The sequence below is a fragment of the Schistocerca nitens genome, chromosome 10 (assembly GCF_023898315.1).
Source record: "Schistocerca nitens isolate TAMUIC-IGC-003100 chromosome 10, iqSchNite1.1, whole genome shotgun sequence".
Taxonomy (NCBI): Eukaryota; Metazoa; Arthropoda; class Insecta; order Orthoptera; family Acrididae; genus Schistocerca; species Schistocerca nitens.
The window spans coordinates 198641390-198785568 of record NC_064623.1 but is presented as its reverse complement, the minus strand read 5'-3'; positions in this window follow the sequence as shown (position 1 = coordinate 198785568).

Here is a 144179-nt window from a genome sequence, read left to right as displayed (position 1 = left end):
TGTTTTCAATATTGTGTTGTACCATTCAGTTAAAATGTACCTGTAGCAGTATTTATTAGGGGATTGGACTTGATTTTGGGTAGAGAACTCTTAGAAAAGTTAATTATTTATGTGGATGACATTTTGTTGTCGAGTAACACCTGGGAGCTATATATTCAAATTTTAAAGGAAATTGAAAAGAAAATGAGACATGGGGGGTATGACTTTCAAATTAGGAAAATGTAAGTTTGCAATGAAAGAATAAAAATTTCTTGGCCACTGCATAAATGAAAAAGGGATTTTGCCTGATTGAGAAAAGATTGAGGCCATCACAAAGTTCCCAAAACCTAGAAATAAAAAAGGTTTCAAAATCTTCTTTTGGATTAGTAAACTTCTATCAAAAACATGTGAAAACACACACTTTATGCAACATGCTTGAACAACTTGTTAAGAAAAAATGCAGTGTGGGATTGGTCTGATGAATGCCAGATAGCTTTTGACAGAATTAAGAAAGAATTAGCAGAAAGTGAAATCCTCCATAGACCTGATTTATCTTTACCATTTTTGTCTGATGATGGACAGTTGTGATTATGGACTGGGAATACATTTATTCCTAGAGAAAGAAATTAACGGAAAAATTGAACATCATTCTATAGCATTTGCAAGCAGAACCTTACAAAACATGAGAGAAATTACATAATAACTGAAAAGGGACTTGTGGCAATTGTATGGGGATTCAAAAGACTTAAAAATTATTTTTTTGGGCACGAAGTCAAAGTTTATACAGACCATAATGCATTAACTTAATTACAAGAGTGTAAACTGTATCATGGGAGAATTATCAAATGTTCTTACAGCAGTTTAAATACTCAGTTCATTTTATAAAGGGTAAGGAAAATGTCATTGCTGATGCCCTGTCAAGAATGCCAGTGGGGAATGGAAATGACAATGGAAATAATAGTCAGGAGGGAAAGTTTAAAATAGTGTATTTTAAAGATGTCAGAGGGAAGTGAAGTTCGAAAAATTTGTAATCAATTGAGAAGACATGAAAATGGTGACGATCATTGGAAGCTTGTTAAAAGTTATTTTGGGAAGAAAAGTCATGAGACAGTACAAATGTATTATAAGGTTCTCAAAGGTATTCTATTTTATAGACACAGCACAGATAATGGTGCTTGGAAAGTTTGCTGGCCAGATTCTCACATAAATACTTTGATAAAGTACACACATGGAAGCTTCGGGCACTGTGGTGCATTGAAATGTACTCAAAAAATACGAGAGGGTATATATTTTTATAATATGTCCAGGAGAGTTAGGACCTTACTTGCCTGCTGTGATAGATGTCAAAGAACAAAAGTTAGTAACAAAACCAACAAGGGATTTTTGTACAAAATGTGGTACCACATAAACAGTTGGATTTGGTAGGGATAGATTTGTATGGTCAACTTCAAAGAGCTGAAGGGGGATTTCGGTATATTTTCGTCATTGTAGATTTGTTTTCTAAATATGTGATATTTTATCCTTTAAAGAAAGCAACTAGTAAGAAAATAGCTACTACATTTATAAAGGACTACTTTATTAAAGTGGGTGCACCTAAGGCCATTTTATCTGACAAAGGGAGCCAATTTACTTATAAATTTTGGAAGGAATTTGTAACAGAACATAACATCAGACATATCTAAATATCATACTATTCACCAACATGCAACCCAACTGACCAGTACACGAGGGAAATTGGTAGATTGCGTAGAAATGTCACACAAATTTGTTGTTATGTTATGTTAAAGAATTTTAAGACATTATGAATAGCCTACAACATACTATCACAGGATACTCTCCTTATGAGATCATGTTTAACCACAAACCACCTTACTCAATCAAAGAACTTAGTGTTTCCAGCTTGTAAAAGTATAACAGCAGCTGAAAGAGAGGAGACAGTTAGAAGAACTATGAAAGGTTATTATGAAAAAAGAAAACAATGGCATGACAAACAGATAAAAAAACACAGAATTCAGAGTTGGGGATCTAGTTTTGACGAAAAGTTATACCAAATCTAAAGCACTAAATAGAGAAACAAAAAAATTTTTTGATATTTACATACAACCATTTCAAAGTGTTGAAAACCCACACACAAATACTTACAGACTTGTATATCCTAAGTCCAAAAGATTATTTGGACTCAGGAATGTTATGCAGCTAAAATTATATAAACACCCTTCATCACTCATATAACATCATAATAATTGTCTTTCCTCAGGAGGTTGCAAGCTCTTTTTGCAATTTGGGGGTGGTGAACCCAAGGCTCCGAGCTGGTGTGACTTTTTCTTTTTCAAGTCGCATCCTCTCTTACTCGTGTGAAAACTCATCCCCTTCCACTTTCTGATTTGGACAAATAGTTAGAGACTGGATGTGAAAAGGAACTGATGCATGTATTTTCGTAATGGGCAAGCTGCCTTTTCTGGTTATCTGAATATGAGTACAAACTTTGGGCAGGTTTAATAATACAACCAGAGTATGAGTTTTGAGGAGAGTTGGTGCAATATTTACACTACTGGCCATTAAAATTGCTACACCAAGAAGAAATGCAGGTGATAAACGGGTATTCATTGGACATATATATTATACTAGAGCTGACATGTGATTACATTTTCATGCAGTTTGGATGCATAGATGCTGAGAAATCAGTACCCAGAACAACCACCTCTGGCCAAATAATGGCCTTGGTATGCCTAGGCTTTGAGTCAAACAGAGCTTTGATGGCTTGTACAGGTACAGCTGCCCATGCAGCTTCAACACGATACCACAGTTCATAAAGAGTAGTGACTGGCATATTGTGACGAGCCAGTTGCTCGGCCACCATTGACCAGATGTTTTCAATTGGTGAGAGATCTGGAGACTGTGCTGGCTAGGGAAGCAGTTGCACATTTTATGTCTCCAGAAAGGCCCGTACGGGACCTGCAACATGCGGTCATGCAATATCCTGCTGAAATGTAGGGTTTCGTAGGGATCGAATGAAGGATAGAGCCATGGGTCATAACATACCTGAAGTGTAACGTCCACTCTTCAAAGTGCTGTCAATGCGAACAAGAGGTGACTGAGACATGTAACCAATGGCACCCCATACCACCACGTAGAGTGATACGCCAGTATGGCGATGACGAATACACGCTTCCAATGTGCTTTCACCGTGATGTCGCCAAACATGGATGTGACCATCGTGATGCTGTAAACAGAACCTGGATTCACCCAAAAAAATGAAATTTTGCAATTCGTGCACCCAGGTTCGTCATTGAGTACACCATTGCAGGCGCTCCTGTCTGTGATGCAGCCTCAAGGGTAACAGCAGGCATGGTCTCCGAGCTGATAGTCCATGCTGCTGCAGACGTCATTGTTCATGCAGATGGTTGTTGTCCTGCAAACATCCCCATCTGTTGAATCAGGGATCGAGACATGGCTGCACGATCTGTTACAGCCATATGGATAAGATGCCTGTCATCTCGACTGCTAGTGGTACGAGGCCATTGGAATCCAGCACGGTATTCCATATTACCTTCCTGAACCCACCGATTCCATATTCTGCTAACAGTCATTGGATCTCCATCAATGCGAGTAGGAATGTCGTGATACGATAAACTGCAATCATGATAGGCTACAATCTGACCTTTATCAAAGTCAGAAACATGATGGTACGCATTTCTCCTCCTTACACGAATCATCATGATGACGTTTCACCAGGCAATACCAGTCAACTGCTGTTTGTGTATGAGAAATCAGTTGGAAACTTTTTTCATGTCAGCACGTTGCACATGTCGCCACTGGCACCAACCATGCGTGAATGCTCTGAAAAGCTAATCTTTCGCATATCACAGCATCTTCTTCCTGTCGGTTAAATTTTGCGTCTGTAGCACATAATCTTCATGGCGTAGCAATTTTAATGGTCAGTAGTGTACTTAGGTCTGTACAGTTATTTTGATGAAGTTATAATCTCATTGTGCTGATGACTTTATGAAAAGTTGAGAAAATGTTTAAATTTGATGTGAAGTTTACATAAGATATCTGTGCTCCTATAGCAACAATTTATTACTTTATAACTGAGATGTGATTACAGTTAGTTTAAACTGTTTGTAGCCCTATATATGTGCTGTCATTTGGTTTCACCTGTTAGTATACCTATTATGTGAAAGTCACTGGGTAGATGTTGATTTACTATCAAGTATGAAAATACTTTGTCATTATCTTGTCCTTAACATTTATTAGATCTACTGTGTAATTGGAAAAGGAACAATTATTTAAAAAAATGTATAATGTTTAAATTACTATAATGGCTCCATCTGTGGAGCATAAAGAAAATGGAATTTTATGTTGGAGATAGTAATTGGGACAGAAGTGTTCTGATTCCCAGGATTTAAGACTCTCACAGTTTTATTTTCATGTAATTTTCTACCACTTCAATGACAAAATAAGATTACCAATGGTTTGATTATTCTTTCGCCATCCTAGTACAATAAAATAGGGATGATATTTGCTACATGCCTGGTGTCTGTACAAGTCATGCTTTCTCCTTAGTATAGATACAAGGTATTCTTTGTCACAATGTCTACACAAATCTGAACTGTTCAGTACTGCTGAATGTTACAGCAAGTCAATGCTTTTCAATATATATGTAAATGTTAGCTTACAATCTGATTCTTAATGAAAACTGTTTAAATTTCTCCAATACCTTATTGAAAATATTCTGATGAGCACTAATGATTCATGTGTAATGAGTAGCAAAGGAAAAACTAAAGATTGAGGAATCATATTCATGACATCTACTTTCAATTGAAGACTAGTTGATTCATTAATATGTAACTTATGAGGGAATATATATTTATCATACCTTTAGACTGGCTGAACTAACCATTTTACTCCTAGTACTAACCCATTCATATTTAACCACTAGTACTTTACCCTTTTCCTTAACCTATGTTGGAAGTTGCCTTATCTGTGCCCAATTTTAATTACTGTCTGATCTGATGTCACTACATCGTGTCTAATGTGTTGATGACCAACAAGAACTATGTGAACTAGTTGTTGAGCAGTACATGTTCTGGAAGCAACCTGCTGGTACTTAATTTGCCAGTGAAAATCTGATTCTACAGTGGCATGTGGCCATGGAGGCTCTCAGTCTCTACAAGATGATGCTGAAAAATTTGGGATGATGACTTTCAAGCTATGAGAACAAGGTGCCTTTGACAGCTATTGTGGGCAAATCCCTTTATCCGTCCTTGTGGTTTCCTGACCTGAAATTTACATGTTGGCTCAGTTGTTCTAAAGTCGGAGTTTGTCTTGTAAAGAGATGAGGGCGTTTGGTTATTTATAAGTACTGCCATTTAAAAAACATATATGTATCTTTTGTCTTTGCCTTATATAACATTTTGTAACATTATAAACACATGAAACATGTCCTTGAACTTAATGTAAGACTTGTATGTGCCATGACATTTGGAAAAGGAACTTCTGTATCACTTGGCTGAGATTCCAGTAACTTTAATTTTATATCTCAGATCTGCCTCTTCTTTAATTTTGAAAAGGTAACAAAAAAAATTCTATTGTCATTGTCACACTTGACTCTGTGATGTTTAGCAAATATATTGACACATATGAAAGTGCTTCACATAATGTGATCATTGTGATCCACCCAATGAGGCAGTTGACTTTGTTAATATTTTTGATATGAAATAAGCTGCAATTCAATGCATTTGGCAACCTTATTTATATTTTTTCATGTTTATGTAATAATTTATCTTTGAGCAGCAATGGATATCAGAGGAAAACAGTAATTCTGTACCTTGCTTTGGTAACTTTCATGTATATGTCTCAGATATGTCACAGGTTTCAATATTATATGTTTATGTAATTCATTATGTTTGATAAAACACAGATACTAGAGGGACTGCTTGTAAGTCAGATGTTAGGATCTAGCATTCATTACTTGGTCAACCAATACAGCATTGTATTTGTCATTTACTCTGTCCAGCAGAATGCTATTTGTTCGCCCTTTGTTGATCAGCCAATAGGGAGTGTTGGGTTGGGCACTAGGAAGGTGAAGCTGTGGCAAGTCCATTCTGCAGGGAATGCTAAACACTCTTATCGCTCCGGTGGCACAGTGAAGTACTGGAACAGTGGGGGTGCTGGGTAGGGGGGGGGGGGGGTGTTCCTGTCTTTGGGGTCTGTTGTCTTTTCTTTTTTGACTCCAGTACTCCTAACCTTCTATTTCATTTCTTACTTCTCATTAGAGTACCAAGCTATCCTTCCCTCTGTCCACATGCTCTATTGCTGAGACCCTTCTAATTTACCGTGTCAGCTTTATTAAGTAACTGAAACCTATTCTATAGGAGGATCGAGGGAACAAACTAGCATTTCTGCATTATTAGGTGTAACCATACTCTGTCATACTATATTATTTATTTATGTCTGATTTTGTTGTATGTGGTCACCCAAATGATAAACATTTACTTATGTATTTACTTTGCTATATACTAGCATCCGAATCTTCTGTTTCATTTATTACTTCTCATTTGAGTACCGAGTTATCCTTGTCTATGTCCACATGTATGTCTCTATTGCTTAGACTCGTCTCATTTACCCTGTCAGCCTATTAAATGACTAAAGCCTGTTTTATAGAATGTATGTATATATAATGCTCAACTGCATAAGTGTCATGATGTATCTGTCACTTATATACCAATTTAACAATATATTATGCTCAAACCAACTTACCAATGTATAAAAGCTATTCATATTATTGTCATGATGTATCTGACATTTATGAACCAATTACCACTGTGTAATGTTCAACCATAAAATTGTCATGATATACCAATTATTTATGATTCATTTATTGTGTACTCACACCTAAGTGGTGAACACTTACCAATGTATATTGCCTAACCATGTTTTGGTATGATGTACCAATAATTTATGAATCATTTATTGTGTATTCACACCAAAGTTGTGAACACATACCTGTATATAAGGCCCAACCACATAATTGTTGGTGCTGTTTCAGTTACTTATAAAACACAACCAATATGATATATTAGTCACTTATATTGTCATTCAGAGTTGTATGTAACTACACTCTTATGTATCATTCTGTTACTTAATGTTTGAATTATTGTAAAGGTGGGAAAGTGGCATTGGAAGTGTCTTGACAAATGAAAAAATGGAAAGATTGGACATTGGTCAGACATTTCCTGCTACAGTTGTAGGTTGAATTATGTAAACTGCTGAGGAACTATACTCCAAGAATTTAGATGTACCATATTATAATAATATATTTGTTATTCAATACTATCAGTAAATGTCAATATAAATTGCAGAGACGTGTGCTGTACCACTTAAAAAAAAATTTGTACTAGTACGATTTTAGTGATATGTTATCAAAGAAAAAGTTAAAGCTACAATATGATAGTTAAGTCAGGAAATGTTTAAGTATGAACAGTTGGAATTTTGCTGAATTGAACTATTCTGTTCAAAACAATAAATTACACAGTATGTATGATGGTCATAAGGAGTGAAGTATGAGCCACATTTCAGGTTTTTGTAATGAAAACCTTCTGACGAGCAGAGATCTACAGTGTACTTTAGTTCAGTGCTCTTCATGGCACATAGAAGAGACTGAACACTTTGTTATATTATAGTCAAATACTTTGTGTACTTGCCAAAGATAGGAGGTGGTTAGATACAAACTAATATGGATTTTGAGTATTGTAGAATCCGATAGTAACGCTTGTTCCACAATGCATCGTCAATATTGAGAAAGAGTTACACACAACAGTGTCTCCATTGCACTCAGGAGAACCTATAGGACCTAATGAGAGACATAAATATATAGAAACAAGACCAATTCAGCTAGCTTCTATTAGATAATTTTCTGATTGAGACAGGTCCTCATTTTCGTGTTGTAATACATGCTGCAGACAAATTCTGTGAATTAACTTGTTCTTTCTCTCTGCTATTAATTAATATAGTTGAATATGATACAAAATAATCTTTGATAATGTTACATATTTGGTTGTACTAATTTTTCGCAAATTGTTTGTACATCCAATTGATTATAAAATGAGGACTGTTATGTAGATTTGTAAGAAAAGGTTTTGTTCAACTTTCACTTGCACAAATCCTTTTGGGGGTTGTTGAAACATAACAGTCTAATCAAAACATAAAAATGCATAAATTTTAACCATAAACAGTAGTTTCTGACATAGAGGTGTATGGAAATCTGTACTTGCGAAAAAGTTATGAAGAAAATAATTATGGAATCTTAATTACACTAATGTGTAGAAGTCTGTTAATTGGTAGGAACATTTTATATGATATGAATCTTCTGTAATTAGTAAATATAACTAGTGTATTGTTAACATTTGATACGTAAGTGTTTATACTTGCTTCAACTTGTATAGAGATTAGAGTTCACTCATGTGTTTAATATATAAGAGTCTAGGTAATCATTAAAATATGTCATTTGTTTTAGGATGAGAGTTTCAATTGTTAATTAATGAAAAAGTAATTATAAACAATGCCAAGGATTGTTCACATATGTTAAGAAAGTATAAATATTAACAGTCACGTTGGCAAGAGGTCTCAGTCTGGTTTTGGTTTTTGTGCATGTAGCTGTTCCTTTTGTATTGTAAGTATTGTTTGCCTTTGTAATTATACTTTAATTTTGTTTTGAAAGTATAATAAAAAACTATGAAACTTAATGGAAGCTTAAACTAAATCAATTCTCCAGTTGTTTCACAGTGACGGTAAATGTTCACAGGACCGCGACTGCAGCAGATAGAGAGTAACTATGATCAACCCCATTATTAAGAGAAGTTAGAGAAATGTTATAATATATATCTATTATGTACTAGGCATAATGCTGCAAAGGAATATGAAATAGAATGAGCACTTTAGTACACTAATAAAGAAGAGGAATGTCTGATTTGGGTTCAATGGGAGAAATTTATGAAATGGTAGTTCATCTATAAAGGAGATTGCGTATAAAATATTCTTGACTGCTGTTAGCATTTGGGATTCTGACCAGCACGGGTTAAAGGAAGACTATGAAGCAATTTAGAAGTGTACTGATGGATTTCTTACATATCAACATGCAAGAGTGACACAGATGCTTCAGTAAGCTAACAGCGGAACCATTCTGCTACAGCCAGTGTAGACATATGTTTCACGTAATCAGTGTGAAGAAAAGATAAGAGAAATTAGGGCTTGTACAGAGGCATGTAGACTCTCTTCTCTTTATCACTCCATTTACCACTGGAACAGGAAAAGAAATGATTACTAGGGGTTTAGTGTATTCCTGGCGTGCTTCATGTGGTTGCTTGTGGAATACGTATGAGGTAGTACCTGAGTGAGATCACTTGTTTAGGATTGTCAAGTAGTGGTCCAGTTCATGTATTTGAACACTATGGCAGATGCATTTTGAACTGTGACAAATGCTTGTGTAAAATATGTCTGTTGTTAATTGTTAATTACCCTTAACATTTAATGAATAATCAGGACATGATGGAGTCAGAAAGGTGAAATCAACATAGAAAGTTAAGTGCAAACGACATGGAAAATTTTCCCAACTTCAGTAAATTTGAAACCAGTTTATAGAAAAGAATGATATCTTATGTGCAGGGGAAAGGAGACAATTGTGGAAAATTTTGGTTTTATGGATATAACTCTACATATATTAATAAATGAGGATTTTAACATAGATTTATTTTAAATTTGTCTGTTTCAATCACTTCACAAATTTACTTACTTGTTTTAATTCTGATATAAATAATTTCCAGAAAACTGAAAAAGATTACTGCTTTCTGAGACCAAAAAATCACAGATATTGTGATATTTATCACAACCAGAACTTTCCTCATGGGTTTACATTTGGCACTGTACTCAGGAAAATTTTGCCCCACAAAACGTGTGTTCTGTGTCTACACTTGCTATTTCAGAATGCATTCTTACCATCTCATCAGTGGAATCTGCCAAACTACTGACTCCAGTGATTCAGACATAGTGAAGCTGCAGCTCTTCCCTTCATTCAAGCTCCTTTGAGATCTTCTTTGTCTTCATCATTTCTGGTAGAGATTGAGGCAATTCGACACCTTCTTGCTGTGTGTTATAGGTGATATGTCGTAGGGCCTCCAACTAACTAGGACAGCAGACCAACCTGGCAAAAGAAAATGCTTTGTGTTTATTTATGAAGTGCAGATTGTTTTGAGCCTTGTTGAGCAGCAAACCAAAGCCTTGTTGTAATAGAGACTTAATAAACTCTACTAACCTGCTTTAGTTCCACCCTCATCTAGCTGATCCTGATTTTCTTGCTCAAAAGGACGTTGAGCAGGTCTATTCCCAAGACTTCCATCATTTGCAGCAATTGCTGAAAACATTTCTGTTGGACAGGAAAATGACTGTAATGTTGAACACAGTGATGGCAATTTCACCAGTCAGAAATTTTCATATAGGCTCGACCAAAGAATTCTGCAGTGTTAGTTGGTCCTAGTGTTCTGTTGTGTGCTCAAAGTCATTGCCAGATCTCTTCATGATAGTAGGTCTTTGGCAGTCCCATAAACATTTGATCCAGTGCCTGGATCTTATCAGTGCAGTGAGAAAGGAAGCTAATTAAATGAACATGATGAATCCTAACCAGTTCAGCTACCTGAGTGTTTTAGGTGTGACTGTAATTGCCATCTAAGGTGAGAAGTGCAGGAGACTTCATGCTCAGATAGGTTTTAAAAATGAAATGTTCAAACCACTGCTTCAACAGGATGCTCTGTACCCAACAAGGGGGATAGGATGCGGGAAAAGACCCACATGGTGCTCCTTTCATTTAGTGCTTTTTCATGTTGTTCTTCAGGAAGCTACATGATTGGAGGAATGAAGGAACCATCAGTGCTCAAGCCAGGAATGATTGTAATGAATGAGCCTCCTTGTGTCACTGTGAGAGCTCCTATCTGGCTTTCCCAAGCAACTTATGAGGCAGAGATTTTGCTCTGAATGACTGATAAACTGATTCCACATCACACTGAAGAATTTCACACTATTTTTTAGTTGAATCTAGAGACTCTGCCCTGTGATGTGCCAATTGGATTCTGCTTTGATAAAATATTTTTGTCTCTCCTAACATATAGTCTCAGTCAAACCCTTTGGGCAATCCCAGTCCTACCAAAGGGATTGTTGATACTGTCCCTAATAGACAGCTGATAAGCCATCTAGATAATATCTCTTTTTGTTCACTCACAGAAAAGAGACTCCATCCTTAGGCAGTAGACAATTAGCACCTCTTGAAGATTCTCTGATAACACAGTTCTCCATGCTAAATTTGTTGTAATTGCATCCTTCTCATCAGAAGTTTCAGTCTTAGCCAGCCAAAACAGTATCATCCAAGGGATATGACACTGTGGGAGCTTCCAAGTATCTCATTTTCTTTTCCATACCAATGTAACAGCTTTTGTCATTTGCTCCAAATCCAGTTTCTTACAATGTTGTTTATCTTGTGACGCAATTTTCTTGTGACTGGATGTTACTGAGCTATCAAAAAACCTGGGGACTTTATTAGCAGACTATATTTTTGCAGTAATTGTTTAAAATATAAGAAACAATTTGAACATCAGAATTATGATTTAAACAGTCGTGTAAACATTGAGGGGTTTAGGAACACTAGCAAGCCAGAGTGGTCCATTCAGTGGATGAATGATTTCTAGGACCTTCATGTGGAGTCACGGAGTAGATGTACTTTATTAAATTTTCTATCTGACACCATCCTGCACTTGAAAGAGCTTGTGCCTATACTTTCTGTGCAGTCTTTAAGGGTGCTACTGCAGGTGCAGTTTTCTGTGGCCTGATGAATCTTCCAAATACCCCAACCAAGTTTACAAACATAAATAGATTAATAGTAGAAGATGACTATATAGAATCTATGAAGAAAGCTGTAGAAGAAGCAGTAATAGAAAGCAGTAGTAATGGAGACTTGACTGCAGAATTCTGTGGAACCCGGGATAAACAGGGACACACAGCTCTTCATCCTGTAGTATTTGACACCAGTATGTATACAAGAGAAAGCTTTACATGTAGCAGAAATATCAAAAAATTGTAGATGCCCCAAAAAAAAAAATAGATGTACACATGAAATAATTGCACAGATAAATGTAGTGACAGGTGTGGAGGAATGGAAGTGGCTGATGTTGCTAGTCTATTTCAATGTTCTGTTGCGTGTGATAAAGTATGATACGTGAATTATGTTGGTGGCAGTAATGCTAAGAGTTGCAGACATATTCAAGGACTAAATTCCTATGTGATGATGTTGTAGTGCAGGAATTTGAGTGTATTGGAAACATACAGGAACAAATGGATAAAGATTTTGGTGACTGAAAGCTCCATACAGAAAACAAAAGCTCAGTGAAGGTAAAGGATTGGATGGGAAGGGAAGGTTAACTGACAGTGTAATGGACAAAATACAGAACTATTATGGAATGGCTATCAGGCAAAACACACGCAGTGTTGATGAAATGGAGAAGGCTGTTTGGGCTCTTTTTCTTTCATACTTTTACAAGCAATGAAAGTCACCATCATTACTTGTATCCCAAAGGAGAAAGCAGCTGGTGCAAGTTTTATTTATTTATTTATTTCGTGTTCCATAGGTCCATATGGGAACGTATCCCTGGATATAGAAAGAGTCAGGTTTTTTTTTTTTACAGATTATTGTTTTGTGCACAGATACATTGATCTTATCATTATGTTAAAGAAACTGTGAATTTTAGCATATACCCTTACATATTAGTTAAGATACAGGACATTTGAAAGATTATACTGTCATACCTAAATTTGGGTATTGTTCTTAAGTTATACAGGCATCATATACAGACATACATAAATTTGGGAATTGTATTAAGTTACACTGTACTTATGGAGTATGATTAATCAATTGTAGAGGTCACACAGTAAGGTTTAAGCACAAACAAGAGATTCTGTGCATTTTTGCTAATATTCATCGATACTGTAACAAGATTCATCTAAAAGGAAATGCTTCAGATTTTCTTTAAACTTTGGCATGTTTCCAACCACTTCTTTAATGTGCAGCGGGAGGGCATTAAAAATCTTGGTGCCACTGTATAAAACCCCTTCTGGACCATGCTTTTCGTTTTTAGCTCATAATGGATATCCAGTTTCCTTAGGGTGTTATAGCTGTGGTATGAGCTATTGATTTTGGATAAGTTGCTATTTTTGAAACAAAGCACATCAGGGAAAAAATATATTGGGCAGGTGTTGTACAGGGATCTGTTTAGAGCTCTACAAATCCTTACGAGTGCCTAGGATGTACTCCACACGTAATTGTTATTGGTCGCTTCCGTGCATGGAACACTTTTTTTGCTATTGGTTGATTTCCCCAAAATATTATACCTTAGGCCATAAGTTGGTCAAAATAGCCAAAATATGCAGTTTTTATTGTGCTTATTTCCCCTAGTGTCTGAAATTATTCTTAAGGCAAACGTTGCGTTTTGCACAGATCTTGAATATGGTGGTGCCACTTCATTTTGCTATCTATATGCAGGCCCAAGAATTTGGAGGACTCGACCTTCAAAATTTCGTGCTCACCCATTTTTAGGTTCATTTCATTAGTAACATTTGTGTTAGAAGAGAAATGAATGAAATATGTCTTTTTTAGGTTGACTGTAAGGCGATTGGTTTCAAACCAGTTTGTCAAATCTGCAAAAGCTTTATTTGCAGCCTTATTTGACACATTCCCTCAGAGATTATTAACTGATAAAGTGGTGTCATCAGCAAACATGAGTATTTTCGCATATTCTGCACATAGTGCTAAGTCATTTATAAATATTAGAAAGAGCAGTGGGCTCAATACTGAGCCTTGAGGTACTCCTGCAGTAATGTATCCCCATTCTGAAGATACCTGGCCACCATGCAGTTCTTCCACAATTACTTTCTGCTTTATACCACACAGATAGGATTCAAGCCACATGCCTACGGTTCCACCCATTCGTAGGGTCTTGGCTTTACTCAAGAGAATATGGTGACTCACACTGTCAAAAGCTTTTGACAGGTCACAAAATATTCCAACCGTCATCATATTATTATTTATGGCTTCCATAACATTTGTCAACAAAGGCATGTATTGCATCCACAGTTGATACCGCTTTCCGAAAGCCAAACTGGCTACTGCTGAGGATGTTATATTTACCAAGATGCTAAACCATTCTGCTATGTATCAATTTATCTAGTACCATGGAGAAAACTGAGAGTAATGAAATTGGTCGATAGTTTGTAGCCTCAGTCTTAACCCCCTTTTTATAAATTGGTCATATAAGCCCATATGTTATCCTGTTGGGAAAAACACCTTCTTCCAATGACGTATTACTAATATGGCAGAGGACTGTACTTATTTCTTTACAACAGTATTTCAGTACAACAATGGATTGTTGGTGAAGAATAAACATAGTCTGCCTGATGTGGTAATGGAGGTGATAAAACCTATTTTCAGAGACTTAGGAACACCTGAACTGTTGAAAAAGTGTGTTCATGGAAAAACCCCAATGAAGGTGTAAATAGTGTTACATGGTCAAGAATACCCAGGACTGTGTTTGTTGGAATAGAAACACTTCATTTTGGCATGTATGATGCTGTTGCTACTTTCAGTGATGGATATGTTGTAAGGTACAAAGTATTTCCAGGTATGGGAATGAAGATAAATTTCAACAGGGTATGTATGATGCTTGCTTTAGACAGGAAACTTCTTCAGGCTTCTGAAAGGGCTGTGAATAGCATATAAATACAAGCCAGAGTAAACAGGAAGAGGACAAAGAGAAAGCTGCTGGAGAAGTTTGCAGAAGATGAAGATAATGCAGACTGTGGACCTGGAATGCACTAAAAAAGTAATCCAAACTTTGTCGCTCAATTCCTAAAAGTTTTATTTTTTCATATAAATTACGGGTTTCCTCAGGATCTACAAAACAATTTCACTTCAAGTTTTCAGGAAATGCTGCATGGTCCATTATGTGTAAATTAACACAGCCTTTTTCCAAAACCCTGTTCACTGCTAAATGTATAAACAAAAAATGGCACAAAAAGTAGTGATGTTTTGTTACCGTACAATAGAAAAAAATTAATCTCCAACAACTGAATTGAGATTTTTAAAAGTCCCTTTCTCCTCTTAGTACCACTGGGGTCAAATTGACCCGATAAGCACATTTCAAATACATATCACTATTATTTTCAAAATTTATGACTTTTTTTCTCTACGTTGCTTGTATGCAATTACATATGATTCAGTTTTACATTTATAACATATTAAAATGTATTCATGGGCTCTGCATAGAGTACCACTGGGGTCAGCAGGACCCCAGTCTAAATTTTTGTTTTGTTTCTTGAATGTAACATTATGAAAACAGAATGATGAATATTATGTTGAATACGTGTTATACAAAACACCTGCAACAATGAAGCTAACATTTCCCACTTATTATTTATACCATTTGTTTCCGTTTCTTGCCTCAGATGTTGTTGTGTATTGCCTCAGCATGTGCAAGAACTACATTATGACTAGAAAACAGTTGAATAGTGCTGAAATACAAGCAATTTTGAATGAAGAAAGGAAATAGGAGATACACTATCTGATGACAATGAATAGATTGATGCTATTATTTCTGGAGGTAATGAATCAACCGAAGATTCTGATGAAGTTGGAGATTTGGAAACTCTGCTTCCCAAAGTTGTGACATCTATAAAACAACATGTTCCCACATACAAGTATGCACCACAAAATGTACTGGAGAATGATGAATACAAATCATACTGGAACAGAACCATTATAACAGATGAAACAACACCACATAACAAACCTGACATCATGCTCACCAATAAAAAGAAGAAATTAACTCAACTAAGCAAAATATCCATACCCAATACAACAAATATACAGAAGAAAACAGGAAAAGAAAACAGAAAAAATTGAAAAATACATCCAACTGGCTGAGGAAGTAGAGGACATGTGGCATCAGGATAAAGTTGACATTATACCAATTATACTATAAACTACAGGAGTCATACCACATAATATCCACCAGTACATCAACGCAATACAGCTACATCCAAATGTATATATACAACTACAGAAATCTGTAATTATTGATACATGTTCAATTACCCGAGAGTTCCTAAATGCAATGTAAGATGTACCGTACAGTTAAAAAGAAGTAACGCTTGATCAAGCTCCACGTCACTTTCCATTTTTAACCAGACATAACATCTGAGAAAGGAAAGAAATAATAATAATAATAATAATACATTAATAATAATAATAATAATAATACATTAATAATAATAATGATAATACATTAATAATAATAATAATAATAATAATAATAATAATAATGATACATTAATAATAATAATGATACATTAATAATAATAATAATAATGATACATTAATAATAATAATAATGATACATTAATAATAATAATAATAATAATGATACATTAATAATAATAATAATAATAATACATTAATAATAAAAATAATATGTAAGTACATATGTAAAATAATAATCCCATTGTTTTTCAGGTCAAGAAATGAAAATGAACCATGGGGAAAAAAATTCGGTTAGATTACATGGGAAACAGCCAGTATGAAATGTTTGAAGACAGCTCCAGGTCATACGAGGCATACTGTAAGGAATGTAAATACTTTGCAATCAGTATTTGAGTTATTTATGAAGCCCAGCATTTTCCAGATTATTTTATAGTGGACCAACAAAGAAGGTAACATTACTTTTAGTACCAAATGGACAGATCTTTGTAGAGAAGACTTTGTACATTCCTACAAGAATAGGCAGGCCAAGAAAGCATTCAAAGGTCACAATGAGAGTATAGTAAATTCATGGAATGAAGAGCATGGCCGACCTATTTTCAATAGTTCTATGGCTAGGAATAACTATACAGAAATATCATGCTGTATTTGGTTTGATGATTCTCAGCACTCATGACAGAATCATAGTCCTGATAAATTGGCTCCTATAAGGGATTTATTTGAACACTGTGGAAGCACATTACAGGATGCATGCATGAGAATATTGCAGTTGATGAACAACTGGTAACTTTTAGGGGTAGGTGTCCATTTTGCCAGTACATCCCCTCAAAACCTGGAAAGTATGGTATAAAGATATGGGCTGCATGTGACAGCACTAATAATTCTGTCACACACCTGCAGATGTACACAGGAATGGGAAAAGACCAGCTTTGAGAAATAAATTGGGGAAAAAGAGTAGTGTCAAGAATTGACAGATAATTTGACCAAGAGTGGTAAAAATATCACAATAGATAATTTCTTTACAAGTTTGGAGTTGGAAAAGGAACTAGAACAAAAACAAACGACTCTGCTAGGAATGCTAAGAAAAAGTTATCGTGAACTATCTGCAGAATTTATCGAAGCAAGGGGAAGAACTGCAGTTTCATGTCTCTTTGGATACGGCAATCAGCTACAATAGTCTCCTATTGCCCAAGAAATGGTAAGATAATGGCATTTCAGAGAGGAGATAGGTGACAGTGAAGCAGCAAAACCTGTTATAATCCTAGATTATAATGCAACTAAGTCAGGTGTAGACACAATGGACAAGTTAGTCAGGACCTACGCCACAAAACGTATGACAAGAAAATGGCCTATGGTTATTTTTTATAATATTTTGGATATTAGTGGCCTAAATGCTTTCATAATTTGGCTGGACTTAAATTGTGACTGGAATAAAAAGTAAAACTGCAAAAAAAGAGAACTTATTCTGGAACTGGGAACATGTTTAGTACAGAACAACAGAAGTCAGCACAGCAAAGCTTCTCTTCCTCATCCTCCTCCTTCAGCAGAAGTACATATGGGGGCAAAACATGGTTGATGCTTTCTGTGCATACATTCAGTGGATAGACAAGTCAGAAACATGTAGAAGATGCTTTTCGTTTGTCTGTAACCAACATTCAGAGATTATTTTAAATGAAGAGTATTTCTTTGTTTTAAATGTAAGGATCTATAGGACTAAGGATTAAGACAAGATCTGTAAGTGCTTATATACATTATTTACCTGGTTCAGTCAGTAATGTCAGTTCATTGAAATAGATAAAATACTGCCAATATATCCTGTGTTAATTACTTTGGGTCATATTGACCCCAGCAGTACTGAGTATAACAAAAAAATTCTGGTAGTAGGAGGGTGGAGTTGTAGCCAATAGTAAAATAAATAACCTGTAAAAATTCAACTTCCAAGCTCAAATACTTTCTGAGAAAACATTTAATTTATAAGCACTATTCTACCATTGGAAATGTAGGGCTTTTCAGAGCCCCTTAACCTGGTTGTGACATTGATAACTCAGTTGATTCATGATGTCATTAGTGATAGCTGCACCAAAGCCTGCAAATATTTAAATGAAAATTTACAGTGATGCATGAAATAAAAAAGTACATAGTTCAAGCATTTAACACGGTGATTAGGAAAAATCATAATTTGGTGCAAAATATGAACTTAAATTGAGCCTGGTGTAACACTGTCAATACCAGATTGCTGCAGTTGGCAGCAGTCAAAATCATGAAAATTATAGACTTTTACCAATATCTGTTAAGGTGAACTATTGGGTTGAGCAATGAGTCAACAAGAGAGACCACTGCCACCTATGTTGGAGGCAGCCATGAGTGGGTGGAGGCATGGTACTGCTGCAATGATATATGGTTGGAACACCAGCATCAGTGTTCATCACAGGTGCAGACAGTAAACGTAAGTTCGAACAAGGTGAAGAGGGCATTACTTGTGCTCATGGAAGAGGCCAACAGGCAACTGGAGCACAAATTGTTGAAAAAGTTACTCTTCGTATGGCTGAGAATTTTGGATGCAGTGTGTGTGATCTTGAAACTGTGTACAAGCTATTGAAGATGAGTAGAGTGGGGGAGATAGCCAAGATCACATCTGAGATATTTTGTGCTGCAGTAAAGCAATTTGTAGGGCAGTTACAGGCTGTCATCAATGTAGATGGTTGTTAGTTTGAGTAAAGTTTGTGCCTTGGAATATAAACATGGTATGCAATTACATGAGGGTCCCTCAAGTATTGGAAGTTTAATTATAACCACTGTACACAGTATAAAAAAGTAGAATCCTAGCCTACTTCTATGGTGTAAGCATGAACTTGCTCCTACACCTGTCAATTGCTCTCCATGAGAGGTAATTTCCTGCATCCTCCTTACTGTGAAATACTCAACCTAGTAACAAATTTTGTTCGTAAATCAAACAGTCATAATTTTGATAAAATTCAGTGGTGTCATATAGAATCAAATGTCTTCAGGAAGTTAAGAAATGCTGCATCCACATCATTTCCTCAATTGGTGGCTTTCATATTTTCTGTGAGGAAAGCTTAATTTTATTTTTGTATGACGTGGTTTTGCAGGCCATTCAGTTAAAGTCTAGGACATAATTCTGTTCAATGCACTTCATTATGTTTGATTTTAGAATACAGAGTGTAACTAAAATAATCATAGGAGATCAAAAAGAATCAAAACTGTCTACATTATCCAAAATATGTCCATGAACAACATACTGTTGCAAAAAGCAAACTGTCAAGGTTTATATGGTTCCCACTATGTAGCAGCAGTGTGTGTCCACATCAGTTCTAGTAAAAATGGTGTTGGGATGGCAGGAAGTGTTTTGTGTTCTATGTTATGCACAGTGCAGGTCAGTAATAACTATTCAGTGTGATTTTCATACTAGGTATGGTGGGAATTCTCCTACAGGATGGAGCATTAGACGATGTCATGAACAATTCCAAGAAGAAGGTTGTTATTGTAAAGGCAAATCACTGGGCCATCCTTGAGGGTCTGACACAGATGTCGAATGCATCCACCATAGCTTTGTAAGGAGGCTGCAGAAATCAGTTAACCATATAGCTCGACAACTCAACATGCCCCCAATGTCTGCTCTGCAAGCTCTTCGTGAAGGTGCAAACAACAACGTTGGCAGGATGGAGGATGACAGTTTCCTTCTATGCTCAGTGTTTAGTGACAGGACAACATTCCATTTAAATGGAAAGGTGAACCATCATAATGATACTGTTACAGGAAGTACATATCTCAATATGCTGGAGAACTTTCCTTTCCCACAGTTGGAGACTGATTTGAATGACTTCTTTTACCAACATGATGGTAAGAATCCCCACTGGTGCTGTGCTGTGGTGGTGGTGGTGGTGGTGGTGGTGGTGGTGGTGGTAGATGTTTAAAGGTCACATTGTGGATTTCAACATATTCGAGAAAAACATATAGTTTCTAGGAAACACAATTCCGAGTGCACAATTACTATACATTAAATACCCCACAATAATGCACTCCCTTGGAACTACTACTTTTTACATTTAAGGCATTGGAAAAATTGCAAGTTATTAAAAATAACATTTCAGAAGTATAAAATTCGTAACTATTAAATGAAGTGGTTTAGCAACAAATATTATGTATTTGTACCAGTGCAGTGAAGTCATATTCAGGGAAAAACTGTGTTCTGTGAGTGTAACAGGGTGAAGTGGCAGTGTCAGAACATAGTAGTGAGAGGGGAAGTATGTTGCCATATTGGGGGTGTGCAGTTCCCTCATCCATAGGCCTGCATGTGGACAAAATCTCTATAAATCTTTGCACTGCCAGAGGAAAATTGATTATCAGTCATCCTGTATGGCAGCTGTAATGTTCTTCCACGAAATGCAGCTTCCCCCATTAAAAGTGTTGCTCTTTTATGTCTACAGACAAACCATACCCCCCAGAATGTGGTCCTGATTTCTTATTTGCAGTTGCTAAGTGAGCTGTCATGTAAAAAAGCTCAACAGCTGGAGCTGTCAACTGTCTACCACAATGAAGAACCTGCACCCAGTGTAACATGCCATCTCTATGTATTACACAGTGTCAATTTTGTGCCTCCTACCACTGCCTGGTGTATTTTTTGCTGTGTGAGGGGGTTGTATGCATCACACCAGCTGTAACTTTCCAAACAAATGAGGAGGTCCAGAGGCTTAGATTCTCCACCTCTGCATTAGGTTGCCATGGCATAAAACTTCACATATTTTGACATAATTCAAACAACACATTACAGCAGATTGCTGTTCTCAAGTCATTCTGTGAGTGCCAGCAATTCCTGAATGGAAGAAATTTGTTTGTAATAGAACTGTAGAGAAAATTCTGGGAAGGTATATCTACGTGTAAACTGGCAAGAGCAGCACTTGCCATACAGGATGACAAAGAATCAATTTACCTCATTGCAGTACAGAACAGTGTGCAGAGATGTATGTAGATCCTGCCCATAGTATTTATTGTTTTGCTATTAATAAAATCAGTCCCATATACCATGAAGTGTCCATGTACTTCATGGAAACAAATAACCCCAGACACCTCTACACACAGTGTCACTGGTGATTTGTACGTCGAGCTGTGGAGTGTAGATACAGCTTTCTGAAATGACCTGTGGTTGTTTCTTGTGATGTAGTGGGGTATGCAGATTGGGGAATCACCTGCTTGACCTTAAATTTGAAGGCTTACGATGAGCAAACTGCACACCCACAATCTGGTAGTGTACCTCTTCCCACACTACCACCTTCACACTTCTCCATCTCCATCCTGATGCATGCTGGAACACAATACATTTCCCTTAACACTTTCTCAGCTGTGGGCACATATACACATCCTGCTATGCCATTTCCTAGTTTCTGTGGAATCATGTACTTGCACACTCAGGTTCTCCTACAATGCTGTGGATCACTGAATGTGCCCTAAGCTGCTGTCATCTCACTGCTGTGGATGAGTTACTTCTGTATCTTGCAAAATAAAAAAGTTACAAGTTTTTATTGTACAATGTATGAGTCTCATTATGTGTGATCATTTGCAAAAAACCTTGCTTCAGTATATCGAATCATTTGAAATAAGATGACTGTTAGGACCACACAATTAGCGATGTACAAGGATATAAATTGGCATGTTACATGTGAAGGTCTTCAAGATATAAAACTTAATAACTAGAGAACAAAATGAAATACAGTATTCTCCAGAATTTTAAATAAAATCTCAGTATCTTAGCCCATACACTGTAGTGAATGTAATGTTGATAAGATCAACCATACGCAAAATATGCAGTGAAATTCTACTTCTATAAACTCTTTAAAATTTAATTCAGTGTTTTACTTAATTTGTTGCATCACAATATGACGGATAATGAAAAGGAACACAGTTCTTTATAGAGTGAAGGTATCAGACTGTAAGATGTATAAAAGTCATTTTTTTTCACCTAATATTTTTCAAAAAGTTGGATACAAATTTCATATCAGCCAGAATGCTGTCTCTCAGCACAGGCACCAGCATTTGTTGAGCAGTGAAGCCAAAACAAAAGTTGTCTCATCACAGAATACAAAGACTACATCTCTAGCAGTGAGAGGATTAATACTGCTCCACTGCACTTAGATGGCATATATGCATTAAATATTTATTCCTACATCCACTTCATTTAATGTTAAACATTAATGTTTCACCCTTAGAACACTATACTAAGTTTACAAGTAAATCAAGTGAAAGTAAATGCACATGTTCCAAGTCTTAATTTAAGCTTTTCTGTCATCCTCTGTAGCATTTGAAGATAGCCTTTCAAGGCCAAAACCAGTTAAGATTGTGTCATAGTGATGGTCGGGCATGGAAAAATTCTGGATTATTAATTTTAGTAAGGTATTTTTTTTATTTTTGACACAATGTGGAAACTGCTAATCCTAGAGAAAATGAATAGGACATTCTTGCAGCGAATTTAATGTTTTTTTTATTATTTATTTATTTATTTATTTATTTTTTTTTTTTTACTGGTCAGCATGTTCACTAGAAGTAGAGTTATTGAAGGAAAATATAGAAAAGTAAACATAGTATTCCCCCACCAACCTTTCCATCAGATGCTTACCACCACCGGTGGGGATTTTAAGTCTATATGCTGTTTATATCACTCCCTCCTAGTACAGTACAAAATTTTGTGAGTACATTAAGTGTTCCCCAATTTTTCTTTGTTGACTGGACTATACACTCAAATACCATTTCTGTGCAATCCTTTAATGTATGTGTGCTAACTTCATTGCCACTGTTGTCATTGGCGTATGAGCAGAATTAGTGTCTTCATGAGAAATCATTAAGTATATTCTGCTACGGTGGGCACTGAAACCCCCCCCCCCCCCCCCCCACGTCATGAACCTTGGTCCTTGTCTAGGTGGCGAGGCTTAGGTACCTTAGCAATAGAAAGAGGTCAGATTAATCCATGGTTGCTGAATGAGGAGAGTGCCCTTTCAAGTTGTTGCAGGGGCAACAGTCTACATAACCAGATCATGCAATCATGCGAATTCAGCCTGCATGTCCTGGATGTTCTGATACTGCAAGTGTGTGAAAGTGAGGGAAAATTAGAGCCAATTCTTCTCCTGTAAGCATGCAGGTCTACTGCATGACCTAATGACAGGGCATCCTATTGATAAAATATTCTGCAGGTGAAATAGTCCACCCTCCCCCCCATCCCCTCCCCCCCCCCCCAAAAAAAAAAAAAAAAAAAAAAAAAAAAACAGATTTAAAAGATTGGATTTCCAGGTAGGGACTGCTAATGAGAATGTCATGTTGAGGAAAAAGGGAACTGTCAGTCTAAGAGTTGGTGTATGGATTGTTTGGGCCTTAATTTAGGTTGTGACATTACAGAATTTAAAAATGTAAATAAGGGGTATGTTAAAGCTAGAAGTAATGGGAATTCGTGAAGTGCTGTGGCAAGGAGGACATGACTAACTTTTGGTCAGGTTGGTTCAGAGTTCATTAACACACAATTAAATAAGGATAGTCCACAAGTAGGCTTAAAGCCTTCTCCACTAGCAGAAAAATACCTTCAGTCATCTTCAGAAATATATGTTATTTAGAATCAGTTGACCAACAACGTTAATGAAATGTTACTTTAAAAAATTAATGACTAGATTTCTGAAAAGAATGTTTTATGTGACACAGTGTCATTTGAGGCAAGCAGATGATAAAGTGGAAGTATATGATGCACGGGTTTTATATTTTGTAAACTAGTAATGAAAAGGAAACTAGTACACTATTTAACTACAGCATGGTACAAGGAAAAGTTGTTACGCTTTCATATAGTTGATGATGTGTTCTCTTTATGATAATGAAGACAAGAAATCTTAATAGGAATTCTAAAAATTACATGTAATTCTTCAGCTATGGTGTTTAATGAGCTCGCTGTATGTACGAATGAAATTTCATTCATTCAGATAGAGATGAGTTCAGACGTCTGTGTGCTGATGTATTTTAAGAATTACTGGTGTGGCTAATTGAGTCCTCACCACTTGCTCTAGCTTATAAAGAATCACATGGGAAAGAAGGAACAAACACATCTGTATGGCAGCAAGGAGTAAGTAATTGTGGATACATCACATCTGAATCATCATAAGATGAGAGAACTACAGATAATGGTTAGGTTGATGGGGCAAAGGCCTCATCATCCCTTGACATTTCATCATGCTCATGGTTCTATAAGGGTGATTCAAATGAAAACCTTAAAAGCCTTATAGTATTTGTACTTGGAACAGTGAACAAACCATTTACATTTATTTTCAATGTAGTCTCCCTGCTATTGAAAGCATGTATTCCACAAATGTGGAAGTGTATAGATATTATGATGAAATAATTATTTTGGCCATGCATGTAGCCAGTTGTGCTCTATGGTTTTGATCTATTCATCATTTATGAAATACTTGCCTGCCATTGTATTCCACAAATGTGGAAGTGTGTATATGTTATGATGAAATAATTATTTTGGCCATGCGTGTAGCCAGTTGTGCACTATGGGTTTGATCTATTCATCATTTCTGAAATACTTCCCTGCCATTGCTTGTGAGAGTGCATCAGACAGATGAGTCTCTAGGAGTGATGTCTGGTGAATGAGGAGCATGTACGGCACATTCAAATTTTATTTCCCAATAGTCTAAACTGTCTTATGGGCTGTATGCAAATGGGCATTGTCATGCTGTAGCAGTATTCCAGAAGTCAAAAATCCTCATCATTTACTACTGATTGCAGAGTGAAGTTAATTTATCAGAATGTCTCAACAAGTAGCTCTGGTTAACGTCAATCCACTACCCACATAATGCTCTAAAATTACTCCATTTGCATTTCAGACGAGAATGAGCATGATTTTTCCAGTAGACAGCTGAGTATGGATTTCTTATAGTTTTGGGGATGAGCTGTGACACCGTTCCTTGTTTGAATTTTTTGTTTCTGACTGGCAAAATTGGACCCAAGTGTCATTGCCTGTCTCATTTTTTTCCCAGAAATGAGTCACCTTCAATGTAGAAATGATGCAAAAGTTCTTCATAGGCATTGTTGTGATGCTCTTTTGATTCAGCAATCAGCTAATATTGCATCCATCTTGAAAACATCTTATCAAAGTGCAGTACATTGTGAACAGTATTCTGTGTTTAACTAATATTAATCTTCAATCTTGTAGCAATTTTTTTCAGAGTTAGGCATCCATTATCCTTTGAAAGCTCCTCCTCTAATAAAATGTTCCTGTCCATCACTACACAGTAAGTGAGCACTGGTCTGGGGCATCTTCAACAGAAATTAGACCATTTTTTAAACATCCTAAGTCATTCATACACTTTCTGCAATGACAAACACCACTACACTGCACTGTCATTCTGCATGAATTTCAATTGATTTAACACCTTCACTACAGAAAATGTGCATCACAGATTGTTGCTCATTTGCAGTGCATGTTGACAGAGGGGTGGCCATCTTGTTGTGGATGGTGCTGCCTTCTGTCAGGCTTTCTGAACCCCAAGGAACACTACTGCCACCTACCAACCCTAGTAGGCCGGCCGAAGTGGCCGTGCGGTTAAAGGCGCTGCAGTCTGGAACCGCAAGACCGCTACGGTCGCAGGTTCAAATCCTGCCTCGGGCATGGATGAATGTGATGTCCTTAGGTTAGTTAGGTTTAACTAGTTCTAAGTTCTAGGCGACTAATGACCTCAGCAGTTGAGTCCCATAGTACTGAGAGCCATTTGAACCATTTTTGAACCAACCCTAGTACACACCTTCCCAAAATTTTGTTGAACATATAAGGTTTGCCTTTCAATCATCCTCATATTTTGTATCCCTAAAGATTGTTACACCCATTTCTCTCTACATATTCCCACTGTCACACATTGATACTATAGCCAGAGGATGCTACATATTTCCATTTTGTGAAGTGCACAATTTTTACACTGCAAAAAACTTAAAACAAGTTGCCAAGCTGTATACTGCTTTCAGTTATTTTCAAGGTCTGACTGAATATTTGGGCAGCTTCTTGTAGACAATACTTCATTACAGATAATGGCATCATCCACAAGAAGCCTGAGGTTACTAACGTCAATGAGGCCATTAATGTACGATATGAACAACGAGGGTCCCAAAACGTTTTCCTAGCTCACACCTGAATTCACTTCAAAATATTTCAATAACTCTGCATCAGAGTAACTTGCTGTATGCTTCCTATCAAGGAATCCTCAATCCAGTCATAAATTTTGCCTTAGTATCAAAAGTACGACCATTGGAGAATAAGTGTAGATGTTGTACCGAGTCTTACAGGTTTCTGAAATGGAGAAGTACTGCATCTACGTGTCTTGATTGACTTGGGGCTTTCAGTATGTCAAGTAAGAAACAGGTGAGTTGGATACCATTTGATCAATGCTACTGATTTTCATGGAGGAAGTAATTATGTTACAGATACTTCCTTACATTTGAGATCAGAATATGTTCTAAGATTCTACAACAAAAATAAAAAAGTTGAGCAAGCTGTGATGGAGACTGAGGAGAAAATTGGAAAGGGGATTGAAGTTCAGGGTGAATAAATACAAACTTTGAGGTTTACAGATGACATTACAGTAATCAGATGGCAGTGCACATGGGGGTGCAATTGAGTGCTGTGGGCAGTGTCTTGAGAAGAAGAACATCAACAAAAGCAAAACAAGGTAATGGAATATAGGCAAATTAAATCAGGGGACTATGTTAGGAAATGATATTGCAAGTATAGTGAGTTTTGCTATTTGGACAGTGAAATGGTTTTCAAAGTAGAGGGGTGATCAAATGCATATTGGTAATAGCAGGAATAATTTTTATAGAGAACGGAGTACAGGATGGGCGTATGGGCAGGCGGTGGGTCGTTATGGAATAATTGGGTAATTTTTAGAGAAAGGCCATTTATTGGCTAAAGCATGTTGAAAGGGGCTACATAAGCCTAGGGAGGTGAAGGTGCTTATGGTCTGGCACATCCTTTACATGCCTCCCCCTTCCGTGGGAGTGGAGAACGTATGTGAATTTGCTCAATGTAATTATTATTTGAATGTAAACAAATTTAGCTTGCAGAACAAAGTCAACATCACTTCATTAAGAATGGCCCTCATGGAAGACGGCAGGGGTCTTAACCTATGGGAGGGTGCAGAGACTCTAAAGACCTCCTAGGGGTCACAAAGGGACTTACAATGTCAACAATATTTGTGTATACAAGAACCACCATAAAACATCAAAACATCATAAAACATCAAAACAAAATTAGAACGGAACATAAGTGTGAATGAGGTAAATAAGTGAACTGTTCTTGTTGCTAAGATGAAGTGAAAGTGTGTCTTTTTGCTTTTGTTTAAATAATTTGAAAATGTAGACATAACCACTGATGAGTCACTGCGGGGGCGGGTGACGTGAGGCGGCGTGGTGTGTTGTCCTCTGTGAGCAGCGTGCAGGCTGCCACTGGGAAGGGGGCGTGGCTGTGGCCAGGTCTGTGCACAGGAGGGGTATGAGGTGAGGTCCACATGTTTCAAACACAGTTGGAAAGGGAATTATCACTAAGGGAACACTTAACTACACTACACTAGTTTTTCCACATTAGTTGATATCATAGTTGCACTCTTAAAAGTAAGGGAGGGCACATGCCTGATAGTTCCTTCTCTTTTTCCTTAGGTCCATATCAGGATGATAATAACAATGACCGGGGTTACCGTGGCACTGGGTATAATGGTTGTATAGCGCTCAGTGGCGGTTTGCCATTCATTTAGGTGTGCCAACAGGCAAACGTAAGAAATTTGTCTTTTTCATGTTTTATGAGGTCGTCAGTGGACGCTAAAAGGTGATCATTTGATATATTAGACAAAACTGGAATGTTAGTTTGACAAGGGAATCATGAATGAGCTTTCAGGTATAAAAACATAAGAAAAGGGGTGCAAATGCTAAGTGAGTAAGCCATAGTGGCATGAAAGGTTATTAATGGTGTTCGACAGGAACCGTTTGCTGAAGATCTGTGCAGACACTATGTCAGAGCGGCACCTGACTGCAAGGCCGAATCTCGTGCTACCTCAGGAAGGCGCGTGGCAGATAACTTCAAAGGGCAGCGCCGCGTCAGAACTGCAGGGTGCACGTGCGCGGCGCAGGAAGCAAGCGTCAGGTTTAAGAGTGAGAGAGAGAGAGATGAAGCTTACCGATGCTGTTCACTGCGTTGTCTGTATTTTACACTCTGTCCACATGTTCTGGGGCTCCTGCGCCAGATGAGCGTATTTATGTGCTTCAAAGTGACAAACATTAATGTCACAAAAAGAGGTATAGCATTACTAAATAAAGGGGAATAGGTACACGTAATCGATATGGTTTATTCACTGATGACCAACAAGTTAGAAGTGGGATTATGCGTGACATCAAGCTAGATGATTTGTTACAGTGGGTTCTGTTTAAAATTACATTATGCCACAGTAAATTGGTTCATAAGTGACAGATACGTCACAATCCCATAACAAAGATCCTATGATGTCCATTTTAGCTGAAACATAATTTTTACATAAACATGAAAATATAAAAATGAAGTACACAAATATCATTAAATTACTGCAAAAAGTAAAAAAAGTTAAATGCCTCCTTGGGCTGACCCTAACGTGTAATAACGTTCACATTATGAGAAGAAGTTTCTCATGTATCAATGTATTTGCTAAAAACCATGAAGTGAGATTGACAAAGAAAAATGACATCAGTTTGGTGCAGGTGGGGTGTAGATTGTGTCGTTGATGTCAACACTGTTGTTAACGAGAGGAGAAAAACAAAACACGACGAGAATCTAGAGATGTCCATATTGGACACATAAAGTGTAAGGAATAGGATTAGAAAAGACTAAGTTGAGTGTAATTTCTGAAAGACTTTTCCATTATGAAGGTGTAGTGCACAGCGCATCGTTGACACGACGTTATCGCCTACTTAATTGTGTATATGACAAAGATGCGATTCCAAGATAGATCCTACACACTTCTTCTTAAAACTCGACATTTCTCACATTAAAAAAACTTTACTTTGTGACCAAATTCGCCGTCTTTATTCTCTCAACATCTTGCGAATAAACTCGCCGTCTGTATAACTTCTTTGTGCTGGCTTCCTCAGGCCCAGCGGGTTGCATAAAACGCCGTCTATCCTTGGTTACATCATACTGTCCTGGGACACATCATACGGTTAAAAGCTACTATTTCAATAGTCAGTATTCCTTCTGAAAATACAACGGGAAAACAGTGTCAAAGAAAGCTCAAGGTTTTGAACACATGTTTCCATTTACTGGCGGTTTAGCAGTAGGCTAGACGCGGTTTGCGTCTGATGTTGCCTGATCAGCTGTCCTCGGAGAGCACGGAACACTGCTCGTGTGAACTCTTCTTCGACATGGTATTACTAGGCCTGTGTTGCAGAAAAGTTGGTGTGCTGAACTTCCGGTTGCTGGGCCGAGCCGCACGATATCGCTCTGTGAGAGCGTGGCGACCGGAAGTTGTGGTTGCGATAAGCGCTACTGGGGTCCAGCTGGGCCGCAGCATGCAGCGTCATTCGCTCTGCGAACATCAAGGAGTGCGGACGCATAGCTCTGGGTGTATCGCTGGGCGTTGGCTTGCTAAGTTCACTTGTGTTAACGTGCCACAGCAATGCCTCTGCGACGTGGTTACCGTCGTCACCGGTGGCACAGTGTACCAGTGTATCTGCGCTGAATAGCTTTGTGTCTGTTGCAAGTTGACAGATGAAAGGGGGCAGGATAGACTATGCCGCAAAACTGAAAAGTGAAGAAATGGCACAGATAGCTAATTGTCCGAACGAGAGCTAACCACATCACGTAAGGTACGTGCCCTTGCAGGTGGTGTATGACATTTCAACGGTTGTTCTGTTGATAGTGGCAAGATGAAAGTGAGTAGAACGGAAAAGTGAAGGAATGACACAGACAGCTAAGGGTCCGCACACGTGCCACCCGCATTACGTGAGGTATGTGCCCTTGTGGGTGGTGCATGACTCTTCAAGGGTTGTTCTGTTGATAGTGGAAATTTGAATGTGAGTGTAACAGACTATGTACAGAAACGGAATAGTGAACCTCCACTTCCCATACCTCAACAGGAATGGAAAGGGGAGGTTGGCAAAGCTTATAGGTGACAGCATAGCTGGGGGTGGTGGGATCACTCACGGGAAAATTCCTGTACTAGTGGGTGTTAGAGCTGCACCTTTTTTTAGACTGAAGTCAGCTGATAGGTATTCCTGCTTAAGGGAAGTCTCTCTAACAAAGAAACCACTTTCGACAAATCTTAGGTATCTGAGTAATGAGGGAATTAGTATATTTCATCAAAATATACAAGGTATTAGAGATAAAGTTAGTGAACTGCTCATAGATGTTGACTCTGAAATTATTGGTATATCTGAACACTTCTTAAATAAGTAGATAATTCAGAGGCTTCCTTTACCAGGATACAGATTGGCTGGCAGCTTTTCTAGGAGGTCTTTGCGGTGTGGGGGAATAGCCATGTATGTGAAAAACGGCATCCCATTTGAGTCAATTGATGTTTCAAAGTACTGCACTGAAAAGGTGTTTGAATATTGTGCAGGTGTGGTTAAATTTAACGGAGCTAAATTTCTAACTGTTGTAATTTATAGATTCCCAGACTCTGATTTCACAACATTTTTGCTAAAGCTAGACGAGGTTCTTGGTTCACTTTATAGGAAATACAAAAAGTTAGTTATATGTGGTGACTTCAATATTAATTGTATAAGTGATTGCGCAAGGAAGCTGATGCTGGTAGACCTCCTGAATTCATATACTCTTATGCAAACCATATTCTTTCCAACAAGAGTGCAAGGGAACAGTAGAACAAACATAGACAACATTTTTGATCATTCCTCATTACTAGAAGGGCATTCTGTTAGCAAAAAGGTGAATGGCCTTTCAGATCATGATGCACAAATTTTAACTCTAAAAGATTTTTGTGCTGCAACACGTGTTAAATATAGTCATCAGCTGTTTAGGAAAGCTGATCCAGTTGCTGTAGAGACTTTTGTAAACCTTATCAAGGAACAATAGTGGCAAGATGTTTATAGCACTGATACAGTAGATGATAAATATAATGCTTTTCTCAAGACTTTTCTCGTGCTCTTTGAAAGTTGCTTTCCATTAGAATGTTCAAAACAGGGTACTAGCACAAACAGGCAGCCTGGGTGGCTGACTAAAGGGATAAGAATATCTTGTAGAACAAAGTGGCAATTATATCAAAACATTAGAAACAGTCAAAATCTAAATGCAGCAGCCAATTACAAACAATATTGTAAGGTGCTTAAAAATGTTATTAGGAAGGCAAAAAGTAAGTGGTATACAGATAGAATAGCTAAGTCTCAGGATAAAATTAAAACCACATGGTCAGTCGTAAAGGAAGTGGCTGGTCTGCAGAGACAGGTTGAGGATATAGAATCAGCGCATAGTGGGAATGTCCATATTTCTAATAAGTCGCATATATGTACGGTATTTAATAATCACTTTCTAAGAATAGCAAGTGAACTAAATAGAAACCTGGTCCCAACAGGGAACCATATAGCGCTCGTAGAAAAAAGTGTTACGAGCCTGTTATCTGAAATGCTCCTCCATGATACTGACAAGAGGGAGATTGAGTTAATAATTAAATCACTAAAGACCAAGAACACTCATGGATATGATGGGGTATCTAGCAGAATACTGAAGTATTGTTCTATGTATGTTAGCCCAGTACTTAGCCTTTAGGAGTGGTCGGTTTGCTGACCAATTAAAGTACTCAGTAGTGAAGCCACTTTATAAAAAGGGAGACAGGGATAATGTTGACAATTATAGACCTATTTCTATGCTATCAGTGTTTGCTAAAGTTATCGAGAAGGTCGTATATACAAGGTTAATGGAGCATTTAAATTCACATAATTTGCTGTCAAATGTTCAGTTTGGTTTTAGAAATGGTTAAACAACTGAAAATGCTATATTCTCTTTTCTCTGTGAAGTTTTGGATGGATTAAATAAAAGGTTGCGAACGCTAGGTGTTTTCTTTGATTTAACGAAGGCTATTGACTGCGTTGACCACAAAATATTACTGCAGAAGTTGGACCATTGTGGAGTAAGGGGAGTAACTTACAATTGGTTTGCCTCTTACATGAAGAACAGAAAGCAGAAGGTAATTCTCCGCAATACTGAGAGTGGTAGTGATGTTCAGTCCCAATGGGGCACTGTTAAGTGGGACGTTCCCCAAGGGTCGGTGCTGGGGCCACGGCTAATTCTTATTTATATAAATGATATGCCTTCTAGTATTATAGGTGATTCAAAAATGTTTCTGTTTGCTGATGACACCAGCTTGATAGTGAAGAATCTTGTGTGTAATATTGAAACAGTATCATATAACGTAATTCATGAAATAAGTTTGAGGCTTGTGGAAAATAATTTGATACTAAATCACAGTAAGACTTAGTTTTTACAGTTTCTAACTCACAATTCAACAAGAACCGATATTTTGATCAGACAGAATGGGCGTATTATAAGCGAGACGGAACGGTTCAAGTTCGTAGGCGTTCAGATAGATAGTAAGCTGTTGAGGAAAGCCCATGTTCAGGATCTTGTTCAGAAACTAAATGCGGCTTTATTTACCATTAGAACAGTATCTGAAATAAGTGACACTTCAACACGAAAAGTAGTCTACTTCGCATATTTTCATACGCTTATGTCGTATGGTATTATTTTTTGGGGTCATTCTTCTGATTCAAAAAGGGTATTTTTGGCTCAAAAACAGGCTGTTCGAGTGGTGTAAGTTCGAGAACCTCTTGTCAACCCTTATTCAATAGTCTGGGAATTCTGACATTGCCCTCACAGTATATATATATATCCTTTAATGTCGTTTCTTGTTAGCAATATTAGCTTATTCCCAAGAGTTAGCAGCTTTCACTCTGTTAATACTAGGCAGAAACCAAATCTGCATGTGGAATGCACTTCCTTGACCCTTGTGCAGAAAGGAGTGCACTATTCTGCTGCATCCATTTTCAATAAGCTACCACAAGAACTCAAAAATCTTAGCAGTAACCCAACCACTTTTAAGTCTAAACTGAAGAGTTTCCTCATGACTCACTCTTTCTATTATGTCGAGGAGCTCCTGGAAGAGCCAAAAAATTAAGCAAATTCCAGTGTTACATTGTGGATTTTCTTTATTTAAATTTACGACTTGTCACCTGAATATATTTTTTTTTTATATTTCATTTTATCTGTTTCTAATATGGTGTCATATTTTCATGTATTGACTCGTTCCATCACCATGGAAACTTCTCCTTAATTTGGTCCCACGGAATAATAAATAAATAAAAAACGACACAGGCACCTAAGGGTCTGCACGGGTGCCACACGCGTTATGTAAGGTACGTACCCTTGCGGGTGGTGAGTGACTCTTCAAGGGTTGTTCTGTTGATACTGGAAAGTGGGTAGAACAGACTATGTCGCAAAACGGAAAAGTTTAGGATCGACACAAACAGCTGAGGATCTCTGCGTGTGACAACCGCGTTATGTAAGGTACGTGCCCTTGCGGGTGGTGCAAACTCTTCAGGGGTTGTTTTATTGATAATGGAAAGATGAAAGTGGGTAGAACAGACTGTCGCGATACGGAAAATTGATGGAGCAACACAGACAACTAAGTGTCTGCGCGGGTGCCACCTGCGTCACCTAAGGCACATGCCCTTGCGGGTGATGCATGACTTTTCAAGGGTTGTTCTGTTGATAGTGGAAAGATGAAAGTGAGTCGAACAGACTACGTCCCGAAACGGAAAAGTGAATGAACGACACAGACCAATAAGCGTCGGCACGAGAATCCAACTGCGTCACGTAAGGAACGTGGCCTTGCGGGAAGTACATGACTCTTCAAGGGTTGGTCTGTTGATAGTCTGTTCTACCCACGAAAAGTAAACGAACGTCACAGACAGCTAAGGGACAACGCCAGTGCCACATGCGTCATGAAAGGTACGTGCCCGTGCGTGTGGTGCATGTCTCTTCAAGGGTTATTCTGTTGATAGTGGAAAGATGAAAGTGGGTAAGATGGACTATGCCACAAAACTGAAAGGTGAAGAAATGGCACAGACAGCTGGGGTTTCCGCGCAATTGCCAGTCACGTCGTATAAGGTACGTGCCCATGCGGGCGGTGCATGACTATCATGTTTTGTGTTGAGAGAGGGGATATGAAAATGGGTGGAATGGACTATGTCACAAAACGGAAATGTGTTGAAATGACACAGACAAATAATGTTCAGCTCAGATTCCACCTGCATCACCCAAGGTACCTGCGTTGCGGGTGGTGCATGTCTCTTCAAGGGTTATTCTGTTGATAGTGGAAAGATGAAAGTGGGTAAGATGGACTATGCAGCAAAACAGAAAGTGTGAAGAAATGGCACAGCCGGCTGCTGTTTCCGCACAATTGCCAGTCATGTCGTGAAAGGTACGTTCCCCTGCGGGTTGTGCATGACTTTCATGTGTTGTGTTGAGAGAGGAAAGATGAAAATGGGTGGAATGGACTATGTCACAAAACGGAAATGTGTTGAAATGACACAGACAAATAATGTTCAGCTCAGATTCCACCTGCATCACCCAAGGTACCTGCCTTGCGGGTGGTGCATGTCTCTTCAAGGGTTATTCTGTTGATAGTGGAAAGATGAAAGTGGGTAAGATGGACTATGCAGCAAAACAGAAAGTGTGAAGAAATGGCACAGCCGGCTGCTGTTTCCGCACAATTGCCAGTCATGTCGTGAAAGGTACGTTCCCCTGCGGGTTGTGCATGACTTTCATGTGTTGTGTTGAGAGAGGAAAGATGAAAATGGGTGGAATGGACTATGTCACAAAACGGAAATGTGTTGAAATGACACAGACAAATAATGTTCAGCTCAGATTCCACCTGCATCACCCAAGGTACCTGCCTTGCGGGTGGTGCATGTCTCTTCAAGGGTTATTCTGTTGATAGTGGAAAGATGAAAGTGGGTAAGATGGACTATGCCACAAAACTGAAAGGTGAAGAAATGGCACAGACAGCTGGGGTTTCCGCGCAATTGCCAGTCACGTCGTATAAGGTACGTGCCCATGCGGGCGGTGCATGACTATCATGTTTTGTGTTGAGAGAGGGGATATGAAAATGGGTGGAATGGACTATGTCACAAAACGGAAATGTGTTGAAATGACACAGACAAATAATGTTCAGCTCAGATTCCACCTGCATCACCCAAGGTACCTGCCTTGCGGGTGGTGCATGTCTCTTCAAGGGTTATTCTGTTGATAGTGGAAAGATGAAAGTGGGTAAGATGGACTATGCCACAAAACTGACAGGTGTAGAAATGGCATAGACTGCTGGGGTTTCCGCGCAATTGCCAGTCACGTCGTGTAAGGTACGTGCCCCTGTGGGTGGTGCATGACATTCATGTGTTGTGTTGAGAGTGGAAAGATGAAAATGGGTAGGATGGCTATGACACAAAACGGAAAAGTGGAGAAATGACACAGACAGATAGGGGTCTGCACAGATGCCACCTACGTCACTTAAGGTACGTGCCCTTGCAGGTGGTGCATGTCTCTTCAAGGGTTATTCTGTTGATAGTGGAAAGATCAGAGTGGGTGAGGTGGACTATGCAGCAAAACTGAAAGGTGAAGAAATGGCACTGATGGCTGGGGTTTCCGCGTAATGGCCTGTCACGTCGTGTAAGGTACGTGCCCCTGCGGGTGGTGCATGTCTTTCATGTGTTGTGTTGAGAGAGGAAACATGAAAATGGGTAGGATGGACTATGTCACTAAACGGAAAAGTGAAGAAATGACGCAGACAGCGATGGGTCCGTTTGGGTGTCACCTGAATCACGTAAGGTACGTGGCCTTGCGTGTGGTACATGTCTCTTCAAGGGTTATTCTGTTGATAGTGGAAAGATGAAAGTGTCTAAGATGGACTATGCCGCAAGACTGAAAGGTGAATAAAAGGCACAGACATCTGAGGTGTCCGCCCAATTGCGTCATGTCGTGTAAGGTACTTACCCTGTGGGTGGTGCATCACTTTCATGTGTTATGTTGAGAGAGGAAAGATGAAAATGGGTAGGATGGATTATGTCACAAAACAGGAAAGTGAAGAAATGATGCAGACAGCGATGGGTCAGTGCGGGTGCCACCTTCGTCACGTAAGGTATGTGTCCTTGCAAGTGGTGCATGACTCTTCAAGGTTTGTTCTCTTGATAGTAGAAAGATGGAAGTGGGTAGAATAGACTATGTCACGATACAGAAAAGTGAAAGAACGACACAGTCAGGTAAGAGGCTGCGCGTGTGCCACCCATGTCATGTAATGTTCATGCCCTTGCGGGTGGTGCATGACTCTTTGAGGGTTGTTCTGTTAATAGTGGAAAGATGAAAGTGGGTATAACAGACTATGTCATGAAATGGAAAAGTGAAGGAACGACACAGATAGCTTAGGTTCTGCGCGTGTGCCAACCACGTCACGTATGTTACGTGCCCTTGCGGGTGATGGATGACTCTTCAAGTGTTGTGTTGAGAGAGGATAGATGAAAGTGGGTGGGATGGACTATGTCACAAAATGGATAAGTGAGGAAACAACACAGAAAGCTAAGGGTCCACGCGGTCGCCAGCCACGTCACGTAAGGTACGTTCCCTTGCGTTTGTGGTTCTCTTGTTCATCCAACAGACTAGGTATATGGCCAAAGCTTGCTCATTCTGTGGTTGTGATTCACTCTGTTTACGTTATCTATCATGGTGGTAGGCATGTGGTATGTCCCTCCAAATAAACATTCAAATACAAATGAAAATAAAGCATGAATACAGCCCAAATTACCCTTCCAAACAATTTATTGCCTAAGACATCATTATTACTAAACAATTAATTGGCAGTACTCGGGAACTTATTCTAGCTTATTTGAAATCCAACAATGTGATTATCCTCATCAATCTAGTAACACAGTGACACATGGAATCACTAGGTTGATACAAATACTAAATTACTGGTGCTGGCAAAACTTTAGCAAAATTATCTAAATATTTGACAATAGCATAAATGAGACATGGACAAAATGAACAATAATAAAAGTAATACATCAACATAAGTAATTAGACATAGTCAATTGGACACAAGTAATTGGACATAAATAATTAGATGTAAGTTATTGGCAACTCGTCATGGTGATATAAGTGGTGGCACAACCGTAGCAGAAACAAAAATACAAATTATTATTTCCTTTGCACAATATTCCCTTACACTCCAGTAACGTTTTGTAGGAAAATGAATGCAAGAATCCCCTGGTATTCCTGTATGCTCTCGTTTATATTTTCATACCAACTAATAGTCTTTAGTACTGTCATTAAGTAATGGGAATGTGTGTATTGCTGTGGAATAGTGTCATGTGACTTAATGCTTCCTTTAACAAGAGTCTGATCAAAAGTGGTTTTGTGTCTCCTTCAATGAACAGACCAATAATTATTAAACATGTGATATGCTGTTTGCTGTGTTGATTTGTTTTTGCAAATATTTGTGATTATCAGTCACCCAGTCAATCATTCCAGTGTGTATTTGTTGTTCCTTTTGTTAATTCTCTCACCTATCTGCTTCCATATAATCATTATTGGTGGCTCGATGAAGATAGTTGCATCTCGAAGACGTTGATATAATTTACCTGTTGGTGCTTTGGTTTTTAATAAAATTAGAGTTCATTTGTGATATATAAAGTTTGTAGGGAGCAAAGTAAGTTCCTTACTATTGAAAATACACGTAAAGTTATTCAAAAGGTTCGTTATATAATGGTTAAGTATTTCTGTGTTGAGATTCAGTGGAGCTTGAGGTGCTAAGGTGCAACACGCGTCGTGCTCGTGAGATTGTAAGTTGCTGACAGCACAGCTGACAGTAGGGCTGCGTCCGGTTTCACTGGCTCTTCGGCAGAACTGGCATTCTTGTTGGGTCTGTCCTCTTGCTACACATGTAGTTTAGTCTCTCGATACTGTCACAAAACTTCCTTCCAGTGTTATGTTGTTCACGACAGTTATGCATGAGGCTGTTCTTTTCTAAGAGACTCTAATAACTTCAATCGCTAAAGGTCACAGAACTATTGGGTTCCAATTATTTTACTTAAGTTGTCTGTTCTTCTAAAATTTAGGTAATTGGCAGTTGTTAGGCTTCTAGATAAACTGTGTTTTGCGATGGCATTCCAAACCCAACTCCTTGGCTAATGCGTTTCCCAAACAGCGGTCGTTTACAGGACAGATATAGCGACAAGTGCCAGCTCCCTTGACGCCATATAGATCCATTTATTAACCATGGTGGTCATACAACATAGCCTGAGATCGATCTGAAATTCCAATGTTTTCTAATCCTGATGGTTTGGACAATGCATACCAGGAAAAAGTTCTCTCTCCGACAAAACAAATAGATCCCCATCTTTAGAACAGGCTAGTAAAATCTGCAGGCCCAGATGCCGCTCCTGTCTCGGTGTCATCCTAGAGAGGGGTCTGTCAGCATAATATTGGCTGATGTCATCTCACAGCCCTCCCTGCCCTTCCATTCTTGATCTTCGTGTTGGTGCTTGACATTTCGCTGAAACATCCAGACAGACAGGAAACAAAATTCCAAATTACTCTAACGAAGTCAACAACTCCATGTATAAATCCAAAGTAACTGTAAGACAAACTAACTGCTCTATCAATGTGGAAGACAAATCATTAATTCTATAGATTTTCATTCCATCTTTGAGTCCTTGCATATCAGTATGCAAGTGGAAGTGCTTTCTCAACTAGGATACTGAATTTTTTTGCTTGTGGCAGAGGGGGTGGGGGGCAGGTGGGAGAAGGGTGTAATGTGAGTAGAAATAAGGAACAGAAGTTGGGATGGAAAGAGCCAAGGTCACAAGGGCAGTGTGTGATGGACGGGTGTTGTGTTGAGAGCCTATATCAGAAGTGCAACAGACTTTGTGAGGGATTGAGACATCAGCTCTTCTCAGTTGCTGGACCTGCATTACTCTGGTTTTGGGGAGGAGGTGGAGTGGACTTAGTTTCTCATAGCAGTTAGCTGCGCAGGGTAGATGTGGTATTTTGCAACATATGTAATCAGTGTGTTGGTACCTCATGGATTTGACGTCAGTGTCTTGCCTCACATAGTTGTTTTCTCAGTTATATCAGTCTCCTTGTCCTTTCCACTGTTTTATGTAGGCTGAAAGCTTTGCAGCTTACAATTTTACACGAATATCAACAGTTGGATGAGCCCATTGCACATCCAGTTCTGTCAGTCAGGTCCAGTCCTGATCAGCTGACAAGAAGCTACTAGGGTGACCATATGCTTACTATAGAACTTACTAATATGTGCTTATTTTGCTGATTATTCAGCATTTCTGAACTTCCCCCTCTGTAAATTGATTTCCTCTGAGGTTGTTATATGAACAAGGATGCCAATTAAGAGCAGGTATCAATATGTGAATGTATCCTTAAGCACTACAAACATACCAAAAGTAACCACTGTTCCAATTGATTCAGTTCATCCATTGTGACGAATCAAGCTGGGATAATTATTCTTCCCCACTTGTTTTGCCATGTGCTTCCTTAAAATTCATTTTTTCACTTTTGACTAATTACATATGCAAGTATAATCTGCGTTTTCATATAAGAGAAAGGTTGGCCCTCAGTTTTAAGGAATTTATCACCAGATCTAATTTTGTGCTTTGTTTTATGTATGTAATTGATGTGCTTATTTTGATTATTACTTGTTACTATCTTTCATTGTAGGGCAAAATCAGTAATTATTTTGTAATTTAAATTCTGTTGTTGATGTATAAACAAATATAAATTCTACAATAATTATAAAACATTTGGAAGATGAAACAATAGCATTCCTTAAGTATTTATTTGGGCCTATTTGAAAGCATGTTAGTAAAGCCAGACTTTAATTAATTCCAAAGTAATTAACAGTTTTGACAAAAGTATTGTTTGTTTAACAATATTTCTCAATTTCATGATTTAAACACTTCATTTACAGTTGCCATCATATTATGACACAAAAACAGATTCCCCAGTTGCTGTTGTTTACTACAATCATTCTCAACGTTAACATTAAAATCACCAAGAAAAATTACATTATGTTTAAGTTCATTCAGTAGTTCCTCAAGGTTTTCCATAAAAATGGCAAAGTTGCCCAATGGTGATCAGTACAAACACACAATAGTAATTTTTAATTTGGTTAGCTCACATATACTGTATTCAAAACCTTTTTCTATGCATTTTAGTTTGCATTTAATTTCTTTTGATTCTACCCCTGTCCTAACATAAATACATGTCCCACCCCCTTTATGGTTGATTCTACAAAATTTGCTAATCATTTCAAAATTTGGAATAATTATGCTAGACGCTTGCATTTTTTACACCCAGTGCTCACTTATGCATAGCACGTTAATGTCTTTTAGATAGTCAGTTAATAGAACTTCCTATTTCTGCTAATTTACTTTCTAGTCCCTGCACATTTTGGTATACAAATGTTAAAGTTTCATGTAGTGGATTTGCTGCGCTATTTACCTTTGTACTTTCTTGCTGCTGACACTGTAAATGTACTGCCTCTTCTTCTTCTTCGAATCGATACCCCTAACCCTTGAGTAATTCATGGCTACTTTGTAGACTTGGCTCTAACCTTGGTAAGTTTCTGGGGAAAACAGTGTTTCAATAAGGTAAGCACTTTTGCTAATAAAGTTTTATATTTTTCATTCATGCCCTGAGCAGTTTAAACATCTGTCCAGTTAATGTCTCACAGGAGTGTCCTAAAACAATCAATTTTTGGCTTATTGATTACCCTCTTGAGCTCATATTTAACTAACAGAGTTCATATCCTGTTCAGTGTTAACATTTAACAGAAGGAACTGCATGTCATGATCTGAGATGCCATTGAATATTGGTTATGTAATATAATTTTGTTCATTGGACTTTCCTATAAAGATATTATCAATGGCTGTTTGTGAGTAATTGGCTGCCCTAGTGGGGAACTTTACAGTGAGAATTAAGTTGAATGGTTGTGTTACTAACTCAAGTAAGTTCTTATTGGGAGAGTCTTTAAGGAAATCTACATTGAAACCACCAGCAACCACTATTTCTTTGTTTTTGGTTGTTAAATGGGCCAGTACAGCTTCAAGGTGGTTTACTAACAGATTAAAGTTACCTGCAGGTGCTAGATATACGCTTATAATATTATGAAGGATTTTTTTGTGAAATTCTACTTCTGTTGCACATGCTTCAATATGCTGTTCTAGGCAAAATTTATGAATGTCTATGTTCTTAAATTTATGACAGTTCCTGATGAATGTGGCAACTCCTCCTTTCTCCATTTCTATTTTCTACAAAAGTGAGATGCTAACCTAAACCCTGTAACACTTAAAAGTTCTATGCCAGTGCTTACATGATGTTCAGAGAGGCAGATTATGTACACACACACACACACACACACACACACACACACACACACACACACACACACACACACACACACACACACACAAAAAGCCACAGTTGTTCGAGCGAGTTTGTAAGGTGAATGATGTTCCAGGAGAATGAAGCATGGGGAAATGTCTTGCATATCCAGTTTTTTCTACAACATTGTATAGAGTTGTATTCATCTTATCCCAACAGTATGAACAGTATGTTCTTGTGTACATAGTGTGTTATAAATTTCTAAGCATGTTTCAGAGTTGTGCTTACATATATCTCCTTCCACACCTGCATCCCTAACAGTTCTTTAAAATCACTGATTGTTTTCCCAACTACTAATCGATACGTGGATGACTCTGACTTAGATACCCCCAAGTGTTCCAGAGGTATGACTAGTGCGTACCTGCATTATCTGTTAAGCCCTCTGACTCTTGATGATCAGTCTTGTAGAATAGCTGTAAACTGATTAACAGAAATTGTGCAAATGATATACACTACATAGTTTCAAACTAACATGGCTTTTCTCCATATTTATCACCACCAGAAAATACTATGCATGTCAAATGCTCCTATGCAAGTAAATTTGCTCATCAATCAGCCTGCCTCACTCTCCTATGACACAGTACCACAGTAGAAAATACAATCACTGTTTGAAGTTACAGTCCTTCCTAGATGCAATATTTTCAGTACAGTTTGACAAAAACTAACACACTTTGTGTAGCAAATGCTCACAGCAGTTCCAAAACATATTTTTATTAGATACTTAGTGTTACGTGCTTTGTCAATGGCCACATCTATACCATTGTAAAGGGGCAGTTTTAACGGGCATGGAACTCCACTGCTGCTTTTTCTGCTGGCTGTGAGGAAGATGATGGGAATGTGCCCATGGATGGCTACTGGTGACAGAATAACAACATTTATTAATAAACTGCAATTTATTGGTTTTGGGCACTCTATGTGAGGGTTGCTTCCATTCTTAACATTCTTGGTGGTGACAGAGACTGGTGGATGTTAACACGTGCACATGCTGCTGCATTTGAAGCTGCATTGGCATAACTTGAATCTGCTGCATTGCCAGTGGCACTCCAGCCTTCCAGGACCTTTTGCTGCAGCTGGAACCACTCACTGTGGGCATCAATCATGCTGGCATTTGGGGGGTGTGGCAGGACAGATCAGTGCCCTGTCTCAGCAGACATCCTCAGCACCGACACTCTGGTGTGAATGGGCCAGGGTCCCTGGACCCGCCCCAGTCATGGCATTCATGCCAGCAGCATCCAAAGCACCCCAAGCAATGGCTCCAATGACATATGGCTACCTGTTGATGGTGTGCGAAGATAATTAAGGCAGGTTAGTTATGGGAACGAATCACTCTGGCACCTCCTGGGAAACTACCTGCATTATGACAGTGACTATTACAATGATTGTGATTGCAGTTACAACTCTACAGCTCTGTGTCACTCAAACACCCCAAGACAGATGATGTTGATGAGCAGACTGCCGGTCCTTAAATGTGGCATTCTTTTCCTGATCTGCTGTTTTTCTTTCCCAGTAGGTCAGGAGAATATTCTGATGTTGCTCAGCCTGCCTATCTGATTCTATTACTGCCCCGATGTCGACACCCTGGCTTGCAGTGAGCTGCTTCTTGTCATGTCTTCTTCTGTATGGTGAACTGGCTGTTGACACAGCATTCTCCTTTGTGTTACTGTACTCAGCACTCCACCAACCAATTATGCCACAGTATCATAGCACTGAACTGCACAACTGAATGTAACACACACAAATTCAGGCTACCAATATTCCTTCACTTTTTATGTATCTTTATTATTCAAAATTCCTAGCATTAACTAATTTAATCACTCTCATCTTTCAACACTCTATAGTGTGTTCAGTCCCCAATCCAAATATTGTATTCCTTTCAGTTTGAGAGTAAACATGAGTAGAAGTCAACTTCCTCGCAAGTGTTGTTCCTGAACTCATCTCTAAGTTTTTAATATGGGAATATGTAAAGTGTATTGTTTACTTAATACCAATAAGAACAGTAGTTAGGAGGTGTGCATCTTTTATAAACTTGTTCTATAATGAAAAATTATGCTCTTAGCAAAAATAATCTGTTGCTAATGCTTTATTACGTATGATGACATTATTAGGTTTATATTTCAATAAACTGAAAGCATATGAAGACTGGTCAATTTGTAATGCAGAATGAGCTTATAGTTGTTTTTTGAAAATGTTTTCATGGGATACATCTTATCAGTGGAACATGATTCCACATATCTGCTACAACACTCAAATCGAGTATTACCATGCACCACTTGATTTTTCACCTGTAGGATGCTTCTTCCTCTATGCACCTCCTTACTTCATTCAGATATATTTATTTAGCACAAAGGGAACAGTCAAGCAACAGCTTGAATGTATCTTTATCAACAACAAAATTTAGTTTTACACTCTTTATGAGACATCACTTTTATTGTATGAATAATTGTTCCATACAATTACATTACAGTACATAAATTTAACAAGATATCAGACCTACTGTCTCAACATTCACATTCCTTATTTAAAATTTTTCATAACTAAAACTATTTTATTTCTACATGAGATGTTGCCTTGGTTATCTACAAATTCCGTTATTAGAACATGAAACACACTATTTTTAACATTAACAATGTTCCTAACAAGCCTAATCACACATAGTTTGATGCTGGGATCAAACCCAACGTAAAATAATCTCCACTAAAAATTAACATTACATTGCATTAATTAAGTGTTCATAATGGAGTGATGTGTTAACTGTTTAAAATAATAGCAAGTCAGCACTGGGTTATACGATATATAGTAGGTGCTACATGTACTTTGAATTAATAAAAATTTGATAGAAGCTGTTTCTCTTGGAGAATTCCAGGAATTTCTGTTGAGCTGGCTTATGTTGGAGTGAGACAGACTAACTTTGACATTGCTTTGTCCTGGCATTCACCCACTGGTTGTTAGGAAAATGTCACCTTTAACAAATCGGTAACAGCAATAAATCTGGCTTCTCCCTTGTGCCTGATCTGCAATGCAACACAATGTCTTGAGAACATCCTCATATTGATAACTACAGCAAATCGATAGCAACAGTTGATCAGTAAGAGAAATAAGTCACTGAACGCATGGGGGTGGCAATAGGAACACGGGTCTCCATTTACTTATCTCACGATGGTGGTCATGTTGTACATGCAACAGATTGTAGAACTCATGCCACATGTTAGCTTAATGCCACAGTAAGCAGCAACAGGGTCCTGGAAACTCATAGGCCTATACATTCATATTACACTGGCTTCAAAAATATTAGGACAAAAGCAACTTTTGCATGGTGTCACAGCCAAGTAACAGAGCTCAGAGAAACTGTACATACAAATAAGTATTTCAATATTCTACAGAAGGCAACTTAAAGAGAAACTGACAAACATAAATGAGACTTTCATTCAAAGTACCCTAGAAATGACCATGATTTATGATGGTCGTCTGGACATTACAAAAGACAGGACATGGTTCTTAATAGGGTATGTGATCAAGATTGACAATGTATGATCTGCAATGTGCACCCATGTTGGCACCAGGTTGGTAAAGAGTTCATGTGTACGATGTTCCATTCCTCCACAAGTGCAGCTAATAATAGCTAGATGCTCGTTGGTGCACGTGGCCACGCTGCAACGCATCTCCCCAAAATCTTCGATAGGGCCTAAGTCAGGGGAACATGCAGGACAGTCCATTCTTCAGATATACTTGTATTCCAAGATCTCCACATGCACTGTTTGATGCAGTCAGGCATTGCCATCCATAAAAACGTAGTCATGGCCGAATGCACCCATGCAAAACCAAACATTGGCAAGAAGTACAGTGTTGCAATGGTGTTTTCTGGTAAGTGTACTTTGTTCAAAGATTTGAAGGCAGTACGCCCTTGCAACATTGTGCCTCTTACGTCATAACAACTAGACTACCAAAATGATGATGTCAGGAAGTGATTTTGAGACGCATTAGTGCTCTCACCGAGAGGTCACGCATATTGCATACAGGAACATTGTTGAACACGATCAATTTGGCGGTCGAGGTTTTACAGCGTCAACATTGATAATTTTGCATGGGCATATTGCCTCCTAATCATTGAACACAGTACACTTACAGGTCAACATCTTTGTGGCACTATGCCTTCTAGACGTCTGCCTTTCCTAGAGTGCATTTGGCCCTGACTTCATATTTATGAAAGACTCTGCAGGTCTGAATCAAACAGCACAGGTGCAAGAGCTTTAATTCCCATGTAGCATGGGTGGATGTGTTGGGGAGACATATTGCAGTGCATCCATATGCACAGTCAAGTGACCTGCAATTATCGACAATACTGATGAATGGAAAGACCTACCATAAGAACTACATACCAAATGTGAGCGCAGTATGTCACCACATTACAGAGCACACATTGCCATCCACGGTGATCACAAGAGATGTGTGCAGCCTTTTGTCATTTCTAAGAGTTCTGCTTGAAACTGAATATATAAATATCAGTTACGACAGATTAAAGTTCACTTAACAATTCTGTAAAATTCCTTTTCGTAAGAAAACACATTTAATCTCAAACTAAAGTGTATAATTTTACCTCATAAATTGACAGTCACTTGACATCATAATGAGAACACGAGATTGATTCTTCAGCTTAACAACTCTCTCTGGCTCCTTCTTTTTCTTGGGCGTGGGGCAGTGGGATGCACTGTCACTACCACTCTGATTCACAAGAAGAAAGAAAAAAATTATGTCACCAAAGATTGTAAGCAATGGAATGAGTTAGATGCCAAGAAAAAACAGTTAATTACTGGTATCTACAAAAACTGTTTTTCCCTTTCTCTTGCCCTACAAAATACGGCTAGAGTGTGATTGTGGCCACCACCATCCCACAGAATATGGGCTGAGGTAGTAAATAATCTGTAGCATACCCTGTAATCTAAGATAGGCTGGTATGTGGCAATCTGTTTATGAGTCTGAATGCAATCTAATTAAAAGACTGATTTATGGGGTAGTCTCTTTTCAAAGTTTCCTACTGTGAATGTACAAACCATTATGAATACAACAAAATATACTGTAAGACTGTTCCATTACCTGCCATAGGGCTAGAGATACTATAGTTTCATCACCATTTCTTTAATGTGTAATTTTTCGAAATGAGATCTTAATTCCAGCTACTTCAAGCATGTGTAAGCTTCACTCGCTGTGCACAACACTTCAAAAAAGAAGCAGGATATGTGGTAAGCATTTTCATGCAGCAAAGCAACTTAGACAATATTAACAAAGGAATGGCATCCATTATAAGCATGTTCTTAAATAAACTAACAGATTACTGTTAATGATACATGCACAACATTACATTGAATCATATTATATTGATTACTTTTCTTGCCTGTCCTTTGTACACTTCTGTGTTTTTGTGTGTTTTGAGAGTCATCACAAGTCTGACACTTGCAGTCAGTGGCAAATGCATTTTCCATAAGTTATGACTTTAGACAAAATCTTTCTACAAACACTGCATTGATACGTAATTATACCACGTGAGCAAGAATAATCTATACAATATGCCACTCCAAACAGAATGGTTTCATTGGCTGATTGTAACTTCAGTTGTCATTGGATAACTATGAAATGGAGCAAATATCTTTGGAGTGGAATGTATTTTAGACTGATGAAATAAGCATGCCATCAGCAATCCTTTCACAACTGTAGTTCTGGTCGACTCTGGCATTCACTGCTGCAATCATTCATCTTTTCTTGTTACTGCTGATGTATCTAATGAACTAAAAGAATTAAGTGTGTGTATTACTTTACATTAAACTACATGAAACATAAGAAAATAAGAAAATTTCAGTACAGAAAACTACACTGAAACATCATAGTTACAAAACTTGGCTTGAGGACTGAAGCACTTTAAAATATCTTCGTTAGGGTGCATAAACAGTGGAAACAATCAACTCTGTCCATTCATTGGGGCCTCTGTAGGGATCACAGTTTAATGTTTTGAGTACTCTTCACTGGGATCCCTTCTGTGTGATGGTGGACAGTTTTCAAATTCAAGAGTGAGGAATGTCCATGGTGCACTGGTATATTTTCGACTAGGAGCCATCTTTGTAATCTTTGTAATTGTTCCTACAAAGCACTTCCATTAGCTGGTTAATGCAATAAATATTAACAAGCTGACAGTAAAGTATTAGTCTGACTTGTAAAATCTGGGAATCTAATAACTTTTTCCCAGCATTTTTTTTCTGTTGCTTCTATCATAATCACTATCCTTTTACCTTGTAGTACAGAGTTTTGACTTTCCAACCACTACCACAGGTTTCAACATAAATTTTCAAAATCATATATGTGGAAAAAAAATTGTGTTCTTGCTCATGCTTAACCTGTAGGGTAATGCATAACAAAACTGTTTAGCACCGTAAATGCCTTTGGGTTCATTTAGAAATATATTTGGTATTTTTAGTTCTGCTTTCATAATGGTTTCACAATGTTTCATCACTTGAGTGATTGAGAGAGTGTTGTAGCTGGAGCAAATGTTTTCTGGCTGGGGTTTTGGTTCCAGTGAAAGATTTTTAGAATCATACCGAGGAATGTAGAGTAGAATGTGCCATAGGCTGCTTTGGTCATTTTTGACTGTCTTTCTTGTTTTGAGTCATTGGTGCAGCTTTTGTAAATGTGAAGTAAAATACGTTATAGCTGTTTGGGATAACTTGTTCATTCTTCAGTTACAGAGATATAAGGTGAGTAAAATCAACATATTTTGAAATGTATCGCATAAATCATGGACTCATCTGTCCATGTGTCATCAGTCATGGAAGATCTTGCACCTTGAAACAGGAGGTGTTCTTGTACCTTGGTGATATTTGCCAACTGAGTTTCTTTAACATTTAAATAATTTTCCTGTCTTGAAACTGGAAATTGGTGTTCGAAATATGGCAGGTATTTCAACATATTTTTCACTTGTAACTGATTTTTGATGTACTACTTCATAAAATGATAATGCTTACTTATTATTGGAGTATTGCAGATTAATAATGTAACACACACCACCAAATACAATAATGATGTAATTTTCCCAAATATATAACTTTTAAATTTTGATAGGATATTTGCCCGCAAAAGGTAAAGGTCCATAACTCAATTCATCAAACAGTTTTAACCAGCCAGGAAGTTTCATATCAGCACACACTTTGCTGCAGAGCAAAAACTATGTTCTGATGTAGTTTGATAATGTTTCCGAATTTGTAAATTGTGAAAAATTTTGTCAAAATATAATTTTCAAGTGGTCATGCAATGCAATAACCTCATTTAATTGGTTTGACTTAAACATTGACTTTCACTTATGTGCTTTTGCAAACAAAAATCAGTTGTGGATGAAGGTATCACAGAAAGAAAATCAGGATCTAACTGCGAATAAAATGACAATGGTAGGCTTGATACAGATACTAAATTTGGTTTCCTGGAAGAAAAAAAATTGTGACGATGATTTGCAAGATTAATTCTTCCAATTTCTGCAGAAACAGCATAGATTGATTGAGAACTCCATCTGACCTGCATGGCTGGAGGTATATCTGCATACTCAGTGCAAGCCACTGCACAGTGCTTAATGGAGGGTACATTATACCACTACCACTGGTTCCATTTTCTGTACAAGTCTCAGATAGAGAGAGTGGAAAGGGAATGATATCTTTCTGAATATCTGTCCTAAATACTCAAATATTGTTTTATGGTCCCTATATGAAATATTTTTTGGCAGCAGTAGGATAGTTCTGCATTCAGCTTCAACTGTCAATTCTCTTAACTGTCATATTCTTAAAAATGCATGTCCTGTTTCCTCCAGGGTTTCCCATTTGAGTTCCCAAAGCATCCCTGTAACACTTGCATGCTGATGAAACCTGCTAGTAACAAATCTAGCACCCCGCCTCTGAATTTCTTTGATGTCTTACTTCAGTCGGACCTGGTGCAAACCCCATTCCCTAGAACAGTACTAAAGTGTAGGTAACACTAGAGTGCTATATGCAGTCTTCTTTACAGATGAACCACACTTTCTTAATTGCTCCAAATAATCCAAAGCTGACCATTTGCCTTCCCTATTGCAATCTTCGCAGGTACTGTGGGATGCTTTGACTTGCAAAGTCTGGTACCATTTGACAAGAACAGTAAGTAGCCTTTTCATAGTAATAGCATTCTCATTTTTCATGCTTTTTAGTTAAATATCTGATGTTACAAACCTCTGGAACATGAAACATTGAAAAATAATATGTGGAAAAATTGTTACTTTTAAAGTGCAATTACAAAAAAAAAAAAAAAAAAAAAAAAAAAAAATAGCACAACATTATGCAATGTATTCTACAGGGCATTTATTATGGGTTGTCTGTATGTTGGGGTGCAACATACAACAGCTATGGTGACAGAGACCATATTGGATTTCAGTTACTTGTTTCAGAAGGTGAGAGGATTGTGTGTGACATCATTCTGAACTGTCTCTTTCTCAGAAATAAACATGTGAAATCCGTTTTAAGAAACCTTTATGCTTTCAAAAACCATTTGTAATGGATCAAATCAAACCTTTATTTGTGTAGGAGTTATGACCTGTTAAAATTTGGGACACTTGGCAAAGCCAGCATTGCAGCATATGCTCAATAAGACCTCCATTGTGCCAAACCATTCTTGCCAGTCATACTGCACACATCATAGGATCTGTGGGTCCAGCTGTGAGACCAGGGCACCATGGTGGCCTTCTGATAAAATGCCTCCTATGTATCCTGTGACCTACAAACTCTTTTAGCCAAAAACAGTCTGACTTCAGTGGCGTATTGGGAAGGTGCACAGTCTCATTGGAAGGTGGTTGGGGAATCACCCTCTGATTCATCAGTGTTGGAAGCACATAACCATGGAACATATTAAAATACCTTACCCCATTCAAGGTTCCACCAATAAACACCGGACCCACGATTTTTGTCCCAAATCCCACATAAAATCATCAATTTTTCACCACCAGCACTTTTCAAGGGGTCCATGCACAAGGGTGTTTGAATCTGACAAGTAATAATAATTTTCTTCCCCTTGTAAATAAAAATTAACTTTGTCATGGAACAACACCTGTCGTATGAAGTGCAGATTCCTATTACACCGATCAAAAGCCCATTCTACAAATTGCACCTGCCAGTCAAGGTCACCCTCAGATCTGATGCTGAGACTGTAGCTTATCTGGTGTCAAAGTCTTACGCTGCATCTATTGCAAACACACCATTGGCACCTGTATATTTCTGACAACCAGTTTGTGTCAAAATTTCTGTCACTGTCCCTTCATCAGTGGTTGTTCTTGGATTTCAATGCATGGCTTGTCAAGTAACTTGGACACTGTCCTGTGTGAAACACCATTTCCCTTAGGATGCTGGGCATTGAAGACGTCACCAGCAATCATTCTGATACTTCATCCACCTCTTATTAACAGAATTTCATTGTGTCCCTACTGTGTGTCATTGTGAATCACCTGCAACAAAAAGTGGAATTGATCACCTGCTAGAAGTTTCAAACTTTAACAGGCAATAACTTCCAAACACAGAGACCGCTGAAGAGAGACTTCACATGTGTGTTCTTGATAAAGAGGCATTTCAAAATGATGTGCCACATGAATGAAACCCTCGATACCAGGTACCCACACACAACTCGGAAACCTGATACTGTATATTTCACTTGGACTATATGGCAGATAAAAAGGACACTCACAGTGCCTGACACCAACACACTGAAACCATCAAATCTATGTTAGATAGGGTAAGTAAGTGTTTGCATAACGAAGTCCATAGTAAAACAAACGAAAACTCTCCCACATAGTACAAAAGCCATGACCAACCAACAATGGTAAAACAATATATGTGACACCTACCTACCACTGTCTAACAGCTGCCAGATACTAACAAGAAACTATTTGTAATTAATGGAAAAAATCGTACACTATCAGTCGAAATATCTGTAGGTAGCTTATCATACATGATTGCTTAGTTCAGTGCAACAAGCAATAACGTGCTCATAAATTCCTTTATCACAGACAATGAAATTGATATCCATCCCTTGTCCTGAAAATGTATTCTGCCACTTTTGGTCAGTTTCCATCTTTCCTTCTCACAGCCTTCACAACAGAGCTTTTTGAGTTGGGTGGATGAGAAATCTGAAGCCAAAAGATGGAAAGAAAACTTCTAAAGCAAAAATAAACAGTGCAGCCACTGCTGACTAAAACAAATAAATAAATAAAGAGAGAAAGAAAAAAATCTAGAACCATCTATTACAATGAAACAGGCAAAGTAATAACATGAAATGTAGTTTGTTTTTTATATTTACTGTCAAAGAAAATATTCTGAAAGAGCACGCTATTATACAAGTTGTCTCAGAGTTTTAATGAATGAACAGTATCTACATATCATTCATTTTGATTTTGTATGTATCACATGTTAAAAAGAACATCAATTAAAATGTGAACACAATTTATTAAACCTTACAGCACTGAAAAATACAATTTACAATAAATATAAGAGAGTTCACATGCTACGGCTGTGAACTCTGCAAAGCAAGGATTTTGCAGGTGCCTGTATGACCTCAGTGCCCTGCCCTACTCCACTCTGCAGAGAAGAAGAAACACAAGTCCCAAGAGAAGGAGCCTCAGTGCCCCAGGAGGTGCCATCTCCCCCCTTGCAACCTGAGTCTGGCATCTTATTGATGTCACCCCATCCTTGTCAGTGACGACCACTGACCAAGTGACATGACGTCCTGTCAGCTTCTTTATATCGAACCTGTAATCTTGCCGTACCATCATCCAGTGGAATTGCAAACAGATACTATCGCCACCTACCGGAAATAGATTGCAGAATAGGAGGAGACAAGGCATTGTCTTGCTCTTCAAGAAATGTGCGTTTTTGATAACTACTATCCAGCATTTCATGGTTATCAGGCATTCTGTCAGAACAGTGCCAGCCACCGTGTGGCTTCTGGCGGGGCCTGCAATTTGGTTCACTCCAATGTCTTCAGTGATTGGATACCTCTATGTAGCAATCCCTCAATGTTGACCTCCATCCAGATAGGCACTTCCTTACATTGAATTGTCTACCATAATACAGCAACTACTGTCTCTGTTTCTCTTCCTTTTGGACTTAAATGCAAACCACCTACTGTGGGGGAGTGTCACTTCAATGGGTAGGGCTCTCGTAATTGACCAACTTATTATGGACTTTGATTTGTCTACTCAGTGATGGTTCCCCTTTCCACTTGAGGGCTGCCCATGGCACCTTTGCTACTATCGATATCACAATCTCCTCCCCTGCTCTCACGGCTTCCCTACATTGGTCATCCCGTGAGCACCTTTGTGATAGTGACCACTTTCCAGTGATCCTATCGTTCTCTGGTGCTGCCAGGCAGACAGGCCCCCATGTTGAGCATTCTGCAAGGCCAATTGTTCTTTATATAAGTCGGTTGAGCACTTGGACACCTCCTTCTCAAATGGCATTGATGCTGCCCCGCAAGGCATCTGTCACTATTCACTGCTGTGCCCCTATCCACAGGACCCTCTTGTCATCGACCAATGGACCAAACGCTTAGCAGTCACTGTCCAGGACTGCCGATGGGTGCTGCAGCAATTTACATGATACACTTCACAGACCAAGCTCCTTGCTTTTAAGTGTCTGCATGCTAAGGCTCATTACCTTATTAAGCAGAGTAAAAAGGAATACTGGGAGCACTTTGTTTCTTCCCATGGGACACACCTCTCTTTGTTGCAGGTTTTGTCCGTGCTCCGTAGCCTTCTGAGCTGCCAGTGTCAGTCAACTCTACAGGGTCTTAACCTTCAAGGTGCTCTGTGCAACGATTGATCGTCCTCGCAGAACATCTTGCAACACACTTCACGATGGCATCAGCATCCTCTTCCTATCCTGCTACATTTCTCCAGCAGAAAATCCAAGTTTAGCAGACCCCATCTGTTTCAAACCGCACCATGCTGAGCCCTATAATGAACCCTCTATTGAACGAGAATTCTTGCAGGCTCTTATCTCTTAAAGAGACATGGCCCCAAGACTTGGATTCCGTTAGATGATCCAAGCCATGGTTGTTCCCCAGAGGCAACATCTCCTCAGGGTCTTCAACCACATTTGGCTCATGGGTGCTTTCCCATCATAATGGCCAGATGGTATAGTTATTCCTGTCCTTAATCTCGGGAAGAACTCAACTTCTCTTGACAGCTACCACCTGATTATCCTCCCTCCTTCTCTCCTCGTTTCTCCGCTTTGGCATTTGGGAGGTCTCTCTTTTTCTTCATCCTCCCCCCTGTGCGCTCCTGAAGGCTGGCCCCCACATGTGACACATAACAGGTGACTGGGTAACACATAATTCCCAGCCCCAGGTCAACAAGTAGGGTTCTCACATACCACCGGGTACAGATCAGGCCCAGACAAGTGTGATTGCCTGAGCTGCTACCTTCCCAAATTGCCAGTTGGTCCCTCTGTCAGGTGTTTGGGAGGTGTGACCTGAGGACTGAACAAGCACCCTGGGGGTGCACGCCCCTTGTGAAGTGGACCCTCAGTTGGGAGGATTGCACCAATGGAGATACTGGCAATCGTGGGGATTCACTGGCAATGAGCTAATCATCTTCAAAATCGACATCTAACGAACATAAACAGAATGAGACTAATTATTCAAAGACCCTTCCAGCTGCACCACGGTTTCGCTACAGTCACAGGTTCGAATCCTGCCTTGGGCACGGATGTGTGTGATGTTCTTAGGTTAGTTAGGTTTAAGTAGTTCTAAGTTCTAGGGGACTGGTGACCTAAGAAGTTAAGTCCCATAGTGCTCAGAGCCATTTGAACCATTTTTGCACCACGGTTCCTCATGGTCTCATGTACTGAAGAGTGTCAGGCCTCTGCAATGGCAAATCCATTTATTATTCAGAAAGGTGTCGATGCCATTGCCGGCCCTGTAAAATCCTGCTTTCGTTTATGGAATGGCACTTTGCATTTGTAGACTACTTCTGTTTCTCAAGCACAACAACTGCTTACTGCCTCGCTTCTCCGTGGCTATCCAGTTTCTGTCGAGGCCCACAGAACTCTGAATTCTTCCCATAGTGTTATTTATACTAGGCTGCTTGATGGTCTGATCGAGGTCAAAATCCAGTCTTACCTCTCTGATCAGGGTGTCATTCCTGTCCATCATATGAGGATAAAGGTAGATTCCTCCTTAATGCCCTCAAGCACTATTATTCTCACCTTTGGTGTAGTGGTGCTTCAGTCCAAGATCAGGGCAGGCTATGAATTTATTACACTTTGACTGTACATTCCAAACCTGATGCACTGATATCAGTGTCATCATTTCAACCATACTAGAACATCTTTCTGACACCCAACCAAATGGTAGGGATGAACACAGGGGTGATTGTCCGCCTCCTTCTCCCCTCTATATCAAATGCAATGGCAGCAGTGCCACCTCCTCTCAAGACTGTCCCACATATCTTGATGTGTGGGCTGTCCAGGAGATCTGGGTAAAGAAAAAAGTGCATTGTCCAGTTGGGCTCAAGTTATTGGTCAGTCACAAACCCTGCATTCTCCCAACTGGCACTTTTAGTTCTGTTCTCGTTATCCCTCGCTCCACAAAGGACACAGCCATGTAGACATGCAACCTCAAATACAGTATGAGGTTGTGAAATCACCCAGCGTCGAGGTAACATCACCGTCACCCCATCCAGCTGTGCGACGAGCCATCAAATTCTCGCCTCGAGAGGTGAGAGGCAAAGCCACCAGCTACACAACTGGCAGACCAGAAAGGACAGGAGGAGTACTCTTGTCAAAACTTCCTATGTCCCTCCAACCAAACTCCACCTGAGTCTTCCTCTGCTAACTGGTGAGGCTCAAAGTAGTCCAACAGAGGCACGCGGTCTTCTTTGCCGACTCGAAGCTCCACTTCGACTGTGTTGCCATGTGATGCCTCAGCCCGGCTGGCCCCTGTGTCGGTAGTATGCACCGCCGACCATTTCTCTGCATTGGACTTCACAGACTGACAGCACGAGCAAGCTGACGCTTTTGTGGACCTCATGACGACAGTCGACAGGGTCCGTAGTGCCACCTTGTGCTGTGGTGGGGATGAGGTGCCTGGGGCAGCCTCTGCTGTACTAGATGTGCAGGGGGGGATGTCACAACTCTCTGTCACTGAGCCGCCTCAGGTGCAACTGAGCCGGATGGCCCACTCTCACTTCAGTGTGGGCGGTAGACTGTGTCGAGGTCTCTTGCCTTGAGGTGAAGGCTGCACGGGGGACGCAGGCTCGTGCCAAATCCCGTGCACTTTGCTAATAGTTTCTGTCTGCTATCTGATGCTTGGGGGTGGGGGGGGGGGAGGCTGAGCTGGATCAGAATGCATCTTCTGCCAGGATAGTGGCCGCTCCTTCAGCAAGGTGCGGACGGGCATGTGGGGATAGGGGTTTGTTAGTTATTGGGAGCTCCAATATTTGGCGGGTCATGGAGCTCCTCAGGAACATAGCAGCTAGGGTGGGTAAGAAGTCCAAAATTCACTCAATGTGCTTGCTGGGGGGCCTTGTCCAAAATGTGGAAGAGACTCTTCCAGTGGCTATCGAGTGTGCGAGGTGCAGACAGCTGCAGATTGTTGCATATGTTGGCACCAACAATGCCAGTCATCAGGGTTCCAAAGAAATCCTTGGGTCCTTTCGATGGCTAGCTAAATTGGTGAAGGAGCCCTCCATCTTTCGAAGACTGGAAGCCTAGCTGACGATTTGCAGCATTGTACCCAGGGTGGACTGAGGTCCTCTGGTTTGGAGTCAAGTGGAGAATCAAACCAGAGGCTACGTCACCTCTGTGATGAAAATGGTTGTAGATTCCTTGATCTATGCTATGAGGTGGAAGGTTGTAGGACTCCCCTTGATAGATAAGTGGTGCCCTCCACACAGGAAGCAGCTACATGGATAGCACAGTACTTGTGGCATGCACATGGGAGTTTTTGGAATTGGTTCCTTCCCATTGGAAATAAACCGTTGGCCTGAAAAGTTACCAGTTCATGACACTGGTGTGGGTGTGCCAACTGTAAAAATTGTTAGTTGGCCTAAACAGGTCATTCCAAAAGATTTAAATTTGCTAAATCTCATGTTAGTAAATTGTTGAAGTGTCTGTAGCAAGATTCCCGAGTTACTCTCCGAAATAATCAGTAGTAAGGCGATTATTGTATTAGGTACGGAAAGCTGGTTGAATCCAGACATAAATGGCAGTGAACTTTTGAACTCTGATTGGACAATGTTTAGGAAGGATAGGACTGATGCTATGGGAGGTGGTGTGTTCATTGCAGTTAAAAGCTGTTTAAATGCAGTTGAGATCGATACTGGGTCAGACTCTGAAATAGTCTGGATAATGCTGTCAATTAGACAAGGAGTAACCATTGTATTAAGATATTTTATAGACCACCAGCATCCTCAACAAACATTGCAGAAAATTTCTGGGAAAATCTTGAATACATAGGAAATAAATGTCCAAATTATCCATTAGTTATAGGTGGATACTTTAATCTGGCGTCCATTGACTGGGAAAATTACACGTTTATCACAGGGAGCAGAAGCAAAGACTCGTGTCAAGTTATTCTAGGTTCCCTCTAAACATACAACCTTGAGCAGTTGGTTAGAAAACCAACTTGAGATGGGAACATATTAGATACCTTGGCAACAAAAAGAACTGATATTTTTGAGGAAGTTAATCTAGAAGAAGGTATTAGTGACCATAAATTCATTGTGGCTTTTATGTCAGTGGAAGTTGCAAAAAAAAAAAAAAAAAAACCAAAGAAACAGCATATAGTCTTTTTATTTGGGAAAGCAAATAAAACTGTCATTAATGAATATCTTCATAGTCAGCTCCAAGCATTCAGCACAGGACACAAAGATATTGAGCATCTTTGGTTGGAATTCAAATGTATTGTCCACCATATGCTAGAGAAATATGAGCCTAGCAAAAATATAGGAGAGGGAAAGAAGCCACCTTGGATCAACAAACATGTTAGGAAGTTGCTGAGAAAGCATAGAATTTTGCAAAGTCATTTTAAACGTAATCTCTGCCCTGCTGACAAACAGAAATTATGTAAAATGAAAGCTGCTGTCAAAATGTCAATGAGAGATTGTTTAACAAATTTGAAAGCAATATTTAATCTGCAGATTCTATAAGTAACCCCAAAAAAATTTGGTCATACATAAAATCTATGAACACCACAAATAATTCCATATTTTCTCTTGATGATAGTGTGGGTAATGTAATGGATGATGACAGACCAGAGGCCAAAATTCTAAACCTAGCTTTCAAAATCTCGTTTATGGTAGAGTACTGCAGCACCATTCCATATTTCAATTGTTGAACAAATGCAAGGGTGGCTGAGATAGTGTTAAGTGTATCTGTGATTGTAAAACAGTTAAGATCCTTAGACGCCTGGAAGGCATCTGGCCCAGACCATATCCCCGTAAGATTTTATGTTGACTATGCTACAAACATAGCTCCATTCTTATCCATTATCTACCAGAGCTCATTGGAACAATGGAAAGTTCCACAGGACTGGAAGAAAGCCCAGGTCATAGCAATCTATAAAATGGGTATAAAATCAGACGCCCATAATTACCAGCCCATTTCATTGACATCGATTTGTTTTAAAAGCATGGAACACATTTTATGTTCAGACATAATGACCTTTCTAGACTGTGAGAAGCTCATCTACAGAAACCAGCACAGTTTTAGGAAACAGCGGTCATGTGAGACACTGCTGGCCCTCTTTGTGCATGATGTACAACAGGCTCTATATACCGGCTCCCAGGCTGATGGCATATTTCTCGGCTTTTGAAAGGCAAAGGTGTTCAACTCAGTTCCGCATTGTCGCATGCTCCAAAAAATGCATGCTTACAGTCTATCCGTTGACATAAGTGGTTGGATAGAAATTTTTCTGTTGATTGGTGGCTCCATAGAGTGCTGTGTGCGCAATGACCATATACATGAAATTAGAGAGAAGGTCGGTGTTAGCTGTAATATTGATAGTTTATTGACAGAAAAATTGATTTTCAATCACATAGTATCATCTTCAGTGCTGTGGTGTTATAATTAAACTCATAGGCACTGGAGTCAAGTTATTATCTGTAACCAAAGCTTATGAAATGATCACAATAATTTTTCTAACAGACAGAGACCAGTGTGTCATACTGAATGGGGAGACTTCAACAGAAACAAGCGTAACATCAGGTGTGCCCCATGGCAGCGTAATAGGTCTGCTACTTTTTACAATTTACATAAATGAACTGGTTGATGGTATTGACAGCGGCATTAGACTGTTTGCCAATGATGCTGTAGTCTACAGGAAAGTAGTATCACTTGAAAGTTGTGAACAAATCAATGAGGATTTGCAAAAAAAATAAATGAAACTGGCAGTTATCTCTCAATATTAGTAAGTGTAACCTACTTTGTATAAGAAAGCAAAAATCCCTTTATTGTATGAGTACAAAATAAATGTCCAGTCTCTGGCAGCGGTAATAGCTGTCAAGTATCTGGGTGTGACTGTTTGAAATGAGCTGAAATGGAATGATTAGATTACACATGTAACAGTTAAGGCAAATTCTAGATTGCAGTTTATTGGTTGAATCCTGAAGTGATGCAGTCTTTCAGCAACCAATATTGCTTACAATACTATAGTTCGTCCAGTCTAAAAGTATTGTTCATCCTTATGGGACCCTTACCAGATGGGTCTGACTCATGAGAGTGAGAAGGTCCAAAGAAGAGTGGCAAGATTTGTGAGTGGTACATTTAGCCATTGCAAGAGTGTTACAAATGTCATAGAAAATCTGAAGTGGGACACACTTGCATATAGACGACATGCTAAACAGAAGGGGCTGCTCACTAAATTCCAAAATCCTATCTTCGCTGAGGATGTAGAGTGTATATTATTACCAGCAACTTTCATGTCATGAAATGCTCACCATTCAAAGACAAGGGAAATTAGACCTCGTACTGGGGCATTCAGACAGTCATTTTTCCCTCATGCGATCCGCAAATGGAACAGAGGGGGGAAATATGACTTTGGCGCAAATAGTGCCCTCTGCCACACACTGCTTGGTGGCTAGTAGAGTATGTATGTAAGTAGATGTAGAGCAGGAATGTCCTGCTTGTGTGTCCAGTAGAGGGAGTCCTAGCAGGCTGTCTCTTGGCAGCTGCCAATGTGACACCTCTTCATCTCTTCCTCATCATGACTCTCTCCTCCAATGAAACGTTCATGGTCTTTGGTCCCACAAAGAGGATTTACAGCTACATTTAGCATCACAGTGTCCCCTTGTACTCAGCCTTCAGGAAACTAAATTGCATCCTTACGACAGCTTTGAGCTTTCAGATTTCTTCCCGGTTCATTTTGACCTTCCCCCTGAGGCCGGCATTCCATCTCATGGGGCCATCATGCTGCTCATACATGTGATGTTCTTAGTCAACTCCTCTCCCTGACTACCCATTTTCAAGCTGTTGGAGTTTGCCTTTTCCTTCCTCATCTGACTTTTTGCCTCTGTACTATTTATGTGTGCCATCCCTCGATGTCACCAGGGCAGACTTACTTCATTATAGCACAGCTACCTCCCACTTTTCTGCTACTTGATGCCTTTAACACACATCATCCCCTTTGGGGTTCTCCCAGAATCTGTCAGAGAGGTGCCCTCTTGGCTGATCTTAATGGACTCAACCTCTTCTGCATTAACTCTGGAGCACCTCCCAAGGAGGTCGACAATTGTTTTGTATGGTATGTGTGTGGTGAACATGGGACCACAAGCTTGTGCAGCTGTCTTTCCTTTCCAGGCTGTATGCCTTCTCTTTCCCTCCCTGTCCCGCTCCCCCCCCCCCCCCTCCGCCCCCCCTTCTGCCCATCCCTTCTCTGTCTCCCTCTCTTTGGGAGTATGTTTTGCACCTACGTCCAGAGGCAGACATGTGTGAATGAATGAAGTAGTTTCTCTTGTAGTTAGTCCTTCTCTTTCCTTGATTCTTCTCTTTATCTTCTTTTCCACTGCAACATTTGAGAATTCTTCTCTTCTTTCCTTATCTTCATTTGTCTGCTTTTCTTTCTTTCCTCCCTGTACATGTCTGAAGGCCGACCCACACATTCCCATGCATTGCCGGTAATGGGGTATTGCATAATTATGTGCCCAGGGTAGGCACGCAGGACATGTACATACCCCCTGGTAGTGGCCAGGCCCAGCAAAGGCTGCTTACCTGGTCTGGGACCTTCCAAATGTGCCAATTTGTCTCTCCATCCAGTTCTCAGTAGGTGTGACCTGAGGTGTGGACAGTCACCTAAGGCGGTATTGCCCTCAAAGAGGGCACCCATTAGGAAGGAGTGCACCATCAGAGATGCCAGTAATCATGAGCGATACTTTTGTAGTTGTTTCTTCTACATCTAAAACTTCTGCTCACAAGAGAAAGCTAGATGAATATCAGACACAGAAAATTCTTATATAAGTGCCAAATTTCCAAGTTGTTTCTTGGTCTGAGAAAGGTCAAGACTTCTCAACAGTAAACCCTTTCATTATTCAGAAAGGTGTTGATGCAGTTGCAGGTCCTGTAAAGTCTTGTTCCCAGTTACGAAATGGCACCTTGTTGTTAGAAACAGACAGTGCCTTCCAGACACAAAAATTGCTTTGAACTACACTGCTACATACCTTCCAGGTGGAAGGGCACCATTTGTTAAACTCATCACACAGAGTGGTTTATACCTGATAACTCAATAGATTATGCAATTAAGGCATTCAAAATTACTTGTCTGATCAGGGAGTTGAACCATGAATTTCCTTTCAAACCCTTTTCTTAAGATTTTACTTTACTTACTAGCGATTCATCAAGAACATTAACACATTTAATCACACTATGTGAACGTGGAACTAGTTGCCAGTGAGTAACTGATGAAAACAAATCAAATTTCTTTCAAAAAATGGAAATTTTATTCCTAAAGCCTTTTTTTTAGAAACAGATTTAAAATTATAATCATAAAGCATCCTCTAAATATCAAGTTACAATTTATTCAGCGCCAGAAAGAACAAATTTTTGACAGTATGGGCTTTCGGGCTGAGAACCTTACCGCTCCCTTTTGACACGGCCGTAATCATGACCGCTCACAACAACATCTGAAAGACTACACTGGTGCAAATCTGCAACACACCAGATTACTTTAAACTAAAAATTTTAACTCACACAAGCACATAAACTATGATGGGAGGGTGGCAACTTTATATACAAAAATGACCATTTAAATAAAAACCCATGAAATGCAGTCTTACATAAAATATACAAGGTTAGCCAAACATGCTCTACATTATACATATAACACCTATCAAGATGATAGGCAAGATAAAAACATATTTCAGGAATTCAGCCATTAGACTTCAAGCAATAAATTCGTTAACACTGAATCTGACAAACCTGACAGAGGCAGCTATTAACATACGGCAGACTGACAGACAGACACTAACTGCCTAACAAATGTGGACGAGAGACAGACGAGCAAGCTGGGGATGAGAGACTGACCAAGAAAACAAGTAGAATTTAACAAGTAAATGAAACAACATATCACAAATCAGTAACTTCTAATAAACTGCGATGTCTGGCAAAGACCTGGCACAGCAACCCCAAAACACTCACCCAAACCATCCGCTGCCAGCCGCTTCAATGGATGCATGAAGGCGTGCCGATCTCCTGTCTCACAGCGTCGCATATAGCACTGGCCAGACCATTGTCATGGGTAGACTCCTGTTGCTCTCGTGCCGACCGCCAAGCCACTATCCTTCGCTATATGGTGCAGCCCACTGGACTCATGTGGCGACCTCACATGCACGGACGCTCAAGGCGGGCAAGTCATCTTGTGTCTCAGTGCGCGACTGACCAACTGATCGGTCCAACCGCCAATGACCGTTGCCTGAACAACTTGAGCAGACTAGCGCGCAGACTCAGATGCAGGAACTCAGCCCCAACCAGGCAACCACTAGCTGAGTTCTGTTACTGGCAGAGTGGCAAGACTCTCATTTTGCTGGCTTTAAAGTTCGATCCAAATGACAGACATACTAGCACTCCAAACGACAGACAGACACTGACTGCCCCACACTGACCCAGCTGACCAACTGCTCCCAACTCGCCCCATAGTGAGCTCATAGAGCCCCTTAAATGCACATGAACAGGCTACCTTTCCCCTTTCCCACCAGAGGGGGAAACCAAAGCTGCGATTGCCACAGCGGTGCCACCGCCAGAAACGGAGGGCGACTGCTTCAAACTATGCACTGCAGCACGCTCTTCAAAACAGCAATTTTTACCAAGGCTCAGGAGTAACTGCCATACATCAAGTTGTGAAAAGCGCTGAAAATGAATTGGTACTGACCTGCACTCTCTTCTTGACATTTTATGGAGTCCAACTTCCATCTAGTATTAAAGTGGGATATGAGATAATTTCAGTTTGCTCTTACATCCCCAGCTGGCTGCAGTGGCCAAGTGGTTCTAGGCGCTTCAATCCAGAACAGGCGACTGCTACGGTCGCAGTTCAAATCCTGCCTCGGGCATGGATGCATGTGATGTCCTTAGGTTAGTTAGGTTTAAGTTATTCTAAGTTCTAGGGGACCGATAACCTCAGATGTTAAGTCCCATAGTGCTCAGAGCCGTTTTTTTCCCCCTTACATCCCTAACCATACACGTTGCTATCAGTGTCAGAGATTTAATCATACCAGCCGTCACTTTCCAATACGGCCAAATGCAATACCTGTGGGAGGGATACCCATGAGTGTGATTATCTACCCCCATCCGCTCGCAGCATCAACTGTATGGGTGGCCACGGTGCTTCCTTTAGAGTTAGCCCAATTTTTAAAGATGAACAAATTATTCGGGAAACTCAGTGAAGGAAAAGGTATCTACCTTTGCTGCTCGTTAAGTTATTCACCAGTAGAAAACCCATTGTACTGCCAGCAGGTAAATATATCACTGTCCTCTACCTACTAAAGAGGTAGCCATGCAGACTTATGATCTGACCTTTAATGCCACAGTCGTCTGATCAGCCAGCCCAAAGATCCCTTGTTCAACCTCCCACTATTACCTGCTCACTCTAAGGCTCCAGTCCACAGCTCATTGTCTAGTGCCTTTCATTGCTACCTCTGTAACACTGATGCCCGGGTTTGATTCCTGGCCATGTTGGGGATTTTCTCTGCCTGGGACTGGGTGTTTGTGTTGCTCTCATCATTCCATCATTATTCATGATAGTGGCTACACTGAACTGTGTACAGATTGGTAATATGTACATTCACTGATCACAATGTAGTTGAGTGCCCCAGAAACCAATCATCATCATCATCATCATCATTATCATCATCATCATCACAATCATCATCATCAAGGCTCCACCTTCATTGGCTCCTGCTAAATCATCCAAAACTGGCTCCCGGTGTTCCAAAAAAGAGACTACTCATGAAGACTTTTTACGTACCCAGATGTCAGAACTCTCAACTCCTCCTTCCTCTCAATGTCATGATTCCAAGGAGGCTCATAAGAAACACAGTTAGTCTCCTTCTCCGTCATGGCATGTCTCACCTACAGTGCCACCCAGAGGTAGCTACCCTCAGCCTACTTGGTGGAATGAGGCGTGCCATTATACAGTACATCAGTGGAGATGAACTCGTCATGTTTTCCGCCGTCATCCTACATTGTCCAATTGTATCCACTATAAGCAGTTACGTGCGTGATGCTGTCGCATCATACGCAGTAGCAAGAAGGCAAGCTGGGACTTCTTTACCAGCTCCTTCAATACCTTCACTCTCTCATCAGTTGCTTGGAGTCAACTCTGACGGCTATCTGGAACATCTAGTTATTTCCGAATCTCTCGACTAACTGTTGTGTAGGATACCTTAGTGGACGCAGTCTTAATCTCTAAATCGTTGTGTCGATACTTTGCTCATATTTCAAACTCTTCTAGTTACCCAGCAGCCTTTCTCTCAAAGAAATTGGTAGCAGAAGAGCGACCTCTTACTATTTTCTCTCAAAATCATGAAAGCTACAAAGCCATTTTTTCTATACAGGAACTCATACATGCACACTCCTCCTCCCGCTGCTCTGTAACCGGATGGTATCCACATCCAAATGTTGCTGCACCTATCATACCCTAGTCTGTGCTACCTCCTTCACCTTTATAACCGACTTTGGGCTGACAGTGCCTTTCCCAGAAGCTGGCTATCGTCATTCCTGTTCCAAAACCTGGAAAGGAAAACATCTCCCCTCCAACTATCGCTCAATCTCTCTCACGAGTAGTGTATGTAAGATTTTGGAGCATATGGTAAATTGCCGTTTAGGCTGGTGGCTGGAGTCCCAAAACCTTTTAACACCTGCCCAATGCGACTTCTGAAAGCACTGTTCTGCAGTTGACCATCTTTTTGCTCTCGTCACTTATATCATGAACAAATTTCCCAGGAAACGCCAAACAGTAACAATATTTTTTGATCTGCAGAGGTTTTAAGATAGCTGTTCTAGAACAGGCATCCTCTGAACACTGTTCTCTTTGGGCTTTTGAGGTCGGCCACCCCTTTTTGTCCATGAATTTATGACAGAACGCACAATTAAGGTTCGGGTTAACACTACTCTACCCCACACTTTCTTCCAAGAAAACGGGGTGCCCCAAGGCTCTGTGCTAAGTGTTGTACTGTTTGCCAAAGCCATAAATCGAATTATGGATTATCTACTTCCTGATGTCTCAGGCTCCCTCTTTGTCGATGCTTTTGCGATTTACTACAGCTCTCAATGGATCAGCCTTCTTGAATGACACCTTCAAGGATGTCTCAATCACCTCCACTCATGAAGCATCGAAACCAACTTCTGATTTTCTCCCAGTAAGACTTTCTGTGTAAATTTTTGGCATCATACGGAGTACTATATGCCTTCCCCACATCTAGGCCCAGTTGACCTTCCATTCGTGGATATTTCCAAATTCTTGGGACTTAAGTTTGACAGAAAACTGACGTTTAATATCATTCAGTTCGCTGTCTGCGATCCCTCACAACCTCTGTGTTCTGAGTGGTACCTCCTGGGGAATGGACCGAGTGGTCCTCCTTCGCCTCTATCATGCCTTAGTGCACTCGAAATTGGACTATGGAAGCATAGTTTACTCCTGTGCACAGCTATCTATTCTTTGGCATCTAAACTGTCCACCACCATGGATTGCATTTAGCATCTGGAGCTTTTTACACTAGCCCCATGGAGAGCCTTTACTCTGAGACTACTGAACATCTGCTGTCAACTCAGCGCGCTGTCCTTCTGAGTCGTTACACTTGTCATTTGTCTTCCATACCTGCTCATCTGACCCATGCCATTTTTTTCAATGTCTCCTTGGATTTATGGTATGAAGGCAGCCCTTCCTCTTTACTACCACCACAGGGAGTCCACTTCTGTCAACTGCTACTTTAACTTTCCTTCCAATTTCCTAAAACTTTCTACAGAAATGGGGGTACGACACCACCTTGGCTTCACCCCTTGACCTGCCTTCTCCATGACCTTTTTCAGCATCCCAATGATAGTACCCCCCTATAGTTTATCATCGGGCATTTGCTGCTCTAGGCACACAAATAGAGGATGCGACATTTATTTGCAATGATGGCTCCAAGACCACCTTTGGTGTCGGGAGTGCCTATGTTCTTGGCGGCACCCTGTTTAGATTTTGGCTTCCTGACAAGTGTTAGATTTTTACTGTGGAGCTTTACCCTGTTCACCATGCTGTCCAATAAATTTTCACCATCTAGGAATACAGTATATTATATGTTTGGATTTTCTCAGCTCTCTTCTCAACCTCCAAGCTCTTTACCCCTTCACCCTCTGGTCTTCCAGACCCAGGACTGCCTCCACTTGCTCTACTTGGAGGGCATCTATGTGGCATTCCTCTGGATCCCAGGGTATGTTGGTATACATGGAAATGAGGCAGCCGATATAATGGCAAAGGCTGCAGTCTCTCTCCCTCGGCCCACTGTTCGCACGGTTCCCTTTGCCAATCTACAGAGTATTTTATGTCATCGTGTTGCTCTTTTATGGCACACACATTGTTCCGCACTCCAGGATAATAAATTATTGGACATGAAACCTCTTCTCTGTTCTTGTACTTCTTCCTTCCAGCCTCATCATTGGGAGGAGGTAATTTTAACTAGACTCCAGAGTGGGCACCGTCTTTTTAGCCACTGACATCCTTTGAGTGGTGCTCCTCTCCCACTTTGCCCCTACTCGATCATGGACAATGAGACACCTTTTACTTCAGTGCTGCTTCTTTAATCTGCTATGCACCTGTTTACAGCTGTCACCTGATATATCTTCCCTTTTAGCAGATGATGTGCATTCCACTGATCCCGTCCTTGAGTTTATAAGTGTTAATGAGAAGACATCAGTCATTTGAAGCTCTCTTCAAACCCCTTCAATAGCACTTTTCTCCTTCCATTTTTTAGTTTCCCTCCGGCTTCAGTTTCACTCTAATTCCTCTTGATTTACATTATTGTTTTTATCCTTCAATAAGCCACAAAATGGGCACTTTTTTACAATGGTTGTTTTGCACCATAAAACCATAATCAAAAATAAATAAATAAATAAATAAAACAAAATAAAGACTGGAGCACCCACATTCCTTTCTGACTCTTCGCACACCTGTTCCCATTTGAACGTATCCTTGTGGACTGCCCAGCTTGCCCATCATCTTGAGTGGTCTGTTCTTCCTGAAACCTACTCAGGCAACCATTTCCCATGTGCCATCTGTTACTGACTCCTATCCCACCTGCATGCAAACCCAAGTGGGAGCTTACTAAGGCTGATGCAGAATGTTCCATACCTCTCACCTTACCACAACGTGTCCCAGTCCATTGGTGGTCTGAGGTGTGCCTCAACTCAATTCATGCACAGACATGTGCTCTCCGAATTATTAATTGTCATCCTACAGTGGCAAGTTGCATTCATTATAAACAGATGTATGCACAGTGTTGTTGTGTTCTTTGAGATATCAAAAAAGCTAGCTGTATTTCATTTACTAGTTATTTTAACAGTTCTATCCCTTCCTCTGTTGTGTGAGCCAACCTCTGACAGCTCTCTGGGACCAAGATCCAATCGCCAATCTCCAGCCTAACAGCAATAGGGTCTACGATGAGAATGCCTGTTACTATCTTCAATACCTGGGGTCGCCAATTTGCTGAAATTTCGAGATCTTCCCACTATCACCCTGCCTTCCTCCATCCGCCCTTACTATGGGGGATCTAGATCATGCTCTCAGTACATTCCAATCCTCCACCCCAGGGCCAAATGCTGTCCACATACAGATGTTGTGCAACCTTTCTGTTGTGGGCAAGTACTTTTTCCTTCAAACGTACAACCACATTTGGGCAGAGGGCACATTTACCAGACGTTGGCATCAAGCCACTGTCATACTCATACGTGAGGCTGGTAAGGACAAAAACCATCCTTCCAACTACTGCCCCATCTCTCTTCAGTTGTTTTTGCAAGGTGATAGAATGTATTATTCATGCCCGGCTGGTATGGTGGCTTCAATCTCGCAAATTACTAATGTCTGCACAGTGTGGACTTCAAGCATGCCATTCTGCAGTTGACCATCTAGTTACTTTGTCCACCAGTGCCATGAATGGTTTTCTGTGGAAGTACCAGACTGTTGCCATATTTTTTGATTTGGAGAAGGCCTACAACAACTACTGAAGAACTGGTATCCTCTGTACTCTTTACACACGGGGCTTCAGTGGCCCCTGCCCCGTCTCCTTCAGGAATTTTTAAAAGACAGAATTTTCATGGTGTGTGTGGCTTCTGCCTTGTCAGACACCTTTATCCAGGAAACTGGTATGCCTCAGTGTTCTGTTGTGAGTGTTGTCCTCTTTGCCATCACCATTAACCCTATAATGGCGTGTATTCCACTGGGCGTCTCCGGCTTTTTAACTGTTTACATTCCCACTTGGATTTGCCATCTGAGTTACTGGCGAGCTGTCGACCTCATTTTAGTTTTTATGGTGAAGGCCATTTAATTTTTAGTTCTGGACCTCTGTTTCTGTTTGGTGTACTTTATAGACCTTTGTACAAGTCCCTATTTTTAGCTGCCTCCTCTTATGTTGATTGGGATTGATGTGTAGTCATTTTTTGACTCCTCTCTGTCTTCAGGCTCTATAGTTTTGACTTGGGCACATATGACCCCAGTTGTTTTTGCCCCCTTAAGCAAAACAGTCCAATCCAATATCAAATTCACTGCTAACTAAAAACAGACTGGTAAAAATTGAATCCTAAGTTCCAACAAGCCTGTCAGTTTGAGAGACGTGCTGTTCTTGTTTCAGAAAAAAAAAAATGTCATAAATTTGTGTGGTTCAAAAGTTATTAATGAAGATATGATTTCAAGCAATTCATTTTTATACCATCACGTTTTTAAAATCTGTGTTGATAAATTTTCTCAACAGGGTGATATTCTTACTTTCAAATATATTGCAATTGGAAGGATTTATCCAAAGTTTAAACTTTTTTAAAATAAATTGTAAATGGTGACAATGGGAAACTGAAACAGTTTTGACAAAAATGTTATGATATCAAAAGAGTAATCATCATGCTTTAGCAAAATGCAGACACAAATCATTTTAAACATGAAATAATTAGTCCTAAAAACCCAGTTTGATTCCCTTTATGTCACTCTTGTTTTCTATTAATGATTAATCCATCATTTTCTTGTTATTGGCACACAAATCACAGAGTTACAGTTTGGCATCTCGTGGAAAGGCTACAAACAGTCATGATCAACACCAGACAAGGAAGATGAGATGTGTATTCAGGAGAGGACGAACAGTGTCAGTTGCAGTGGTGAAATCCCATGTGTGAATTTTGAAGTGTGTCCCGTATGATAACTGCACAAGTCATCCAGAACTGTTAATGGAAAGACAGTAGGGTGTGAGCAGTTAGGTACTGTACTTTTATGTGATGGAGCAGAGCATAAGTACAAGTGTGTATACTATATATTCCAAGACTGAAAATTATATCTGGCATTCTTCATATTATGTGTTGTGGGAATAGACTACCCATGAATAGCAACTCTGTATATGAGTGATTTAGTAGACACACACACACACACACACACACACACACACACACACACACACACACACACACACACACACACACACACACTCTCTCTCTCTGTCTCTCTCTATCTCTCTCTCTCTCTCTCTCTCTCTCTCTCGCTCTATATATATATATATATATATATATATATATATATATATATATATATATATATATATATACACTCCTGGAAATTGAAATAAGAACACTGACAGAACCACAGGCACATAGACACAGGCACATAGACACAGGCAACAGAGCATGCACAATGTCGGCACTAGTACAGTGTATATCCACCTTTCGCAGCAATGCAGGCTGCTATTCTCCCATGGAGACGATCATAGAGATGCTGGATGTAGTCTTGTGGAATGGCTTGCCATGCCATTTCCACCTGGCGCCTCAGTTGGACCAGCGTTCGTGCTGGACGTGCAGACCGCATGAGATGACGCTTCATCCAGTCCCAAACATGCTCAATGGGGGACAGATCCGGAGATCTTGCTGGCCAGGGTAGTTGACTTACACCTTCTAGAGCATGTTGGGTGGCACGGGATACATGCGGACGTGCATTGTCCTGTTGGAACAGCAAGTTCCCTTGCCGGTCTAGGAATGGTAGAATGATGGGTTCGATGACGGTTTTGATGTACCGTGCACTATTCAGTGTCCCCTCGACGATCACCAGTGGTGTACGGCCAGTGTAGGAGATCGCTCCCCACACCATGATGCCGGGTGTTGGCCCTGTGTGCCTCGGTTGTATGCAGCCCTGATTGTGGCGCTCACCTGCACGGCGCCAAACATGCATACGACCATCATTGGCACCAAGGCAGAAGCGACTCTCATCGCTGAAGATGACACGTCTCCATTCGTCCCTCCATTCACGCCTGTCGCGACGCCACTGGAGGCGGGCTGCACGATGTTGGGGCGTGAGCGGAAGACGGCCTAACGGTGTGCGGGACCGTAGCCCAGCTTCATGGAGACGGTTGCGAATGGTCCTCGCCGATACCCCAGGAGCAACAGTGTCCCTAATTTGCTGGGAAGTGGCGGTGCGGTCCCCTACGGCACTGCGTAGGATCCTACGGTCTTGGCGTGCATCCGTGCGTCGCTGCGGTCCGGTCCCAGGTCGACGGGCACGTGCACCTTCCGCCGACCACTGGCGACAACATTGATGTACTGTGGAGACCTCACGCCCCACGTGTTGAGCAATTTGGCGGTACGTCCACCAGGCCTCCCGCATGCACACTATACGCCCTCGCTCAAAGTCCGTCAACTGCACATACGGTTCACGTCCACACTGTCGCGGCATGCTACCAGTGTTAAAGACTGCGATGGAGCTCCGTATGCCACGGCAAACTGGCTGACACTGACGGCGGCGGTGCACAAATGCTGCGCAGCTAGCGCCATTCGACGGCCAACACCGCGGTTCCTGGTGTGTCCGCTGTGCCGTGTGTGTGATCATTGCTTGTACAGCCCTCTCGCAGTGTCCGGAGCAAGTATGGTGGGTCTGACACACCGGTGTCAATGTGTTCTTTTTTCCATTTCCAGGAGCTCTAGAAGGTGTAAGTCAACTACCCTGGCCAGCAAGATCTCCGGATCTGTCCCCCATTGAGCATGTTTGGGACTGGATGAAGCGTCATCTCACGCAGTCTGCACGTCCAGCACGAACGCTGGTCCAACTGAGGTGCCAGGTGGAAATGGCATGGCAAGCCGTTCCACAGGACTACATCCAGCATATCTATGATCGTCTCCATGGGAGAATAGCAGCCTGCTTTGCTGCGAAAGGTGGATATACACTGTACTAGTGCCGACATTGTGCATGCTCTGTTGCCTGTGTCTATGTGCCTGTGGTTCTGTCAGTGTGATCATGTGATATATCTGACCCCAGACTCAACAATGGAGCAACTGGTTGGCGCAACACAGTTTGTGCCTTAATTTGAAGAAAACCAAGTACATGATATCAGACAGACATGAAATGGGAACCATCTTAATTAATGGTGAAGATCTGACTCGTGTGAGTAAGTTTAAGTACCTGGGTTCCACAATTACTGTTGATGACCAACTCACCGAAGAGGTCAACACCAGAACTCAGGCAGCCTGGATGAAGTGGCAAACAACAACTGGAGTCACTTTCAACTGCAGGATGAAAGTGCAATAGATATTTTATTTTAAATTATCTGTCATTTGACCAGTCGCCTTGTATGGTTGTGAGTGCTGCCCAACTACAGTTGAGACAGAATGCCGCCTCTCTGTGATGGAAATGAAGATGCTGTGGTGTGTGTACTGTAAGACCTTTGGTACACACACCATCAGATTATTTGACTTGTCGCTCTAATGAAGTAGGCGAGTGTCAGCAATATGTCTCGTGGTCTTATCATGGTGTGTTTATCTTCTGCCATTAGGTCAGACGATAGAAATGCTACTTGCACGCTTAGAGTAGCAGATTGATGGTGACCAACTTTAAACAGAACTTGATTAATTTTCACACATATTTATTAAAATCATAACAAGCATAAAAATAACTTAACTTGGTTCTGGAAGCTATTTACAATTGGCAATCTGAAGTTCCTTTGGTCTTGGTATGTTAATCTTATTCTCACATATCTCTGATACTTGACGAAGTGTCTATACATTTCCCTTCATGGCTATGTGCAGGAATATGATAATCTTATCAGGCGCAGACTCAAACTTGACTACAGACTAATGCAGACTGACTAATTGGATGTCTGTACACTCGTTATAATACCTCGCGCTTTCAGGTATCACTGCACAAGTGTGATCCGTGAGGAGAAAAGGTTCTACATTAGCAGCAATCTCATTGGCTGAGCGCTGCGCCTGCACTGTTGTGCTTAGTGGGGTGTGCTCTAGTGGGAAAGTTGTGTACGCGCTGACTACGCCGAACTATGTACACAACAGATGCTAAGATGGACAGTGGGCCACACTAAGTTAGATCATGTTTCCAATAACAGCATTAGGAAACACTTTGGTTTTCCACTGATCCAAGACAAGATGCTTTAGAGTCGAGTTCAATGCTTTGGGCAGCTTTTACAGGCCAGTGATGGCTCTATTGCCAGAGTGGGTTAGACACTTGAAGTCATCGGCAGAAGACCCAAAGGACAACCTAAGCAACGTTGGGCTGATACGATTCATAAAGACCTTAAATGCATGAACCTGCAACCTGTGGTAGAGCAAAATGGAGACAATGGACCCATGTAGCAGATCCCACAGGCACGTGGGATAAACGGTGAAGGAAAATAAGAAGTAGTTTCTCGGTGATAGGTGTTGATAGGTAAAAATCAGTTAGTCAATCAGTAGAATTTTCATAGGTCAATTCTTCAAAGTAATTGTGCTATGTATATTAGTCACCATATTTCTTGTGCTGAAAGGGTTCTGCTTATCTGTGTGGATCAGCTCTTCTGAGCTCACCTAGTTTTCCTTTTGTGTCAAAAGGTGCTGAAGGAGATTTCTGCTGCTCAGTGTACCCATTACAATTTTAGATGACAGATGGACAACATCTGCATGTATTACCGTCAGACAAGAGAATATATGTCTGTTGTATCGTGCCAAGCATTTCGTCGATGTCACTGTGGTCACATTTTCTCCATGTCCTTCATCCATAGCCCCACTGAGCAGAAGTACATGACACAGCATGTAGAAGTGACCATTCGTGAACTGCCTCTCCAACAGCACAGGATCGGTACCACTCCGATCTGCACAGAGTGTGAAACACCTCCTGTAAGTGCGGTGCTTGCTGCTTGCTAACTACCTCAACTCATGAACATCTTTCATTTGCCAGCAGAAAGGAGAGAAGTGGATCTCTCATTCCCGGAATGACACATCATGCTTCACCAATATGGGCACACATGCATGCAAGTTTCTCCAGATATGTTATATCCAGATAAAGCCCCTTATTAATCATAACATGCCGCAGAATTACCATATTGAGGCAACATGTACAACAACCCAGAAGAAACAGTAAGAATGGAACACCAAGAATTAAGTGCTCCGATTAAAAATGGTCTAACAAGCAGACAGTGTGGTGAATGAGTTTTTGCAATTTTTTATGTTTACTGTAGGTGATTTTTAAATGTAGGTTCCTGTCCTAATAGCAGTTCCGTAAACTTAAAATACACGAAAATGGAAAACAAAAAATCTGTGTGCAAGGATAGTAATTATTGCTTCGCGTCTCGTTTCAGGCATTATTTTTTCATTATTTCCCTTTACCCCATTCAATTTGAATCACAAAGTCATTTAAATATAAAAATCAAGCAAGTATCTGCAAGGTATCACATAGAGTTGCTATTTTTATCAAAAATGCACACCTCCGTATTATAATTTACATATCATACACCAAATATTTCATTTCAAATATACTTTTGAAATTACTGATCTTTTACAAAAGAATTACTGATATGTTATAAAAGACTTCTTAAATTAAAGAAAAGCATTACAAATAAATTCGTTTTCATTCTTACATATTTTATGCTCCATGGGATGTCCACGAAATATGCAACTTTGTTTAAAATTTGAGCAGAGCTAGGGGTTGAACTTGTGCCAAACACAGGGTGGGCAAGCATTCTACTACACAGTCACACGACGTGTCAAAGAGAAGTGACCTCACTTCCACTTATTAAAGGAGGTCAGAGAACTTCAAACTTGATTGTCTCCAGACGTTTTGAGAGTTGCATTGAACTGCTTTTGCCAACTGAATTTGAGATCCAAACTTCACATAACAAATATAAAAAAGACACTAAGTTCAATTGCCATGTGGCTTCCTCTTAAGTCAAGGATGTGAGCTTTCTTCCAGTCTGTTCAATCTGTACACTGAAAAAGCTGTGATGCAGCTAAGAGAGGTTTATGAGTGGGCCTAAGATTCAGGATGAAAGGATATCAATGGTAATATACACTGCTGACCTCCTTATTGTCAGAAGAAGTGAGAAAGAATTACACATCATACTGAATGAAATGTACAGTGTATTGATAACATAATATGGACAGAGTAAACTGAATTAAGCCTGAAGTTCTGAATAAAGCAGAAGTGAGGCTACAGAAACCACAAAGTAGATAAAGCGAAGGAACTATACTGCCCTGGGAGCAAAAAAAATGTATAGTGGATGAATCAAGCTCCTCCCAGCAAAATGTACCACCGGTCATCAACCTATCCAATGTGCCTTGTGAGCTATTCCAGCTGCTGCTGTAGGCACCCTATACACACTCAGATAATACACATTGTTGGAACAAACTGCCAATAAATAGCAGTTGCGTGTGTCAGTGTTTTTAATTAACACCCAAGGCATTCATACACCAACACCCTGACACTATTTAGATTCAGATTTTCAGTTCTCATTCAAACACACGGATAAGCTCAACATGATAAAAATCAGAAAAGGCTATTTCGACATGCTGAGAAGTTTATAATGCAATAAAGTCTTCACCCCCCTCCCCCCTTGCCCACCCTTGTAACACTGGAATCAGTATGTGTGAGGATGGTGGGCAGATCTCCATTGAGACTGCGGACTACCCTAATATCAGTATATAGGACACAAGTGCCATAATATGCTGAACTGAAAGTGACATGCCACAAACCTCACTGAGTGGTGGGTCCTCCCACTGGAGGAGGAAGCCATTTGCTAAAGGGTTATGTCCGACGTGCTGTCTGGTATGTAGACCCTCCTTCCAGCAGTGAGGCTGACATGTAGTCTGCCATGCCTTTCAGGTGGATTTGAGAGACCGCAGTTGGTTTTCTGTCACATGCAACCATTCAGTCTCCCACTGGTGCATGATGCATCTGTCAGAAAATGAGATAGTGGCATGCAACAGGTGGAACATTGATGGACAGCACAATCCCAACATGCTTCCTCGGTGACTTTGTTGGCCATTTTGTTGCACTGTATCACGATGTGGCCAGGTATCCAGCAAAGGGCTACCTCCTTACCACAGTGCTGGAGCCACTGCAAGGAGTCGTAAATGAGCTGAAGAGCTGGTCAACTGGATACATTTGGTGAAATGCTTGCAGTGCACTAAATGAGTCAGAACAGACAAGAAAACTTGTATGATGATGGCTGTGAGCCCTCTCCAGTGATATCATAATGTCATATAATTCCAATTCATAATTTGTAAATTGTTCCCAAAGACACACTTTAAAAACCCTATCAGGGGAAACGGCAGAACAACTGAGGACATTCTCTTGCTTGGATCCATCTGCATAAATTATGATTAAACTGTGGTACATACTTAAAATTAACGAAAACAAAGTTGTAAAAACATAATCTGAAGTACAAGTTTTCTTGTACTGCGTCAAGCTAAAAATCACTTTGGGCCTCTGTAGATACCAAGGCGGCAATGCAATCCATCCCTGGCTTGGTTGCATGGAGCCAATTCCTGAACAGTCATTCAATGTTTCATTAGACCACTGAACTAAATGTGATGATTGAGGTGGCGCTGAGATTTTCAGCGCCTGTCGAACCACAAGGATACGTCGCCAAATCCAGAGTGATAAGTGGTACACTCCAGTGACTCATAAGGATGCTATAGTCCTTGCCTGGTTTGCACAAAGGAATTAATATTGCCGCCTTCCAAGTTGTGGTATACTGTCCATCAAACCAGATCTGATTGAAATGAGAGAGAAGCTCTCCTTTCACTTCAGGGCACAGATGAAAAAACATGGCAAAACGAATCTCATCAGGTCCTGGAGGAGTGTCTCTGACTGCAGACAAAGCTGATTCACATGGAGAACAGTAAGTTGTTGATTTCTTCATTACACAAGAAGAAACTGAGATTCCTCATCTATGCATGGAGAACAGAGGTTGTAGATTTCTTCATTACGCAAGAAGAAACTGAGCTTCCGCATCTATGAAGCCCTACGGAATACTCGAAAAGCAGAAGCTTGTCTGGATAACGTAGTAACGCCTTAAGTTTCAGCTGAATAATTCTTTACTGTGGGTTCTGGTGTGTCCACCAAGATGCCATTACTTAACAAGGTCATAAGGGGACGTGTACTGCCCTTGATGAAAACTGCCTTACTGATTCCCAAATTTGCACAGTGGAAGTGGATTGATTAATAGGAGTTGTGAATTCCCTCCAGGAAGCTCTTCTGTTCTTTTATCATTCACCTGGCATGTGCTCATGCAGATCTGAAGGTATGAAGGTTTTCTGTAGTTGGACAGTGTTTGAAGTTCTGCAGAGCTGTTTGTCTGGCCCAGACTGCTAATTGACAGTCATCGATACACCAAGTTAGAGGCCATTGTCTGAGGTGGTTACTAGACCCAGGGATGGACTCTGTGGCAGCACATTATATCTCACAAGGGATATGGGTCGTCATCTTCTGTACACAATACTTTTGTTCAGAAACAACCTGTTGACTGTACAGCTACCAATTTTCCCTTTATAGCATTCATGTGTGTTGTCTCCTGTCAGCCAACATCCTAGTTGGCAGGTGGATCCACACTGGGAAGTGATCACTAGAATGTAAGTCTGTAGCCACTTCCCACTGAACTGAGTCTGCAATAGCTGGGGAGCAAAAACCAAGATCAATGGCTGAAAGAGACCCTATATCTGTGGGAAAGTGTGTCATCTGACTCACATTCAGAAGACAGATGTTCTCTGAATGGATGAGATGCTCTGTCGTCCATACTCTGGAGCAAGTAGTAGTGAAGGGCCATAGCACGTTGTGTGCATCGAGGCCTCCCACAAGGAGGAATGGGATTGGGAGTGCCTGGAAGAGTTCTACCGCTGCCTTTGCATCCAATGCATCATTATGTGGAAGGTATAGAGAACACATTGTGGTATTAAAGGGTGCAAGAACTTTCATGGCAATTGTTTGCATGATCATGGTAAGGGGGACAGGAAAGGAGCAGCATCTGTTGTCAAATGAAAAAGCGACTCCACCTTTAGCACTGTCTCCAGTAGTATTATCCTTCATTTATGAGTGGTAACCCTGTAATACAGGTGTGTTGGTGACTTTAAGATGTGTTTCTTGTAAGCAGATGCAGAACGGTTTCTCCTGAAGCAGGAGCTGTAATTCTGACAAATCTGAGCGTTGTTGTTGTTGTTGTTGTTGTTGTTGTCTTCAGTCCTGAGACTGGTTTGATGCAGCTCTCCATGCTACTCTATCCTGTGCAAGCTTCTTCATCTCCCAGTACCTACTGCAACCTACTTCCTTCTGAATCTGCTTAGTGTATTCATCTCTTGGTCTCCCTCTACAATTTTTACCCTCCGCGCTGCCCTCCAATACTAAATTGGTGATCCCTTGATGCCTCAAAACATGCCCTACCAACCGATCCCTTCTTCTAGTCAATTTGTGCCACAAACTCCTCTTCTCCCCAATTCTATTCAACACCTCCTTATTAGTTATGAGATCTACCAATCTAATCTTAAGCATTCTTCTGTAGCACCACATTTCAAAATCTTCTATTCTCTTCTTGTCCAAACCATTTATCGTCCATGTTTCCCTTCCATACATGGCTGTACTCCATACAAATACTTTCAGAAACGACTTCCTGACACTTAAATCTATACTCAAGGTTAACAAATTTCTCTTCTTCAGAAACGCTTTCCTTGCCATTGCCAGTCTACATTTTATGTCCTCTCTACCTTGACCATCATCAGTTATTTTGCTCCCCAAATATCAAAACTCCTTTACTACTTTAAGTGTCTCATTTCCTAATCTAATTCCCTCAGCATCACCCGACTTAATTTGACTACATTCCATTATCCTTGTTTTGCTTTTGTTGATTTTCATCTTATATCCTCCTTTCAAGACACTGTCCATTCCGTTCAACTGCTCCTCCACATCCTTCACTGTCTCTAACAGAATTACAAAGTCATTGGTGAACCTCAAAGGTTTTATTTCTTCTCCATTGATTTTAATACCTACTCCGAACTTTTCTTTCGTTTCCTTTACTGCTTGCTCAATAGCATCGGGGAGAGGCTACAACCCTGTCTCACTCCCTTCCCAACCACTGCTTCCCTTTCATGCCCCTCGACTTTTACAACTGCCATCTGGTTTGTGTACAAATTGTAAATAGCCTTTCGCTCCCTGTATTTTACCCCTGCCACCTTCAGAATTTGAAAGAGAGTACTCCAGTCAACATTGTCAAAAGCTTTCACTAAGTCTACAAATGCTAGAAACGTAGGTTTGCCTTTCCTTAATCTTTATTCTAAGATAAGTCGTAGAGTCAGTATTGCCTCATGTGTTCCAATATTTTTACGGAATCCAAACTGATCTTCCCTGAGTTCAGCTTCTACCAATTTTTTCATTCATCTGTAAAGAATTGGTGTTTGTATTTTGCAGCCATGGCTTATTAAACTGATATTTCAGTAATTTTCACATCTGTCAGCACCTGCTTTCTTTGGGATTGGAATTATTATATTCTTCTTGAAGTCTGAGGGTATTTCGCCTGTCTCATACATCTTGCTCACCAGATGGTAGAGTTATGTCGGGACTGGCTCTCCCAAGGCTGTCAGTAGTTCTAATGGAATGTTGTCTACTCCCAGGGCATTGTTTCGACTTAGGTCTTTCAGTGCTCTGTCAAACTCTTCACGCAGTATCATATCTCCTATTTCATCATCATATACATTCTCTTCCATTTCTATAATATTGTCCTCAAGAACGATATCCATTTAATTTCCACTGCAACACAGAAGTGCCTGTGGAAGCCATTGTTTAGGGATGGTTTTCCTTTTCTTTCTCCATCAGAGGTAGTGATTTATTGGGGAGGTCAGGTAGAACTTTAGCCAGTTCATGGCTCTCTGGCTCCTCTGACTGGAAGTCCATATCCTCCAGAGCATAGTCCCCATCAGAGAGGAGTGAGCTTGTTGGTCCAAAGGTGTAACTACACTTTCTAGAATTTGGAATAACTTTTCAAAGGACATTTTTATTTACTGATGGTAGAAGTTTGTTCCCTGGGTTGTGGGGATGGCTTAGTTGGCTTCTTATGGTGGGTAGTGGTATGTGGCTTAGGTGGCAAGCCCATTTCTGATGACTTTCGAACAACTTCAGTTTCAAGTGGAGCATTTCCCCCACAGGTACACTCACAATTGCATGTGCTCATACTTGAACCTATGGTCTGAGTTAGTGTGGAGGCATCACACTTAGTGACTGGCATCTTAAGGGCTGAAATAACAGAAGTAGCAAATACCAGAGGTTTCGTAGCTTTGAAAGCTCTTTTAGTTTCACCATAGAGTATGCATGTCTTGACTTTCAACTCCTGAATTTTCCTTTACTTGTTGTAAACCTCATACTTTCTGCTCCACACTGGGTGACTCCTGGAGCAGTTTACACATTTCAGAGGAAGTGTACACGAATTGCCTGATTCATGAGCTGACCCTCCACAATTGCTCATAACATCCCATAGAGGTATGGCCAAATTGTTGACATTTGTAGAATCACATTGGGTCAGGAACAAATGGGTGAACCTTAAGACAGATACAGCCTGCAAGGAATGTTCAGCTAATTCTGGAGTACTAAACATTAGAACAAATGTTGCTGATCTTTCCATTTTTCCATTGCCTCTCTTCTTACAGTTCTGCACTTCTGTGATGCCCATATTTTTCAATTCATCATGTAACTCTGTGGGTTCCACCTCCAAAATATTAGAGGAGGTTACCACACCCCTACTAAAGTTAGGACTGTTATGTAACTCAGACTTGACTGGGTAGTCAGGTAAGGCTTTACATCCCAGAAGCTTAGATACTTGGTTCCAAATAGCAGTTTCAACCAGAAGTTCTTTCATTGCAGAGCTGTTTGACACATTTTGGAACCCAGTAATACCTTCCAATACCTTATGAATGTAGAAATGGGAGAACTTCTCAAAGGTTCCTCCTGTTTGCTTGATTACTGTGGAAGTTTTATGGCACACTAATGCCCTGTTAACATGATAATGAGATTTCTTTTTCAGAAGACTGACCAACTGAGCTCTTTTGATGAGTGAGTGTATGTGTTACCTGATGGTACACCTATTCTGTTAGGAGTAATAGTTTGATGGGACCATTCCATAGGGATCCCACAGAATGCTAGGGAAACAACTGTCAACCCAGACAGTGCCCTGCATGCCAGAGCAAGCCTTATACAACTGGGCAGCAGCAGGTGTCCCAGAGGTTGCCTGCTAGTGACTGTTTTACCTCAACAGCGATTCATCTCATCAGGATGTAAGACATCTTGAGAACGAGTTTCGTTTTTTTTTTTTTTTTTTTTTTTTTTTTTTCCATGGTCCAGGTGGTGAAGCCAAGACCTCCATTCTGCAAAACACATAGCATTCCACCACTGCACCACATGGTGGTCACAGAAGCATGACACTGGACTCGCATTTGGGAGGACGACGGTTCAATCCCGTCTCCGGCCATCCTGATTTAGGTTTTCCGTGATTTCCCTAAATCGTTTCAGGAAAATGCCGGGATGGTTCCTTTGAAAGGGCACGGCCGATTTCCTTCCCAATGCTTCCCTAACCCGAGCTTGCGCTCCGTCTCTAATAACCTCATTGTCGACGGGACGTTAAACACTAACCACCACCACCACCACAGAAGCATGCCCAGAGTTGTGGTGATAGAGGGCTGGTGGCACTTACTAGTCTCCAGCTAAGGAACTTCGGACCACCAAGCCTGTACTCAGCACACAAATGCTGAGCCCCTGGGGGTGGCCACATGCATGCCATGATGGTGGATAACATTGAGACGGCATAAGAGGGACAGATGTGCAGATGCAGAAATGAAACACCCATAGTCTAGTTTTGACCGGACAAGGGACCGGTACAAATCAAGGAGGGTGGTTGGATCTGCTTCCCAGGAACTACCATTGACGACATGTAGGACACTGGGGGATAAATACAGTGAGCTGCCAGTTAAGACATGTAGGAGGACCAAGAGAGATTCTTATCAAGCGTGAGCCCCAGAAATTTCATAGTTTTAACAAACAGAAGAGCAACAGGCCCAAGACGTAAGGACAGTGGAAGAAACCAACTGCACCACCAGAAATTCATAAAAATGGTTTTGTCAATGGAAACACGAACGCCATTGTCACTGCTCTATGAGTAAAGACAGTTGAAACAACACTGAAGACACCACTCAATGAGACAAGTCCATGCAGAACTGCATTAGATGGCAAAATCGCCAATGAAAAGGATGCCAGTGATGCCTGGCGGGAGACAGACCATTACAGAGTTAATGCTGACAGCAAAGAGGACGATGCACAGGATGGAACCATGAGGCACACCATTTTCAAGGATAAAGGTGTCTGTCAAGGCAGAACCCACAAGTACCATGAAGACTTGGGCTTTTAAAAATTCCTGAAGGAAACGGGGCAAGTGGCCATGGAAACCACACGTGTAGAGGGTACAGAGGATACCAGTTCTCCAGCAGGTGTCATAGGCTTTCTCCAGCTCGAAAAACATGGCAACAGTTTAGTATTTCCACAAAAAACCATTCATGATGTGAAGTACTGTATATGCGGTCTCTTTTACAGATGAACTAATTTCCTACAATTCTTCCAGTAAATCCAAATCAAAAAGTTGCCTTCTTTACTAGCATACCTGTGTTCATTCCATTTCATATTGCTTTGCAACATTATGCATAGATATTTAATCAACATGTATCATGTCAAGTGGCCATTTTCATAACTGCAGCAGTGCACCAAAGTCCACTGTTTTGTCCTGCAAGTTTACCCAGCTTCTCCCTAGATGTGACTTATTCTGAATTTCCCCTGTGCTCTATAGACAGTTAATAAAACATGGAACTGCACCTAACACATACACAAACGTACACAAAAGATATTTAACTAGATTGTATCACCACCCTCCATAGTGTAGATAGGAACTTTGACTGCTGTGTGTTCAGATTCCAGCTGAGTTGATGACCCTTCACTCACAGCTCCAGGAGTCTTGGCTTCAGTCACACAGCTTGAGGCTGTTGCAAATGGGCTTACTATGGGGAGGGGGGTCAGACATGCGGACCTGTGGATGTCCAGCACATGACACGTGTCCCCCAATTGGTTCACTACTGTGGCTGCCATGGGTCCTGACCTCTCACATGTAGTTGGGTAGGAGGTGGTTCTGAGTTGATGCGGGTAGCAAAAGACTTTCTGAGGAGTCGATCACAGTGTCTGCGCAGTATGTCTGTCAACTGCAGACATCACTCAAAACTTGTTCGTCAAAGACCCTGAGTCAAATGCAGTCACCCGACTCCATAGGTAGCTTCTTGGCCTGCAAGATCATGGCTTTCACAGAGGGTGGGATTATGTGCAGTTGCAAGCACCAGTGTTAGGCACATAATGGGGCCATTCGTGGATATGGATACTAAAGAGGAGAAGCAATCCAGTGTACTCACTGTGTGCATGTTGGAACTAAGGATGTGTGTCGCTTTGGACCAGAAGAGATTCTCTCTGGTTTCAGGTGGCTAACTGGAGCCATAAAAACTGCAGTCTTGCTTGCGAGATGAAGATGGAGCTCACCATCTGCAGCATTATTGACAGATCTGACTGAGGTCCTTTGATTCAGAGCCTCCATTCATCTCTGTACAAGATACTAAGATGGTACTGTGGCCATGTTGGCTGCAGATTCATCGACTTGCACCATTGAGTGGTGGGATTTTGGGTTCTGGTTTCAGAGGTAGTTTTTCTTTTAAATAAATTGAAGTAGATAGTTCCTGTGGTTAGTATGGGTAGAAGTTATAGTTGACAATTGGAATGAATTGCTAATTGGTCTGTTGTAGGGACCCTCTGACTCAGATGATACAGCTACTGAACAGTTCAAAGAAAATTCAGTTCAAATAGGTGCTCCTCTCATACCTTTATAATTGGTTGTGACCTCCATCTATCTTGGATATATTGTTGAAAATCCACATTTATAGTCAGTGGTATACATAAAACATCATCCAAAATCATACTGAATGCTTTTTCAGAAAATTATGTTGAACAATTCGTTCAGGAGCCTACTCAAAGTGCAAATGGTTGCCAAAACATACTTCACCTCTTAGCAAGAAATAATCCTGAGCAGATAGGGAGCATCATGACTGATACAGGGATTGGTGACCTCAACATTTGTTGAGAGTCTGAATACATCCAAATCCACCTAAAATAAACACACAGTACATCTACTTAAAAAATAGTTGAAAATTAATTTAGCACCTTCCTGAGTGACAGTTTCCACACCTTCCAGTCTGACTATATAAGCATACACCAAGTGTAGCTTGGATTTGAAAGAAATAGTATTTATAACAGTTGAGAGATATATACCATATAAATTAATAAGAGACGGTACTGATCCCCCATGATACACAAAACAGGTTACAACACTGTTGCATAAGCAATGGAAACAAGCAAACCAAACTTACATGCACACAAGATTGGCAAAATTTTACAGAAGTTCAAACTTTGGCATGAACTTCAATGCAAATGCCTTTAATAATTTCCACAACAAATTTCTACAGACATCTCACAGAGATACTGGTCATATTGAAAGAATACCTGTGGTATGATGCAATCAATACCTGCAATCTGCGATAACAATGGTGATGTTACTGATCAAGTGCTACTAAACCAAAGGTACTAAACACTATTTTTGAAAATTCTTTTGTCAAAGAAGACTAATCAGATATTCCAGAACTTGAATTGAGAACAATCACCAAAATGAGTAACTTGGAGGTCGATATTTTTGGTGTAATGAAGCAGCTTAAATCACTTAATAAAGGCAAGACCTCTACTCCAGGATTTTCACAAATTGGCTGCCTTTACAAGTTACCTGATACAATAGCTCCATGTGTATTACCTGCCTGTATCTGTTTATATAGTGCAAAGGGCAAATGTACCGTGTTTGCAGATGACACCAGCATTGTTACAGAATATGTGTCAAACACAGCCAACAATAACATTTTACCCAAAGTCTTTAACTTGTTGACTGTTAACACCCTTTCTGCCAAATTAAGCAACATACATTTTATGCAGTTTAGAAAAAGTCAAAAAAATCCAGAGGAATATTCAGTGACCCTTTACAACCAGGAGTTAGGAGAGCTGACAGCACCAACCCCTTGGGCACTCGCACAAGACTGCAAACTACACTGGAAACATTAAATGCATCAAATGGAGAGGAGATAGTTCACAATCCATTTCATTCTTGATGCAAAAGCTGCTGAGCTCAGTGTTAAAAACTTTTAATTTTCAATAGAACTTTTAAATTACATGTGGTCATCAGTTATAACAAACAGCAATCACAGCAGATATTGGAAACATTTTACTGTGGAAGACACAAATAAAAACAGAAGTGTTAGCATTGATGAGGAGGGATAATTTGAGGACTCAGTTAATATAGAAGAAGATTTTAGACTTGAAGATACCATGATTAATGCAACAGAAGATAGTGACACTAAAAGTTGAGAACCGACAATGCACGGTTCAACCATGGCAGCTAATCATCAAATGGGGTTGGCTATTTTGAGCAATTATTTACTGTTGCAGGTACTGCAGAAAAATTGAAAGATCTTGTCAAGAAATTTTTTTGTTTTGTTTTAGGGCACAAAAACAATTAGCATCATACGCACCCATGTGAAACCTGTAGAACATGAAGACAACTTGTAGTCATTTTTAACTTCTCTCATTAATCCCAATTGATGGAAGAGAAGACAGCTAAAAACAGGGACATGGACACAGGTCTATAAAATATGCCATACAGAAATGGAGGTCATGAACTAAAAATTAAATGTCCTTCACCATATTGCTACAACAGATGAAAAGTAAAATGCGGTCAACATCCTGTGCATCATTCGCTAGAATGGCCGATAACTCAGATGGCGAACACACATGAGAATGTAAGCGGTTAAAGAAAGGGCATTCAGTCAGGAAATGGTGGACCATCAAAAGTACAGCACAATGTGCAGAAAGTGGTGGGGGAGCAGCACCATTAAAAATGGTGATACTGAAAAGACAGTACCCAATATGCAACCTACTTAATATGATATCGTTGTGGTGGGAGAGCTGAGAGGAGGTCATCCAAGCTGCTGGGAAAGGCTTAATAACCCGGAACTTGTTCCCGTGAAGGGAGGACCAGTGGTGATGACAAAGTGACACCACCCTCTAATACACGGTAACGTAGATATCACTGGAGGGAATGTAAGAACTAGCGAGCTGAGGTATGAGGATTGCTGCCTTGGCAGCAGCATCAGCGGCCTCATTTCCTGTCAGACCAACATGACCAGGAACAACATGAATATTATAGTGATTCCATCGAGAGTAGGAAGTGACATCTCTCCTGGACCCATTGCACTAAGGGATGGATGGTTTACCGCACACAGAGGCTTTGAAGGTCACTGAGAGAGTTGGAGCAGATTATGCAATTGAAAAGCCTGTGTTACCAAGTGTACTGCATGGCCTGATACAGGGCAAAAAGCACTGCTGTAAATACTGAGCAGTGTTCTGGAAAACAATATCAAAAAATGTTGGTGCCAAACACAAGTGTACACCTGACACCAAGCTCAGTCTGAGAGCCATCAGTATACACAAAGGTAATACTGTGAAGTTCCATTTGAAGGTCGTGAAACTGAAGGCAATCGAGTGTGGCTGGAGTAGTGTCCTTAGGAAGTGAATGATGGCCAAGGTGAACACGGGCTGCCACATGTGCCAAGGTGGTGAAGGGTTTACACCCATCAGAAAAGTTGCAGGTAGCCTGAAGTTAAGCTGCTGGAGCAAGAGCCAGAAGCAAACTCCAGGAGGTAACAGAGTAGAGGGACTCACCTCACACTGGTGATCAAAGGAGTCATCAAAGAAGGAGGCATAGGATGTGTGGCCACGCATGGTAGAAAAGCGTCATGCATAGCTGCTGAGGAGAAAGTGACGGTGGTAGGAAGCAGTAGTTTGGAAGATTCTGCATACAGACTGTCAACTGAGCTAGTGTAAAGGGCTCCAGTGGCCAAACAGTTACAACGATGGTAGATAGTATTGAGATGGCGTAAGTGGGATGGATGTGCAAGTGCATAAACATAACATCCATAGTCTCATAGTCTAGTTTCGAACAGACAAGGGCTCAGGCCAAATGGAGAAAGGTGGTTCAATCTGCTCCCCAGGAAGTACCACCGAGGACACATAGGTCACTGAGGGACTGCATACAGTGGGCTGCCATGTAAGTCATGTTGGGGGACCAAGGAAGTTTCCTATCAAGCATGAACCCAAGGAATTTACTAGTGTCAACTGACAGAAGAGCAACAAGCATGATGGAAGAAACCAGTTGCCCCGCCAGATATACAAAGAGTTTTGTCAGTGGAAAAACCAAAGCCATTGCTCAATGAGTAAAGATGATTGATACACCATTGAAGACACCACTCAATGAGAGAGGTCTGTGGAGGACTGCAATAGATGGCAAAATTGTCAATGGTAAGGGAGCCAGAGATGCCCAGCTGGAGACAGGCCATTATATGGTTAATGGCAACAGTAAAGAGGATGATGCTCACTCAGGATTGAAACCTGAGGCACACTGTTTTCATGGATAATTGTGTCCATTAAGGCAGAACACACATGTACCTTGAAAACTTGGTCTTTTAAAAATTCCTGAAGGAAACAGGGCAGGCAGCCACAGAAGCCTAACATGTAGAGAGTACAGAGGATATCAGGCCTCCAGCAGGTGTCATAGGCTATCTCCAAACCGAAAAACATGGCCACAGTCTGGGATTTCCACAGAAAACTATTCAAGATATGGATGGAGAAAATGACAAGATGGTCAATTGAAGAACGGCATGCTCAAAATGCACACTGTGCAGTGGTTAGTAATTTGTGAGACCTGAGCCACCCTATCAGCTGGGCATGAATCATACATTCCATCTCCTGGCAAACACAGCTGGTGAGAGAAATGGGGCAGTAACTAGAAGGAAAGTGTTTGTCCATACCGGGCTTAGGTATGATGGATATAACAGTGGATTCATGCCAGTGTCCAAGAAAAGTGCCCTCTGTCCAGATGTGATTGTATGGATAAAGCAGAAAGTGCTTTCCCCACAAGAGAAACAGGGTGTATAAAGGGACAAGGAAAAAAATTTCCCGAATTTTTCCCAGATTTCATAGTTAAAAATACAATTCCCCTGGTTAAAATACACTTTTTACATGCTAAGTAACAGTGTACTTTTCCCCAGAACTGTAAAACTTAACCGTTCAGTCGATTGGTAAGGTTCCAGCAGATAACTTGCTGGCACTTTCGAAAATGAAACAGCAGGGGAAAAAAAATCCTGTTTCTGATATATCTGTGATGTGCAGCAACATGTACACTGTATCTTCTCGCATTACGATATGCTGCATATTTTTTTATTATGAAAGTATAAATTCAAATTATGCCAAACACAGCACTTTAGTTTTTGAAGAATGGAAAATGTGATTGCCATCCACTTTTGTAAGCCAGTCATAGCTCATGTTACATGATATGACCAGCTGATGACAGCAGGTATTCAGAGCATAGGACACATGACATAGTCAGCCAATAAGAACATCATTGTTAGATAGTGCAAACACACAAATAAGAAAAGGTAATGCTCTAAATTAAATCAAACAATGGAAAATCCAGGATGGAATGTAACAATACGAGAGAAGGGAAGTTGCTACTCACCATACATCTGAGCCATGATAGGCACAATAAAAAGAGTCACACAAACATAGCTTTCGGCCATTAAGGCCTTTGTCAGCAGTAGACACACACACACACACACACACACACACACACACACACACACACACACGCGCGCGTGCAAGTGCAACTAGCACACACATCTGCAGTCTCAGAGATTTTTTCGCATTTTTGCACCACCGTGGATCCTTGCTCCTTCCATCTGTATCAATACAGAAAATTTTCCTTATCCTTAGCCAGATCCCAGTCCCACATTCTGTTCCTGCATTATTGCTTGGATCATGACCCTCCCCCAATGGCCTTACCATCAAATTACCCATCTCTGGTTGCCACCCCTCCTTCCACAATGACCTCCACCTGTTCAGATTCTGCCAATTCTTAGCCCTCACCAACATAGTCCTGCAAAACCAAATGAACCAAGCCTAATCCTCCTTGCAGTACCTTCTCTCCATCCGCAAAATTCTCCTGTTATGTGATCGCAGATTCGTGGAACCCATAACACACACTGAAACTCTTGCCCTGCAGGAACTTGAGCAACATGCACAATGCCACCTCAAAAAGTTCTCCATCCTGCTCACTTCCTACTCTTGCCTCGGAGTACTACTGTACACCACTTCTACAACAACCTCCAAACCTCCCACACGTGCCCTCATAGCTGACAAACCTTGTCTCGCAGACCTACTACACTTACCCCACCCTCCGAAATTCCCTTCCACCACGACACAGAACTCAAATCCTAAACAGACCATCAACACAGTCATGAACCTTTCCTCCAGAAGCCATAGTCTCACAGAAATATCGGTCCTTTCCAAAGGCCTCAAATTTTGCCCCACTGCCTAATGCAACCAAGCAGGACTAGTTAAAGACCTTCTCTCCTTCTCCCGGTCCCTACAGTGGAAACACTTTCTCGTCACCAACCCGACCAATCAGATTCAAGCAAAGACAAAATTGTACCTTGCTTAACTCAGTTAACTCGTCCATCCAACTGTGATCTACCCCCACTACCTCAAAACCACCCCCTGTTAACTTTACAGAATTTATTATCCTCAAATCTTGCCTCACCATCGTTCCCCAAATCCCTCAACATGCATACTAACCTTAAATCCACATAAAGAACCACAGTCCACCATCTAAAAACTGATCCCAATCTTATAATCCTACCTGCAGACAAAGGCTCCACTAGCATAGTTTTGAACTGCGAGGATTACTTGGCAGAAGGACTTCATCAGCTGTCAGATACTTCCAACTTACAAACCATGCTACAGTGATCCCATTACAGCAATTCAGCAAAGTCTCCAATCACTACTCAAATCCTTAGGCCCATCCCAGAACCTCTCTCCAGAGTCCATCTCTATATTTACCCCTATCACTCTCCCCACTCCCACCTTCTACATGCTTCCTAAAGTCCATAAACCTAACCACACAGGACACCCCCTTGTGGCCGGTTACTGTGCCCCCACTGATAGAATCTCTGCTCTCGTAGACCAACTCCTTCAACCAATTACACGGAACCTATCCTCCTATATAAAAGATGCCAACTATTTCCTCGACCGACTCTCCACAGTTCCTCTCCCTTTACAACACGGTGCCTTGCCCGCCACTATTGATGCCACCTCCCAGTACACTAACATTCCTAATGCCTATGGACATCCTGCTATTGAACACTACCTTTCCAGATGCCCTGTGGATTCCAAACCAACAACCTCCTTCCTAGTCTCCATGACCAACTATATACTCACCCACAAATACTTCTCCTTTGAAGGCATTACCTTCAAACAAATCCATGGTAAAGCTATGGGCACCCACATGGCAGCCACATGGCACCTATTCATGGGCCATCTAGAGGAATCCTTCCTAAAAACCCAGAATCTTAAACCCCTCACGTGGTTCAGATTCATTGATGGCATCTTTGCTATCTGTATTGAAGGTGATGACACCTTATTCACATTCCTCCAGAACCTCATCAACTTCTCCCCCATTTGCTTCACCTGGTCCTACTCAACACAACAGGCCACCTTCCTAGATGTTGACCTCCACCTCAGAGATGGCTACATCAGTACCTCTGTCCATATCGAACCTAGTAACCTTCAGCAATACCTCCACTTCGACAGCTGCCACCCTTTTCATACCAAGAAGTCCCTTCTGTACAGCCTAGCCACCCATGGTCATTGCAACTGCAGTGATGAGCAGTCCCTCTCTAAATATACCGAGGGTCTCACTGAAGCCTTCACTGACTATAATTATCCTCCCATTCTTGTACAAAGACAAATCTCCCGTGGCTTATCTTTCCAGTCTCCCACAACCTCCCAAAGTCCCACAGTCCAACCACAGAGGAGCATCCCCCTCATAACTCAGTACCAACCGGGACTGGAGCAATTGAATTACATTCCCTTTCAGGGTTTCAATTACCTCTGGTCATGCCCTGAAATGAGAAATGTCCTACCAACTATTCCTCCCATCCCTCCTACCATGGTATTCTGCCGTCCACCGAACCTACGCAATATACTTGTCCATCCTTACACAAACCCTGCTCCCAATCTCTTACCTCATGGCTCATACCCCTGTGATAGACCTAGATGCAAGACCTGTCCCATACATCCTGCCACGACCACCTACTCCAGTCCGGTCACTAACATAACCTATTACATCAAAGGCAGGGCTACCTGTGAAACCAGTCATGTGATCTACAAGCTAAGCCACAACCATTGTGCTGCATTCTATGTAGTCATGACAACCAACAAGCTGTCTGTCCACATAAACCGCCACTGACAAACTGCGGCCAAAAAACAAATGGACCACCCTGTAGCTGACCACGCTGCCAAACATGATAACCCTCATCTCAATGACTGCTTCACAGCCTGTGCCATATGGATCCTTCCAACCAACACCAGCTTTTCTGAATTGCGCAGGTGGGAACTTTCCCTGCAATACATGCTATGCTCGCGTAACCATCCTGGCCTCAACCTTCGTTAGTCACTGTCCTCACCCATCTAGCCCCCTCCCTGTTCCCATTCCAGCACTACACAGCCATCATTTCACCGCTATACCCAGTCGTTTAATTTCTTTTATTTTTATTTCTCTCATTCTACTACTTATCCCCTCCCCCCTCCATACCTTCTCTCCTACCAGCCGGCTAAACTACAACACTTCACTGTCTGTCACTCCCACCATACTATCCCTCCCCCTCCCTGCCCCAGCCTCCTCCTTACCACCACCCAGTCGCCACTCTCATTATGCACTGGTGCTGCTGCTCGCAAAGTAGTTTCAGCTCTCTGAGACTGCAGATGTGTGTGCTAGTTGCACTTGCATGAGTGTGTGTGTGCATGTGTGTATGTGTGTCTATTGCTGACAAAGACCTTAATGACCGAAAGCTATGTTTGTGTGAATCTTTTTATTGTGCCTATTCTGGCTCAGAATCTCCACTATATGGTGAGTAGCAACTTTTCTTCTCTCATAATGTTTTAAATTAATACACACAGTGTAGGTAAAAGAGAAGCTAAGCTCTCATATACAAGATCTGTCTTGAAAATTGATAAACTACAAGAAATATATAATACTGTAATATTTCTCTTTTTCTGCACGCATTACCATTGAAGATACGTCACAAAAATGTGCCAGTAAAATTTTAAATAATGACATAAATGTCTCGTCTTCTGGCCTCAAAATTCATCTGAGTTGCTGGTCCTCAAAGTGTTACGTTTTAAGTGAGAGACAAATGCTTTGTGATTTAAGAAATTCATCACACATTCTAACAGGTAACATAATTCATCTTGCCTAAAGAATATTTATTTTGAAAATAATGCTTTTCAATCAGTGATTCATGATATTTTCCCATGACATGTTTGAAATAGGTTCTTTTCAACATTTGCCAGAAAGTTCCAAAAAGTCGTGTACAGCTACAATGATGTAGGAAGCCCGTATATAAAGCATTAAGAGATCTGACATAAAGTCATAAAGGAAACAGGACATCCGAGGATACTCCATGAGCATCAGAACTTCATAAACCATATCAAAATGCTTAATTTGGCTTAAGTATACATTTGTATGTCCAGATTCACGATGAAGTATGCCACAACCTGACGTTAAGCTTTTCAGTCTGGTTTTCAGGTTGCAAATTTTCTTGGAGTACTAATACTGTATTATGGCATGATGCTATACATACCTGACAATAAAGACATGCACTTGAAATTCAGCAAAAAGTGGAACGAAACACTGTGTTTCAAATAAATTGACTGCTCCTGTGGAAACGACCAATAAAAGCCAAATTTATTTAGCAGAGTGACAGAAATAAATTCATTGTTCTGCAGGGTGATTAATGCTTGACTGCCAAAAATGTGTAAATAAAGTAAAACCATAAAACTGGAGCTAATGGCACACTTTAGCTTCCCATAATTATGTGAATGTATTTTAATTCACTTGATAGCTCCCCGCCACAGAAATTCGTTTTGTTTTCATTTAAAGTGAGAACTGTAAATGAAGAGGAAACAGCAAAATCACTTAAAGTAAACACGGGTCATGTGGAGGCTACCACCTCCCCACTACAACTCGTAACGCTTTGCACATGTGCGAATCTGGCAGCTTGGGAGCACCAGAAAATTTTTTTGTAGTAGCATCTGACAACAGTTAAAAATGTGGAGAGCACGACTCCACGTGCGAATTTCTTTGCAGCACATCTCAGTCCACCAAGGTACAAAGACACAGCTGGGTAAAGACGAAGTGTGAGGAATGGAATGTTTTGCAGCAGTAAGGATAATGTTTGTAAGATATTCTACCTGGTCATCACAACTGGGGAAATCTAGTTCATCAGAAGTCACCAGGGAGGAATAAAGCCTCCAGTCAACCTTTGTAAGCTGCCATTTGGGTGAGTACACGGATGGGGTAGGAGTCAACAAAACGATAGCACATGGGAAACGGTAGCTCGAGTACGTGTCAGAGAGAATGGACCACTCGAGATGATAGGCAAGCAGGACAGTGCAGAGGGACAGATCCACACAGGAATAGGTGTGCGTTGAGTCCGAGCGGAACGTGGGTGCTCATGTGTTATTGCAGAAGGGGTTAAATTGATTGAGAAGGTAAGCCGAGACAGCACCTCTCAGTCAGGTTCTGGCAGAATGCCAAAGGAGATGGCACACATTAAAGCCACCGAGCAGAAGAAAGAGGAAGAGGTTGCTGCCCAATAAGCCGGAGGAAGTCTGTCCCAATGACACTGTAGGACAGAGGGATGTAAACCATACAAATGGAAAAGGTCGAGTGAGGAAGAGAAATGCGGACTGCAACAGCTCTGAGGCAAGTAGTCAGGGAGATGGGTCGACTGTGAACATCATCCTGTAGGAGTAGCATGACTCCCCCACGAGATAGAAAGCCATCCTAAGAGCGAAGGGGGTGGGGGGGTAGAGGTCAAAATGGACCGTGAAGAAATGCAAGAGCTCAGAGCCGTCGTGAGGATGCAGTTTTGTTTCCTGAAGGCAGAGTATGAGTGGACACTGCTATTCTGAGGGCAATCATAAATCCTATTTTTCGGATCGAAGACCGCAAATGTTCCACCGGAGTGGAGTCACGACGAGGAAAAACTAAAGTGGTATCACCTCGGCAGCTGCCGAGTACCAGTCTCCGAAGACTTGCTGCTACAGGCCACAGAGGCAGGAAGGTGCCGCTCTGTGAAGTCTACAGAAGCATCAGCATTCTCTTTCTATCAGCCTGCAGATTCCAGTGCAGAAAAATGGTCGGTGGTGCACACCAGCTAGAGAGTTTCACAGCCAGAGAAGGAGACGGGGATGCTACTGTGACACTGGGCAACTTCACGACTGCAGTACTAAATATGAGGTGGTATGTCCACATGGCCACGTCCTTTGCAGAGCAAGTGTAGCGAGAACGGTACTTTATGTACCAGATGGTAGAAAGGAGAGTTTCCGGCCGGCTGACAACTTGTGAGCGACAGGGTGAGGCACTTTTTCCTCCACCCTCACCTCTAATCGGCCCATTCATCGAGTCAACGAGATATGTGGCACGGTCGTGTGAGGAGGTGGCACGGTCGCATTGCAGTCAGTGCAGTGGGTACGAGGAGGCAGACGTTCGCCCTCGTGAGTATCCCTACCGCAGGTTACACATTAGGCAGGGTGTCGGCAGGACTCCCAGGTGTGGCTGTAATGATGACACTGGTAACAGCACATTGCCTTCAGAATATACATTCCGACTGCGATAACTTCATAACCTGCTTTGATCTTTGCCAGAAGAACAACTATATCAAATGTGAGAAAGAGATTGTGCACAGGCACTAATGGGGCATCTAGTTTTTTCTTCACTCAATGGACCACTATTCCACCCTGATCAGAGAGGTACGTCTGGATTTCTACCACAGTCAGACCGTCGCTCCCCCGCGGTGTTATTTACACTGGGATGCTCGAAGCTGCAAGTGGTTGTTGTGCTCGAGGATCGGAAGTAGTCTCCGAAAGCAAAATGGTATTGCATAAACAAGAGCAGGATTTCACATGGCCGGCAACTGTGTCGACACATTTCCCAATAATAAATGCATTTACTGTAGCAAACAAATGACTGTCTTAAGTGCGAGAAGCCACGAGGAACAGTGGTGTAGCCGGAAGGGTCATCGAATCGGGATTACATTTACATTTGGTAAACATGGATAATGATTAGCTTGTTGCGAGAAAATCCCCTGTGACTGCCAGTGCTTCCGATAGCTCCTTCTAACTGGGAGCCCCCTTCGGAAGGGAACACACCTACCTTAGGTGATTGGTCCCTCTGTCGGGCACTCCAGAGAAGTGACCCGAACTGCGCCCGAGCTGCTACCTTCCCAAATTGCGATTGTTCGATACCCCTCCCTGGGCCTGACCTGTTCCCGTGGGTTGTGTGAATGACTAAGTGTCAAACTGGGGCTGGTAATTTCACATTATGTAGTCACCTGTTACATATCAGATGTGTGGACTGACCTTCAGGAGTGGAAGAAGAAAAAGAGGAGCCCGAAACACTGATGCAGAGATGGATAGGAGAAAGTAAATGAAGAAATGAAAAAAGGAACAAAAAATAGTTGTGAGACTTTTCTTATGTCAGTGACAGACAATGTGGAAGACCTTCCCATAACACCCCAGACACGTTCCCCAAGGGAGGTGAAAAAGAACAGCAACAAGGTAGACATGCACAGAGAAGGAAAAAGATGCTGCTGCAATGGCTGGGGCCCCATGGTAGCCAAGCAATAACCCACCAAAGAGTGGCAGGATTATTGGTGGTTGTCAAGAAAGTGTAAAAATTAGTCATTAAATAGAAAAATTCTGGAAATAATGAAGGCCAACTACAGTAAGTTATTGGATGCCATAGGTAATTTGCAAGTGAATCTTACTAATACATTTAATCAAAAGCAGTATGAACTCCAGAATAGGTGCCACACCAGTCCCGTGGAATTCAAACTGCAATTCATGAATTTAACACACAACTTAATGAACAGTGAGAGCAAACAAAATGTCGGCTAGAAAGAATCATGATAAAATTCAGGTGCAAAATGATGAAACTGAGAAAGTCAAGAATATCTGCCATGTTAACAAAGAGTCACTTTTTAAATTAATTGTACGTGTACATATGCAACGCAATGAGTTGGGCACTCAATCAGATGAAATCTGCTGAACAGTCATAGATGGAATAAGTAAAGAGCTTCTACTGGATGAGATTACTCCACAAAATGCCAAATTTAATGACAACATTGATAACGCAACTCACATAATTCTAGATAATGGAATGGGGGCACAAAGTTTTCAAGGTCATTAACCAAAACAAGGTTTCCATGTCACACACTTAATGAAACAGTCCCAACACATATTTCTGAGACATTAACAGAACAGGATAAAATAAGATACTTGCATTAACTAGATTAAATGTGAAGCACATGTCTCAGATATTTGTGTTGTTGTTTTTGTTGTGGTCTTCAGTCCTGAGACTGGTTTGATGCAGCTCTCCATGCTACTCTATCCCGTGCAAGCTGCTTCATCTCCCAGTACCTACCGCAACCTACATCCTTCTGAATCTGCTTAGTGTATTCATCTCTTGGTCTCCCTCTACAATTTTTACCCTCCACACTGCCCTCCAATACTAAGTTGGTGATCCCTTGATGCCTCAGAACATGTCCTACCAACCGGTCCCTTCTTCTAGTCAAGTTGTGCCACAAACTTCTCTTCTCCCCAATCCCATTCAATACTTCCTCATTAGTTATGTGATCTACCCATCTAATCTTAAGCATTATTCTGTAGCACCACATTTCAAAAGCTTCTATTCTCTTCTTGTCCAAACTATTTACTGTCCATGTTTCACTTCCATACATGGCTACACTCCATACAAATAGTTTCAAAAATGATTTCCTGACACTTAAATCTATACTCAATGTTAACAAATTTCTCTTCTTCAGAAACGCTTTCCTTGCCATTTCCAGTCTACATTTTATATCCTCTCTACTTTGACCATCATCAGTTATTTTGCTCCCAAACAGCAAAACTACTTTACCACTTTAAGTCTCTCATTTCCTAATCTAATTCCCTCAGCATCACCAGACTTAATTCGACTACATTCCATTAAATCTCGTTTTGCTTATGTTGATGTTCATCTTATATCTTTCCTTCAAGACACTGTCCATTCTGTTCAACTGCTCTTCCGAGTCCTTTGCTGTCTCTGATAGAATTACAATGTCATCGGCAAACCTCAAAGTTTTTATTTCTTCTCCATGGATTTTAATACCTACTCCAAATTTTTCTTTTGTTTCCTTCACTGCTTGCTCAATATACAGACTGAATAACATCAGGGAGAGACTACAACCCTGTCTCACTCCCTTCCCAACCACTGTTTCCCATTCATGTCCCTCGACTCTTATAACTGCCATCTGCTTTCTGTACAAATTGTAAATAGCCTTTCGCTCCCTGTATTTTACCCGTGCCACCTTCAGAATTTGAAAGAAAGTATTCCAGTCAACATTTCAAAAGCTTTCTCTAAGTCTAGAAATGTAGGTTTGCCCTTCCTTAATCTAGCTTCTAAGATACGTCGTAGGGTCAGTATTGCCTGACATGTTCCACCATTTCTACGGAATCCAAACTGATCTCCCCCAAGGTAGGCTTTTACTAGTTTTTCCATTCATCTGTAAAGAATTCACGTTAGTATTTTGCAGCTGTGACTTATTAAACTGATAGTTTGGTAATTTTCACATCTGTCAACACCTGCTTTCTTTGGGATTGGAATTATTATATTCTTCTTGAAGTCTGATGGCATTTAGCCTGTTTCATACATCTTGCTCACCAGATGGTAGAGTTTTGTCAGGACTGGCTCTCCCAAGGCCGTCAGTAGTTCTAGTGGAATCATTGCCTACTCCGGGGGCCTTGTTTTGACTCAGGTCTTTCAGTGCTGTGTATCCAAAAGATTTCCAAAAATGAAGAATTTGAAGCAACATCCTTAAATAAATTTTGGTCTTGGGAAAAACAGTGGATACAAAATAAAATATTCCACCCAGTGCCAGAGACAGAGAGCAAAACCTATCGCCAGAATGTGTCAGAAGCCATGGCTGTAATCTGAGAACTTGTGATTCGGTAATGTAAATGGAGGTTTGGAAATGACCAGCTCTGAAGCTAAAGCTGGAAATGGGTGTGAAGCACAACAAACACTATCAATTGTAAACATGTTACTGATATGAAAAGAGATTTATATGGAGAGGAAGGAGAGAGTGATAAAGAAAGTTTGATGCCTTTTGTATACATGGAAATATGGAGTATTATTATGGGTGCATTAGTGAATTCAGTTCTAAATCAGAAAATCTATTTTCACTACTAAATAACCTGGTTGCATTTTCTGTATTTCCCGTTAGTGGAGGGGGGGGGGGCACTGATGACCTTGGAAGTTCAGTCCCATAGTGCTCAGAGCCACTTGAACCTGTTAGTGGTGTGCATCAAATCAAAGTAAACCCATTAGAGTTCAGGCACTATTAAATTTCAGAATTCAAGAAGGTGAATATAGGAAGAGTGTATTAATAGTTGGATTTCATAACATCAGTTTAGTTCTTTGATTGTGAAGAGCTTTGTCAATGCATCCAAGCTGAATAGTGGAGAGAAGAGGAAATAGTAAATATTTGTGTGATGAGGTCATTGGGGTGCTACATTTGTCAATATGAGGTTGATTTGTTTTCAATGAAAGGAAGGAACTGCAATGTTAGATAGCTCTGAGGAAGATGCTGGGCTCCATGAGAAAGAACATCTTCATCATTATCAGACTAGAATTCAAAACGAGATCCAAACATTAGTGGCCATGCCCAAAGCTAAACCAGATGAACAGGTAGAAGGATTAAGATGTTACACCAATATATTTACAAAAACACCTCATGTGATCAAAGGATGCATTCGTAAAGATGAAGTGAAGAATCATCAGCCATTCTGTAGCAAATTGGGCCCAATGCCATTGGCCAATAATGAAAGATGATCTGTGGGGACATCATTAGGCATCTAATGAAGATGTTGAAAGAACTGTGAGACTGCGGGACTGCGGTTGTGGAATCAGAGTGTCGACTTCTTCCATGATGGCTTCAGAAAACTTGTTCATCGTTGGCAGAAATGTATCCAATTGGCTGATTATGTGCATAAGGAAACATTGGTAATGAAAGGTCATGTTCTAAGGATTATTTCTATGTTTGATTTATTAAAATATTCCCTCCCAAACTCAGTTACCAAAGGTGGAGGCATTACTTTTCATTCAACCTTTGTATACTCTAGTGTTTCTGACCAGAGGACCAATTTGAGGACTCTTTTGTGATGCCACTGCCTTCCACTGTGAGGGTCTCCAGTTTTTGGCAATATACAGTTGCTGTTCCATCATTATGAGGGGGTGAGCCATCAGTCATGTCCTGCTTTCATGGTATTTGTGGTATTTGTTTACAATATGCACTGCAATTTGTTGAGCAACTAACTGCATTTAATTCTTGTACTAATGGAACTTTGTCACACGGCTAAAGGTGAAGGAAAATGTTTTGTGTATAATTAGTTCCTTGCTACTGCAACCTGCCCTCGTTATCTTCTTTTCCTACTGTATGAGTGTGGAAAAATAACCAGGTTTTCAGGTTCTTTTAAACATGCTCCATTAGAGCCAGAGGGTAGTATAGTGGTGTCGTCTTGGAGTACCAACTTAACTTCGCTCAGTCTTAAAGCAGATACAGAGAGCCCACCTGAAGTGAGCAATGTTCATCTACCCTCATGTAAAAGGCATGTAGTGGCAATGCTCTTCCTTCCACCTACACTGTAAGGTATGTGGCCCACTAAGGAACAAACTGGAAGCGACACTGCTGCCTGTGAGATGGTGGGTATCTAATGCTTTCAGCAAGCTTTTAAATCTTATTAGCAAAAACCTACAATAATAAGGCATTAGGTTTAATTTTTTTCAAGGTACTAGATATAACTGATCCACAAGAAGTGTAGGACTGTCAAATTAATTTATTTCATTTGTATCAGAGCAAATTTTGTGAGGGAACGCTACCAGTAGACTCTGCTTAGTGAGTACTGCTGTAGTTATGATGTCAGACTTTGGGATGCAGTTTCATTAATATTCAAGAGGTTAATGTCACTATATTTATTAGGAGATGGTAGCTTTTAAATTATGTGCATATTTAATACTCATTTTATTATGAAAAGGTTAGATTGCTACTCACAGTAATGTAATGAAGATTTTGAGTTGCAGACAGGCACAACAAAAAGACTGAGATGAAAGTAAGCTTTCAGCCAGAAGGACTTCTTCTAAAGGAGAAACCACTCACACACATTCACACACACACATGTGACCACTGTCTCTGGCTGCTGAGGATGATGGGAGAAGCACCCTGTGTGGTAGGGGTATGGTGGAGTCTGGGATGGTGAGGGGGAGGAATAGACAGGTTTTCCCCATTCCCATTTTCAATCAAGTTCTACTTGTTAAAGACCTTGCCCCCTCTCTCATTCGCTACAGTGGATACATGATTTCCCCTTCAATTCTACCTGCCTGACTTGACCCAAAACCAATCTTGAATGCTGCCTGACACCTGCCTATCACATTCAACCTGAAACCAATCTTGAACCAAGCCTTATTCAGTTCACTCCTCCATCCATCCATGACCCACACCCACTGCATCCAAATCACCACACGTTAATCTTACAGAATTTCTTATCCTTGAACCTTGTCTCACCATCATTCCAAAAATAACTTAACATACAAATTAACCTTACATCTGCAGAAAGAATCACAATCCACTACATGAAAACTGATCGGCAAGAATTATCTGTCTGAGGACTCTATTAGCTGTCAGATTCATCTACCTACAACCCCAGCCACAGTGGAACATGCCAGATATCCAGTAGGATCTCCAGTCTCTCCTAAAATCCTCAGGCCCATCCCAGATTCTCTCCCCTGACTCTCTCTGCCTGTATCTCTCTCTCTCTCTCTCTCTCTCTCACTGCCACTCCCTCCACCCCTTCTCACTCTTACCACACCTGTGCCCCTAACTTCATACTTCCTGATGTCCTACCCATGATGCCCCATTGTGGCCAGTTAGTGTGCACCACTGACAGATTATCTGCTCCTTTCGACCAACACCTTCAACCTATTAACCATAATCTACCATCCTAAATGAAAGATGTCAACAATTCCCTCCACTGACTGTCCACAGTTCCTGTTCCTTTACCACACAGTGACTTGCTCGTTACTACTGGAGCCACGTCCTTTTACACTAAGATCCCTAATGGCCATGACCTTACCCCTACTGAACACTAACTCTCCTAATGCCCTGACACATTCCAGACTTACAACCTCCTTCCTGGTCACTATATCCTCACAACTTTGAAGGAACCACCAACAAACAAATCCATGGTATGGCAATGGGCACCCACGTGGCACCATCCAGTGCCATCCTATTCATGGGCTATATAGAGGAATTCGTATTAAACACCCAGAATCCCAAACTTCTCATCTTGTTCACATTCACTGATGAAAACTTTGTGATGTGGATTGCGGGTGAGAACACATTATCCACATTCCTACAGAACCTCAACACCTTCTTCCCCATCTGCTACACACGGTCCTTCTCAGCCCAATAACCCACATTCCTTCATGTTGACCTCCACCTCAAAGATGGCTACATTATTAGCTTTGTCCATATCAAACTTACCAACCACCTGCCATCCATTCCACAGCAAGGAGTCCCTTCCAAACATCTTAGTTACCTGTTGTTGTGCATATGTGCAGTAACAAGCAGTCCTCTTGAAATATGCTGAAGGTTTCACTTCAGCCTCCACAGACCAATATCACCCTCCCAACCTTCGACACAAATAGATATCCTGTGTCTTACCTGTCCAGTCAAACACCACCTCCCAAAGTCCCACCATCTGGCCACAAAAGAGCATTCCCCTTGTGACTCAGTACCACCCAGCACTGGAGCAGCTGAAACACGTTCTGATAGGGTTTTGGCTACCTCTCATTGTGCCCTGAATTGAGGAATGTCCTGCCCACTACTCTATCCACATCTCCCATTGTGGTATTACATCATCTATCAAACCTACAATATTCTCCTCCAGCCCTGCTCCCAATCCATTGTGTCTATGTCCATTACAAGGATATGAGACTGAGGCAACATCTGTCCCATACATCCTCCCATCACCACCTACCTCAGTTCAGTCACAAGCAATATCTATCCCAACAAATGCAGGTCTTCTTGTGAAAGCAGTAACGCGATCTACAAGCCAATCATCAACCACTGTGCTGCATTCTGTGTGGGTGTGACAACCGACAAATTGTCTGCCTGCATGATTGGCCACTGACAAATGTGCTCGCATCACTCAGTTGTTGAGCACACTGCCCAACACAGCAATCTTCACTTAATGACTCCTCCATTGCTGTGCCATCTGAATCCTTACTACCAATACCAGATTTTCTGAACTGTGTATGTGGGATCTCTCCTTGCAATATATCCTATGTTCCCATAACCCACCTGGCCTCAACTTTGGTTAGTCATTTTTCTTCACCTGCCTATCCTTTCACCTGTTCCCACTCCAATAACATACAACCTTCTATTTTTCCAGTGCAATCAAGATTTTTTACTTCATTCTCTTACTTCTGCCTGCTTAATTCCCCCCTCTCACTGCCGCATAACTGCCCAACTGCACCTAGCTTCACTATGCTCTCCCCAACACATCGCTGCATGCTCCTACAAGTAGGATATTACTGTAAATTGTGTTTGTTTGAATGTGTGTGTGTGTTGCCTATTTCAGAAGAAGGTCCTTCGGCTGTAAGCTTATTTGTAATGTGTGCATCTTACCGTCATGTGTGAATTTAATGTAGATGCATTTGAATGTAGATTCATTTTAATCAAGATATGTAGGCAGACCTTTTCCCACATATTCCAATGGTACCTTGCAGCACTATATAGATCAAATACTTTACATTTTATAAGATACTGAGTGACAATGGACCATACAGCATAAGGCATCAAAATTCCCAGTACTAGCAGCATGACCAAAGCTGGTGTTTGCTAATTTAGTAACTGGAGTCTATATAGAAAACTATATCCTTGCACATATTACATTATGCAGCCATAATTTATATTTCAAATGCATATACGAATTCATCTTGTGATAGTGAATGAAATGGAATCTGCATAGCATATGCCACTTTTGTCTTTGAATCTCCTTAGTGCACAGTCTGTGACGATATTGCTAAATAAATGAACTGTTGCATGCATCTTCCTGGAATGTCTATGAGTGTAAACATATATTACATCTTTTAACCCTCTCTTTTGCTGTGAAATGGACTGCTTAGGTAAGAGTACATTCTACACTTGCAAGAAACAACTGAATGGTAAAGTGTACCAGAAATTAGTTAACAAGGAATCGGTTTTGTGTTTGTAAAGCTAGGGTGATCATTCAATGTTTGCTATAAACTGACACAAAAGTGAAAAATTTTGCTTTAATTCATACCTCGTGCTTGCACCACCTATTCCCAAATATCATCACATATTTGCAAAGCTGTTCTGGCCATGAAAAAAGTTAAGTTACTTACGGATACAGTATTACCTTCCAGAATTATAAAACCAGCAATTTCACATTGCTCACACTATTAACTTGAGGTCTGCTTGCATGCCTTTCATGTTGCATAATGTCTTTTCTATGCAAATATGTGTTGCACAACATTCATTTCTGTTGATTTGTTCTCAGGCTGGGACTAATAGATTTATGAAATAATAATCAAACAGCATTCGATTGCTGAGAACACAGAAGTTACTCAAAACCAGATTTCAAGGTTAAAAGCCACACTCAGTGATACCAGATTCAAGAGGTAGCTATTCAAGTGCTCCAAACCTGTAAAGGATACACAAATGGAAGACATGAAGAAAGGTAATGTTTCATTAACCCTAGAAACACCAAGATGTTTTAGGTTACATGGAGCACCAACCAAGGGCAAATTTTGCCTGTGTTACAATTAGTTGCAAATCTTGCAATTTGTTGTAATATGTATTTATTTTATGTAATTCTGTTTCCATTGAGATATTAGTTTAACAGGAAATAGTAACAACATAATTGAAACCATAATTTTTTAACACTCATAGGTTGAATACAACAACCAAGAATGGTCAAATCTTGGTCAATGAAAGTTTGTGTAAACAAGATAAGAAGGTTTGTAATTGAATACAAAGGCTGTCTAAAGTTTCTATACACTCTTTGATCTATTAACTAAATAATACAGCTTTGTTATTGAGAGAAAGTTTCAAAAACAGAAATGAAAACACTTGCTAAACTACATGTTATTGTACGTTGAAAACTCTTGGAAAACACTTTTCACTTGGAGAGAATATTTTCACTTACAGATGACATTCACCTCGTGCACACAAAATGATTGATTCTGAATTTTTCTTACACAGATGGCGCCCACAGCTTTCACATGTTAACTTGGTTTTTGTGATGTTGTCTCTTGCTCTCTGGTTACTTATATTCTTCAAACATAAGTAGCACCTTGTTTTCCTAGTTGGTTCTTCATTTGCAGCAATTTTGTTTACCTTTAGTTTCTTTCCTAGGATCTCTCCCATCACGCAAATAACAGGCAACTGGAGTCCTTTCAAATCCATGGCTCACTCTTCTACATATGGTTTCAAATTTCATAGCCTAATTCATGGAGATACCGTTTTCTGGTGTTTGGTTTCTCTTCATTCCATTTAGGTGCATTCATCTTGAACATTGTGTATCAGTTAACTGCAGCTGTATCAAGTAGGCTGTAGAACATTGACAGTGGCCATCTTCTCATACCCCTTTTTGTTGAGTATGTCCTAACCATTTGATCTATGGCATCCACTCCTCCCTTAGTGGAATTATAGTACATGTTTACATGTGTTTTCTTTTTTTGGTGTATCAACTTCTACTCCTGCATTATGTTGTTGTGTAGACAACATCAACAGATTTTTCTTTGGTTTTTCCTTTGTGATGTAAGAGACAATTATTACTGGTGGCTTCTTAGAAGATGAGTCTGTGAATGCGAATTTGGAGGAATACAGCTCTGTGCCTGCTGTCATCTTCAGTTCCTGCGGTACATGTTTTCTGTTTGATTTTAGTGTCCCAACCAATGTGTTTGTAGTCTTGATAGAGAATGTTCGCCAACTCCACAGAAGTGTAGAAGCACTCAGTTGTGACACTGTAACCTGTATTCTTTATTGGCTCCACCAGTCTCTTCACAATCTCAAGAGGATCTTGTTCACTGGCAAGCCTACTGTCTTTTCCTGCATACACTTCCATTTTTATTGTGTGTCGTTCAGTTCCACTACAAAGCATTCTGACTAATATTCCATATTTTCCAGGTTTGTCTCTGAGGAAAACTTTGAAAGCACACTGACCTCTGAAAAGACACAACATTTCATCAATTGTATTGTCAGGTCCATTTCTGAAGTACCGTGGGAATATTTCATTCGATACTTCAAATACTTCACACAGCGGCGCAAATTTGTCATGTACACGTCTTTCTGACCTGGTGCCTTTATCATCAAAGTGAAGAATTTTCAGCAGCTGATATGCTCTTGTCTTACCCATAGCTCCTCTATAAATCACTCTTCCCAATAAATTAGAAGATAAATCAGATAAAGGAGTATTGGTGTGCTGGTAAACTCCCATTAGAATTAAAATTCCCATCAATGCATATATTTCAGAATTGCTAATGGGAGATACGTTTCCTCTTTCAGCTTCTTCATTTGTATGGTCAAGTATTTTCTGTACTAATTCAGGAGTGAAAGTTTTTTTAAATGATTCACATATGCATGTTACTTTCCCAGCACTGGTTATTGTTTGACTTTCAAGGACTATGTTACCAAAATCCCTTTTACTATATTTCGGAGCTTCTGCAAGATACACTCTGCCAGAACTTGTAACATATTTATCTGGAGCGTTACCTGCACGGTCTGTTTCCTCTTCATTGTCCTCCACTTCTTCACTGGAATCCTTTTCTACTTCTGTATGATCTGACTCAAAATCACTTAAATCTGATAATTCATCGTCAAGTAACACTTCTGCAAGAACTTCTGCATTGTTCAAGCCTCTATAACTCATCTTACAAAATCTACTTTACAATAAAGGTGTCGCTCTAATGTGACAATCTGCTAATAGTAATAATGGCAAGTCTAAAATCAACAATGAAAGTGAAACTCAACAATTAGACACTCAACAAACCACTGTAAAACTAATGTTCGAGGTTGTCAACTGAATAAAAGAAAGAGAAACGTACAGTCAAATTTTGCCCATGCTTGGTGGTTGTAAGGAAGATAATAAGAATTATGGTCGCATGGAGTACCAACCCTGGGCAAAATGTGCCCTTGGGCATAAAATTCCTATTTTGTACTTGCAATTATAAAAATTTAAACATAGAAACGTACAGCATAGTGCATTAAAAGGTAACAAACAAACAGAAAAAGACCCAAAAACATAGAAGGATAATCGTCATGACATTTTTAAAAAATAAAAATATATGGGCAAATTTTGGCCGTACTTGGTGTTTCTAGGGTTAATCACCCCGCACAGAATATATCCTGTAACTAAGGCTGTGAAGGAATGATAGGCCTTGTGCCATCACCAGAGCTCATTTTTCCGCTGTTCACCTCTCTCAGCTCTCAAACATAGCCTGAAGTAACTAATGTCCAGCCTGGATGTCACATCAGGTTTCAGAAGCAGCTGGTGTTGGACGTGTAGTTGGGGCCAGCATCGCAACTGCAGCCTCAACTTGCAATCCAGCACTACGGTTTCGTGAGTGATTCTTACTTTTGGCTTTTTGTTATCTGTTATGGCCACAATTAGCCATAAGATGTTCCCCATGAGTTAAAATTGGATTTGAAAGCCTGCAGACTCCTACAGCTTCAACACAGTTTTGGAACAATGGTAAAGAATGCTATTTGTGATAGGTTAACTGTGAATACTTTAATCTGTCTGGGCATATACAACAGCAGTGCCAGTTATGCTGTATTGTGGCATTGCAAGATTCAGTGCACTGCTGCACTTCATGGCCAAAGCTTCCACAAGAATCACACATAAGGTTTAATCTTACCGTGTACCTGGTTTTACATTAACTGTGGTGATCCATCATATGTTCTGTGTTATTAGATGCAGGTTGCACATGTGTTGGAAACAGGAATAGCACTGATGCACATAGGGATCAAATTTTTGAAGATGCAAGTAGCATGGTTATATTTTGAAGCAATTCAAGTGTGGGGACAAGTGGTGATGGTAGAGATAAAAGCCTAGATGATTATATCTATCCCCTCTATAGATCCTGTTGCTGCTAATTTGGTACCTCCTTTTTCAGACAAATTGACTAAGGATGTGCCAGTATTTATAAGTGACTTCAAATCTGCTGCAAAGTTACAAATTGTCTGGATGAGACATGCTTGTATATGGTCAAGTGTTTCAGTTGACTGATGACATGAAGCCTTATGTCATGTTCCGTGTAGGACAGAATAAGGCACAGACATTCATACAGCTTGTGAAGGGGCTTTATGAATGGCATTGCAAAGAGAACAGCACAAGATTTTTTAGAGAACAGCACAAGAAATTTTAGGGAACATCTTAATGGATTGGAACAGAAAAGAAATGATGTGATAGAAGCATTTACGGACAGAACTCATAGGATTTTGAATCGGCCTTCAATCTTAAGGCAAAACTCAGAAGCAGGAAGAATAAATTTGCAAGAGGCTAGATGCTGCATGTGTTTTTTAAGAGGATTTCCAGGAAATAGGTCAAGGAGGACCAGTTGACAAAGGAACCGAAATCCATTTTCCTCTGAGATGAAATGTCATTGGTGTGGACATGTGGGCCATGTTAGGAAGTAACTCCATCAAACTCCATATTATGAATGGAAAGTAGTGCATCATGCACCACAGTGTTGAAACTAGACAGAAGAGACCACTTTGAGACAAATGTTCATCAAATGCCAAAGGGAACTCCGCAACTGACAGATAATGTTCCCAATAAAACAGAGTATCATGAAAACATATGCAGAGGTAGAATGCTGTTTGTGGGTCACAGTAAAAGGAACACAACATAGATTTTTGGTGAAGACAGGGGCTCATGTCAGAAGCTATACTAGACATCTTAGGTAGATGCCAAAGACTACACCATATAGGACACCTGGAGGAAAGACAATGATGTGGCAGCATTGGGATCAACATGGTTCTCTTTCACTGTTGCAGTAAGACATTTAGAGCAGCTTATGAAAATATTGTCACATTTTGGTGTTGGTTATTACACAACCCTGGACATTTTCTGGGAAGCCATAACACAAAAGTTGGTATTTTTCAGTGCAGAATTGAGCTTAATGGGATATTATCCCAGCTGGGAATGATGTGTACAAAATGAACAGCTTGTGTGTCCACTTAAGTTCAGTTTGCATGATATCATTTTGAGAGGTGTAGGAAAAAAGCATCTTGGTGGCTGTGAGTATTGACCTACAAAGTTAAATTATGTGTGTTGTGGAGCTGTGGGAATATAATTACAAGATTAATACATTATAATGTTCTGTGTATTGTAGTGCAGTATATGCAAGAGAAATGGAAGGAGATTATACAGTTCTGGGGCATGTGGATAATTTTGGCTTGAAAGATGTCTCTCTGCCAAAGGTTTCACTGATAGCCAACTTCGACATTCTCGAGGTGGATGATTTAGATATGTCAAGTGGAGATGTTTGCCCCAGGCAGACCATCAACAAATGTACATTAAATTAGATTACACATTAATTTCTGCTGTAGCCAGAGAAAGCAAAGCACCTTCAACCTTTCTAGGACTTATTAATTACTATAGTAAAATTTGTGAAGTATTATGTTGAAATTACTGAGCAGGTATACCATTTATTAAGGAAAGGAGCAAAAATATGCAGTAGTTTACTGACTATTGGGCTGAGATGGACAGTTTGAAACAAACATTAACAACAAATGCAGTATTGGTGTTCCCAACTTTGAAAAATAATAAATTCATCATGTTGTAGTGCCTCGAGAACTTTGGAGTAAATTCTAGACACACTCATATTTTCACTGTCTCTAACACACGTTATTTTAGAGATAAGGGTGGTAAAGTAGAACTATGTCTACTGCCCCACAATTATGTGTGGACAGGATGGACGTGTATTGGGTAGACGATCGGCACTAGCAGGTAGTCAACGAGGCCACCTGAGAAGTTACACATACCGCCTATGGAGTAAACACATCTTACTCTGTGAAATAATAATAATAATAATAATAATAATAATAATAAAAACATTCTTCGCACAAACATTTGATAGTTGTTCAAAGAAGAGGCTTTTATTCTCTCTCTCACTTACTGCCGTACAGTCTGGACAGTTATCTTGTTAAGCTTGGAGAGATTTATAAACAGTATGAGCTGAAAGATGATTGTAATAGAGTCTGTCGGTCTGGAAGGTGTCAATCTTATGAGAAATGTTTAGTGTATGAAAACAGCTACATATTATATATACTATGAAAATAAGTGTTCAAAGTAATTTCGAGTATGCTGAGAGAAGATTGGTGAAGTATCTCCGAGTAAGTTCGACAGCCAAAGGGGGAGTGTGAGTCTTGCAGATTAGTACCACACTACCACCTTAATCATTAGTAACTCCCAGAGTGTGATGTAAACTGTTTCGCTATCGGTGTATTCTCAGCTTTGATATGGATGGCAAGGAAAATCTGGAGGCATAAGTTTCGTGGCCATTCAACGAAGCGCAACAGAAGTATTCGGCAACATGAGATGTTGGCCGTCACCTATGGTATTATGTACTTACTTTGTTACCTGTATGGAAGAAAATTTTAAGCTGTGACAGACCATGCTGTGCTGAAGTTATTGCTGGCTCAAAATATCCTTCAAGTAGTTAAACATGAGTAAGTAGAAATGTTGGAATATTAAGACTGGTGGATAAGAGCATTGCAGAGTGGCAAGAGGCATGGTCAGCTGACACTGACTGCTGAGTATTTAGGACACAGTGGCAGTTTATGACACATGAAAGCTTGTTGTGCAGAATGACAACCTGTGAACCATGCATTGTTGTACCTGCAGTTTTCATAGGAAGTACTAAGGCAAGCATATGACAATGTTTTGGCTGCCCATTGAAGTGGGAGAACAACTGACTGACAAGTGAAAAATTTTGGTGGAGGACAAGGCGAGAGAATGCTCAACAACACGTTACAAACTGTATATCATGCATGCAACTTGCCAATTTCATCCACTCTTAATTGCCTTTGCAGAGATTGGTCCAAGAACATCCATTTCCTCTACTTTAAATGGATTGGACACTTCAATTGAACACTCAGAGGTAACCATTAATCTTGATGAAGATAGGTCACATTTTAGATTTTGTCACAATGGTTGCAGTAACAGATCACCATTGAATGAGCCCATGTGTTTGCCTGCTGAACAACTGGCTACTAAAATTCAGTGTTCCTGACACAATGATAATTAAACAATTATGCCATTTGATACACATCCACAAGTTTAGGGCTAAACCTTTCCAATGTCATCAGGTTGTATGGGTGTCCATCATACAATGCTACTGTAAAATATACAGGAGTATTGTGCTCTCACCCTGTACATTCAGTATTTGAGGTAGTAAAGGTCTACTTGGGGAAAATATTGATTCAGTAAATAAATTATCAAACATACTGCACTAATTTGTCACAGAAGGTAAAAAAAAGAAAATGCAAAAGAGCTGAAGCATCAGGAACAGGTGGAACAGCACGTCAGTAACTTGTGTCAGTATAAAGTCGGACAATGCATTTTATTGATGAATCCCTATGAACCTAATAGTGTACAAAGCGGTCCTGAACGCAATATCAGGGACCTTATCAGGTCACAGAGATGACAACTGTCAATGTCAACTGCCAAAGAACAACCTCCATTGAGCATGTGGGGTGTGTTAATAGGGCATCTGATATTGGCCAGTAGAATGACTGTAATAATGACTCGTATACATACACTTTTGGAAAGGGGAAGAATATTGATGCAAATTCCCTTCACCCTGGTAGTGTACCTCCAGAGCCTCCATATTGGGCTGGTAGTTCTACTATATTGTTATTTTTACTGTACTTTATGGTTTTATAGACAATATTACCATGTATTCTTGGTTCTCAAAAGGAGTACTGAAATGTCCATTGAAACTTAACTTGCCTAATGTGTGTTTTATTGTGTGATAATATGTTGGTAAAGAGCTGTGGCTTATTTTTTGTTGCACGCTCTCGAGCCCGGTAAAGTTGCCCTGTTTATTTCCATGTTCATTCACCAATCTCCCCAGCATCTCTCCAATTCCACGTTGACATACTGTAGCAGAAAATTTCTACAGTAATTAGAATGACTGGAATTAGTAATACTGATGTTTGAGCCTCACCTAATTATTTATCAGAGATAACCGCTCATTCATTTCTTCCTCGAATACAACTTTTACACTTACTATTGAGTGGTAAAACATAATATTCACAATTATAAGTTTCCTTCATCTTTATTAAAGCAAGAACAATATTGGAGTCATTAACATTAGATTCTAACCCAGAGGCAATAAAAAATTCAGAGATAATGCAATGATTATGTTCACTTTCTTATATAAGGAGTAACATCTTTGGTTCCTAGACACAGCACAGTATCTGACACAGTTAATTACAGAATAGAATGTGATACTACATAACACCTCTTCATAGGAACAGTAGTGAATGCACTTTGGAATTGACCACTTGAAGCGGGAGTATTATTTGTGAGACAAAATGACATGATACTTACTTGTCACCAGTGGCAGTTGAGATTTTGGAAAGTAATAAATGAAGTATGGAAGTTACAAGAATCATTTGTGGAGTTTCAAAAAGAGGAGGAGATAGGGAGAGTGTAGACAGAAGTGCAAGGCTACACCTTACATATGAGAAGTTGGTGTGGCATGTACATCACGTAGTAAATGTGGCACCACATACACTGATACAAAAGAAATGAAGATGGCTAATTGTAGACAGGAAGCTGCTGAAGAAAGTATCTGGTACAGTGGGCAATGATGACATTCTGGAGGATAGGGCAAGTACAAGCAATAACAGACACAAATAGGCAATGGTGGATTGGCATAACATACATCTGACAAATCTGGAAAACAAAATATTTAATAAAATCAGGGTAGTACAGAAACTGAATATAGATTTGGCATGACATACAGAGGATCCTTTGGAAATACTGCACTGAAATTTATCCGAGGGGTGGAAAAATTTCAGAATTGTCCCTTTTATACAACTATTTCTGTGTGTTTGAGAATGTACAAAGCTAAATTAATTGAAAACTATTTATGTTGTTGTTATCATTGTCTGAAGACTGGTTTGATGCAGCCATCTGTACTACTGTATCCATGCATCATCTCCAAATTGCTACTGCAGTGTACCATGAAAACTGTGAGATGAATGGAATGGACAGTGTCTTCTGTGTTCATCTTAAGTCATCCTTTCAAAACACAAGTAATGGAATGTTGGCAATTTAAATTATGCAATGCTGTGGGATCTAGAGCCACTAAAAGTAGTAAAAGAGTTTCCTATCTGAGGAGTAAAATAACTGTAATAGGGAAAGTGGAGAGGATGTAAAATACACACCAGCAACGCAAGAAAGCATTTCTGAAGAAGAGAAATTTGTTAATAGTGAATATAAATTTAAGTGTTAGCAAGTCTTTTTCTGAAGCCATGCCTGGAGTGTAGCATTTTAAGGACGTGAAATGTGGGCAGTTCAGACAAGAAAGCTTCAATCTAATATTCTACTCTGGTTCCTGTACAAGCTGCACACAACCTTTTGCTCCAAGTATTTTACCTCTGCTACCTTGGGAATTTCAGAAGGCGTATTCCAGTCAACATTATCAAAACTTTCCTTAAATCTGAAAATACTATAAATGTAGGTGTTCCTATCTTTAACTTATCTTGTAAGACAAGTCGTAGAGTCAGTATTTTGCAACCATTACTTATGAATATTACCAAAGTATCAGTTCAATACCTGCCAGCAGTCACTTTCTTTGGAATTCAAACTGTGACATTCTTCTTTACGGCTTAGGGCATTATGTCTGCCTCACACATATTACACAGCAGGTGGGATAGTTTCGTCATGGCTGGCTTCCTCAAGGATAAACAGTAGTTCTGATGGAATGTTGTCTATTCCAGGGACTTTGTTTCGATTCAGGTCTTTCACTGCTCTATCAAGTTATTATCACAGTACCATATCTTCCACCTCGTCATCATCCGTGTTCTCTTCCCTTTTTTATGATATAGCCTTCAAATTCATTTCAGTGTATAGCCCCTCTATATACTGCTTGTGCCTTTCCCATCTTTGTGAATATCAAGAGCTCGGACAACGAGCCACTATTAAGCACAGTTGCATCTCCTCACTGCAAAGGCCTTCTTAAATTTCCATAAGCAGTATCTATTTGTCACCTAGTTATACATATTTCTATAGACTTACCTTTGTTATGTAATTATTGCTGCCTAGTCATCTTGCATTTTCTGTCACTTTCACTGTTTAGTCATTTTTGTTCCCTTTTGGATGCTTCATTTGCTGCATTTTTGTATTTCCTCTGTTTATCGATTAAATTCACTATCTCTAGAGAAAGTTACGGACTTCCACTAGGCCTCACTCTTGTTACCTATTTGATCCTCTACTCTCTTTACTATTTTATCTCTCAAAGCCACCCATTTATATTCACATAAATTATTTCTCAACTCAACATCCCTTTTTCTCAATACACAGTAATCATACAGGTAAAATGAGATGTCATTTGTACAGTTTTTTTAACCAAATTCTGAATTTACATGCTGCCTTTGCACTAAAACTCACTACATGTAGAAAATTATAACAAAAGAGACTTAACTATCATAGGCAAATTTTTGTGTTTCCTCATACCTATATTTCGTGAAGCTACATTATTAATCAGTAATAAACAACTCCCTTTTGATATTATCTTATTACAAATATCATTTTACTTTCTTTTCAAGTACTTATTAACTGAACACATAATTTTTATATCACATTGTCATAGATAATAACTGTGAGCACTACAGTACTCCATTATCTATGCCTGTCACACAAATGAATATACTTTTCTAAATGACAAACACATTTGTCATTGTCACATTGACTTGGGATTTACCTATTGTTTCTATAGCTTAATGTGCTTACAGTAATGGAAAATGTATTTCAAGCTACAATTGAAAAAAATCCAGTTGAATTATAGCAAAAACACAAAATTGCAGAAAATTATTAGAATAAAAACTGTGTAAATATAATTAAATTTAAAAAAACTAGTATTCTATTTACCTTAAATTTAGAGATGTAGTTGAACTTTACCAAACACAAAGGGAATTTCTATGATTTCTTAATGTTAAATCTGTGATGTAGTAGAATCACAGGCAATCATTGGTAGAAACATGTGACAGTAAATTGTGGTTTCTTTGTCTCATAATGTACATAATCTAAAGAATTTGATTAAAAAAAAAAGGAGACTCATCAAAATTTCAGTAAAATTTCACCATAAACATAGAATAGCTGACGTTAACAAATAACATAATAATAATACAATTTTGTTATATACAGGTACAATAAAATTGCTCAAATTATCATTTCATCCTCTATGAATTCTTCTACCAAATAGCAGCATTTCTCCCAAAGAATCTGCTGTAGCCTCGTTAAATATGTTTTGGACTTTTAACTTGGTATTTTTTGCCATCCCCATATACTGTGGAGGCTGTGCATATAATTTCAACCGGTAGGTGGGTAGCATAAAATTATTTTTATTTCTCTTTCTATGTGTATCATTAAAATGACTCACCTTCAATAATTTTGTCTGCTGTCTAGGAAGATTATAATCTCATATATGTATATGGAGAGTACAGTTAGAATTTGTCCCCCCAGGGGGTCCACAACTCTTTTGTGGATACGTGTGTAGCAAGCACGGGACCCCGAGCTAATGTGGCCTTCCTTCCTTTCTGGGCTGCATACCTTCCCTTTCCGCATCCTTCCCCATCCCCCATCTTCGCCCCTCCTCCCCCCCCCCCCCCTCACCTCTGGCTCTTTCCTTCCCTTTTTCCCCCTCTGGGAGTATGGTTTGTGCCTACGTCCGGAGACGGACGCTCGTAAATGTACCGCATTCTTCGCCTTCTTTGCTTGTGTGTCTTCAACCTTCCTTTGTCCTTCTCTTTTCCTTACCTCTTCTCTTTACCCTTTTCTCCGCTGTGGCGTTTGAGACCTCTCTTCTTTCCTTTCCCTTTCTCTTTCTTCCTCCCTGTGCGTGTCTGAAGGCCGACCCACGCATTGTTGTGCGTAGCCGGTGACGAGGTAACGCGTAATTCCCCACCCCGGGTAGACAGGTAGGACACGTACATACCCCCTGGTAATGGCCAGGCCCAGGGAGGGGTGATTACCCGAGCTGATACCTTCCGAAAGTGTCGATTGGTCCCTCTGTCCATTTGTCGGGGGGTGTGACCTGAGGTGTGAACAATCACCTAAGGCGGGAGTGCCCTCAGAGAGGGCCCCCACAAGGGAGGAGCGTGCCATCGGAGATGCCGGTAATCATGGGGGATTCTTCTGCAATGGTTTCCTCAACTTCCACTATGTCTGCTCACAAGCGTAAGTTCACTGAGTCTCAGCTACAGTCAGTTCTTCCATCGTTGCCACAGTTCCTTGTTGTTTCTCGGTCTGACGCAGGTCACGACTTCTCCACGGTCAACCCTTTCATTATTCAGAAAGGTGTCGACGCAATTGCAGGTCCTATAAAGTCTTGTTCCAGATTACGGAATGGCACCTTGTTGTTAGAAACAGTCAGTGCCCTCCAGGCAAAAAAATTGCTGTGTACTTCACTGCTCCACACCTTCCCTGTCCGGGTTGAACCGCACCGCACTTTAAATTCCTCGCATGGAGTCGTTTATACACGCTCCCTCGATGGGTTGTCCTTATGAAGAAATTCAACACTACCTGTCTGACCAGGACGTAACGGCTGTTCATAGAGTTATGAAAAGGGTTGACATGAACATCATTCCAACCCGCACTGTCTTCTTGACATTTGACAAAGTTCAACTCCCATCGAAAATCAAAGCAGGCTATCAGATAATTTCCGTTCGCCCTTACGTCCCAAACCCTACGCGTTGCTATCGGTGTCAGCGGTTCAATCACACTAGCCAGTCCTGTTCCAATCCAGCCAAATGTGTTACGTGTGGCAAGGATGCCCATGAGGGTGCTTGTCCACCTCCATCCCCTCGCTGCATCAACTGTATGGGTGACCACGCTGCTTCCTCTCGTGATTGCCCCGTTTTTAAGGACGAAAAGCTCATCCAGGAAATCAGAGTGAAGGAAAAGGTGTCGACCTTTGCTGCTCGAAAATTATTCGCCAGTCGACAGCCCACCGTGCCTCAGACAGGAAAATACAGCACTGTCCTTGCTTCTCCTCGGCCAACAAAGGAGGCGGCCATGCAGACTTGCGACCTCACCTTTAGTACCACAGTCGTCAGATCGGCCAGCGCAAAGATCGCCCGTTCAACCTCACCACTTTCGCCTGCCCACTCTATGGCTCACCCTTCATCGGGTTCTGCTAAATCTCGAAACCACAAATCAGACACCAAGACTTCGAAAAAAGAGCATACCCGTAAAGATTTTTTACGTACCCCAACTTCACCACCATCGGTTCCTCCTTCCTCTAAACCTCATACTTCCAAGAAGGCTACAAAGAAACCCAGTTCCTCTCCTTCTCCGCCAAGGCGTGTCCCATCCACAACGCCACCTGGCGGAAATCGCCCTCGGCCGTCTTCTGTGTCGCCGAGGCGCACTGCTGGTGGCCGGTCAACCGGCCGATCGCTGGTGGCAGGAGCTGCTCCTGACCAACCTATGGATCAGGATCTTCTGCCTTCGGCCGAATGCCATTCCATGCTGTCGGTCGCACGCTCTGAGCAGTCGTTGAGTTGACAGCACCCTTGGTCACATTCCTCCATTTTCTGTTCACCCTATGTCCATTGTCCACTGGAATATCCGCGGCATTCGAGCCAATCGGGATGAATTGTCGATCCTCTTACGATCCTACTCGCCGGTCATCTTCTGTCTTCAGGAAACAAAGCTGCGTCCCCATGAACGCTTTGTTCTCCCCCATTTTCAGTCCGTCCGATATGATCTCCCCTCTGTTGAAGGCACTCCAGTCCATGGAGGACTCATGATTCTTCTCCATGATACTCTCCATTATCACCCAATCCACTTAAACACTTCCTTCCAAGCTGTCGCCGTCCGTCTTTCCCTCTCTGGATACACGTTCTCTCTTTGTACTGTTTACATTCCATCGTCCACACAAATGGCACGAGCTGATCTCCTTCATCTTCTTGGTCATCTTCCACCCCCCTATTTGCTGGTTGGGGACTTCAATGCCCACCACCCGCTTTGGGGATCTCCACACCCTTGTCCACGTGGCTCACTATTGCTAGACGTCTTCCACCAAGCGGATCTAGTTTGCCTCAACACTGGGGTCCCCACATTTTTGTCTGCTTCAACGACAAATTTATCTCATTTGGACCTTGCGGTCGGTACTGTTCCGTTAGCTCGGCGCTTCGAATGGTTCGCCCTTGATGATACACACTCGAGTGACCACTTTCCATGTGTCCTTAGACTGCAGCCTCAACTGCCATATATGCGGCCGCGACGCTGGAAGTTTGCCCAAGCCGATTGGACACTTTTTTCGTCTCTAGCGACATTCGATGATCGTCGCTTTCCCAGCGTCGACGATGAGGTCACACATATTACCGACGTTATTCTTACAGTTGCGGAACGTTCAATACCACGAACTTCCGAATTGCCCCGGCGCCCCCCAGTTCCTTGGTGGAACGAGGCATGCCGTGACGCAACACGTGAGCGGCGACGTGCTCTTCGCGTTTTCCGCCACCATCCTACTTTGGCCCACTGTATCCGCTATAAGCAGTTCCGTGCGCGATGCCGTCGCGTCATCCGCGATAGCAAGAAGGCAAGCTGGAAATTCTTTATTATCTCATTTAACACCTTCACTCCCTCCTCGGAAGTTTGGAGTCGGCTTCGACGGTTCTCAGGCGCGCCTAGTTTCTCCCCAGTCTCTGGGCTCACTGTCGCGCATGATACATTAGTGGACCCCGTCGCAATTTCTAACTCATTGGGTCAGCACTTTGCTGAGATTTCGAGCTCTTCAAATTACCCGCCAGCGTTTCTCCTGAAGAAACGTGCAGCGGAAGTGCGACCTCTTGCTTTCTCCTCTCAAAATCGCGAAAGCTACAATACTGTTTTCTCCATGCGGGAACTCCAACATACACTCTCTTCTTCTCGCTCGTCCGCCCCAGGACCGGATGGTATCCACGTCCAAATGTTGCTGCATTTATCAACCCATAGTCTGCGTTACCTCCTTCGCCTTTATAATCGAATTTGGACCGACAGTACTTTTCCCAGACGATGGCGGGAAGCTATCGTCGTTCCCGTTCCGAAACCTGGAAAGGACAAACATCTCCCCTCTAGCTATCACCCCATTTCTCTCACGAGTAGTGTATGTAAGGTTTTGGAGCGTATGGTGAATTATCGTTTAGCTTGGTGGCTGGAATCCCGCAGTCTTTTAACACCTGCCCAATGCGGATTCCGAAAGCATCGTTCTGCAGTTGACCATCTTGTTGCTCTCTCCACATATATCATGAACAATTTTCTCCGGAAACGCCAAACAGTAGCAATATTTTTTGATCTGGAGAGAGTATACGATACCTGTTGGAGGACAGGCATCCTCCGCACACTGTTCTCTTGGAGCTTTCGAGGTCGGTTGCCCCTTTTTCTTCGCGAATTTATGGCAGAGCGCACATTTAGGGTGCGGGTGAACACTACTCTCTCCCGTACTTTCTCCCAAGAAAACGGTGTACCCCAGGGCTCCGTGCTGAGTGTTGTACTGTTTGCCATTGCCATAAATCCAGTTATGGATTGTCTCCTTCCTGATGTCTCGGACTACCTCTTCGTGGACGAATTTGCGATCTATTACAGCTCTCAACGGACCAGCCTTCTTGAACGACGTCTTCAAGGATGTCTCGATCGCCTCCACTCTTGGAGCATCGAAACCGGCTTCCGTTTTTCTGCCAGTAAGACCGTTTGTGTTCATTTTTGGCGACGTAAGGAGTTTCTTCCACCCTCCTTACATCTAGGACCTGTCAACCTTCCGTTTTCGGACGTCGCTAAATTCTTGGGTCTTATGTTTGACAGAAAACTGTGCTGGTCCTCCCACGTTTCCTATCTTTCGGCTCGGTGTCTACGATCCCTCAACACCTTCCGTGTCCTGAATGGTACCTCCTGGGGAGCGGACCGAGTGGTCCTTCTCCGCCTCTATCGCGCCTTAGTGCGCTCGAAATTTGACTATGGAAGCATAGTTTACTCCTCTGCTCGGCCGTCTATTCTTCGGCGTCTCGACTCTATCCACCACCGTGGATTACGTTTAGGGTCTGGAGCTTTTTACACCAGCCCTGTGGAAAGCCTTTATGCTGAGACTGCTGAACCTCCGCTGTCCAATCGGCGAGCAGTCCTTCTGAGTCGTTATGCTAGCCATCTGTCTTCCATGCCTGCTAATCCAGCCCATGACATTTTTTTCGACGCCTCCTTTGATGTAGGGTATGCAGGCCACCCCTCCTCCCTACTACCACCAGGAGTCCGCTTCCGTCAACTGCTCTATTCTCTTTCCTTCCGCTTTCCTAAAACCTTCTTGACAACTTGGGGTACAGCACCGCCTTGGCTCCGTCCCCGGATCTGCCTGCTCCGTGACCTTTGTCAGTTTACCAAGGATGGTACCCCTTCACTTTTTTATCGTCGAGCATTTGCTGCTCTATGTGCACGGACGGCACATTTATTTACACCGACGGCTCGAAAACATCGTTTGGTGTAGGGAGTGCCTATACTGTTGGCGACACCCCAAATCACTTTCGGCTTCCCGACCAGTGTTCGGTTTATACTGCGGAGCTTTACGCTGTTCTCCAGGCTGACCACTACATCCGCCGCCATCAACGGATACAGTACGTTATCTGCTCAGATTCTCTCAGCTCTCTCCTCAGTCTCCAAGCTCTTTACCCTGTGCACCCCCTGGTCCACCGGATTCAGGACTGTCTGAGCTTGCTCCACCTGGGGGGCGTCTCGGTGGCGTTGCTCTGGCTCCCGGGACACATTTTTATCTGTGGAAATGAGGCGGCCGATATTGCAGCCAAGGCTGCAGTGTCTCTTCTTCGGCCAGCTATTCAATCGATTCCCTTCGCCGATCTACGGAGCGTTTTATGTCGTCGTATTGTTCAATTATGGCACGCGCATTGGTCGACAGTTCCCCATAATAAATTGCGGGACGTGAAAGCTCTTTCTTGTGCTTGGACCTCTTCCTCCCGAACGCGTCGTCGGGAGGAGGTAATTTTAACTTGACTCCGGATAGGACACTGTCTTTTTAGCCATCGGCATCTTTTAAGCGGCGATCCTCCCCCACTCTGTCCCCACTGCTCTCAGCTGTGGACGGTAAGACACCTTTTAATTGAGTGCCCCTATTTTAATCCGTTACGCTCCCGTCTACAGCTATCGCCTGATATATCGTCGATTTTAGCAGATGACACGCGCTCACCCGATCGCGTTCTCGAGTTTATTAGTGCCAGTGAAATGACGTCAGTCATTTGAAGTTTTTTTTTGGGGACAACCAACCCCTTTCTGTAGCGGATTTTTAAGCCTTCCTTCTGATTTTAGTTTCTCCAATTTTATGACTTTCGTTTCCATTGCTACTGGTTTCCATTTTCGGTTTTTTACTGTTTCCTAAGTCACGGACCGGTCGCTAATTGCCATAGCAGTTTTGCGCCCTAAAACCAAAACAAAAAAAAAAGGCCATGTCAGTCAATCATCCAGACTGTTGCCCCTGCAACTACTGAAAAGGCTGCTGCCCCTCTTCAGGAACCACACGTTTGTCTGGCCTCTCAACAGATACGCCTCTGTTGTGGTTGCACCTATGGCACGGCTATCTGTATCGATGAGGCACGCAGACCTCCCCAACAACGGCAAGGTCTATGGTTCATGGTGGGGGGGGGGGGGGGGGCTTTATAAATAGAGAACGGAAATTAAGGAGCTCCTGATTTGGTCGGAGGGTGATAATCACCTGTTATTTGTTATTTAAAGCCTTCTCAAGGTTTAGGTGGTTGCTCCCCATTAATGCACCACTACGGAGGTCACCATAAAATTACTAAGTGTATTTTTTTTTTTTTTTTTTTTTTTTTGTACTCTGGTTACTCGTAAGCTACAACGCGCCCGCTCTTGTGCCAGAGATTTCAAGATTGTTCCAGCGGTGACACATGTCATATTATAGCTATACGATATTATCCTCAACCGTTGTTCACGAAGTGGGTTAATAGAAACCTGAATTCTGAGTTCATATCTTTTCGTATCAATTCGCGAACAAAATAGAATACGCCAATTTTAAGGGTAAGTTTTGCTTTTAATACGGAAGTGCATGGGTCATAAAACGACCCCAGCAAGGCTAGGTTTCAGGTGAATTCGCCATTGTCTACTCCGTGGTCCATAAATGACCTATTACTGGAAGACAATGAGCCAGAGGTTATAAAAAGAAATTGGGAAATCTACACGAAGAATATTCAATTAACACATCGGCGTGGAGGCGTCCACTACAACATAGGCTGATGTCTGGCTAGGGGCTGTGGCATATTTAGAAAATATTTAGGCACAACGAAGGGGTAGCGAAAAAATGACTCGGAAGATGTGGGGACTTGGGATGTGATATGGGCATTGTCTTCAGTGAGCTGCGTTATCCAGGACCGCAGCAAGTAATAAAAAGTGGAATGTTTTTGTGATGAGGTTTAGGATGTGTATCGTTGCTTAACACAAGGACACAATGTTCAGTACACCACATCTTTTTACGTATATTCTACTCTATATCTTGTGTAATCCAGGTGCTGCTTCTAGATGCTGCCGTAGGTCAGTTTTGGAGTTACTGCATCGCCACATGGGGTTTATGCAACAGTTCCAATAAGTTTGTGCTTCATGATCGCAACAGATTTTATTTCGCACACTACATGTTCGGCAGCGAACGTAAAACTTGCTGTTGATACAATATTCGATCTGAGACTCCCGAATGGCGGCGTACAATGCGCCTTTATTTATAGTTTTAAGCATTACTGTCATTTTTATCTATTGAATTTTGGATTTATACAATTAAAGTTTTTAGATACATCTTCCCAAATTACATGGAAAATTACTTGGAGTAAGAGTAATTTTATACAAAGACACTTTCTATTAAGACTATAAATTACATGTTTTATCATTGCAACAACATATTTCGTTAACTGCATATACTAATCAAAAAGAGTTTTGCATCATCCCCGTTCCCAGAACGCCTACAGATAGACGTTCACTGTGCATATCGTATCACAGACAGTCCTTTTGACTGTTGACTAAATCCGCCCGACGATGTAAACAACCACGCATGAGCAGCGCCTATTAGACAGAGTGGGTCCGACAGCCGATCAGTTCATTCCACCAGGAAGGAAGCACACGACTCGTGTTGTCAGTAGTTCAACCTGGCCCAGACGGTCAATACCGCGGTTCGATCGCGTCCGCGTTGGTCCTTCGCGCCAGGAAGGGCTTTTAACAAGGGAAATGTCCAGGCGTCTCGGAGTGAACCAAAGCGATGTTGTTCTGACACGGAGGAGACGCAGAGAGACACAGGAACTGTCGATGACATGCCTCGCTCAGGCCGCCAAAGGGCTGCTACTGCAGTGGATGATCGCAACCTAAGGATTATGGCTCGGAAGAACCCTGACAGCAACGTCACCATGTTGAATAATATTTTTCGTGCAGCCACAGGACGTCGTGTTACGACTCGAACTGTGCGCAACAGGCCGCATGATGCGCAACTTCACCCCCGACGTCCATGGCGAGGTCCATCTTCGCAACCGTGACACAATGCAGCGCGGTACAGATGGGCCCAACAATTTGCCGAATGGACCGCTCAGGATTGGAATCATGTTCTCTTCACCGATGAGTGTCGCATATACCATGAACTAGACAATCGTCGGAGACGTGTTTGGAGGCAACCCGGTCAGGCTGAACTCGTTAGACACTCTGTTCTGTGAGTGCAGCAAGGTAGAGATTTCCTGCTGTTTTGGGGTGGCATTATGTGGGGTCGACGTACGCCGCTGGTGGTCATGGAAGGCACAGAAACGGGTGTACGATACGTAAATGCCATCCTCCGACTGATAGTGCAACCATATCAGCTGCACATTCGCGATCGCGAGGCATTCATCCTCCTGGACGACAATTTGCGGCCTCATGGCGAATGACTTCCTGCAGGATAACGACATCGCTCGACTAGAGTGGCCAGCATGTTCTCCAGACATGAACACTATCGAACATGCCTGGATTAGATTTAAAAGTGCTGTTTATGGACGTGACCCACCAACCACTCTTCGGGATCAACGCCGAATCACCGTTGAGGAGTGGGACAGTCTGGACCAACAGTGCCTTGATGAACTTGTGGATAGTATGCCACGACGAACGCAGGCATGCATCAACGCAAGAGGACGTGCTATTGGGTATTAGAGGTACCAGTGTGTACAGCAATCTGGACCACCACCTCTGAAGGTCTCGCTGTAAGGTGGTACAACATGGAATTTGTAGTTTTCATGAGCAATAAAAAGGGCGGAAATGATGTTTATGTTGATCTCTATTCCAATTATCTGTACAGGTTGCGGAACTCTAGGAATCGAGGTGATGCAAAACTTATTTTGATGTATTATTTTACTGACTGGAAGGAAAATGATCACTTCCAGGTGGACAGGGCGATTAGTTTTATTGAATGAAAGACCTAGATTCAATTAATGTTATATGAGTAAAGTCTTACATTTCTGCATGGTCGTAATTACGGTTCTATTAACTAACACCAATTAAAACATGAGTATTCTTAATTCTGACTGAAAAATCATAGTGTCATATTTCTATTAGGGATACAAACAATTTCTGTTTTTTTTTCAAAAATAACTCTGACTTGCAAATATCGGAACTTCAATCGTTAATTACTCCATAATCACAACATCTAAATTACTCCTACCGTGTGCGTGTAGGTAGTACTGTATGTAAATTATGTTACATTGGTTTTTAATCCAACATGTTTCTTTCATTCCACATACTGGTGACGGCCAATGTAAACGATGTCAGAACAACAGTTTAAATTAGAAAATTACCAAATATGCAGCAACCAGTCGCAAAATCATGTTTTATTTATTCACTTTTGCAAATCGATTTCAACTGATTAACAGCCATCATCGGTGCTTTCAACCAATATGTGCCCTGAGTAGTAATACTGTCTTAAGCAGAGGTGAAACATAAAGTGATCACTTGATGGCTGTTAATCAGCTGAAATTGATTTGCGAAAGTGAATAAATAAAACATGATTTTGCGACTGGTTGCTGCATATTTGGTAATTTTATAGTTTACAGTCGCTGATCGACTTGGGAACCACATGGAGCCCACCATTCATAAGTTGAAATTAGTGTAAATTACTAAGTTGCTGCAGGAAGAATCTTCGGTGTATCACAGTATTCGAATCCAGATAACCAGAAACACGTTTCCTTCATTCCTGGTGAGACACAATGTAGACAGTGTCAAAGTAACAGTATAAATTGGTGTAAATTACTAGTTACATATATGCACTCTGCGGGAGAGTGGAGATGAGATTAGAATAAGATACAAGATCCCAAAAAGGGTTGTAATATTACAAGCAGTAAGTGAAAAAATAAGAGCGCAGATTAGCCGGTTAAGGCTGGGATCTGATAACCAGAATGGGGAAAATCCACTAATTACTTAGTTACCTAGTAACTACTAGACAACTGGGCCCAAATCATCAAGGCACTGTGTAAGCTGGTGATGGCTCCATAATGGTGTGGGCTGTATTATTTATCTAGTAGCAGATCTCTGATAATGCATTTGGTATGATCTGTTCCCCAACGACATTGATGTACCTTAGATTTAAACACTACAGGAATTACCACTCGTGTCTTGCCTGATACTGGATGTATGAGAATGACACCTTTTTACATTTTATATGCAGGCCTCATATCCCAACAAAATGTAATCTCTGGTTGATTAATAGTTTCTTATCATTGGACCACTCTGAACATATTGTCTGATCTTAGTGAAAAGTTTTTTAGAAGTTTCACAATTAAATATTCGTTTATTGTGAAATTTTCCACAGTGTCTCGATCTTTTTTGTATTTATGTATATCGTTGGTTGACACTCCACGTTAGTTAACTGAATGCTGGCCTGCGTCAATTGGATACCCTCCAAATTAATGAACACGAAACTCATGAGTGTTAAATTAAATTTGAATTCCAACGTGCACTCGGTTTGTCTGCCGGGGGGCCTCATCCAAGATGTGGAGGCGGCCTTGCCTGCGGCTATCGAGCGTACGGGGTGCAGCCGTCTGCAAGTAGTTGCTCACGTCGGCACCAATGATGCCTGTCGCTAAATCGACAGCAAACGCGTAATGGAAATATTTTAGATCTGGTAGCCACGAACAGACCAGACCTCATCGACGGTGTCAGTGTTGAGACAGGGATTAGTGATCATGATGTTGTCTTTACGACTACTGTTACGAAAGTTAAAAAGTCGGTCAAGAAGGCTAGGACAGTATTCTTACTAGAAAGAGCACATAAGCAGTTGTTAGCATCCAACTTAGTAAATGAATCGATTTCATTTACTTCCGGTACGATGGACGTGGAAGAATTATGGGCAAATTTTAAACACATTGTAAATCACGCATTGGACAAGTAAGTGTCGAAAAAGTGGGTTACGGACGGAAAAGACACACCGTGGTTTAACAGCGCAATTCGGAGAATACTCAGGAAGCAAAGACAGTTCCACTCGCGGTACAAGAAAGATCGGGAGAATGAGGACAGGCAAAAGTTAGTAGAGATTCGTGCTGCTGTAAAAAGAGCGATACGCGAAGCATACAACTACTACCACCGTCATACATTAGCAAAAGATCTTGCTGTAAACCCAAGGAAATTCTGGTCTTACGTAAAATCGGTAAGCGGGTCGAAGGCTTCCATCCAGTCACTCACTGATCAGTCTGACCTGGCAATGGAAGACGGCAAAACGAAAGCTGAAATTTTAAATTCAGCATTTGAGAAATCTTTCACGCAGGAGGATCGTACAAACATACCGCCGTTTGAGTCTCGTACAGATTCCCGTATGGAGGACATAGTGATAGACATCCCTGGGGTTGTGAAGCAGCTGAATCGGTTGAAAATAAATAAATCGCCAGGTCCTGATGGGATTCCAATTCGGTTTTACAGAGAGTACTCTACTGCACTGGCTCCTTACTTAGCTTACATTTAACGCGAATCTCTTGCCCAACGTAAAGTCCCGAGCGACTGGAAAAAAGCGCAGGTGGCGCCTGTATATAAGAAGGGTAGAAGGACGCATCCTCAAAAGTACAGACCAATATCCTTAACATCGGTTTGTTGCAGGTTTCTCCAACATATTCTCAGTTCGAATATAATGAATTTCCTTGACAGAGAAGTTGCTGTCCATGCATCAGCACGGCTTTAGAAAGCATCGCTCCTGCGAAACGCAACTCGCCCTTTTTTCACATGATATCTTGCGAACCATGGATGAAGGGTATCAGCCGGATGCCATATTCCTTGACTTCCAGAAAGCGTTTGACTCGGTGCCCCACTGCAGTCTCCTCACTGAGGTACGAGCATATGGGATTGGTTGCCAGATATGTGAGTGACTCGAAGACTTCTTAAGTAATAGAACCAGTACGTTGTCCTCGATGGTGAGTGTTCATCGGAGGTGAGGGTATCATCTGGAGTTCCCCAGGGAAGTGTGGTAGGTCCGCTGTTGTTTCCTATTTACATAAATGATCTTTTGGATAGGGTGGATAGCAATGTGCGGATGTTTGCTGATGACGCTGTGGTGTACGGGAAGGTGTCGTCGTTGAGTGACTGTAGGAGGATACAAGATGACTTGGACAGGATTTGTGATTGGTGTAAAGAATGGCAGCTAACTGTAAATGTAAATGTAAATTAATGCGGATGAATAAGAAAAAGAATCCCGTATTGTTTGAATACTCCATTAGTAGTGTAGCGCTTGACACAGTCACGTCGATTACACATTTGGGCGTAACAATGCAGAGCGATATGAAGTGGGACAAGCATGTAATGGCAGTTGTGGGGAAGGCGGATAGTCGTCTTCGGTTCATTGGTAGAATTTTGGGAAGATGTGGTTCATCTGTAAAGGAGACCGCTTATAAAACACTAATACGACCTATTCTTGAGTACTGCTCTAGCGTTTGGGATCACCTATCAGGTCGGATTGAGGGAGGACACAGAAGCAATTCAGAGGCGGGCTGCTATATTTGTTACTGGTAGGTTTGATCGTCACGCGAGTGTTACGGAAATGCTTCAGGAACTCTGGTGGGAGTTCAAATGGCTCTGAGCACTATGGGACTCAACTGCTGTGGTCATCAGTCCCCTAGAACTTAGAACTACTTAAACCTAACTAACCTAAGGACATCACACACATCCATGCCCGAGGCAGGATTCGAACCTGCGACCGTAGCAGTCGCACGGTTCCTGACTGCGCGCCTAGAACCGCGAGACCACCGCGGCCGGCCTCTGGTGGGAGTCTCTGGAGGAAAGAAGGCGCTCTTTTCGTGAATCGCTACTGAGGAAATTTAGAGAACTATCATTTGAGGCTGACTGCAGTACAATTTTACTTATATTTCGCGGAAAGACCGCAAAGATAAGATAAGAGAGATTAGGGCTCGTACAGAGGCATATAGGCAGTCATTTTTCCCTCGTTCTGTTTGGGAGTGGAACAAGGAGAGAAGATGCTAGTTGTGGTACGAGGTACCCTCCGCCACGCACCGAATGGTGGATTGCGGAGTATGGATGTAGATGTAGACACAAATGGTAATTACTTTGATTTATTGTAATAAAATGATCTTTAAACAAATGGCAACATTTGGTAGTTATTAATCTGATGAAAAATGGCGTATCTGACGTAGGTCAGGGGAAAATTTACTAATAATCGTGCAAGCAAATTACGATCATGAAGTTCCCAGTGATTCTCATAATTTTAATAGAAAATAGATACAATGAAGCGCCAGAGAAACTGGTATAGGTATGAATATTCAAATACATAGATGTGTAATCAGGCAGGATATGGTCCTGCAGTCGACAACACCTATATGAGGCAACAAGTGTCTGGCGCAGTTGTTAGATCGGTTACTCCTGCTGCAATGGCATGTTATCAAGATTTAAGAGAGTTTGAAGGTGGTGTTACACTCGGTGCATGAGTGATGGGACACAGCATCTCCAAGACCCCCCCTGCGGGTTCGGGGGTTAGAATAGGCCCGTGGTATTCCTGCCTGTCGTAAGAGGCGACTAAAAGGAGTTTCAACCGTTTCGGCCTTCCATGTGATGGTCCCCCTTGGGGTTTGACCTCCATTTTTCAAAATTCTACAGAAGTACGAGCCTTATGGGGAAGGACGCCGTACGTGGTGTACCACTGGTCCTCAGTGCACTAAGACCTTGGCACTCAGCATTGTACCGCCGTTGTAACCATACCCATTATTCCTCAAACTGGGCCTAAACGCCTGATGGGTTGTACAAGTTACGCCCATAGTGCGTCCCCATCTGCACCTACGACCATGATGGAGTTTCCATGGCACCAGAAATCCAGCACGGTAGCCAGCCCGTTGTGGTGGGGTCGTCATGTACCCTCTAGGTTGTAGCCCCCTGACAACACAGGGATCGTACTGCCGATACCTGAGCTGCACCCTCCCCACGTCGGCCAAGGAGTAGATGCCCGTCTCCTTGGGGCATCAGGACTCCCGGCAACGGTCATCCTGCCAGGTGGCCCTTGCTGAGGCTGGGTGGCGCCCTTGGGGAGAGCCCCTGGTCGGAGTGGGTGGTATCGGGGCGGACGTTTCGCAGATGAAACGTCAACACATATCAGGTCGCTCTGCGGCCGAGTCTTTCAAAAGGAAAGGTACTGTTTCTAGTTCTGGTTCTCCTGCCCTTTCCCCCTTGGTCACTCCCTGGGAGGAGGGACAGGCCCGCCGGCTTGGGGCGAAGTACTTCCTCCGCTATTTGGTCTGTTCTCGAACCGATGGGGGGACGTTCGCCACCTCCAAGCCCATGTTCTTTGTTCAGCACATTGAGGACATCTTCGGGGAAATCGAGGCTCTCAGTAAGATGCGTTCGGGGTCCATTCTTATAAAGACCACCTCCGCCACACAGTCGGCGGCGCTCCAGGCGTGCGACCGCCTAGGGGACATCCCAGTGTCCGTTGTCCCGCATCTGGCACTAAATAGGACGCAGGGGGTTATTTTTCATCGGGACCTCCTGCTGCAATCTGATGAGGAGCTCAGGGCCAACCTGGAGCGCCGAGGCGTGCATTTCGTCCGGCGAGTCCAGCGCGGCCCCAAAGACCGTCTCATCGACACCGGGGCCTTTATCCTCACCTTCGAGGGGGACGTTCTCCCAGAGAAGGTAAAGGTGATGTGCTACCGGTGCGACGTGCGACCTTACGTTCCGCCTCCTATGCGCTGTTTTCGGTGTTTGCGCTTTGGGCACATGTCGTCACGGTGTGAGGCTGAGCCCCTTCGTGGCGATTGTGGACGTCCTCTTCGTGAGGAACATACATGCACCCCACCACCTCGGTGCGTTAATTGTCCTGGCATCCACTCGCCTAGATCCTCAGACTGCCCCGCATATCAGAAGGAGAAGAAGATACAAGAACTCAACGGATCGTCTCTCTTATTCTGAGGCCAGGAAGAAGTATGACCACCTCCATCCCGTGCCGTTGACCACTTCGTTTGCCTCAGTTGTGTCCACTCCTTCCGCGGTATCCTCACCCCTATCCTGTCCCCCCTCCACCTCCTCCCCCCAACCGGGGTCTCTGCCTCCGCCTCCCAAATCCCTCCCTTCCAAATCCTCCTCCCCCGTGGCCCCCGCCCCCTCTGCCCCAGGGGCCACCCTTCCTCCTCCTCCTCCTCCTCCCCCCCCCCGCCACCTGAGAAGCGATCCTCTCCTCAGGTGTCCATCGGGGAAACGTTCCGGACCCCGGTTTCCGAGGTCCGGCGTTCCAAAACGGACCCCGCGCGTGAGGACCTTCTTCGGGTCCAGCCCACCATCCCTGCGCCTTCTTGGACTTCCAAGAAGAAGTCTCTATCCCCCTCTCCACCCCGGCGCGTTTCGTCTGACGCTCCATCCGTGAGTCGCTGCTCCCGGCCATCCTCAGTTTCGCCGGGACGCTCTGCTGCCAGGCGCTCAGCTGGCCTCTCGTCGGCAAATGATGCTGCCCCTCCTACACAACCAGGGACAGCGGCCGCAGCTGGCGACGACTCGATGGAACAGGATCCGCCTCCCACCGGTTGTAGCGTTGTTCCCTCGAAACCTGGCCCTCCGCGGCCGTCGAGGTGACCAGCTCTTCCCCCGTCTCGTTCCCCCTGTTTTTTGACTAGCGATGGCCTTGTTACATTGGAACATAAGAGGTATTCGATCTAATCGGGAGGAATTACAACTGCTCCTCCGCCTGCACTGTCCGCTCGTCCTTGGTCTCCAGGAAACCAAGTTGCGCCCAACTGACCGTATTGCCTTTACCCACTATACCTTGGAGCGGTATGACCTCACCCCTATGGACGGTATCCCAGCTCATGGTGGGGTCATGTTGCTCGTTCGGGACGATGTCTATTACCATCCCATCCCATTGACCACCGCACTCCAAGCAATAGCTGTCCGTATTACTCTTTCTGCTTTTACTTTTTCAGTTTGTACCATCTACACTCCATCGTCATCTGCTGTTAGTCGGGCTGACATGATGCACCTGATCGTTCAGCTTTTCCCCGAAGTTTTTATTGTTTGTCGACTTCAATGCCCATCATCCCCTTTGGGGCTCTCCTGCATCCTGTCAAAGAGGCTCAGTCTTGGCGGATGTCTTCAACCATCTCAATCTTGTCTGCCTCAATACTGGCGCCCCGACTTTCCTCTCAGACTCTACTCATACCTACTCTCACTTAGACCTCTCGATCTGTTCTACCACTCTCGCCCGTCGGTTCGAGTGGTATGTCCTTTCTGACACCTATTCGAGCGACCACTTCCCCTGTGTCGTTCGTCTCCTGCACCACACCCCATCCCCACGTCCTTCGAGCTGGAACATACCGAAAGCTGTCTGGGGACTTTACTCCTCCCTGGCGACCTTTCCGGACCACGATTTTCTCAGCTGTGACAGTCAGGTCGAATACCTCACGGCTGTTATCATCAATGCTGCCGAACGTTCCATTCCTCGTACTACCTCTTCTTCACGTCGCATTTCCGTCCCCTGGTGGAACGAGGCTTGTAGAGACGCTATCCGTGCTCGACGACGTGCTTTACGCACCTTTCGCCGCCATCCTACGTTGGCGAATTGTATTGGATACAAACGACTCTGAGCGCAATGCCGTAGAGTCATCAAAGACAGCAAAAAAGCTTGTTGGGCCTCTTTCACCAGCTCCTTTAACAGTTTTACTCCCTCTTCTGTCGTTTGGGGTGGCCTGCGCCGGCTGTCGGGCATTAAGGCCCACTCCTCGGTACCTGGCCTGACCTCAGGTAATGAGGTCCTCGTTGATCCTGTGGCTGTCTCCAACGCCTTCGGACGGTTTTTCACGGAGGTTTCAAGCTCCGCCCATTACCACCCTGCCTTCCTTCCCAGGAAAGAGGCAGAAGAGGCTCGGCGACCTTCCTTCCACTCGCTGAATCTGGAAACTTATAATGCCCCCTTTACTATGTGGGAACTCGAACGTGCGCTTGCATTGTCCCGGTCCTCTGCTCCGGGGCCAGATGCCATTCACGTTCAGATGCTGGTACACCTTTCTCCGGCGGGCAAAAGCTTCCTTTTTCGTACCTACAATCACGTCTGGACCGAAGGTCAGGTCCCCATGCGTTGGCGTGACGCCGTCGTTGTTCCTGTACCCAAACCCGGGAAGGATGGACACCTTCCTTTTAGTTACCGCCCCATTTCTCTTACCAGCTGTGTCTGTAAGCTAAGGTGATGGAGCACATGGTTAATGCTCGGTTAGTTTGGATTCTTGAATCTCGACGGCTACTTACCAATGTCCAATGCGGTTTTAGTCACCGCCGCTCCACTGTTGACCACCTTGTGACCTTGTCGACATTCATCATAAACAACTTTTTGCGAAGGCGCCAATCGGTAGCCGTGTTCTTCGATTTGGAGAAGGCTTATGATACCTGTTGTAGAGGAGGTATCCTCCGCACTATGCACAGGTGGGGCCTACGCGGTCGCCTGCCCCTTTTTATTGATTCCTTTTTAACAGATCGAAAGTTTAGGGTACGTGAGGGTTCCGTATTGTCCGACGTCTTCCTCCAGGAGAACGGAGTGCCTCAGGGCTCCATCTTGAGCGTAGCCCTTTTTGCCATCACGATCAATCCAATTGTGGATTGCATTCCACCTAATGTCTTAGGCTCTCTCTTTGTCGATGACTTCGCGATCTACTGCAGTGCCCAGAGAACATGTCTCCTGGAGCGCTGCCTTCAGCGTTGTCTAGACAGCCTATACCCATGGAGCGTGGCAAATGGCTTCCGGTTCTCTGAAGAGAAGATGGTTTGTATCAACTTTTGGCGATATAAAGTGTTCCTTCCGCCATCCTTACATCTCGGTCCCGTTGTTCTCCCATTCGTGGAAACAACTAAGTTTCTTGGGCTCACGTTGGACAGGACACTGTGTTGGTCTCCGCATGTCTCTTATTTGGCAGCCCGTTGTACACGTTCCCTTAATGTCCTCAGAGTTCTTAGTGGTTCATCTTGGGGGGCGGATCGCACTTTCCTGCTTCGCTTGTATTGGTCCATAGTCCGATCGAAGCTGGATTATGGGAGCTTCGTCTACTCGTCTGCTCGGCCATCCCTCTTACGCCGTCTCAACTCCATCCACCATCGGGGGTTACGTCTTGCGACCAGAGCCTTCTACACTAGTCCTGTCGAGAGTTTTTATGCTGAAGCTGCCAAATTACCATTGACCTACCGGCGCGATGTACTGCTGTGTCGGTATGCCTGCCGGCTGTTGTCTATGCCCGACCACCCCTCTTACCAGTCCTTCTTCGCCGATTCTGTCGACCGTCAGTACGGATTGTATGTGTCTGCCCTGTTGCCCCCCGGAGTCCGCTTCCGTCGCCTGCTTCGACAATTGGATTTTGCGCTCCCTACCACCTTCAGAGAGGGTGAGAGCCCGACACCACCTTGGCTCCAGGCTCCGGTTCATATTTATCTCGACCTCAGCTCACTCCCGAAGGAGGGTACTCCGGCTGCAGTGTATTGCTCACCATTTGTCGAACTTTGTGCTCGACTTGCCGGTCACACCTTTATTTACACCGATGGCTCCAAAACTGACGATGGTGTCGGCTGTGCCTTTGTCGTCGGGGCCGCCACCTTTAAATACCGGCTCCTCGACCAATGTTCGAGCTTTACGGCAGAGCTTTTTGCTCTCCATCAGGCCGTTCAGTATGCCCGCCGCCACCGCCATTCATCGTATGTACTCTGCTCTGACTCACTCAGTGCTCTTCAGAGCCTTGGAGCTCCCTATCCGGTCCATCCCTTGGTTCAACGGATACAACAGTCCCTCCATTCTTTCGCTGATAATGGTTCTCCTGTCAGCTTTCTGTGGGTTCCCGGACATGTAGGAGTGCCTGGGAATGAGGCTGCTGATGCTGCAGCCAAGGCTGCAGTTCTCCTGCTTCGGCCAGCCTCCCATTGTGTCCCGTCATCTGACGTTCGTGGGGATGTTTGTAAGAGGCTTGTGTCGTTGTGGTGGGATGCTTGGTCATCCCTCCAAGGAAACAAGCTCCGGGCAGTAAAACCGCTCCCAACTGCTTGGACAACCTCCTCCCGACCATCTCGGCGAGAGGAAGTCCTTCTGACCAGGTTGCGGATTGGGCATTGCCGGTTCAGCCACCGCTACCTGCTCTCCGGTGACCCAGCCCCGCAGTGCCCTTGTGGCCAGGCATTAACAGTGCGCCATGTTTTATTGACGTGTCCCTGCTTTAGTCAATCTCGTGTTGTCCTGTCCCTGCCATCTACTTTACCGGATATTTTAGCTGATGACGCTCGAGCAGCTGCTCGTGTTCTGCGTTTTATAACTGTGACTGTCTTGTCCAAATATATCTAACATTTTTACTTATTTTATCTGCATCTTTGTCAGGTCTTTCTGGTGTCCCCTCCTCCCCTTGAGTTTTACTAGATTCCATGTGCTCTAACAACAGTGACTGGGTGCTAATGACCTCAGTAGTTGAGCGCCCTTAAACCCCACCAAAAAAAAAAAAAAAAAAAAAAAAAACCGATCCCTTCTAGTCAAATGGTGCCATAAATTCCTCTTCTTCCCAGTTCTGTTCAGTACCTCCTCATTAGTTACGTGATCTACCAATCTAATCTTCAGCATTCTTCTGTAGCACCACATTTCGAAAGCTTCTATTCGCTTCTTGTGTAAACTATTTATCGTCCACGTTTCACTTCCATACATGGCTACACTCCATACAAATACTTTCAGAAACTACTTCCTGGCACTTAAAACTGTACTCGACGTTAACAAATTTTTCTTCTTCAGAAACGCTTTCCTTGTCATTGCCAGTCTACATTTTATATCCTCTGTACTTCGATCATCATCAGTTATTTTGCTCCCCAAATAGCAAAACTCCTTTACTACTTTAAGTGTCTCATTTCCATTCGTCTGTAAAGAATTCGTGTTAGTATTTTGAAGCTGTGACTTATTAAACTGATAGTTCGGTAATTTTCACATCTGTCAACACCTGCTTTCTTTGGGATTGGAATTATTATGTTCTTCTTTAAGTCTGAGGGTATTTCGCCTGACTCATACAACTTGATCATCAGATGGTAGAGTTTTGTCAGGGCTAGTTCTCCAAATGCTATCAGTAGTTTTAATAGAATGTTGTCTACTTCCGGGGCCTTGTTTCGACTTAGGTCTTTCAGTGCTCTGTCAAACTGTTCACGGAGTTTCCTATCGCCCATTTCATCTTCATTCTCTTCTATTTCCATAATATTGTCCTCAAGTACATTGCCCTTGTATAGACACTCTATATACTTCTTCCACCTTTCTGCTTTTCCTTCTTTGCTTATAACTGTGTTTCCATCTGACCTCCTGATACTCATAGAAGGGGTTCTCTTTTCTCCAAAGGTCTCTTTAATTTTCCTGTAGGCAGTATCTATCTTACCCCTAGTGATACATGCCTCTACATCCTTACATTTGTCCTCTAGCCGTCCCTGCTTAGCACTTCCTGTCGATCTCATTTTTGAGACGTTTGTATTCCCTTTTGCCTGCTTCATTTACTGCATTTTTGTATTTTTCCTTTCATAAATTGAATTCAATATATCTTTTGTTACTGAAGGATTTCTACCAGCCCTCGTCTTTTTACCTACTTGATCCCCTGCTGCCTTCACTACTTCATGCCTCAGAGCTACCCATTCTTCTTCTACTGTATTTCTTTCCCCCATTCCTGTCAATCGTTCCATTATGCTCTCCCTGAAACTCTATACAACCTCTGGTTCTTTCAGTTTATCCAGGTCCCATCTCCTTAAATTCCTACCCGTTTGCAGTTACTTCAGTTTTAATCCACAGTTCATAACCAATAGATTGTGATCAGAGTCCACATCTGCCCCTGGAAATGTCTTATAATTTAAAACTTGGTTCCTATTATATAATCTATGTGAAACCTTCTAGTGTCCCCAGGCCTCTTCCTTGTATACAACCTTCTTTCATGGTTCTTGAACAAAGTGTTAGCTATGATTAAGTTATGCTCTGTGCAAAATTCTACCAGGCGGCTTCCTCTTTAATTCCTTACCCCCATCCCATGTTCACCTACTACGTTACCTTCTCTTCCTTTTTCTACTATCGAATTCCAGTCACCCATGACTATTAAATTTTAGTCTCCCTTGACTATCTGAATAATTTTTTTTATCTCATCATACATTTCATCAATCTCTTCGTCATCTGCGGAGCTAGTTGGCATATAAACTTGTACTACTATGGTAGGCCTGGGCTTCGTATGTATCTGGGCCGCAATAATGCGTTAAACTACACTGCTGGCCACCGTAAATGCAACACCAAGAAAGACAAGAGGTAGCACAACAAGATTTATCTTGTAGATAACATGTTGACCAAGTATCAAGTGATTACGTTTACAGACGTCTGTGACATGTGGTTCCTGCCAGAATCAGTAGCCAGAGTAGCCGCCATTGTTGGAGATCACCGCTGCCACACGTCTCGGCATTGAGTCAAAGAGACGTTGGATGTGTTCCTGGGGTACAGCAGCCCAAGCAGCTTCCACACGTTGCCAAAGATCATCTGGTGTGGCAGCTGGGGATGTAATCTGGGTCACTCGTTGAGCAACCATGGACCACATGTTTTCTATCGGCGAAAGATCCGGAGAGCGAGCCGGCCAGGGAAGCAATTCAATCTGGTTATTGAGGAAGAACCTTTGGACAATGCGTGCCACGTGTGGTCGCGCATTATCCTGTTGAAATATGGCTGTGGCCGAGCCCTGAATGTAAGGAAGGACAACTGGCTCCAGCACCTCGGATATGTAGCGCCGGCTATTTAAAGTACCGGCAATGCGTACTAGAGGCGTGCGAGAGTAATATCCAATACCGCCCCATACCATAATACCCGGTGCAAGACCAGTGTGGCGGTGCATAATGCAGCTGTCCAGCATCCTCTCTCCACGGTGTCTCCACACACGAATCCGACCATCGTGGTGCTGCAGACAGAAGCGTGCCTCGTCAGTAAAGACAACGTCATTCCATTCTGCCGTCCACATCCGTCTGTCATCACACCATTGGCGACGGAGACGTCTGTGGTTCTGCGTCAATGGTAGACGAAGCAATGGACGTCTTGCGGACAGACCAATCTGCTGTAAACGGCGTCGAATGGTACGCGCAGACACTGGATGATGCGTTACAGACGCAATGTGCTGTGCTATGGTTCGGGATGTCACTGAGCGATCCGTCACTGCCATGCGCACAATTTGCCTATCAGCACGTGCAGTGGTGCACCGAGGTGAATGCGATCGACCACGTCGGTCCGTCGTACCCTCCTGCATCCAACGGTCACATATCCGCATTACAGTTGTTTGGTTTTGTCCAACACGACTAGCGATTTCTCTGTATGATAATCCACAATATCGGTAAGCCACTATCCTTCCTATGTCGATCTCGGATACTTGATCAAAAGATGTTCGCTGTTGTCTACGAGGCATAACTGATCGTCTTGTGAAACAACCACAAGGTAAACACACGTGCCGAACGTACACTCGTCGAAATCGCCAAGCCTTAAATGGCGCTATGAGGTGGCGCCACAGGCGCGCGTGATGTGCGTCTGCGCTGAAATTCTGATCAGTTGCATATCTCATCGCTGCAAACCCATGGTGTAAATTTCACTTGATTCGGATGCTTCCTTCAGGGTGTTGCATTTACGGTGGCCAGCAGTGTATGTTGTTTGTAGTAGCTTACCCGCATCCCATTTTTCTATTCACCATTAAACTCAACCCCACATTATCCCTATTTGACCTTGTATTTATAACCCTGTATTCAACAGACCAGAAGTCTTGTTCCTCCTGCCACTGAACTTCACTAATTCCCATTATATCTAACTTTAACCTATCTATTTCCCTTTTTAAATTTTCTAACCTACCTGCCCGATTAAGGGATCTGACATTCCACGCTCTGACCTGTAGAACGCCAGTTTTCTTTCTCCTGATAACGACGACCTCGTCCTGAGTAGAGCCCGCCCGCAGATCAGAATGGGGGACTATTTTACCTCCGGTATATTTTACCCAAGAGGACGCCATCGTCATTTACCCATACAGTAGAGCTAGATGCCCTCGGGAAATACTACGGTTGTAGTTTCCCCTTGCTTTCAGCCGTTCGCTGTACCAGCACAGCAAGGCCGTTTTGGTTAGTGTTACAAGGGCAGATCAGTCAATCATCCAGACTGTTGCCCCTGCAACTACTGAAAAGGCTGCTGCCCCTCTTCAGGAACCACACGTTTGTCTGGCCTCTCAACAGATACCCCTCCGTTGTGATTGCACCGACGGTACTGCTATCTGTATCGTTGAGGCACAGAAGCCTCCCCCTCCCCCCCCCACCCCCCAACGGTAAGGTCCACGGGTCATTGGAGGGGGGGGGGGGGTGGCAGGCTTTCTTAAAGATTCAAATTTAAATTCGTTACTTTCAATCATAATGCTGTCGGCGAACGGAAGGTAAGAGTGTAATAGTCTTTATTAAGGTTTCTCAAAGTATGGAGCTATTGTATCAGCATATTCTGAAAGTAGCGTAACTGGTATACAATCTGGGCCTGGAGACTTGCTTTTATAAAGTTATTTAAGATGCTTTAAAACTGTGAGGATATCTACTTCTAAGTTAATCATGTTGGCAGCTATTCTCGATTCGAATTTACTTTATCTGTGGTGAAGGAGTTTCGGAAGGCTGTGTTGAGTAGCTCGGATTTGGCAGCACTGTCGTTGATAGTATTTCCATTGTTATCGCTCGAAGAGGGCATTGATTGTGTCTTCTCCCTAGCGTACTTCACATACGACCAAAATCTCTTCGGATTTTGTGCCAGTTTCGAGACGAAAGTTTCATTGTGCAAACTATTATAAGTGAATGTCCGACTCCTGTCGTCTTGTTGGTATAGTGGAATGTTACAATTTATTTTTTGGATAATATTTGTTTTCGGGTGGTAGGGTGTTTTTGTTGTATATTTAGCTTATTCCCGTCCTAAACCCCCAATTTTCCACGGTTGTCTCGTCAGTTTCATTTTATTTTTGGAGTGACACGTTATTGTGTCATTTTTAGTGTTGTTGGTATGTACTGACGTCATTGTCATTTTGTATACCCTGGAAGTAGCTGTTTCCGCCATACTGATGTCTTGGGTCAAAGCAGACAAGTGGAATGTGACGCTTATTTAATGACGCATCTTGCATTGGAGTCGGCGCTTAATTTAGTTTCCGTGACGGACCGCCAGTCTTAGAGATTTTGCGTTCGTTTAAATTTGGCCTACTTTTTCCGTTGTTTCTGCAACATTGTTTTGTTGAGGATCAGTACATCTTCCGTTAGTTTATGTGATACAAATCTCTCAATTGCTATCAATACTATTTTTTTGAATTGAAGCCACTTCTGACATACAGTTACTTCGTAATTTGGAAGGAGTGAATTTTTGCCTGCGTTTTTCAATAGGTATATTTTTCTTCTGTTTTTTGGAGTATTTGAGAATTACAATATTCAATCGCGCGACGATAACCCTGTGTTCACTAATCCCTGCATCCATTTTGATGCTCGTTATTAGCTTACGCTTACATGTTGTTAAGAGGTAAAGTGTGTTTTCACAACTGTTTGCTATTCGCATGCGCTCATGAACTAACTGCTCGAAATAATTTTCAGAGAATGCCTTTAGCACAATTTCGGTTGATGTTTCACGTGTATATCCGGATTTAAACATGTACTTTCTCCAACATGTCGTGGGTAAATTGCAGTCACCACCAGCTGTAATTGTATGAGTTGGGACGTGTTTGAAATTAGGCCGAGTTGGGAGATCGGGAAAAGGATCCAATTATTATTTTGTTCTGGTAGCCAAGAATGACATCTGCCCATACTAACTCACAGGGACTGTCTACTTCGATTTCACGACAAGATGAACTACTTGTAACAGCAATAAGCACATTGGCATTGTGCGTTTTCGCCACAGCATCATAACTCAGATTCCACTTTATTTACGTTTTTCGGTAACGGGAAAAGCCAACAAAATTGTATTACGTTTTGTAAGGCAGTGATTCATATTGTTGAATCTGTTCTAATTGACCACGTTACAATGACACTGCAGATGGCGCTTAAGTGTCATGAAAAAAAAACGCATTTGCAACAGTAAATATGGTAATCAATTTGCAGCACGTGTTTGTCCATTATTATTTTCTATTTTTCTTTATTTAGCCGTCTGCGTATTGTAGACAGGTAAAATATCTATGACATTATTTAGCCATTTCATCAGAAAAGTAAAACCGTACACTTCGCACACAAAAACTAAGAAAATGCAAGACCAATGCTTGAATTTTGGAGAAATAAAAGAAGCGGCAGAGAATAATATATTTTTCTTGTTTTCTGCTGCACTAACTCATGCTGAATCTGTACTAATTAATTACGCAGCAATGACACTGAATAGGAAAGTGTCTTCCTGGTAAGCTGAAATAGTTACACGCAACAGTTTGAGAACCTACATAAATAGGAGGAAATTAATCAGACTGTCCTGTAAGAATGTTATATCCATGTGAACATCAGTATGTGCATAGTTTAATCACACACAATTGCAAATGTATCTAGCTCTTATCCTGTAAAAAGAAATCGATAAAATGGCAGAAATTATCTCTACAATAAAATATGTTATAGTAATGTGCCTTGATATTTTTTGACATTTAAAGTACCTCCTATCAGTACGACATTACTCACTTGTTGTACGTACCTATGAAAAGTAACTGGTCCTTCTTTCACATACTTCACTTTACATTCATTGGCTCGATAGTTCTGCTCCATAGATGTCACAAAGACTCAAACTTGCCGTAACGTTTATAAAATAGGGCAAATATGTGTAATATTCAACTTCTATTATTACCGAAAATTGCAGACAAGCAGCGCCATCCCGAAATCACATGACTAGCCTGGTATGATGTTGAGAACATGTGCATTAGACTATGCTTACTCCATAGAAATACATAGTCTATGGTCAACCAAGAGCGCCCATAATGTAGTTTGTGTGTGTGTGTGTGTGTGTGTGTGTGTGTGTTCAGGGGGGGGGGGGGGTTTGAAGCATGTTTAATATATTGAAGATGAATGGCGACTTGTAAGTAGTCATAAAAAATTTCAAATTCTGATCCAGTTAAAGACCTGAGCAATAGTGTTTTAAATCACTTTCTTGAAAGAAGAACGTGATTGCACTATATTTTCCCCTTTCCCAGAAAGCTGGGGGGAGGGGGGGGCATTGACAAACTGATCTGCAGATTTTAAATTAAGTACTGAAGAATGCTCATAGTAAGATTGGCACATTTCAGTGGGAGCACGCTTCAGATTGTCGGCATGCTCGCTGAGTATGGTCATCTGGGATAGTGCAGAACTGTAATTAACATGAAATCTCATTGATCAGCAGGACATCCTTCCTGTCGCAGTATCACTCCAAATGCTGCCATTTGTATGTGGTGTTAACACTGTGGGGTGGTGGGTAAATATTCTTCACCATTTGCAAGAGTCTGGAAACTGTTTTTGTGGTCAGCCAGAAAGCTATAGAGAATATACTTTCCATTCTGCAAATACACACTACTCATTGTGCTCACTGCAAGAAAATGTTCATACTTATTATAGTATTATACTCAGCAGGATCAGGAACAATGACTATAAATTAAAGTTCTGAGTTTTAACTGCTTGATATATTCAGTACCACCCCATGAACCATAGACCTTGTCATTGGTGGCGAGGCTTGCGCGCCTCCGCGATACAGATGGCCGTACCGTAGGTGCAACCACAACGGAGGGGTATCTGTTGAGAGGCCAGACAAACGTGTGGTTCCTGAAGAGGGGCAGCAGCCTTTTCAGTAGTTGCAGGGGTAACAGTCTGGATGATTGACTGATCTGCCCTTGCAACACTAACAAAAACGGCCTTGCTGTGTGGTACTGCGAATGGCTGGAAGCAAGGTGAAACTACAGTCGTAATTTTTCCCAAGGGCATGCAGCTTTACTGTATGGTTAAATGATGATGGCGTCCTCTTGCGTAAAATATTCTGAAGGTAAAATAGTCCCCCATTAGGATCTCCGGGCGGGGACTACTCAGGAGGACATAGTTATGAGGAGAAACAAAACTGGTGTTCTGTGGATCAGAGTGTGGAATGTCAGATCCGTTAATCGGGCAGGTAGGTTAGAAAATTTAAAAAGGAGAATGGATAGGTTGAAAGATATAGTGGGAATTAGCGAAGTTTGATGGCAGGAGGAACAAGACTTTTGGTCAGGAGAATATAGGGTTATAAATACAAAATCAAATAGGGGTAATGCAGGAGTAGGTTTAATAATGAATAAAAAAAATAGGAGTGCAGGTAAGCTACTACAAACAGCATAGTGAATGCATTATTGTGGCAAAGATAGACACAAAGCCCATGCCTACCACAGTAGTGCAAGTTTATGTGCCAACTAGCTCTGCAGATGACGAAGAAATTGAAGAAATGTATGATGAGATAAAAGAAATTATTCACATAGTGAAGGGAGACGAAAATTTAATAGTCATGGGTGACTGGAATTCGATAGCAGGAAAAGGAAGAGAAGGAAATGAAGTAGGTGAATATGGATTGGGGGGAAGAAATGAAAGAGGAAGCCGCCTTGTAGAATTTTGCACAGAGGATAACTAAATCATAGCTAACACTTGGTTCAAGAATCATGATAGAAGGTTGTATACATGGAAGAAGCCTGGAGATACTGACAGGTTTCAGACAGATTACATAATGGCAAGACAGAGATTTAGGAACCAGGTTTTAAATTGTAAGACATTTCCAGGGGCAGATGTGGACTCTGACCACAATCTATTGGTTATAAACTGTGGATTAAAACTGAATAACTGCAAAAAGGTGGGAATTTAAGGAGATGAGACCTGGATAAACTGACTAAACCAGAGGTTGTAGAGAGTTTCAGGGACAGCATAAGGGAACAATTGACAAGAATGGGGGAAAGAAATATAGTACAAGAAGAATGGGTAGCTTTGAGGGATGAAATAGTGAAGGCAGCAGAGGATCAAGTAGGGAAAAAGATGAGGGCTAGTAGAAATCCTTGGGTAACAAGAAATATTGAATTGATGAAAGAAGAAAATATGAAAATGCAGAAATAGAAGCAGGCAAAAAGGAATAAAAATGTCTCAAAAATGAGATCTACAGGAAGTACAAAATGGCTAAGCAGGGACGGCTAGAGCACAAATGTAAGGATGTAAAGGCGTGTATCACTAGGGGTAAGATAGATATTGCCCACAGCTAAATTAAAGAGACCTTTGGAGAAAAGAGAACCACTTGCATGAATATCAAGAGCTCTGATGGAAACCCAGTTCTAAGCAAAGAAGGGAAAGCAGAAAGGTGGAAGGAGTACATAGTGTCTATAGAAGGGCGATGTACTTCAGGGCAATATTATGGAAATGGAAGAGGATGTAGATGAAGATTAAATGGGAGATGAGATACTGCGTGAAGAGTTCGACAGAGCACTGAAAGACCTGAGTCGGAACAAGGCCCTGGGAGTAGACAACATTCCATTAGAACTACTGACAGCGTTGGGAGTGCCAGTCCTGACAAAACTCTACCATCTGGTGAGCAAGATGTATGAGACAGGCGAAGTAGCCTCAGACTTCAAGAAGAATATAATAATTCCAATCCCAAAGAAAGCAGGTGTTGACAGATGTGAAAATTACTGAACTATCAGTTTAATAAGTCACGGCTGCAAAATTCTAACACGAATTCTTTGCAGACGAATGGAAAAACTGGTAGAAGCTGACCTCAGGGAAGACCAGTTTGGATTCCGTAGAAATATTGGAACACGTTAGTCAACACTGACCCTACGACTTATCTTAGAAGCTAGATTAAGAAAAGGCAAACATACGTTTCAAGCATTTGTAGAATTAGAGAAAGCAATGTTGATTGCAATACTCTCTTTCAAATTCTGAAGTTGGCAGGGGTAAAATACAGGGAGCGAAAGGCCATTTACAATTTGTACAGAAACCAGATAGCAGTTATAAGAGTCGAGAGACATGAAAGGGAAGCAGTGGTTGGGAAGGGAGTGAGACAGGGTAGTAGCCTCTCCCCGATGTTATTCAATCTGTATATTGAGCAAGCAGTGAAGGAAACAAAAGAAAAATTTGGAGTAGGTATTGAAATCCATGGAAAAGAACTAAAAACTTTAAGGTTCGCCGATGACATTGGAGTTCTGTCAGAGACAGCAAAGGACTGGGAAGAGCAGTTGAACGGAATGGATAGTGTCTTGAAAGGAGGAT